The sequence below is a fragment of the Arvicanthis niloticus genome, chromosome 6, assembly GCF_011762505.2.
Source record: "Arvicanthis niloticus isolate mArvNil1 chromosome 6, mArvNil1.pat.X, whole genome shotgun sequence".
In the NCBI taxonomy this organism is placed as follows: domain Eukaryota; kingdom Metazoa; phylum Chordata; class Mammalia; order Rodentia; family Muridae; genus Arvicanthis; species Arvicanthis niloticus.
This window is the reverse complement of record NC_047663.1, coordinates 23,036,366-23,177,574: the sequence shown is the minus strand read 5'-3', so window position 1 is coordinate 23,177,574 and position 141,209 is coordinate 23,036,366. Positions and strand designations below refer to the sequence as shown.

Here is a 141,209-nt window from a genome sequence, read left to right as displayed (position 1 = left end):
ACAGAGGACTTGGAGGGAAACTGTCTAAATTTGATTGTTGCTAGAGGAACTTAATTCCGCTGTTCGGAGATGGGAGCATGTGTAGCTCAGTGCAGGTGGGAGTCAGGGCCAGGCTGCAAGAAAGGTGTGTGCATAACCCAGAACCAAGTGAGTACCAGAGTACTAAACCATCTCCAAGCTTGCCTGCCTCAAGCCCCTTCTCTTAAAAGGTTACTATGCATTCTTGTGGTGTTTTATATAATCACAGCAAGACTTCCTGTAGTTTTTCACAGCGTTGAGAAAGTGTCAGAAAAATAATCCTCATCGTCCCCTCCCCCACATAAGGAAAGGCGACTCACTAAGTGCTGACCTAGATGTGGTCTCCTGGCTGCAGAGGGCAGGTTTCTTGTCTCCTGCTGCTGCCCTCATTAGAGACCCAGTTTGCACAGGCCTGGCCCTAGGGGTTCACCTTCCCACCCTGCTGCTTCCTAATTCCACACTGTCACACTCTAGTCACCCTATTCTATGGCACAGCATGGAGTCACAGATTCCCCTCTGCTGGGCTTTCCTGCTATTTTTTGCTGCTGCCAAACCCAAGACCCGCTTTGTTACTTGCTGTGAATGCCTCAGGCTGCTTATAGTCCATCCCATTGAGACCAGTGTGGGGAATGGTGACCAGGAGGATATGTGGATTCATGTCCTTGTATCTGTGTGCTCCAAACTCCTAAGTGGAGAGTCTGAAGAGAGATCCCTGCAGGATGAATTTAGGCTTCTCAGCAGTGTGTGTGTGCCCGCACGCTCTTTTCAAGGACTGAACTTGAAACCGCTCTGCAGAGACTCTATTGTTACACAAAAGGCACTTTAAGTAAGTCAGTCTCCGCATACTAAGACCTTTTCTGATTCTAAGAATTGTCTGAAGAAACCATTGTTTCCTTTGCAACTCTCAGCCACAGAATTTCCTGGTGTGCGGTGTGGAACTAAGTTATGCAAAGGCTCTGTGACTCCTTAGGAAGGGTAACTCCATAAACCTCGGATAACAATCACTGGCTATTTACAGAAGGCTACTTCAAAGTCTAGGTGCCATTACTCAGGAATTCACGCCAGACACAACAGCTCTGCTAAAGTTTTTCAACAGGTGCCCTCTTCTGGCCTCTGTGGGCAGTGCATGTAGGTGGTGCACAGACATACATGTAGGCCAAACACCAATACATATGAAATAAAAATAAATTTAAAAATGTAAGCGAGCAGACCTCCACTTTGTGACTCTTCTCTTTCACCTATTTGCTTTCTCACAATCTCTATTTCTTCTTTTTTTCTTTACTTGAGTTTTCGTTAATTTTTTAAAAATTTAGCTAAAGTTTTTTTTTATATATAAAATTTAACCTTTAAAAATACAGCTATTAATTTCATTCACATTTTAGAAATTAAATAGTAGTTCATTTAACTTTCTTGAGACAGGGTTACATGGAGCCCAAGCTGCCCTTGACTGTCTAATGTAGTCCAGGCTGTCCTTGAATTTCTGATTTTCCTGCTTATACCTCCCCTCCCCTCCCCGCCCCACCCGCAACCCTACATGCTGGAATGACAGGCGGCACAATCCCAGTTCAATGCAGCTCCGAGGCTCTAAGCATTGTGCTAGCTTGACAAGCACGTGCTAACTGAGCCACATCCTAACTCTTGCTGCTTGCTTCTGTGGTTTCCTAGTCTCTGTTTGTCTTTGATCTTTATCATTTGCTTTCTTCTGCTAACTTTGAGCGTAGTTGGTTCTTATTTTATGAAAATCTTAAGGTGTGATTTCAGGTTCTATAGCAGGACTTTCTTGGAGGGCTGTCAGTCCTTCAAGTACCCAAGGCCACGTGGAAGGAAGTTACAAATATAAGTCCGTTGATGGGACATAGAAATGACAACACCGACATCCTGCCAGCATGTAGCTCTCTGCCAGTACAGAAGTAACAACTGAGAATACAGAGACATACTTTCACACAGTGTAAAAAAAGGTCACCCCAACAAGGCTCCTTATTGGAGGTATTTTTTTTTAAAGAAATTTAAAATTAATTATTTAATTGATGCATGCAATTGCATGTGTGCGTATGCATCCGCATTTATGTGCTAGTGTGTGTGTGTGTGTGTGTAGGCTTGGCCAGGCTCAGTGGCAAGAGCCCTTACCTTTGGAGCATCTCAAAGCCTCTTTTGAGTCACAGTGTCATAGGACAGACAGCTCAGGTTCTCCTCACCCATATAATTTTCATTTTTATTGCTCTTACAGCTATTTTTAAAAAAGATTTATTTATTTTATGTATATGAGTGCACTGTAGCTGTCTTTGGACAGAGCAGAAGAGGGCATCGGATTCCATTACAGATGGTTGTGAGCTACCATGTGGTTGCTGGGAATTGAACTCAGGATCTCTGGAAGAGCAGTCAGTGTTCTTAACCATTGAGCCATCTCTCACCAGCCCTCTTACAGGTATTTTTAACCACATTAATTATTACTTGGTTGTGAAGACCCCCATACTTGGGAGACCCTTCCTCAAGCCTCTGGAAATCGCGACCACCCAAAGATCACAAGAAACCATACCTGGATGCAATCAGCAGAGGTTTATTAGGGAAGTAAGCCGGCGGTCAAAACGACAAGCTCTTTAGCTCCGAGAGCAGGGTTTTGGCCCCGAGTGGTGGGTTAAGGGGTCTTTTATAGCATGGGGTGGGGGAAGGAAGGCATTTTCGCGTGCTTACACATGAATGATTGCATTACAAATTTTGAACATAGCACTGGGAAGACCAAGGGAGGGGTAACCAAGAACAGTGGAACATTTCAGAGAATCTAGCCCAAATGATCTAGAGTCATGTGAAAATCACTGCATACTCATTCTTCTCAAAAATGTGGTTTTTACTATGCTATTGTGTCCTATCCTGCCATTTACCAACTATTTCAGATTAACTATCTTCTGACTATAGCCCCACCTAGGTGGCAGCATCTTTATCTGTAGTCAGGAATGCCTTCCTGCCTTGGGCCTCTCCCACCCATAGGTGGAAGAGGCTTGAGGAATGTAATCCAGCAAGTGTCCTTCACCTGGAATGTGAAGGCCTGAAATCTTATTTTCAGTTCCGAGTTCTGTAAGGTGAAAAATCTACACATATTTCATAAAATGGCCTTTATAATTTTTCACTCTACAGTTGTTGTATTTTTCTCTGAAAACAAAAGAAGTTTGCTTAGTGAATGTGTTTATTTAATGTGTGTGTGTGTGTGTGTGTGTCACACACACACACACACACACACACACACACACACACACACACACACACGAGCACGCACGCACATCCGCACTCGTGAAAGCTGGTTCTTTCTTTCCACCATATGGTTCCTGGGAATCAAACTTGCTTGTCAAGCTTGGTGGCAGGTAACTTTATTTGCTGACTCATTTTGTCCTTTTATTTTCACTACCTCAAAATACCCAACACTGGGAAGATGTCAGTGTGTATTGTTTTTGATTTTTCATGAGTATGTGTGTAACATGCCTGCGATTTTCTTCTTATAAAGCTGGTGTTGGGTTAAGTGTGGGTCCCGAGTCTGTCTTGCCACAGGGCTAGGACCCCTAGGGGAAGATAGAGGCGCGGGAAGTTGACTGTGCTCTCCCCACACTGGAGCCAGGTGGTGTCAGGCTAAGTGAAGCCACTGCTCAGGGGTGGGGGAGTGTAGTCTGAGGTCCTGAGGAGAGCCGGAGCTAGCTTGTCTGGTTCGGTGGAAAGGGAGAGAAAGGGAGAGAATGCCCCGGCTGCATCCCACAGGGATAAAAGTCTTCCTTGGCTGGGTCATGGCTGCTCTCTTGGCTTGGTTGGCTGGTGGTCTCCGTGGCTGGGAATGCAGAGAGGTCTTCTGCAGGAGATTAGATGGTGGCTCTGTAGGTGAAAACCTTCTCCAATGTTCCCCACAGCAGATCCCAATGGAAGAGAAACAGTCCATTGTAGCTGCCTGTGGCCACAGATCAACTGGGTTCACCTGAAAGGGGGGCTGGAAATGAAAAAAGGGAGAGAGGGCTAGAAAAGATGAAGCCAAGACAAAGTTCTCTGATCAAGGCTCAAAGTTTAATGTTCAGCTCTCAATTTAAAGGGAAAGCCTCACCACTGAACCCCTTCTTGCTTCAGCCGGAGATGGGTGGGGGAACCCATCCTTTGTCACTGCTGGAGATGTCTTAAGGCAAGCTCAGCAGGCAGTTATTCTTCTAAGTTCCTGTAGCAGGCAGCCAAGGTGGGTAACTCCACCTAAGTCCTATTATTTGGTCTATTGTGGTAAACAAGGTCTTTCAGGCCTGCTCAAGGCTGTGGGAAGGGCACAGACCATGGTCTTGAGATGTTTATCCTCATGACAGAAAGTAGATGAGAAACTGTACCCCAGTTTTTCAGGGTGGGCCTGAGGTTAAATACCTTTTGTAAGGAGGAGGGTCTGGGAAGGAATGTTTAATTGGCTACACCCCTTTGGCCTTTAGATATCTCATTAATATGGAGATCTGTCTTGAGGCTCAGTGGCCTGTTGTCACACCCTTTACCTGTGGAGGGGCTAGTGGGTGTTGCCCTATGTGACTAAAGGACCCAAATCTATGGAGGCCTCATGTCAGGAGCCTGGAGTCTGGGAGTGTGGCAAAATGAATGCTGTCTCTTAGGGTCACCTGCATCCCACCTGGGGCTCCTCAGGGTCACCTGGGGTCTCTGGCAGTTTCCAGCCTGTGCTCAACCAGGAATCAGGCTGCTCTTCATGATCCTATAAGCTAGGTCATACTGGATCTACTTTTCATTTTCCAGTGAATGCCTAATATCTCTTCAGGTCAATGAATGAGCTTGTAGTTAGTTTTGTTTTCAGACAGGGTTTCTCTGTGTTAACAGCCCTGACTGTCCTGGAACTCACTCTGTAGTTCAGGCTGGCCTCGAACTCAGAAATCTGCCTGCCTCTGCCTCCCAAGTTCTGGGATTAAAGGCATTCACTACCACTACCTGTGAAGACCCCCCAAACTCGGGAGACCCTTACTCAAGTCTCAAGAAATCACGGCCACCCAAAAATTGCAAGATACCGTTCCTGGATGCAATCAGCAGAGGCTTTATTAGGGGAAGTTGGCCGGCCAAGGTCAAACCATGAGCTCTCGAAGGAGCAAAGTTTGACCCAGAGTGACGGGCTAAGGGGCCTTTTAAAGAGGAAAACCACAAACGGGGGGGTGGGGGAGGTGAGGGGTTGTCAAGGATACATAACATAAAAATAGCGGAACATTCCAGAGGAACCCACCCTAAATGATTTAGAGTCATGTGAAAATCACTCTGTACATTCATTCTTAGTTTTACCATGTCACTGTGCCCTACCCTGTCATTTATCAACTATTTCTGATTTCTATTTCTCACTTTCTCTGGCCACAGCCCTGTCATTGTGCTTCGCCACCTAAATGACTTACATCTTTTTCTTGTGGGCAGCTGGTTCTGGAACCGGCCAATCTACATTCTTGGCTCGTTTCAAAGAGAAGTTTTCCACACATCTTTTAAAGAAAAACCTAAAGATGTGTGTGTGTGTGTGTGTGTGTGTGTGTGTGTGTGTGTATATATATATACACATATATGTATGATTTTTATAATTTTTCACTCTTCACCTGGCAAGCTTGGATTTCCCATGATAAGCAGCTGGCAAGAATAGACAGGTATTAATAATTGATTATTATAAAGACAGAATCCTAAAAGGGGACTCACTGGCTTTATGGCAACATTATCTGGCAACATAATGTTACTTTATTATTGTTCGGATGATTTTGCCAGCTCACCCTCCATCTGGCAAGGTGTTGGCGACTTTTCTGTACTCTCTTGATAAATGAGTACTTAACATTATTAAGGGTTTGTTTGACATTGAAAAAGGCATTTCTTTCTTAAATTTGCTGGCTTTGATAGGAATCATGCTGGATGTGAGGCAGCATGCAATGCTGCAATGCTGCCTGGCCAGTCTCAGTCCATGAATGGTTCCTGTGCAGCCTGGGCTCATCTCTCAGAGATCCTGTTATGGCTTGCTTGTAGATCTGCTCTCAAGCTCATACACTGAGGAGTTCAGCATGTCCACTGGCCACACGGGACAAGAGTAATGAGAACCCTTCATGTCTTAGGGCACTGTAGGGGATTTAGACCCACAGCAATGGTTTCTTGGCTTCCATTCTGTGCATTCTGGCCCTAGCCCTTGAGATGATGGGCTAATGTAATTACAGTTTTTGAACAGCAGGTGGAACCAAACTGTAGCTAAGATAATTAAAAAAAAAAAAAAGATTTATTTATAATGTATACAGCATTCTGCCTGCATGTATGTTTGCAGGCCAGAAGAAGGCACAAGATCTCAATATAGATGGCTATAAGCCACCAGGTGGTTGCTGGGAATTGAACTCAGGACCTCTGGAACAACAGCTAATGCTCTTAACCTCTAGGCCATCTCTTCAGCCCTGATAAAACATTATTTAATTAGTGTCTATTAATCACTTAAAATAGTGCATTTCAAAATGGCATTCCCATGCCCCCCCCCCACCTATATCTTGTTTACTTGCATTTCATCTCCTCAATTCTCAACTTTTATTCTTTCTCCCTTCCCTTTCCTGCTGGTTTCCTTCTACTTTCAAGTCTTAAAGACTTACCTTTGTGTGTGTGTGTGTGTGTGTGTGTGTGTGTATTGTGTGTATTGTGCATTGACATGTGTGAGTTCCAGTGCTCATAGTGCATGTGGAGATCAGAGGATGACCTTGGGCGTTGGTCTTCACCTTCTCTAGAGAGCAAAAGAAGTCCTTGTGCACCCAGACAAACACTGGAGAAGCCAGGAAAAGTTCAACACCAGACTTATCACTTCAAAGGAAGAATATGTTTACCTGTTCTCCCAGAATGCTGGGAAAGAGTGTAGTTTGCAGCCTGGTGATCCTTTGTTATCTGTTGAGCCAGGCTCTACCTGTATCCCCCAGAATTTATGTTTTGCTTATCCCAGACCCTTTCATCCTAACTTCTGGGCCTTAAAACCCATCCATATGAGAGCTGTCACTTGTCCTTTATAACAAGTGACTTCCATGTTATCTTAGGGCCAGGCCAATCCTAACATCCATAGGCTCTGTGTTTACCTTAGTCATTTTTCCTAGACCCAACATCTTGGTCATTTTCTCTGAGTCAACAGTACCCATCCTTGTGAAAGAAGCCAGATGTGCTTTGTCAAGAATTTCAGTGTAGCCTGGTGGTGGTGGCACACACCCTTAATCCCAGCACTTGGGAGGCAGAGGCAGGCGGATTTCTGAGTTCGAGGCCAGCCTGGTCTACAGAGTGAGTTCCAGGACAGCCAGGACTACACAAAGAAACCCTGTCTCAAAAAAAGAATTTCAGTGTAAACGTGTCTTAAGCCCTGCTGTACTCACAGGGGTGAGTTAATTGCTATCAGAAAACTTCTTCCCCCAAATTGGGCTGTGCTTAAATGTGGCTAAAGTGAATGACCTGGGGTCATGGACAGCTGACTAAATTGATCTGAACCAAACTTTATTCTTATCTAGCCTGGTTTGTTTCTATGAAGACCGTAAAGCCTGCAGGAACATTCCCTTCCCCTCCCCCTCACAACCTTCCATTTTGCTTTCTTTGAGACAGGGTCTCTTGTTTTTCTGCTTTCTATGCTAGGCCAGGTGATACGTAACCTCCCATCTTCTTTCAGGACTACCAAGACTGCAAACGGGTGCTTCCACCTCCAGCTTCATGTGGTTCCGGAGATTTGAACTTACATCCTCACACTTGTGTGGCGAATATTCTACCTCACTGAGCCATCTTGTCAGCCCCTTCTCCCTATTTTTTTTAATTCTACCCATTTGAGGAAATGTCTGCTACCTGTGTTTACTGAGTCTGGCTCACTTTGCTTGGTGTGTTGATGTCTGATTCTGTTCCTGCAAAGGACATAGTAACATCTTTATGGCTAAATTGTTAGGGTTTCGGTGCAGAGCACCTTGGTCAAGGTATGCTGCAGAGATCACACCGCACAACAGAGATTTACTGTTTGGGGTGTGGGGTGTGGGAGCAAAAGGTTGTCTTGGAGTGGGGTCATGGGGGGTAGAGAGATAGAGACAGAGAGATAGATAGAGGCGGGGAGACAGACAGAGTGCAAGAGTGAGAGAGACTCATCTGTGATGGGGGACACCTTTTAAAGAGTTGGTGTCTGGTGATGATGTAGTTTAGCTGCTGATGTTGAGTCTCTGAGAGCAGGCTGGGGGAGCTCCTGATTTCCTCTCTTTCGTTTATTATCAAAAGTGAGGAGATAGGAAGGGGTGGTGGTGAGCTGGGATGTGGGCACCATGCTCTTTAGACTGCTTTCTGATGTCAGGGGTGTGAGGGTGGGGGGAGGCATCGATGTCCTTGGGGACCTAAGAAAGCTGGGGTGCTGACCAAGTCCTGGAAAAGCAGGCTGTTTCACTTTTAAGTGTATACTTAGAAGACAACCAGAGGAAATTTAAAATCTTGAGCTTGTGACCATTGTAATCGTAGTCAGTGTTTACCAGAGCTAGCTTATCAGTAGTCCACTGATTAATGTTAAAATGTTTGAAGTCCTGATGTAGCAATCGTTTAGTGAGGGAAAGAAATCTTAAGCATCTTTCATTTTATATTCTTGAAGTCATTTGTGCCCCTCCCCGTCTTTGTGCCTTGCTTTCATCTTCTCACACAGTTTGGAAGCATCAGAGCATCTCCCTGTGGCTTATGGACCCTTGATTGCTTTGAAGGCTACAGCGCGCAGTATGGCAGCGCATGCGCGTTGGACGCACATGTAGCGGTCTCTTTAAAAAAGCTGGATGTATAAAAGCTACTGTTCCCAAAGTAACACACCTGGGCTTGGACAGGGAGAAAAATTCCCAGAACAGTGTAGCAGCACACACACACAATTTTTTAGTTATATTTATTTAGTTATATTCCTCACAGACTTTGTGGGAGTTGGATTTCCTTGGACTGGAATTATAGGCAGTTATGAGTCACCAAGTAGCTACTGGGAATTGAACTTCAGTCCTTTGGAAGAGCAACCAGTGTTTTTAACCACTGAGCCATCATTCCAGCCCCAGAGAACAGTTTTATTAGCTAGTAAACATTTAAGCCACTTTTTGACACACATCACATGTAATCTACTAGAAGATTGCAAGCACAGAAAAAAAATGCTACTCAAACTTATTTTATATTTTTTCATTGTTATTTGTTCTCTCTCTCTCTCTCTCTCTCTCTCTCTCTCTCTCTCTCTCTCTGTGTGTGTGTGTGTGTGTGTGTGTTTATGTGCTACAGCAGACACATGGAAGTTCAAATTGTTTATCTCCTGTCATGTGGATCTCAGGGATTGAACTTGGGTCATAAGGCTTAGCGGCAAGCACCTTTGCTCACTGAACCATCTTGCTGGCCCCCGAAGCGAGCATACCTTTTTATACAGCCAAGCAGATAAAACCCAGCATACTCTGTTCTCAAGAAAAGTAATCTCTAGTTGTTGAAGAAGACTTGAAAGATGTTTAAGTTTTGTGTTTCACGCAGTAGAAACCTACTGGAGGGTAGTAAGAACTCTATGATTTGTGTGTACACACATGTTCAAGGGAGAGATAAATCCTATATTGTGGTGTTTGCCAATTTCTATGGTATAAATTCTTTTTTTTAAAGACTGATATTAAGTTAGAGAGTAATGGCATCAAAGACATTGGGAAGAGATATTTAGAAATTTCTCAGGGTATGGTAAAAGCATTTCAGCAGACCACCATGTATGATTGATTTACATATATTAAAACTTTCCCTTTTTAGGCACATAGGCTTGTAACAATTAATGTATAGTTGTATACAGATTTACACTTGGGAGGATTGGTATAGATAATGAAGGAAGGTTGGATGGTAGGCAGAGAAGAGGGATCTAGGTTGCTTTCAGCAGTTTTTAACAATTATGAAATGTTTTTAAAAAATATTTATTTACATATTTTAGGTATATGAGTGCTCTGTCTGCATGTATGTAAGCCAGAAGAGAGCACCGGATCCCATTACAGATGGTTGTGAGCCACCATGTGGTTGCCAGGAATTGAACTCAGGACCTCTGGAAGAGCAGTCAGTGCTCTTAACGGCTGAGCCATCTCTCCAGCCCCCATGAAATAATTTTTGAGGTGGAATTTTCTGTGAGACTGCAATGTTTTTGATTTACATAACCTGGTATTCTGCCTTTAGTGGCTTATAGCTAAGATTGTATCAGATAATTCCCATGTTCTTAAATGATATCATCCTCTTTTCTCTTTGATGCTTTCACACAGAGCCCTAAAGGAAAAATTCCCAAATGGGTTAAACTGTAGATAATTCATCCACAGAGAGACAAGGCTTAGCTAACAGGCTACCTTTGATCTAAGAAACCTGTGGCCCATGGTCATAGTCAGGAGTACAGCTCAACACATTTGTAGATGACTGCATCATGTTGTAATGTCAAGACACTCAACATGCCCGACTAACATATTCTCTTTATTGGGGGTGAAGAGTTATAAATATTTGGAATGGTATAACCTTAAAGACAAATGGATGAGAGCTCCCATCTATTCCTGAGGATTTTGAGCAACTTTAATGATGAAATTCATTGAAACATACTCCCCCCCCCCACACACAAGTTGTTAGCATTCCTTCTAGTCTCTGCTCAACAGCTACCTAACAACAGCTAGGTAGGCCTGGCTTGCTATAAAAGGACTGTTTGGCCTCTCCTTGCTCTCTCCTCCCCCTTTCTCCCTCTCTCTCTTCCCCTCTCCCTCTCTTTAAGTGTTGTCAGCCAGCTTCTTCTTTCTCTGTCCTTTCTCTCTCTGTCCTTCTCTGTCCCCTGTTCTTCTCTGCCTCTACTCCCTTCTCAGCCCCCTTTCCCAGGCCCCCTAATAAACTCTGGTACCTCAGGGGGAGGGATGCCTCAGCACCCATCCCACCACACTGTACCACACTCTACAAAACATATCACTGGTTTTACAAAACATGACAAGGACATGTACACACACACACACACACACACACACACACACACACACACGACATGAAAATAGAACTCATTGTGAAGAGGAAGGGGATCAGCAGGAGTTGGGGGCCAAAAGTATCTTGAGAGTGCATATGGTCAAAATACATCATATTTAAGCATGAACATGTTATAATGAAGCGCATCATTATGTAATATTAATTTACACTAATAAGGACAGCGACAAAACCACAAGTCTCTATTAAGTTGGATTCTAAGCCAACTTTTGCTGTAACCTCTCCTATATTTGGAATATTGCTGTAACATTTTATTCATAAGGGGCAGTGATTTTTGAAAAATCAGTCAGGATAAGTATTAAAACTGAAGCTAAGTTAGTACTTATTGGATGTCTACCTCACTTCAGTATGACGCTTTGAGACAAATGCTTTCTTAATTCTCAGGTGCAGATGAAGAATGTGCCAGGCATACATTTGCCAACAGTGACAGGGAATAGGCTGCTTCTGTCAAAGTGTCAGCGGAAATACTTTTATTCTCTCTGACCTTGTCTAGAAATTCTTGTGAAAACCCAAGGGGGTAAGACCTGTTAATTAGTGTATAAACTTCTCACACAAATCCAAAATTGCTTTGTGTTCACAATCTGCAGCACAGGCACGGACCTTTCAAAGACAAGACACTGGCAGCCACTAGAGGTAAGTTGCTCAAGGAAAGTTTATTGACTGTAAAGAACTGCAGACAGATGGCTGTAGGGTAACCAGGAGAGCCTTCACGTTCGTTCCCAAGCGGCATCCCTCCAGATGGATGAGGAGTTCTGCTGCTGCTGGCTCGGAAGGAGAAAGGGACAGAAGACAACAGGACAGACATGTTTTCATAGGCTTGCTGGTTTCCCAGACGCATTTCATGCCTTGTCTTCTCTGAAGCTTTTTTTCTTCTTTCTTTGCTCATGATCTTTGTTAATTGCTTTGAGATTTCTCTTCCAGGGAGTGGAGCCTAGTGGTAAGAATCTTGCTGCGCTGGTCCACCTCCTCCAGGACTTTCTTCACCACTATGGCTTTGGCTGAATCTGAAAACCGCAAGTTAAAGGAAGATTTTTAGCAAGCGAGAAGGTACATAAAGGAGTAATAAGATATTTTCCCCCTAAAGTAGGTTAGAGTACATGGAGAGCACAAATATGATTCATCTTTAGTGAATTTTGATTACCTGGTTAGGCCAAATCATGGTAACTTTTGACTTTATTGAAAATAAGCATACATGTCTATAGTTAGATGTCTAGCATGCAGTCGTATCTACTCTAAGTCTTACCGTAGCGTAAGAACAATGACCCGTGTACTGGAAGTCAGCTGGGCTGACAGAACAATGGAATTTCTCCTTTATTACCTTTGATTTGGTTTCCAGCATTTCCAGATCCATAATCTTTAGATTTGTAACTTGCAGACTTACAGGCCCTGTGAAGACACCACGAAAGAATAACGTGGAGGGAAGCCCTTCTGTTCTGGATCCAGTATTAGAATCTCTCTTGCTCTTTGGAATGGGGTTAGTGGGTCACGGCTGAAACCACTCTAACATTAAGAAGCGACAGTTTTGGATGGTCGTCAGCTGACATTCATCCTAAAGCCAGGTTCAGAACTAAATGTTTTAGTTAGGATAGATGACAGAGGTGCTGGTTAGTCAACAAAATGATGGACTGGGTATTAAGACTATCTTGTACCTCACTGGTACAAATTGGCATAATTATGCTCTAATTGTATTTTGAGAGAAAAGTTTTATTTTAACAGGAAGGGTGATGTGTAGGAGGAGCTAAGGTAGGAGGAGTACTGAGAGGAAGAAAAGGAGTAAGAAGAGGAGGAGAAGAAGGATAGGAGAAGCTAGGTGATGAAAGAGAGAAAGAGGGGGGAGACAGGGAGGCAGATATTCATGTATCTCCACCAGTCAAAGATAGTTGTTATATCTAGGTTGGTCAGTGGGTTACACCTCTGATTGAACAATTCCAAACTTATAACGCTTATGATTAACATTATTTAAAAAAATGTATAAATGCAAAAAGGAAAAGGGGGCATGGGATAGGGGGTTTCTAAGGGGGGGGATGGGGAAAGGGGATGGCATCTGAAGTGTAAATAAAATATCTAATAAAAAAAAAGAAAAAAAAAAAGAAGCGACAGTTTTAATCTTGATTCCTTTCTGTGTTGGATTTTGCTTAATGCCGCTGATTCCTTTCTTGGCAATGGAGTGCAGATGCTTCAAACCTAGCATCCATGGCAACAGAGGCAGCTGCATTTGTTACAGTCTGGTCATGGGTCTAATAGTTAAGTACATTTCAGGATGGTCCTCCCTCAGCATCAGTGGGGAAAAGTTCTGTGATTGTAATGGATTCAGAGGCAAAGAATGTTCAAAAATCATTGCTCGGGTTGCATAGTGTTTACCTAAAACCTACTCACGTTCCTTGAATCTCCGGGTCACTTACAACCCTGACTCTAGTGCAAATGTTGTGCAAGTAGCTGCTATTCTTTAAGAGGAAGATAAGGAGGAAGCTGTGCACAGCCAGCACCAATGCACTGCCTTCTGTGTGATAGTTTTCTGCTGTGGGTGTTGGAATCCACTGGCATGGGAGAGGTGGACTCCGAGGATAAAATGCAAACAGCGTTTTCCACAGAACCCCCTTCACCTACCCTTCATCCCCTCCAATGAGGAGGCAGTAGGTCTCAATCTCCTTCTCCAGGTGGGCTTTGACGTTCAGCAGCTGCTCATATTCCAGCTTCTGGCCCTCGGTCTCCGTCCTCACCTGGTGCAGCTGCTCCTCCAGGGCGCTGATCTGAGCCTGGATCTGAGCCAGCTGTGTGCAGTAGTTGCCCTCGGTCTCTGTCAGGGAGCACTCCAGAGAGTGTTTCTGTCAGGAAGAACAGAGAGTGGGTGAGAGCATGCACAGCCATTCAGCTAGTTGTCACTAGCCCATGCCTTTAAAGCCAGCACTTGGAAGGCAGAGGCAGGTAGATCTCAGTGAGTTCCAGGCCAACCTGGTCTACACACTGAGTTCCAGGCCAGTCAGAGCCATACATGAAATCCTATCTCAAAAACAAAAACAAAAACACAAACACAAACACAAACAAACAAAAACAAGCCAAGGGTTGGAGAGATGGCTCAGCAGTTAAGAGCACTGACTGCTTTTCCAGAGGTCCTGAGTTCAAGTCTCAGCAACCACAGGGTGGCTCCCGACCTTCTGTAATGGGATCTGGTGCCCTCTTCTGGTGAGTCTGAAGACAGCTATAATGTACTCACATATATTAAATAAATAAATAAATAAATAAATAAGTAAGTAAATCTTTAAAAACCAAAACAGAACAAAAGTATATGTGCATATCTTTTTGGTAGCAACTGGGGCTTTTAAACCAGTATGTGCAAATTTAAAACAAACTTAGAGAGCCGTAGGAGATTTCTTCCATACCGTGGCCAGGAGAGACTGTAGTTCAATCTCCAGGGTTTGGAGTGTGCGCTTCATTTCTGTCAGCTCATTCCTGGCTGAGGTGGTGGCACCCACGTCCTCGGTGATCTGCTGCTGCAGCGAAGCGCTCTGAAATGACATCCAAGAGGGGCAGATTTTAGTTTTGGGAACAGCACAAAAACACATAGGGACAGCATTGTCCGTCGAGAATCACCTTTTCCTGGAACCAGGCCTCGGCGTCCCTGCGGTTCTGTTCAGCTAGAGCCTCATACTCGGCTCTCATGTTGTTCAGCAGGACGGTGAGGTCCACGCCCGGGGCTGCGTTCATCTCCACGTTCACGTTGCCTCCAGCTGCGCACTGCAGAGCCTGCATTTCCTGGGGGCAGAGAGGTGTTGAGCTCAGTCAAGCGGGACTTTCAGGGAGGCTAGCAGCTTAGCTTTGGCAGAGCCCTGGTTTCCCTCCGTGGCTCTGCACTGACCGTCTCACCACATTTTATAGCTCCTATCCATTTGACTACCTCTTGAGGCTAATGAGGATAACTACCTCATCAAGGAGCCTGCCTCGTTCTGAAAGAATCTTAAAGGTTCCAGAGTCTATTATTATTGTTCTTCTTGTTCTTCTTCTTGTTCTTCTTCTTGTTCTTCTTCTTGTTCTTCTTGTTCTTCTTGTTCTTCTTGTTCTTCTTGTTCCTCTTCCTCTCCCTCTTCCTCTTCCTCTTCCTCTTCCCCTGTTCCTGAGGCTGCAAATCCTCAGTTTAGCTCTGAGACACAGAGTAAGCCTTCATTCCTTCACAAATACAAGTCCTTAAACCATTTAAAAGAATAGCTCTAGCCGGGCGGTGGTGGCACACTCCTTTAATCCCAGCACTTGGGAGGCAGAGGCAGGTGGATTTCTGAGTTTGAGGCCATCCTGGTCTACAGAGTGAGTTCCAGGACAGCCAGGGCTACACAGAGAAACCCTGTCTCAAAAAACAAAACAAAACAAAACAAAACAAAACAAAACAAACCAAACCAAACCAAACCAAACCAACCAACCAAACAAACAAAAAACAAAACAAAACAAAACAAAACAAAAGAATAACTCTCTGGCTCTTATTTGGATTGTTTAAATATGCTTTTAGTCTGTATTCTTGGGTTAGGTAGAGATCGGGCAGCTCCCTGAAGACACAGCCTGAGCATAACCAAAAGGGTGAGTTCAGATAATTTGAAACAGTAGAAATGATATAAATAGATAAATAAGTGTGTGTGTGTGTGTGTGTGTGTGTGTGTGTGTATGCACATGCGCACATGGTTGGGAATGTGTGCAGGAAAGGAAGGATCCATATATTTGTTAAGTTCACACAATTGTTATAAAGTACCCTTTTGGACTTTCCAGTCAGACAGATCCCTGTGAGATTTTTGGCTCTGGCCAATTGTAACTGTGTTAACTTGGGAAAGTTAACGATTTATCTGAAGACTGAAGCCCCTTATAAACACCCTTCTCTGGGTGGTGGTAAGAGAAGTGGAAGGATTATTAATAATACTGTGACTTTTCAGTGTTGTTTGCCTTGTGAATGCTGGCTATTGTGATTCCTGTCATCTGGAGAGCAGGAATCTGTTCTGCTGTCAAAGACTGCGGTATTCTGTTTGCATGGCATGCTGCTGGCCAACAGTTCTAAGTGTGTCTATAGACACAGGTGTCCCTGCCAAGTCTGTGTGAACTGATATGTTATAGGTCGGCTGTTGGCTATAGAGACCCTCCTCTGCACTCCTGAATCAGGGCAACTTGCTTTCCTCCATGAAGCCAACCCCAGGTCCTTAGATAATGTCCTTCCTGGTCGATGCTCTATCTCTGTCTCTGCATGTGGCTTTAAGGACCACAGGATTTAGTGAAAACTTTCCCAGTTCAACAACAAACAAAACAAGGCAAACAAACAAACAAACAACAACAACAACAAAAAGTAAGACAAAACCAAAGGAAAATCCGTGGGCCATCCATAAGCAAAGCATTTTTAAAAATCAATTGCTCCTGATTTATTAACAGTTCCTTGAGTAACTACCATGGATGATAACCACATGTGAACACATAGAGCCAAATGAATGCTGTAATTCAAAGAGTTGAATTTACGGATTAGCCCCACGACTAACCAAGCAGCATGTTAGCCGTTGCTTCTGATTTAAGCTTTTGTGCTAACCATGGATCTTCAACCATTTACAGAATACCAAAGATTTAAAACATTACCCTTCCCCCGCCCCATTTTTTTTTTTTTTTTTTTTTTTTTTTTTTTAAAGTACAGAGAGTATGGACTGTTAAGTGACTTTGTGGTCTAGTGAGTACTTCCAAAGGATGCTATGTGCCTAGACGTGTAAGCTCTAGTGTAACAGTCTAACCTCGCCTTTCTCACTGTGTTGTTAAGAATATTTTAGGGACTGGAGAGATGGCTCAGCGGTTAAGAGCACTGGCTGTTTTCCCAGAGGTTCTGGGTTCAATTCCTAGCACCCATGTGGTGGCTCATGACCATTTATAATGGGATCTAATGCCCTCTCTGTCAGGAAGGCATACATGCAAACAGAGCTCTCATATACATACATAAATAGCTCTGGAAAAGCAAAAAAAAAAATAAATTTTTTTTTTAAGCACTAAATGGAACATTTGTATCACACTGCCACCCTCAAGGCTCGGGAATAATTGTGGAAGAAGGTGTAGAGAGATCGGAAGAATCAGGGGTGCTGCATGAATGATGTCAAGGTAGGAGTGATTTCTGGACCCGATAGGGTGGTTGCATGTATGAATTCACAGCGGCAGTGACAGCGTTTACAAGACTCATACAAGCTCAAGCCAGACAAAATCCAAGCATGGAGTTGGAGAGTTGGGCTCCAAACCTTACCCCTGCTGAGGGTTCTACTGGCATTTGATAACAGCGGGGAGAGGGAGAGAGTCAGTTTTCTCCGGCAAGGTGACCCCTGGTAGAGACTACAGGCTGCATTTCTAAGAGTAACTAAGTAACACTTGGTGGACTTGATGTGAGTAGGCGAGGAGATAAAGATGGAGAGGATGGAGATGGAGGGGTGTGGGGTGGGGGAAGGGTAGATATGATCAACATATATTGAATTCTCAAAGAATTAATACTAATATTATTTAAAAAAAAAAAAGTCTTACTATTAAGACCGAGTACTTAATGTTCCAGGTTAGTGCGTGCTGCTGTTATGTATAAACTTAGACTCAGTTTTCTTAAGGATGGCCTTTAAAGAACATTCATTTCATCTAATTGGGTGTAATTGTCTAAGTAGTCTGCTTAATTTAGCGATAATGACAGTTAGCCGTTGATCTTAGAAGCCTGATTGTTCTGGAAAGCATGATGCCCGCCCCCACCCCCACCCCCAGCTGTGGGAAAATGGGCACAAAGAAGAAAGGTGAATAACACAGGTAACTCATCACCTGCGAAGACAAGCTGGTCTCCTGTGGGGTGAACAGTGAGTCTCTAGAGCAATTTCTTGTTTATGAGGGGAGGGGAGGTGTTAATCTGCTGGGAGGCGGGCAATCGGCCCAACATGCCATCTCTTACCTCTTTGTGGTTCTTCTTGAGGTAAGTCAGCTCCTCACTCAGGGTTTCGTACTGAATCTCCAGGTCAGTGCGGCACAGGGTGATTTCATCCAGAACCCTGCGCAGCCCGTTGACGTCAGCCTCTACACTCTGGTGGAGGGCCAGCTCATTCTCGTACCTTCAAAAGGGTCAGTGATTTTTTTTTTTCCAGTTTGTCACATGGTTGTAGACAGTCACCAATCATGGATATACTTGGGACTTCTGAAGTGGCAAATCTGGCCACTTTTGTGACTTCTTTAAAGTATATTATAACTTTTTTTTTTTTTTTAATGTGATAGGCATTTAACAAAACAAGCAGATCACTGGGCTCTAGTTTTATAAATAATCACTAAAACTAGCCAATGTATAGAATAGTGATAGCATTCCCTCTCTCTTTTTTTCTAAAAGACGTGAAAGATGTGTTTTGCTCATACACACCTCTAGCTCCCTAGCGCTGCACCCCCAATCCCCTTAGAGAAGCCCCAACATGGCCCCTCCCATTTTTGTGTTTTTTTTTTTTTTTTTTTTTTTTTTTTTTTGGAACTTAGAGCTGTGAAAACCAGGCTGACTTTTTGTCCTCTGGCTCCAACATTCTTTTCACCCCTATGTATTCATCTTGCTTACTTTAAATCCAAGCGGTTTCCAACATTGGAATGAGACTGACTAGAATTTGATGGAGGGATTAAAAAAAAAAAAAGAAAAAAAAAAAAAAAAAAACCTCTGAATTAAGACTGCACGAATCGCCATGGATTCTTTTCGCTCGGTGACGACTTACTTGAGTCTGAAGTCATCAGCCGTGAGCCTGGCATTGTCAATCTGCAGAACAGCGTTGGCATTGCTGGTGGTGGAAGCGATAATCTGGAAACAGGAGTTTGGAAAAGGCTATTTATCACAATAATTTAAAAAGGTAAAAGTGTTTTTTTTTAATGTTAGAAAATGCCAATAATAAAAATCAATTAGGCTATCAGTCAAGGGCATTTTTTTTCTAAAACATGTTAAACACGTGAAATCTACTTTGTGATTATTTCCAATGCTAAAGTGAAATGCCATTAAAAATACCACTAATGAACATGTAGCTTCTAAATTTTTTTTTAATAAAAAGGACATTTAGATAGTAAACTACATAAATGTGACATGTAAAAATATAATTTCTTACCTGGTTTTTAAGATCATCAATGATGGGGAAGTATCTACTGTAGTCATGATCGAGACCGCGGCACGACCCAGGTCCAAATTTCTCATACCAGCCCTTGATCTTCTGCTCCAGGTCAGCGTTGGCTTCCTGCAGTGCTTGCACATTCTCCAGGTAGGAGGCCAGGCGGTCATTGAGGTTCTGCATGGTCACCTTCTCATTGCCGGAGAGGAGGCCCCCCTCATTCACAGTGAAGCCAGCACAGGAGTTGGCCACCCCCGTGTTTCCTCCCGTGGAGCTGCCCCCAAAGGCGCAGGAGAAGCCACTTCCAATGCCGGGCACTCCGCAAGCATTTCCAGCCCCAAAGCTGGCTCCCCTGAGCGATCCTGTGCTGGGACGAGCATAGGACCTCTTGGATCCACTGGAAAGGCGAAGAGACATGATCTCAGGGCAAGCGTGTCGCAGAACTGTGTTCTTGAAAGTCAGAATAGAGTGCCTTCTGACCCCGATGGTTTTGTTTGCCTTTTTATAGGCAATTCTCAAGGGTGTTCTATGAAATTCTGCCTACATAGTGTAAAGCCTGGCTTGCCAGCCTCAGCAAGTTAGCGTAATTGGATGATTTTTTCTAATTAGTAACTAACTTTGTTGGGCTCATTTCTGTAGAAGGGCAGTTGCCCCTAGGTTAGCGTTTATCTGAGAAATGGATCCGGGTGGAGCAATGTCAGGCTCATTATTACAATTTAAAATTACCAGTGAGTCATAGGTTACTTCCAGTCGAAACAGATAACGCTTGCGGCTCCATCACAGAGTAGAGTTTTGGTATCGGGGGTTTTGGATTATCTCACCAAGACAGGTTTTGAAGTTTCCGAGACTCTGCTTTGCTGTCTTGATTCTTCTCACACTGGTCCAGAAGAGCAGCAGTTACCCATTTCCTTCGCACTTGGTCCTCCAATCACTAGGTTGTGGTTGGCCCATTTGTTCTGAATTCCTCGTCATGGTTCTGATGGGAAATTAGCTTTCATTCCGCTGACATGTGCAACATACTTTGTTGACACTTAGGACTGAGCACAGTTGTCTTCTCCTCTCATCCATTGGTAATTAGGAACACACCCCCTAATTGCTGGTATGTTTTGTGGGAGTTTGGGAGGACATCAACGTATTTCCTGACCTCACAGAATTTGAAGTCAACTTGGAAGGAACAATTTCATTTTTCCTTATGTGGTTTATTTAGCTCAGTTGAAAGTCATGGGAAGGTAACTATTCACTGGGTGTGGGTTCCTCTATATTAATTGAAAATTTATAATTTAACAGGAAAAGCCCATATTTAAATGGCAAATTGAAATTACACTTATACACACACACACACACACACACACACACACACACACACACACACACAGATCTTTCGTTATGCACACACAATGGAATGACTAAGCTCAGCGAGTTAACATAGACTTCTCTCACATATTTCTATGGTGAGAACATTGACATTGCACTCAGCAATTTTCAAGCACAACCTGCGTTGTCATTAATGTAGTCACCTAATTGAACAATGCATCTCCTCATTGTTTCCTCATTTCTCCTAACTGAAATTTTGTACCCTTCCACCAACATTCTCCCCTTGTGCTTCTGTGAGATGAGTGAGGTTGAATTTCTTTTTATAGATTTGGTCGACAGTTTCTGTAAAGGAATGCCTTGTAAGTCAGGTTGCTTCCTTGTTATTGAGTTAAGTTCTTTATATATTTTGGGTACTAAATTTTTATATATTTATAATTTATATATGAAATTTATAATTTTTACATATTTATATATTATTTTATATACATGATACTAATATTTATATATTTTGGATTTTACATTTGTATATACATATATTTATATATTATTTCATATACATGATACTAATATTTATATATTTTGGATATTAAGCAATCTTATTAAATACTGCCTTCACAGTATTTTCTCATAGTATGTGGGGTAGTGCTTTACTCTGTTCCTTTGTTCTAAGGCAGAGTTTTAGTGTTTTGTAGTTCTATGTTTCTTTTCTTTCTTTCTTTTTTTTTTTTTTTTTGAGACAGGGTTTCTCTGTATAGTCCTGGCTGTCCTGGAACTCACTCTGTAGACCAGGCTGGCCTCGAACTCAGAAATCCGCCTGCCTCTGCCTCCCAAGTGCTGGGATTAAAGGCGTGCGCCACCACTGCCCAGCTAGTTCTGTGTTTCTAATTTTGCATTTGTTGGTTGTATTTTTAGCTTAGGGTTTTTTTTTTTTTTTTTTTTTTTTTTTTTTTCCCAATTTGTCACATTTCCAGATGACTTAAATTTAACTTCCAGCTTCCACATCTGGCAGCTCACAACTGCCTTTACCTCCAGCTACAGGAGATTTGACGCCCTCTTCTGGCCTCCAGAGGCACTGCGCAAATATAAGGCACACACACACCCATGCACACACATATAGATACGCAGACATGTATGTACACATAATTAAAAACAAAATAAATCATAAAAAAGATTTTTCCAGACATGTCAGGAAGTTTTTCCTTATGCTTTCTCCAGTAACCTTATTTTCCAGGCCATAGTTTTAAGCATTAAATCTATTTTAATTTGTTTGTTTGTTTGTTTATAGGATAAGGTGAGGACCAGAAGTCTTCACTTTCCCTCCAGTTTTCAGCATGTTATCTGTTGAAGAGACTGCCCATTATGTACTCTTGGAATCTTTTAACAACTTGATTGTAAATTCCTGGGTTTATTTTTGGGCCCTTCATTCTCTTCCACCAGGTTTTAGGTGTGCTTTTGTGTTGGAACACAATGTTTTAAATTACTGACATTGGTAATAGGTTTTGAGGTCAAGGCACGTGATATCTTTAACTTAATTCTTCCTTCTAACCGTTCAAGGCTGCCTGTGGGTCCCTATGAAGATTCCATATGAAGCTCCATGAACATCTTCCATATAAAGCTTGTTTTATTTAACTCTGTGGAAAGTGTACCATAGTTTTTCATAGAGATTTCATCATATATTTTAATAATTTAGATTCTCTTTAATCCATAAGCATGAGATATATTTTAATTTATTTTTGTCTTTTGAGATGTTTTAAAGTGTTTTTAGTCATCCTTTTGACAATTTTATACAATGCATTTTGATATTTACACTCCAACTCCTCCAAGATTCACCCCGTTTCCTGCCTTCCCAATTTTGTATTCTCTTTCAAAAGTAACCCTTGACTGCAATTTGTGCTGCTCATGTACTCCTGGGTGTGGGGCCAGGAGCACATGTATTAAGAGACTGCTCATTGTATAAACCTACCAGGGGCCACACTCTTAAAAGGAAACTAATCCCCCCTCTCCGTGTTGCCATCAAGGGTCTGGAACAGCTCCTCATTTAGGGAGTTGTTGGGGTAAAGATCCTTCTCTTTCTGCATTACAATTTTTCCTTGGGTATTTTTGCGATTATAGTAAACAATGTTTTCTTCTGTGATGCTTTGTTATCACTGAGCAGAAGCACTGCTGATTTTCATATGTCAATATTGGTTTCTACACCTTTATTGAATTCATTTATTAGTTCCAACAATTTTTGATTAGGCACTATACACACATTCTGTGTGTGTGTGTGTGTGTGTGCAAATACCAGAGGTCGACTTCCTCTAGTGTTCTCTACTTATATCTTTTAAACAAAGATTTATTTATTTATTTATTTAATGTATGTGAGCACACTGTCACTCTGTTCAGACACACCAGAAGAGGGCATCAGGTCCCATTTCAGATGGTTGTGAGCCACCATGTGGTTGCTGGGAATTGAACTCAGGACCTCTGGAAGAGCAGTCAATGTTCTTAACCACTGAGCCATCTCTCCAGTCCCCCCTCTACTTATATCTTTTTTAAAAGTTACCATTACTATTGTGTGTATTTGTTGCATTTACAATGTGCATGTATTCCACAGCATGTGCATGGAGTCATCCGACTCTGGGGAGTTGCTTCTCTCCTTCCAAGCTAATGTGGAGTCTAGGGATTGTGCTCAGGTCCTCAGGCTTGCGTGGCAAGTGCCTTAACCACTGAGCTATCTTGCCATGTACCTCTACATTAATTTTTGAGATAGGGCAACTCACTAAAACTGGACTTCACCATTTTATCTAGACTGGCTGGTCAGCAAGCCCCTAGGATCTTCCTCTGTAGCCCCCGGGGAGCAGTGGGATCATAGACTTGTTGCCAAGTCTTGCTTTTGTGTGGGAGTTGGGAATCCAAACTGTGGTCTTTGTGTTTGCACAGCAAGAAATTCTCCCACTGAGCCATCTCCCTAACGCTATTTAGGATTTAAAAAAAGATCATCACTAATGGTCTAGAACACTGGTTTACTTAGTGTGTACTTGTCAGTTCCCAGCTCACACGATGGGTGTTTCACAGTGTTCACAGCTAGGCAAGATTACTGATTATTACTGCTGTTGTTGGCGTTGTTATTAATTATTATTATTATTTTGTCTCAGAAGGCTTCAAAACATCTTCCAGCGCTATGAGAGCTGGCCAGGAGGGAGGAAGCTTTCTGGGAAATCACTACTGTGATTTCTCCATGTCATATAGTCAATGGGTGTTTATATGATTTGTCATATAGTCAGAATGTCTTCAGTAATAGGTTCTTATTGCCAAGGGGAACCAAAAAAAACGGCAATAGTCTGTATTGTTGGGAGCGGGTCTCCAGGATGCCCTTGACCAACAACTTGAGAGGAGATATACATATATATGTATATATATGTGTATATGTATATGTATACACACACTCATACACACATATACATACACACATACACACACACACACATATGCACACACACACACACACACACACACACACACACACAAAGTAGTAGGTTTTAACATGGCCTTTTCAAACAGCCTTAGTGTTAGTTATCCCTCCCTTCACCCTCTCCTCTGCTCTACTCTCCCAGCTCTCCCCCTCCTAAGCCCCCATTCCCATCCTTCCCCTTTATATAACCCACCTTTCATTTATCTTTAAATTGTTTTTAATCTAATCTCTTCCTCCTTTTTTCCCTTCCTCTTTCACCTCCTCTTCATCCTCCCCTGCCTTCCTTCTCTGTTGAGAGCCAGGTTGATCTAAAGGTTTCTCGGAGCCCCATGGGAGTACAAAGGGAATGTTCATTCTGTGTCCTTGTCCAGGAGCAGATGTGGCAAGGCCAGTCTGGAGCTGGGGCCAGGGCCGTGAAGGGGTTAAGGTTTCTGTCCCTGGAAGTTGGCTTTTCCCACTGAAGAGACTGAAGTTGCCAGGCCTCAGCCTGCTGTGTGTTAGCTCTATGATGCTGCTGAGATGCCCTGTGTTCTCTTTGTGCAGTGCTGCCTCATCAGCCTCATCCTGGCTTCGTCCCATTTGTATGATATTTTTTACTGACCATTCCTCCCACGGAAATACCACACAGAGCGCTGGCAGCACTCCTTACTAAGCTTGCTTGGCATAAGACGGAGCAGACCTCCTGATTCCAAACGTATCTGCTTCCTTGTCTTCTGAGCCCCTGGTCTTCTCTCATAGGACCCGCCACTGAAGAGTGACATATTGGTCCAGGTCACTCCTCCCTTTTCCCCTCCTTATTCTTTTTTTTTTTTTTTTTTTTTTTTTTGACAGGATTTCATATATTAGTTTGGCCTAGAATTGGCTGTGTAGTGCAGGCTATCCTCACACTCATGACTCTCTTGTCTTGCTTTAATGAGTGAGTGTGGGGATTAAAGGCATATGCAGCCAGACCCATGTTCCAGCCTCCTTTCAACTTCATCCACCCCCCACCCCCGCAAATGAATTGAATTTGTGCTTCTCATATGCTCACGGGTGTGGAGTCACTCACTGGAGATGATCTACTTAACAGGGGTCACATCACCAAAAGAAAAATGACTCTCGTATTCCTGGAAGCCATGAACTGTCAGAACTGCCTCAGCTAAGGGTGTTGGGGGGGGGGGGGCGCGTGTGAGCCCCTCCCTGTTTCATTCACGTTTGTTGACTGGCTTGATGTTGTGTTTATCTTGTGTAGGCAACCACAGGTGCTGTGTGTTCATGGGTACAGTGGTCCTCCATGGCTTTTGGCTCTTAGAGTCTTTCCCCATCTTCTGAGATGGTCCCGGAACCTTGGGTCTGGGAATATGATATAGGTGCACAGACGTTTATTCTCTGCGCTTTGCTGAGTTGTGAGTTTCTTTGTTAAGGGTTGTTCACTGCATCGTGTCAGGCATGGTCTTGTGCGCAGAGGCTGTCAGCAAGACACCCTGCTTGAGTTCTAGGTTTTCTTAATCATTGCTGTGGGGTTGGGAGGGAAGGCACATGCATTCCTAAGTGGAAGGAGACCTCAGCAGGGTCAAAAAGTTCTCTGATCATCTACCTAAGTGTCGGAAGTGTGAACGAACCGTAGCGATTCATGGGTACATTGACTTCTGTACCCATAGAAGACCAAATAGGTCATTTACACAGAGAACTGGGATTTGGGACCCGAGGTTAAAACTAGTGTCCTTCCTATTGTTATCGAGGCAATTGTGACTTGGAGGTAAAGCATGGTGTTACTTATGGTATAATCTTATGGAGATCGGCTGTGGAAATGGAAAAGAAGCAGATATTTCAAGCTAATTAGCAACAGAAGAGCCCTTTATGAAGTGGCCCAAGGTTCACAAAACAAAATCAAAAGCTACTGAGGTTGTCCCGTTTCTTGGAAAGGCTTACCAAAGCACGGGGCCGGGTAGACAGATAGGAACTTTATGGTGACACAGAAAGAAAAAGATGAAAAGCATTCTGCCCTTCATCCCAGAGTCTGACCCGACTCTTCTCCCAACCAAGGCCAGAAACATCATAAATTCCATCAGAAATGCTCATGAAGCCCAAATGGCCTGAGACACAGTACACAACAGACACAGTACACAGCCTCTCCAAAGACACCCGTCAAGCTAAATCGTACTTCCTCAGGACCAGCATGATGCATTACCCTGAGTTTCTAACACTCCTTTCTCCTATGTCTAAACAACACCTCCATCAGTCTATCTTACAGCCTTGTTTACTGAAGGAAATTATTTTTAAGTTTAAGCCTTCTTCTAAGCCACACCCTTCAAGCAATGTTAAAGAAAGGAGAAGGCCATTTCCTGTAACCTTTAGAGATATAACTTGAGAGGTCCCAAAATTCTATATATACCTTTGATAAAGACACCTAAGTGCGACTTTCTCGGGAAAAGTTTGCACTGATGCTTGGGTATCATCTCACCCTTGTCCCGAACAACTCTCTATTGACTCCTGTGCCTTAGATCTAAGTTAAAAATGGCTTTTTAGTAAACCTCCAACTGTGCTTCATGTTGTCTGTCCATGAAATTCCTTTCTCCGTCAAAGCCAAAGGTCCTGGGGTCTTCGTCTGCATTGCCCATGACAGTGTGAGAAGAGGAAGAAGAAAAGGAAACTTGAGTCTAGTTGTCTGACTTGTAGGAACAGGCATGAATGATTTTCTTGACTAAAGGGATTTTGCAGAGGCAGCTTTTTGTTGGATGAGTGATCTCGCCATCATTATGGGGCTTTGGAAGGCACCCGCTGCTCCATGGTGATGTTGCTGATCTTAGAGGATTTTTCTTCGACGGAGTGCACTCTCAGTGAAAGAAGGTTGCCAAGTTGATCTAGTTCTTCAGCCACTGTTCTGGCGAATGATTCTTCCGCTGAGTCTGAAATGAAGCCAGGGAGAGTTCAGTGCTCAGTCTTAACAGGGGAAAGGTACCTAGTCATAGCAGGTATGTATTTAAAGACTGTTTTTGTTTTTTCCAAGTTTGAAGAAAATTGAGATACAATGTTTAGAGTTAGTGCTTAACAAGAGTCAGGACTGATTCTCTCTCTCTCTCTCTCTCTCTCTCTCTCTCTCTCTCTCTCTCTCTCTGTGCAATGGGTGCTTGAAAGAACAAATGAAATATGTATTAAAAAAGAATCTAGGCATCAGTTAAATATTAGTCTGAAACAGTCAATGCTCTCTTCTTCACCCCCCCTTCATCCTCCTCCTTCCCCCTCTATTCCTGTCCCCTTTTCTCCCCACCCCCTTTTCTCTTTTAGAACTGGAGGTTAAACCCAGGTACTCAAACATATATTAGACCAGGAATCTTATTTCTCACTTATATCCATCCCTCGTTTCATTCTTTATTTTGAGACAGAGTTCCATTAAATCACCCAAACTGGGTTTCAGCTTACTCTGTGACCCAGACAAGTCTAGAATCTACAAACCTCCTGCTATAGTGTCCCCAGTACTTAGGATCACAGGCCTGAATCACCAGGCCAGATTGTTACCTTCTTTAAATACCAGCTTGTCTTATTTTAGTAGTTTAAAATAAGCACTTTCATTAAGCAGTAAAACTGAAAAATAGTACATTCTAAGCAATAAAAACATTCAAGGATTTGTTCTTCACGACAGTCATTTTATAATTTAAACCCATCGGTTCTACAGGGATGTAAGATAATAAAGATTAAGAATTGTCAGGTGAATAGTATAGCAGGACACATCTGTAATCCTAGCATGTGATAGGCCAAGGTAAAAAGACTGAGTTCCAGGCCAGCTTGAGCTACATGGCAAAACTTTAGGTAAAAATAAGTAAGTAAGTAAATAAGTAAATAAATAAATAAGTAAATAGATAAATAAGTTGTAATGACCTCATTGGTTCATTCTCTAGATCTAAACTTAAAACAAATTTTTAGTTACCACATAGGCTGCTCATTTAATAAAGCTGAAGGGGTTTAAGAGAATCCCTCAGGCTGGGGAGATGGCTCAGGGATTGATGTTCTTGCTGTGGGAGTGTTAGGGACTGAGTCTAATCCCCAGTGTGCACATACAAAAGCCAGGCATGGTAGGGCACACTTGCAATCCCAGCACTGGAGAAGCTGAGGCAGGAGGATCCTTGGGCATTTGCTGGCCAGCCAGCCTGGCCAAATGGAGAAGTTTCAGACTAGTGAGAGACTCTGTCTCAGAAGAGCAAGATCCAGAGCATTTGAGAAAGACACCTGAGGTTCATCTTTGTCCTCCACATGCACAGCAGGCACATACATGCTAGCACACGCACACGCACACGCACAATATTACACTAGCTAAAATCCCTTCCATACCGTTGAATTCATTTGCAGGCTTGCCATCCTTTGGTTTGTAACTTGTGGATTCACTTCTCCTGTGAAGAGAGGAGTAGGTTATTATATTTTTCTCTCAATTGGAAGCTCATAGATGATGATTGTGAATTGGAAATTACAGGTTTTTTTAAAAAATTACTTTTAGCTTTGTTTATGTGCATGTGTGTGCATCCACATACATGCAGGTACCAGACAAGGCCAGAAGACGGCATCAGTCCCCTGGATCTGGAGTTACAGTTGCTTGTGATTTATCTGACATGGGTGTCGGGAATTGAACTGGTTTTTAACTGCTGAGCCATCTCTCTCCATCCCCGGAAATAATAATTTTGGAGTTCTAGTTTCAGTAAGTTTTAAATTGTTTTATTTTAAAGGGATGTTAATAAGCTTTTGGTGACTTCAGCAAAGTGAGAAGAGATTAAATGGATGCTTCTGGCTAGATATCTTCTCTTCTATCTAGCAATAAGGGCATCTGTCCCAAGCTTGTGTTCCCACTTTTCATTCAACAGGTCAATGCCTGTTCTAAGAGGTAGGCTGGGTGCTATAGAAAAATAGAGACCTAAAACACAATAGTTTATAGTGTTAGAAAGACAACACATTCATGTAAAACATTATGCTTACCATTGCTAAAAGGTACTGAATGTTAAGGGAAGAGTGAATGGTCTCCAGATACTGAGGAGGGAGCCATCACTGCTGGATCTCTTAGAATAGTCTGGAAGGCAGCTGTGTTCACCACTATACCACCAATGCCTACTGGGTTGCCTTGTCCAGCCTTGATATGAGGGTTTGTGCTTAGTTTTATTGTATTTGGTTATGCTGTATTTGATGGATATCCCTGGGAAACAGGAGGAGTGGATATATAGGAGAGGGGAAATGTGAGAGGAGGGGTGGGGAATGGGAGGAGTAGGACGAGGGAAAACTGTAGTGGAATGTATTGAAAACAAAATAATAATAATAATAATAATAATAATAATAATAATAATAATAATAATAATAATAGTAATAATTATAATAACAATCTGACGAGGGCTCCCCCTGGCCTGGGAGACTGCAGAAGCCAGCTATTCACACATAGTATGAACATGGGCCAGTGTTTAGTAACAGCCACTGATGGCCTGGTTGAGTGTCAGCCTCTGTCAAGGTGCTTTGTCTACATGGGGAGGTGCTGTGGCTGAGAACAGAGTGTGGCTTTACTGTGTTTACAACTTAAGCAAAAAGGTACCTGTGGTCCAGAGAGGTTTAACTACATGTTCAAATTCACTCAGGATAGGACTCACAACCGAGACTGCAATTCTGGAGCTTTTGGGGTCTTGGCTAACAAACTCTGATGTCTCTCTATGACATTTTCTCAGGAGATGGCTGTGATCACTGCTGTACCACCAATGCAGTGAGATTTTTTTTTTTAAAGTTATTTATTTATGTATATGAGCATTCTATTTGTATGTATGCCTGCTTCAGACAGAAGAGGGCATTGGATCCCATTACAGATGGTTGTGAGCCACCATGTGGTTGCTAGGAATTGAACTCAGGACCTCTGGATGAGAAGCCAGTGCTCTTATCCACCGAGCCATCTCTCTAGCCCTCAGTGAAATATTCTTAATCCTTGTTCTGAGCTAGGACAGAGGGTATAGGTGGGGTAACCACAGAAGTAATAAAACAAGTTGAGTTTTAAGAAATGTATTTAAACATAAACAAAAAGAAAGCAAGTATTTCCTTGGACCAGAGTCCTGGGATGACCAAGTATTTTGTATTTAATTGTTCCTTATATAATTATGCATGCAAATGTTTTCCATACTTAGATCTTTGCTTTCTAGGATGCATGTGTGGGTCGTACTCATAATCCCAGTGCTCAGGAGACTGAGATAGGAAAATCACAGAGTTAAGGGTTTGGACTATATGATAAGAAACTGTCTCAGAAATCATCACTACCATCACCATCACCATCACCATCACCATCACCGTCATCGTCATTAGCAACAACCACCACAACACTCAAGCCAAAAGAAACCCTTGAGTTTGATTTTCAAATTTCTGTCTGTTTTCATTTCATAGGATGCAATAATGACATAATTAAATATATATATGTATATATATGTGTGATTTTTAAGAAGTTGTAGGATGTACTTATGTAGCTATGTATGACAAGATAAATAGACCACACACTAAATGTGTGATACATATTATACTTCTGTAGTAAACACACAATATATTATATAATATGTAACAAATGTATAATGAACACATAGAAACCTAGTTACTGTGCAGTTAGTTGTTTCCTACACTGGTACTCACTGTTCCTCTCCGTCTAGTAAGTTGCAGTATGTGTCAATTTCCTTCTCTAGACACGTTTTGATGCCTAGCAGCTGCTCATGCTCCAGCTTCTGGCCTTCCATCTCTGTCCGGATCTGCTGCAGCTGCTCCTCCCGCGCCCCAATTTGCTCCTGAATTTGCTGGAGTTGAGCATAGTAATTCCCTTCCGTCTCAGCCAATGAATTTTCATAGGATTGTTTCTGAAAGAAAAAGCAGAGTAAGGCTTGAATGAGCAAGAGAGGGCGATGCGTCCGAACTGAAACATTCTCAAGGTAGAAGGGGGTGTTAGAATGAGGCGTACATGTTCTCAATTAAAAATCAGAGCGAGTGGGGTTCACTGAGAACAGAATGTCAATCAAGGTTTGGGAATGCCATGTTAGAAGTAATGCTTATGGACGGAATTCCTGATATTTAATATGACATTGCAGTCATTTAATTATGCATACTACATTTAATGTTGTAGCTATTCATCTTATAGGGGCTGGAGAGACGGCTCGGCAGTTAAGAGCACTGTTGCTCTCGCAGGGGACCCGGGTTCCCAGCAGCTTCATGGTGACTCTCAAGCACCTGTAACTCTAGCTCCAGGGGATTTAACATCCTTTTCTGACTCTCACAGGTACCAGCTGCATGAATGATGTGCGTACATACATGCAGACAAAACTCTCATAGACAAAATAAAATATTAAAAATAATCATTTTCTATATGTATTTATTTACCTATGCACACATGTTAGGTGTTGGATGTGGTTTGAATGTGTCCCCTCGAGGATTTATGTATGAGGGCTTTGGTCCCAGCGTGGTGACATTAAGTGGAGACCTTTAAGAGGTGGGGCTAGTGAGAGGTTAAGTCACCAAGAGTAGATTTAGTTCTACTCCGACACTAGGGTGAGTGAATAAATCCCCTATCATTACAACATAGCCTGCGTGGGGTGTTTTGCTGCAGTAGTGCAAAGTGTGCAGGCGCACACACCTTCAGTTCGAGTCTCACGTACCATAGCCGTGATGGATTGAAGTTCTATCTCCAGAGTCTGCAGACTGCGCTTCAGTTCCATCAGCTCGTTTCTGGCCGCCGTGGCCGCTCCTGCATCGTCTGAAATTTGTTGCTGCAGCGATGCACTCTGAAGAGGAACCGTCAGGAAGGTTAGTAGCCTGCTTGACTGTTTACCAAACGAGCCCCTCTAGTGTCACCTGCCGCAGATGTACCTTCTCTTTAAAGCTGGCCTCTGCATCTTTCCGATTCTGCTCAGCCAGATCTTCATATTCGGCCCTCATGTTGTTCAACATGGCGGTTAGATCCACGCCGGGGGCCGCGTTCATCTCTACATTGATGTTCCCCCCTGATGCATTTTGCAGAACTCCCATTTCCTGGAAAAGGGTAAACGTTAATGCCCAGGGGGAGGATTTTGATTGACACCCACATCCTGGTATGGAATGAATAGTGGACTTGAAGAGGGAAATCCCGTATGCGTGGCCGTTCTTCAGGCTTCCTTACCTCCTCATGGTTCTTTTGGAGGTACGTCAGCTCCTCGCTCAGAGCCTCACGTTGTATTTCCAAGTTGGTTGCGGACAGTGTCAGCTCGTCCAACACTCTGCGAAGACCGTTGGTGTCAGCGTCAACACTCTGGTGCAGAGCCAGCTCATTTTCATACCTTAAAGGGTGTGAAAGTGTTTTAGAGTTGGCATTACAAGCAGGTACAACTTGTAAAGACAGTTTGTATGCCGATGGCTGGGGTGTTCTGGTTCTGTGTGTATTTCTGAGGCTTCTTGCAAGGACAAACTGTTTAGACAGTTTGAGATATCTATTAGCTTATAGGTACTATTTTTCTTTTTCTGTGTATGTGTTTGCATGTGCATGTGCACGTGGAGGTCAGAGGTCAATATTGGGTCTCTCCCTCCCTCCCTCCCTCCCTCCCTCCCTCCCTCCCTCCCTCCCTTCCTCCCTTCCTCCCTCAGTATGTATTTATTTTATGTTTTATGAGTATACTGTCACTGTCTTCAGACACAACAGAAGAGGACATCGGATCCCATTACAGATGGTTGTGAGCCACCATGTGGTTGCTGGGAATTGAACTCAGGACCTCTGGAAGAGCAATCAGTGCTCTTAACCACTGAGCCATCTCTCCAGCCCGGTATCCTTTTCAATATCTCTCCACTTCTTATCACTGAAGCTGTAGTTCACCAATTTGTCTAGACTGGCTAGCCAGCAAGCCTCTCTTGTTTCCCCTCACCCCTGGGTTTTTGATATAGGGTCTCTCTGTATAGCCCTGGCTGTCCTGAAACTCAGTATGTAAAACAGGCTGGCCTTGAACATGCAGATACCTGCCTACCTCTGCCTCCTAAGTGCTAGGATTAAGGGTACAGACCACCACCGCCTGGCTCTGTCTGCACCTCACCAGCACTGGATTTACATGTGTGTCCTGGTCCCTTCTTTTTATGTGGGTGCTGGGAGTCTGAACTCAGGTAGGTCCTCATGCTTTTGTGGTAAAGTCTTTACTGACACTCCAGCCCTTATAAATACATTACTTTAGAGGTGTCATTTCTTTACAGTTGATCTTTGCCATTGAAGAGCATGTCGGAATACAATAGTGTCAGATTTATAAAAATTTATAATACATCTTTTTATAAGAATGTACTAAATTTTACTTTTTTGTTGATCTAGAACAGAGTGGGTTCATTACACTAGTTTGGTTTGGAGGGCTGGAGAGATGGCTCAGTGGTTAGCGCACAAACTGCTTTTTCAGAGGACCCACGTTAGGTTCCCAGCATGCACGCAGTGACTCACAACTGTCTGTAACTCTGGGTTTAGTGGACCTGAGGCTCACTTCTGGCCTCTAAAAGTACCAGGCACACAAGTCCTGCACAGACATAAACAGGTAAAACACTCATCTTCAGAAAAAACACACACACACACACACACACACACACACACACACACACAAAATGGGTTTTAAAAGCAAAAGCTACATTCTCTAGTGCAGCTGCAGTCCTTCTAGCCATTATTTGTAATAAATGGTCCACTTTCACCTACTTCATCTTGAAGTCATCAGCTGTGAGTCTGGCATTGTCATTTTGAAGGACCAGGTTGGCATTGCAGGTGGTCATAGACAGTATCTGAACGGGACAGTCAAAGGACATTCCGGTGTCAGTGAGAACCTGTCTCAGGCATTTGTATCTTTATTTGGATATTCAAAGAAACTTGGTTTTGGGGTGTAACTCTGTGGTAGAGCTTTTGCTAGCATATTAGACAAGAACAACCACCCTCCCCCAAAGCCCAACCATTATTTTATTCAGATAATAAAATGGTACACTGATAACACTGTTACTTATCAAAAAAGTGTGAATTAAATATCAAAACAAAATCAGTAATGCACCATCCCTGTGGTACCAGATATTGAACCTAGAGCCTTGCACACTCTGGGCAAGCACTTTGCTAACAAACCATATCCCCAGTTCTCCCTGTAATTTTTCCTTTGAGACAGGATCCTATTAAATTACCCAGTCTGCCCTCAGACTTGTGATTCCCCGTGCTTCAGCCTCTGGAGTATCTGGAATTAAAGGGCTTTCCAGTCAGGCCTGGTTCAATTATGTTGATTTTGAAACTATTTCTCTTCCACTATTTGATTTTACATTTTTTTTTTTTAAATTGTCAGCTTCCACCCTCAACTTTGGGAACAAAGAGTGAGCAAATTCCATATCCCATAAACTTGCTAAGTCACGTGAAATGAATCAATTAGCTGATTAAACATATTCATGATACTGGAGATTGAACTGAGAGTCACAGGCATGCTGGAAAAAATTCTATTATGTTCCTAGCTTTTTTTTTTTTTTTTTTTTTTTTTAATTGAGATAGGGTCTCTGGGTTCCCAGGTCATCTCAGCCTTGTGATCCTCCTGTCTCAGTCTCTTCAGTCATTATGATGACTGATGTGAGCCACCACACCTCACTGTTGACTAGCTTTCAGTGATGCCCACCCCATGCCTACAGCCACAGTATGGGACTCTGCATTTCTTACCTGTCGTTTCAAATCCTCAATGACTGGGAAATACCGGGTGCAGTCATGGTCAAGTCTACGGCCACGGCCAGGCCCACACTTCTCATACCAGCCCTCGATCTTCTTCTCCAGGTCAGTGTTGGCCTCCTCCAGGGCACTCACGTGGTTCAGGTACAATGCCAGACGGTCATTGAGGTTCTGCATGGCCACCTTCTCGTTCCCAGAGAAGAGTCCTGGCTCATTGTTAAGGAAGCTGACGCTATTTCCTCTACCTGAGCCCTCGTTGACAAAGCTTCCTCCCGAAGAGATGCCCCCAAGGGTGCAGGAAAAGCTGCTCTCTGCTCCAGGGCCAACACACACATTCCCGGCCACAAAGCCTGCTCCTCCCCTGGACAGTCTGACGGACCCAGGTCGAGAACAGACCCTGGATCCCCCAGAAAAGCGAAAAGACATGGCGATGGCACGACACAGCACAGCACAGCACAGCAGCCTTTCCCCCAGAGAGGTACAAAGTCAAAGTTTATCCACGACAGGCAACAGCCCCACTGGCTTTTTATAGGATTCAACCTTAGCTACACTGATCTGTAATAAAACATTATTCATATCCTAATTGCTATTTTTCATAATTGGGTGATTTTTTAATAGTGTCCAGTAGGTGGCAAGGTGCCCCGAGGATATTTTTTTATATATAAAAAAGGTGTCAGAGACAGTGATCCTAATTCATAGCCTTACAGTGTTAGTAACACTAAATCATAGCCCCAGAGATTACAGAGAGAAAAACCATTATTTGTGTTACCAAGATGAGAATTTGCATCCTTTTGACCCCTGGAAAATGGTGGAGACCCTCCCCCCCCCCCCCAAAGTAACAAAGAATTCATATTGGAAATATTTGCTCCCTGTGTAGAAATGCACTAGAATATTTCAATTGTCCTTATTTTACTGAGACTTTCCCTGCTTATTGAGCCAGAAACTCTCTGTATTTAGTGATCTTTTGCCAATAAGAATTCTTGAACTGATCTATTTTGCCATGTGCCATGTTAATGGGTGTTTGCATGTGCAGGTGCATGTGTGTGTGTGCACAGATGTGGAGGCCAGAGGAATGGGTATCATATAGCCAAGGCTGGTTTTGAACTCCAGTTCTCCTCTCTCAGCTGTCGGAGTGCTGGTATTGCAGTTATATGCTGTTGTGCCTGGTGAGATTTTTTTTTTTTTTTAATTTGGTCTAGGAGCAGAACATCAATTCAACTAACTACTGGAACTCCAAATTGTTTTCTCTTTTTCCTTAAAAAATTAACTTTGAGATAAAGTCTCATTTTATAGCCCTGATGGGCCTGGAGCCTACTGCATAAACCAATCTGAATTTGATCCTCTTGATGCCTCTGCCTTCCCAAATGCTGAGGTCACAGGCATGCCCTGTCTCACCCTGTCATGATTCTCCAGCTTTCATCTGTGTACTGAAAGCATTGTGACTTTAAGACCTGAGCTTCATTGATCAGTGGGGAGTAAAATATGTGGAGGGGAGGGCTGTTTCTATCACGACCTAGGCAACCCATATTCTGGTAAACCAAGGAGACTGGTTGTCATGGGGAAGCAGGTACTTTCTTCTTTTCCACGAAGCCCTAGGGAAGTCAGCCTGTCTCTTTGTGCTTCACGTCCCTGGGAACAAATGAATATAATCACATCCCACAGTGTCCGTCAAAGGCTTCAATGAGCCTGTGATAATGAACTGCTATAAGACAGTCTGAAGGGCACAGACACTTATAAATGTTAATTATTTGCATTCTTATAATAAGGTGGACACCTCAGACAGGGGCAGGTTGTACCCATCACCTGTGATGGCTACACATTGATTGGTTGACTGATTACAGTTTTAGTTTTGAAGCATGAAATTTTTTTTCTGGATGAAACTTTTTAATGTTGTGGATATTGAAGTTTGAGAAATAGCAGATATTTGTCACTACAAGACAAGAGCTATCCAGTGGGCTAGAAATCGTGAGTTAAAAAGGCACAAACATCTAAAAACAATACAGAATTGTAATTGGGACCATAGCATCATACTATAAGATTTATAAATTATACCCAGAGAAGTATTAGGAATTTTATTGTGGTCTGGCCACATTTCCACACTTTTCTTTTTTCTTTTTTGCCAATGTTTCCCATGAATGAAACAACCAAGACAGTGTGTTGGCAGAGAAATAGTTTATAAGACTTGACTTTTTTTTTTTTTTTTTAAAGATAAGAGTTCTAACAAGACTGCAAAGTGTTATTAACACAATCTGTTTATCTCCAGGTAGCTTATAAATACTAATTAACCTATCTTTTGTGGACTAAGTTAAGCACATATTATTAGAACCATTTTGCAGATGAGCTGGCTATGGAAATAACATGGCCATGTAGATCACAGACTTCTCTATCACAGCTGCACCGATGATGTGTAAGCCCTGGAAACAAGGTTGGTGTTTATGAATAGGACAAGTCTCCTCCCTCCCTTCACATATTTCCTGCAAACTGATACTTTTTAAAGTCCAATTTATTCTTTTGTGTGTATTCTTTTGTCTGCATGTATGTCTGAGCACCACTTGCATGCCTGGCAGAGGTCGGAAGACGTTGGGCCCCTTGGAACTGGAGTTACAGATGGGTTGTGAGTTGTCTTGTGGATGCAGGGAATTGAACCCAGGTCCTCTGCAAGAGCAGCCAGTGTTCAAAATGGCTGAGCTATCTCTCCATCCCTCTAAACTAAAACTTTAAAAGGATAAATATGCTTTATTTATACTTTTATTTGTATTTTAAATTTATACTTTTATTTGTATTTCTCCTTTTCTGGAAGTTTAAGATGTATTCCTGGGTCACTTCTATCCATGTCTGTCTGTGCTTCTTCAGATCATGTATTCATGGCTGGAAAGCAATATTCACACCTGCTGGTGTATCAGCCATCATTTCTTGAGAATCTACTAGGTACTGAAGTGTGGCATTCTATGCATGTTGCTGGTATTCAAAGAAATTAAACCGAATTGAACTTGAACTTCTATGCTGTTTGGATGTCTCATTTCAGGATGAAGTTTTACATTTCCATCTTACTCTAAGGATCTTACTGTGCATGAATGTATTATTTAGTTTCAAATATTCCATTGGTGAAAATGCAAATTCTAGGGGCTGGTAAGCTGCCTGAGCAGGTAAAAGCACTTGGTGCCAAGCCTGAGGATACAAGTTCAGTTCCTGATGGTGGAAGGAGAGGACTCACATCAACAAGCCCGGCACATTGTCCTCTGACTTTCCCACGTGCACCATGGTATGCTGTGTCCCTATACCCTCATCCACACCAAATGAATAAAAAATAATTTAAAACTTTAAAGACGAATATTTTAAAATTCCTGTCGACTATTCTAGAAGAACATTTTTATTAAAAAACTTTTTATGTGGGCTTGGAGAGATGGCTCAGTGGTTAAGAGCACTGACTGCTCTTCCAGAGGTCCTGAGTTCAATTCCCAGCAACCACATGGTGACTCACAGCCATCTATAATGGGATCTGACGCCCTCTTCTGGTGTATCTGAAGACAGCTACAGAGTACTCATATAAATATAATAAATACATCTTAAAAGAAAACTTTTTATGTATGTATGTTCATATGTCTGTATTTAGTGTGTGTGTTTATGTGTGCATGTGAGCATGCATGTGTGTACTTCAATATGCATGTGGAGATCACAGGATCACTTTCAGGTGTCAGTTTTCTCCTATCGTGTAGACCCTGGGGATCTGACTCAGGTCATCAGACTTGGCAGCAAGCCTCTTTACCTACTGAGCTGCCTTGCCTGCCCAGGAAAACACTTTTCTTGAACATGAGTGTTTTTTTTTTGTGACTAGATTTCTCGTGTTTCTTCTGAGAATCAGACTGTGTTGTGTTAGCTTACCCCCCCCCCCCCCACCCCCAAATGGCTTCTCTGGTCTGGGAAAGAAGACAACTAGGGCTACCAACTTCTTTTTCACTGGAAGGAGGGAGAGACCCAGAGTTCTTGGTTCTCACCGGCATGGTATCAGGTTGTGGCTAAGCACGGGTGGTGAGTCAGACTACCTGGATTCCAGCACCTCCGGTTATTAGTTGTGTGACTCTGGGAAAATGACTCCACTGCTCTCTGACTCAGTTTCCTTACTCATGAAACAGCGATGACCACAGCATCCAACTTATAGGGCTGTTGTGGGGACCAAGAGCTTAGCCAAGTGCTTAGCACATAGCAGGCGATGATTCTCTGTTGTCCCCGATTCTTCCTTACAAGTTATAGTTTAAAAGCCACAAGTGCATTCAGTAAACCCCCTTTTTCTCTCTACTTGGTTCCAGTAGAAAGAGTTTGTTCCCTTCGTTTGGGAGACTTGGTGAGCAGACATCCCAACGACTGAAGAAATCTGAGCTAACTCTTTAGTCATTAAAAACAAAAAGCTGTAAAGAGTTTTTAAAAATGGTTTTAAGCTCACAATGAAATTCAGAGGAAGATACAGAGATTTCCCACATTCCCCCCCCCCCCCATCACGCCCAGCTTATCAACGGCCCGTCACTGGCCCACAGTAACAGTCCTCTCCAGAGCAGAGCCTGTGTTCCAAAGATGTTATGCTCACCATGGTTCACGATAGAGTTCACTTTTGGTGAACCCTATTGGTTGGACAATTACATACTGACCAACCCTGAGTACTTTCAATTGTCCCATGAATCCCTTTGCTCCCCCCCAGCCTCCCATTTATCCTCTGCCCTCAGTCCATGGCAACTACTGACCTGTGTGTACTGTTTCCATGGTTTTGTGTTTTTCAGGATATCAGAGGGCTGGAGTCCTACATGATGCAGTCTTTCCAAATCAGCTTCTTTCACTTAGTAACACGTTGAAGTTTCCTCCCTGTCTTTCCCCAGCTTGACAGTTGTGGTTAGGGTCCCATCATCTGGATCTGCTGTCATTTATTTGTTTACTTACCCACTGAAGGGAATTTGGTTTGCTCCCAAATTTTGTCAATTAATGAATAAACCCACTGTACATATCTTTGTACAGTTTTTTTTTATAGAAGACTTATTTTTGCTTATATGTGAGTACATGCCACATGTATGCTGACACTCACAGAGGCCAGAAGAGGATGTAGAATCTATGCGTTACATATGCTTTGTGAGTCTGCTGACATGGGTGCTGGGAGCGAGACCCCAGTCCCCTGGAAGAGCAGCGAGTGCTCTTCACTACTGAGCCATCTCTCCAGCTCCTTCTGTGCAGGTGTTTGTGTGAAGATGTTTTCACCTCCTTTGGGTGGAGAAGTGGTTTCCAGAAATTGCTGGATCAGATGATCAGAGTGTGTTTAGCTTTGTAAGAACCTGCTGAACTGTCTTCTACAGTGGCTAAGTATTTTTGACTATGGAACTATGTGAAAAGAGATTTTTTTTCTTCTGGTTTTGACATAAAAGTATAGGATGTTCCAGTTACTTAGAAAGTTAAGTGTTTTAACTTTTCGGTTCACCTGGATATTTTATCTTATTTATGTTTTTGAAGCTAGGTCTCATGTAGTCCAGGATGGCTTCTCTGTGTAGCTAAAATTGTCCTTGAGCATCTGGTCCTCCTCCATCCACCTCCCAGAGTGTGGGTGTAGGTGTGTGCAACCACACAAGGGTTTATGTGATGCTGGGATGGAAATGTGAGCTTCGTGCATGCTTGTCAATCACTCTACAAACTAAACGACAGCCACAGTCACTATTTTCAATTAATTAATGAATTTTAATTTGTATTTATCTTGAGAATTTCATGAAGGGAGATAATAAAATATAATCACATTTCCCCCTTCCAATTATTCCTACATTCCCACACACAGTGGTTTGAATGAGAAATGTTCCTTATAATCTTGGGCATTTGAACCCTTGGTCCTCAGTTGATGGAAGTGGATGAGGAGTCTTAAGACGCATGGCCTTGCAGGAGGAAGTACGTCTCTGGGTGTGGGGTCTGAGAGCCTAAAGCTCATTGCTTCCAGTTCCCTCTCTGTTTTGTGCTTGTTGTTCAGGATGTCAGTTCTAAGGATTCTGCTCCAGAAGCTAGAAAGATGGCTCAGGCCTGGTGGTGGTGGTGCACGCCTTTAATCCTAGCACTTGGGAGGCAGAGGCAGGAGGATTTCTGAGTTCGAGGCCAGCCTGGTCTACAGAGTGAGTTCCAGGACAGCCAAGGCTATACAGAGAAACCCTGTCTCGAAAAACCAAAAAAAAAAAAAAAAAAAAAAAAAAAAAAAGAAAGAAAGAAAAAGAATTTCAAGTCTCTGAAGAAAGAAATCGAAGAAGACTTCAGAAGATGGAAAGATCTTTCATGCTCATGGATCGGCAGGATTAATATAGTAAAAAATGGCCATATTGCCAAAAGCAATCTACAGATTCAATGCAATCCCCATCAAAATTCCAGCTCAATTCTTCAAGGAGTTAGAAAGAGCAATTTGCAAATTCATTTGAATAACAAAAGATTCAGGGTAGCAAACACTATTCTCAATAATAAAAGAACTTCCAGGAGAAATCACTATCCCTGACCTCAAGCTGTATTACAGAGCAATAGTGATAAAAACTGTATATATTGGTACAGAGACAGGCAGGTAGATCAATGGAATAGAATTGAAGACCCAGAAATGAACCCACACACCTATGGTCACTTGATCTTTGTAAGGGAGCTAAAACCATCCAGTGGAAAAAGGACAGCATTTTCAACAATGGTGCTGGTTCAATTGGTGGTCAGCATATAGAAGAATGCAAATTGATCTTATCTTATTTTTTTGTACAAAGCTCAAGTCCAAGTGGATCAAGGACCTCCATGTAAAACCAGATACACTGAAACTAATAGAAGAGAAAGTGAGGAAGAGCCTGGAACACATGGTCACAAGGGAAAATTTCCTGAACAGAACACCAATGGCTTATACTCTAAGATCAACAATAGACAAATGGGACCTCATAAAATTGCAAAGCTTCTGTAAGGCCAAGGACACTGTCAATAGTACAAGATGGCAACCAACAGATTGGGAAAAGATCTTTACCAATCCTACATGTGATAGAGGGCTAATATCTAATATATACAAAGAACTCAAGAAGGTAGACTCCAGAGAATCAAATAACCCTATTAAAAAGGAGGTACAGAGTTAAACAAAGAATTCTCAACTGAGGAATATTGAATGGCTAAGAAGCATTTAAGAAATACTCAACATCCTTAGTCATCAGGGAAATGTAAATCAAAACAACCCTGAGATACCACCTCACACCAGTCAGAATGGCTAAGATCAAAAACTCAGGTGATAGCAGGTGCTGGCGAGGATGTGGAGAAAGAGGAACACTCCTCCATTGTTGGTGGGATTGCAAGCTGGTACAACCACTCTGGAAATCAGTCTGGCAGTTCCTCAGAAATTTGGACATAGTATTATCTGAGGACCCAGCTATACCACTCCTGGGCATATACCCAAAAGATGCTCCAATATATAACAAGGACACATGGTCCACTATGTTCATAGCAGACTTATTTATAATAGCCAAAAGCTGGAAAGAACCCAGATGTCCTTCAACAGAGGAATGGATACAGAAAATGTGGCACATTTACACAATGGAGTACTACTCAGTTATTAAAAAACAATGACTTCATGAAATTCTTAGGCAAATGGATAGAAAATATCATCCTGAGTGAGGTAACCCAATAACAAAAGAACACACATGGTATGCATTCACTGATAAGTGGATTTTAGCTCCAAAGCTCGGAAAGCCCAAGATACAATTTACAGACCACATGAAGCTCAAGAAGAAGGAAGAGCAAAGTGTGGGTGCTTCAGTCCTTCTTAGAAGGGAGAACAAAATACTCATGGGAGCAAATACAGAGACAAAGTGTGGAGCAGAGATGGAAGGAAAGGCCACCCAGAGACTGCCCTACCTGGAGATCCATTCCACATATAGTCACCAAACCCAGACACTATTGTGGATGCCAAGAAGTGTTTGTAGACAGGAACCTGATATAATAGTCTCCTGAAAGGCTCTGCCAGAGCCTGATAAATATAGAGGTGGATGCTTGCAGTCAACCATTGGACTGAGTATGAGGTCCCCAATGGAGGAGTTAGAGAAAGGACTGAAGGAGCTAAAAGGGTTTGCCATGCCATGGGAAGAACAACAATATCAACCAACCAGCCCCCCAGTTCCCCCAGAGCTCCTAGGGACTGAACTACCAACCAAGGAGTACACATGGAGGGATCCATGGCTCCACTCACATATGTAGCAGATGATGGCCTTGTCGGACATCAATGGGAGAAGAGGCCCTTGGTCCTATGAAGGCTCGATGCCCCAGTGTAGGAGAATGAGAGGGTGGGGAGGCAGGAGTGAGTGGGGAACACTCTTGTGGAGGCAGGAGGAGAGGGGATGGGATAGGGGTTTTTCTGGGGGGGTGGGGAGGGAACTGCTGGAGATTTAATTGGCTTAATACTGCATTGGTCTTGTGCACTGAGTTCTCGAGCACAACAGCCTTGTCATGTCGGGAAACCACAGTCTTCCTCTACCTCTGCCTCTTACAATCTTTCAACCTCTCCCTCTTATGCAACCTCTTTCTCTCTCTTCTCTTAAAAAAACCTAATTTTCCTTAATGTTTAGGATGTTTCTGACTTTTAAATTTCTTATTTTTACTTCCATGAGTCGGTCATACTCAAGATCTTTTTTAAAAAAAGATTATTCATTTATTTTGTATTTTATGTGTATGTTTTGACAGCATGTATGTGTATAGTGCCCAAGAGGCCTAGAAGAGGATATTGGGTCTCCTAGAATTACAGGAATTTGAAAGTCACCATGTGGGTTCTAGGAACTGAACCAGGGGAGCTGATTCTGAGCCATCTCTTCAGCTCCAGGAGCTGGTTTTTATTTTTAATTAGTTTTATTTTTAGTGCCTAGCATTTAACCTATGTATGCCCAGCATGTATGGAAAGGTGGAAGACAAAATTTTATAGAGATGTGACAAACCACTGTATATTCAACCAGCAGCTATGTCAACCGAGTCGTGAACTCACATGTGACTACAACCACTGTGTATTCCACCAGTTCCTAACTTGCAAAGCGCAGTAGATTAAACAGAGAGGGAGGAATTTCGCTTCCATGAGAGTGTGTCCTTAAGATGCAGTGATGGACCAGAACCAGGGAGGATAACTTGCAACAGGAAGACGTTTATTGAAACACCACCAGAGAGAAAGCCAAAGAATGTCACTAATCTAAAAGGAGCTCATCTTTGCTCACTGGAGAGAGGCAGAAACGTAAGAGGACCCCGTGTAGGAAAAGCATTTAGGTTTGGTATTTGAAATCAGAGCTGTCTGTTTTGGGGGCGGTGTTCAAGAAGGGATCCTCTGCTCGTTCTTGTTCACTTTGGTGGACTTCTCTTCCAGGGTGTGAACTCGGGAGGAGAGAACCTTGCCACGGGGATCTAATTCTTCAACGACAGTTTTAACGATGGCAGTTTTAGACGTATCTGAAATGACACAAACAAACCATTAAAACTGTGCTAAATTCACAGGTGGAGAATAGCTCATCATTTGAAAAAATAGATAATATGCAGGGTGTGGTGGCGCAAGCCTTTAATCACAGCACTTGGGAGGCAGAGGCCAGTAGATCTCTGAGTTCAAGGCCAGCCTGGTTTACATAGTGAATTTCAGGACAGTCAGGGCTACACAGAGAGACCCTACCTTGAAAAACAAAACAAAAACATATACCGCAGAAAGCAAGGCTGCGGAGACGACTCAGTCTGTAAAGAGCGTGCTTTGTAAGAATGAGGACCTGAGCTCCGAGCCCAGAAACCACATAAAACAAGTCACCTGTCATTCTAGAGCTGGGGAGGTGGAGACAGGAGGATGCCTGGGAGTCAGTGGCTAGCCAGTCTCACCTACTCGGTAAGCTTTAGACTAGTCAGAGACCCTGTCTCAAACAAAAAATGGGACTACTTTGGCTGAGGAATACTACTTGAGGTTGCCTTCTGGTCTCCACAGACAGGTGCACCTGCACATGTACACACACAAGGGAGAGAAGGTTGAGCAGGGGAAGAAGAGGAAGAGGAGGAGGAGGAGGAAAGAAGAGAAGGGAGGAGAGGAAGAAACTATGAGCGCCTCACAGAGCTTTCATTTACCCTTTGCCTGATTTCCGGGTCCTCCTTGGCCTTTTGACTTAACACAAGAGCTGTAAAAAATAAAATAAATAGATTTTACATTAATTACATGTGTGTTTTGCTAAAGCCATAAAACAGCACCGACTTACAGAAGGAGTTCATTGACTGCTGAAGTAACGCTGGGGAGGGAGGTTTTATTCACATGTGATCTGGACCACAGAGACTTGGCTCAGCTTCAGATGATGTTAGGAATGAGTGCCTACCCCTCGTCTCCGTCTATGAGGCGGCAGTAGGTCTCGATCTCCTTCTCCAGGTGGGCTTTGACGTTCAGCAGCTGCTCATATTCCAGCTTCTGGCCCTCGGTCTCCGTCCTCACCTGGTGCAGCTGCTCCTCCAGGGCGCTGATCTGAGCCTGGATCTGAGCCAGCTGTGTGCAGTAGTTGCCCTCGGTCTCCGTCAGGGAGCACTCCAGAGAGTGTTTCTGTGGTTTGGGAAGGTGGTATTGTAGAAAAGGTTACTGTGCTGATTTGGAAAAAGCCAAGTCTCTTAGAAGAGAGTTATCCTTACACAGGCCCATCCAGGGCTGTGGGGACGGCTGTTGGGTAAGGGCTTGCCATGCATGCATGTGGGCTCGAGAGCAACCCCCAACACCTACATTAAAAAGTCAGGTATCTGTGCTTGTAAAGCCAGTGCTGGGGGAGTGAACACAGAGTTTCTCTGGCTTCACCATCAGCCAATGTAGCCTAACCTTCGAGCCTCAGGTTCCACTTGAGAGATTCTGTCTCAAAAAACATGGTGGGCAGTTCCAAAGAACAGCACCCAGGGCTGACCTCTGGACTTCACACACGTGTGCACACCGTACACATGAATACACACTGCACATATACATAGACAATAGCCATCTGTTCAATATTCATGGCAGACACCATGCCAGTCTATTTATAACGACACAGATGGTGGTGAATGGTCCTTGTCAATCTTGAAATGCTAGAAAAAATGGAACTGTTTCTCTTTCAGGTGCAGTGGAAAGATCCATACCATATACACCAATAGATGCTGTGCTTGTGGGGTGTGGCACAGTTTCCAGTTTTCTCCTTAAAGCCACCCTATGCTATTTCCTCATTGTGAATCATATGAAGTCTTTGTCTCCTGCTGATCTATAGGCAGTTGTATAAACAGTGTATATGTATCATGATCCAGAGAAAAGCACTGTCCTTTTAAACTTTAAACTGCCTAATTGCTTGGCTCGTAAAGTCAAATGATTCTATCTAGAAAAAGAGGAAACACTTGTTACATAGCCCTGGCTATCCTGGAATCCACTGTGCAGACCAGGCTGGCCTCAAACTCCCAGAGATCCACCTGCCTCTGCTTCCCAAGTGCTGCAATTAAATGCACACACCACTATGCCTGGCTAGATGGCAAATCTCACTGACCCTTTTGAAGCCAAATATTTTCATATGATTTTACACAATTCACGTATAGCATGGGCATTCTGTGGGTAAATGCTGGAGGTTTCCTAGTCCCAGGCAGAAAGGTACAGGCTTAGGTTAGGCAAGTCGGATAGGAAGTTCTATTCTTTGTCCCCAAATGGTGCAACTCTGGGAATCGCCTCTCCTCTTTGAACCTGATTCTTCTTTTGGAGATAGATGTGAGCTGTGAAGTTTGCCTGTCTGTGCCCCAGGGTGGATTGTGGACTAACCTGTGGGAGCATCGGCTGGGCAAACCCTTAATGAAAAACGTGTTATTATTGTCATTAGGCAGGTTTTGCTTTAGACTCAACCTTCACACCTCTACTTTGCTCCTTATTTATGTCACTTAAAAGGAACTTAAGTGCTCCTAATTAACTGACTGACGGGAAGACTGGGTGGGGAATCCAGGGAAGATACTTGTGCTGTGCAGAGATGGATGTGTTGATCTTTTGACTTGGGAGAGAAGGCTCAAGGCAAAATTAGCTTTCTTCTTGAGCACCTCAAAATAATTGTAGTTGCTGGTTTCCAAGGCTTGCTAACATAATTCTAGGTATAATTTTCAAGCAGATGTCAATAAAGTAATCAGTGGATAAAATCCCAAGTAAATAACTCGACGAGCATGAAAATTCTTTTGAGTTTTTTTCAACTTCCAAAGCTAATCTGCCTCGTCCTTACCATGGCTAAGAGGGACTGTAGCTCTATCTCTAGGGTTTGGAGAGTCCGTTTCATCTCAGTAAGCTCGTTCCTGGCTGAGGTGGTGGCTCCAGCGTCGTCTGAAATCTGCTGCTGCAGGGAAGCGCTCTGCAAAGTCAGAAGCTGGTGTCAGGGTGGGGGCAGTGGCGTCCACACCTGGTGCAGGGCATGTGCCAGCGAGCCTGGTTTTACCTTCTCTTGGAACCAGGCCTCAGCGTCCCTGCGGTTCTGTTCAGCCAGAGCCTCATACTCGGCTCTCATGTTGTTCAGCAGGACGGTGAGGTCCACGCCCGGGGCTGCGTTCATCTCCACGTTCACGTTGCCTCCGGCTGCGCACTGCAGAGCCTGCATTTCCTGAAACAGATTTGTTCAACGACATTAGGTTCTGACTGTTTGTGAGGAAACCAAGTGGACAGGATCTATAAGGCTCCGGATCTAAGCTTTTTGCGAGGTTTGTTTCTTTTTCTTTTTTTGTGAGGTCTGTTTCTTTTTCTGTTTTGAGCCCAGGCTGCCCCTGGAACTCTTGTTCTTGTTCCCTGAGATCTGGGATTATAGCTGTGAGGTATTACCCTCATCTTGTTTGTTTCATTTGAGAGGGGATAATAGCAATATTTCAAAGGTGCAAGGAGAGATTGAAACTGTCTTGATGTTAAGATACACTGTTTATCAAAACGCAATTAGGTTTTGATTCCCGAAAGGAGGCAGGCTGTGAAGACCTGTAGGAAGGTTGGGTGCCTACCTCCTCGTGGTTCTTCTTGAGGTATGCCAGTTCCTCACTGAGTGTTTCCAGCTGGACCTCAAGGTCGGTTCTGCACAGGGTCAGCTCGTCCAGGACCCTCCGCAAGCCGTTGATGTCTGCATCGACGCTCTGGTGGAGCGCCAGTTCATTCTCGTACCTTAGAGATGCGTTTGAAAGGTTCATTGTCTCCTACCAGATTTGAGTCACCCTGCTTAAAACTCGACCTAATACACCAGGCTTCAGCAAGACTACCCACAAAGGAATAGACACACTTCTATGAAGCAAAGTAATGGGAATATTCAAAGTTCTCTTCCCTATGACCTTGGCATGCATTTGTATAAGCTCTGAGTTTTCTAAGTGAATTAGGTTGGTCTCCTCAATAAGGATTTGGTTTAAAATGGACAAACGGACAAAAGCAGAGCAGAGAAGAACCCCCCCAGTGGCCCAAGGAAAAGAGGGCAGTGCCAGGGTAGCTTTTGGTCTGTTTTAATTTGGCTCAACTCACTTCATTCTGAAGTCATCCGCGGTCAGTCTCGCGTTGTCATTCTGCAGAACGATGTTGGCGTTGTGTGCAGTTGCAGAGATTATCTGATGAATGGACAGGTCGGTAAGAGGGAGGACATAGGAAAAATATTCAAATTTCCTTGCAATTAAGTTACACATGAGATCACACGAATACTTCTCACACCTGGGGCTGATGGTGAGTCTTTGAAAATGGAGACTTGAAGTCTAGTTAGTTTTAATTTATATTTTTAATTCCTACTTTATTTAATTTCTATTAAAAAAATCCCCTTTTAAGTTTATAAATATCTAGTTGGAGACATTGAGCAGTTCTTGATATTTTTGTGTTAGTAAAAACACACAGGCTTGCCTGACTCCCAACGATGGGTGGGTCATGCTCAAAGGTTCTAACTGTAATATGAGTTATTATTATTGTTTTAAAATTTCACTTTTCCATGTGTTTCAGTGTCTTTCCTCCATGTATGTTTGTGCACTATGTGTGTGCCTGGTGCCTCCAGTGGCTGGGAGAAGGCTTTGGATACCACGGAACTGGAGTTCCAGATGATTGTGAGCCATCAGGTAGATGGTAGATGATGGTAATTAAACCCCTGTCTTTGGGAAAGAGCTGCAGTCGGTGTTCTTAACCGTTGAGCCACCTCTCCAGCCCAGAAATGATTTTGAATATTGATAATGAAGTCCTTGAAGCTGAGCTCCATGTCCTGCTGTGACTATATTTCTCTGTCTATATGTCCATATCTTTCATTGGACTTCTTACCTGGGTCCTGAGGTCATCAATGATGGGGAAGTATCTACTGTAGTCATGATCGAGACCGCGGCACGACCCAGGTCCAAATTTCTCATACCAGTCCTTGATCTTCTGCTCCAGGTCAGCGTTGGCTTCCTCCAGTGCTTGCACATTCTCCAGGTAGGAGGCCAGGCGGTCATTGAGGTTCTGCATGGTCACCTTCTCATTGCCTGACAGGAGGCCATGCTCATTCACAGTGAAGGCCCCACAGGAAGCACCGCCCATACCGAGCCCCCCTGCCAATGAACTGCCCCCAAAGGCGCAGGAGAAGCCGCTTCCAATGCCGGGCACTCCACATGCATTTCCAGCCCCCAAGGCTGCTCCTGGGCTGGAGAGCCTCGCAGAGCCCAGCCGTCTGGATGCGGAAGAAAAGCGAACAGACATGGTGATCACTCTGCAGTGCTACCCGGATCGTGAATGTCCTACTGGGTGAAGACTGCTTTATATATGCGTCGTTAGGGTGTCTCTAGATGAACTCTGTCTCGCCTAGCAAAATGGTGTTTGCCAGCTCATTGAGAATTATCCATAAGTGGGTGACATTTTCCCCTAATGAATGTCTTTACTCTGCTGTGTCCACTTCCGTAGGTGGATAGTTACCTTGATGTCTGTTATCTCTGGGAGGGAGCAGGGTGGAGTATTATCAAGGTTATTATAGGGATGCCTTTCAATTTAGTGTGAGCAACCCTTCCTGCCTTCTAGGCCTCAGCAGTATAAAATTCCTTAAAGAATTACAAAGAAGTGTGATAGATACAGTTCTTTTTCCTCTGACCAACAACATCTGTGTTTCTCTGCCAAGCAAAACATCACCAGCATTGTTTTCTATCAGACACGTTGAAAATAATTCCAAGACCACGAACCCTAGATTCCAGAGGAAAGAAGCAGATTTTAAATGAAAAAATCAATCAATCAATCAAACAAACAAAAATTGGTTCTTTTTGCTTGATCTTTCTCCTTCTTGAATTCCCATTTATTCTGCACAGGTTTTTCCTGAGCTGTGTTGCTAGGCAGGACATGGGGCGGGGGCAGGAGATTGGTTAGCCTTTGTGGCTGTCAGTTTCTTTAGCTGTAAATAAAGGATCTAGGTTATGGCTTCTTGTATTTCTATATATCTTTTTCTTAGACTACTTCTGCACCTGCCTCTTCTACTTCTTCCCTCTTACTTCTTCCTAAACTTTGGTTCTATTTTCTTAGAGGTTTTGGGTTTACCACATATCTAATCCAGCCCTTCCTTCCCCTCTCCTCCCACTCCCCGTCTTCCCCCTTTCCTCTCTCCTTCCCTCCTCTTCTCTTCCCTTCTTCCATTTGGAAGGGTCTTACTATGTTTCCCAGGCTGGCCTCAAACTTGTGGTTCTTCTGCCTATGGCTCTGGAGTGCCGGGATTATAGGTGTGGGCCCTAGTGCCTGCTCAGCCACTGTTTCTCGTGCTTATTCTCCTTCGACCCCCTGGTCCCAGCTACTGGGGACCTCAGTCGGCCTGAGTTTCAGACAGCTGCCCACCGAGAAGCCCTCCACATCTCTGGCCACGCCCCTCTCTCGTCTGTTGGCGCCTTGCCCGCCTTGTCCAAGCTGGCTGGCTGCTTGCCTGTAAGACTTTTTTCCCCCTGATAGAGAGGTCACCATTGCTGGCTTACCATTGTATTTCATGAGAATCCCCCCCCCCCCTCCCCGGTCTTTTGCCTTTGTTCATGTTCTTTGCATTGGCTTCTTTTTTGTTTTTTAACAATTTAAAATGTAAGATCTTGCATTTCCCAGGGACAACAGACATCACTTTCAGTTGAGGACATTCGAAACAAATAAGCTAAGAACACAAAATTCCATAACCTAGTAGGTAAGTTTGCAGAAAAGAAAGCCAGAAAATTTGAATCAAGAAACAACATTCAGGAGCTGTAGAGGTGGCTCAGCAGGTAAGAGGACCTGCTGCTCTTCCAGAGGTCCTGAGTTCAAGTCCCAGCACCCACACTAGCAGCTCACAACAACCTGTAACGCCAGCTGCAGAGGGTCCAATGTTCTCTTCTGGCCTCCATGGTCATTTGTAATCACATGTACAAACACACATACACATAATTCAAAATGAGACAAATCTTTTAAAAAAGGAAGCCAAAGGAAAAAAATCAAGACAAACCACTTCTAATTATTAACTTTAGAAGCAACAAAATATTGCACACTCAAAAGATGGCTAAAATATATCAAAACAGAACAGCAAACACAAGAAAAGTGTTGGAATTATAAAAATGTGTCTGAGGACTTGGGGTGAGGGGTTTCATTCTTCCACTGCTTCAGCAGCTTAGTTTTTGAGCCAGAGTCTTTTACTGAACCTGGGGATCACTGTTTTGGGTCCCCTGGCTGCCAGCAAGCTGCAAGAATCTACCTGTCTCCACCTTCTCAGTGTTGGGGTGTCAGGCATGCACTGCTGTCCTAGGGTGACAGGCATGCACTGCTGTGTCCTGCTACTCCAGGGGCCTGTAGTCAGCACTTGGAAGGTGGAGGCTAGATGACTGGAAATTCAAGGTCTTCTTTGGCTACTTAGAATCCTGAGGCAATAAACAAAACAAGCAAACAAAGATGAACACTTTTACTAAATTTCCAAAATAAAATTTTAGTAGTGGGCTGACAAAGAAAAAAAAACAAAAAAAACAAAACAAAAAACAAAACAAAACAAAAAAAACCCGTTAAGAATGTAAGCTGAGAGCTGGAGAGATGGCTCATCGGTTAAGAGCATTGACTGCTCTTCCAGAGGTCCTGAGTTCAATTCCCAGCAACCACATGGTGGCTCACAATCATCTGTAATGGGATCTGATGCCCTCTTCTGGAAGACAGCGACGGTATATGCACATACATGAAATAAATAACAACAACAACAAAAAATGTAAATGGATCCCCAAAATTATTGCCTGTATGTGGGATATGTTCTTCTAGCTGGGCTGCCTTGTCTGGTCTCAGTGGGAGAAGATGCACCTAGCCCCGCAGAGACTTGATGTGCCAGGGTGGGGGGATACCTGAGGCGTCCCCACCTGCTCAGAGGAGAAGGGCAGTGGGGGAAGGATTGTGGGAGGGGTGACTGGGAGGAGGGCAGTGAGTGGGATGGAGAGTGAATAAGTAAGAAAAAAAAAATAATGTAATCTGGCTGTGGCGGTATGCTCCGCTTAGAAAGCTGAGGCAGGAGAATCATAGGTTCAGGTTGAGGCCAACCTGTCTCAATAAATAAACAAATACATACACACATGCATACATACACACATGCATACATAAATAAAGGACAACCTTGATTTAATAATGATAAGGGGGTGCTCTGAAAGTGAATGTTTTTAGTTGGGATGGTTTCTTTCTTTCTTTCTTTTTTTTTTTTTTTGACAGGTTCTCTCTGTGAAGCCTGACTGGCCTGGAACTTTGATATAGACCAGGCTCTGATTCATGGTGAACCAACTGCCTCTGCCTCCTGCGTGCTGGGATAAAAGGTGTGCTCCACCACACCTGGTTTCATAAAATGATTTTGGTGCTAAGGAGGCTACGGGAAAGATGACTGTATTCAGGAAACCAGGTTAATGCTCCTGTGGTCTGAAAAAGTCCAACCCAATGAATGAACTTAGAATTTAAGGTAGTAGCACTGGGGAGCTGGGTCAGCTGGTGAGTGAGCCCCAGCACCCGTCTGAAGAAGCCAGGTGTCCCAGCATGTGCTTGTAATCTCAGGGATGGGGAGGCAGAGACAGGTAGATCTCTGGGGCTTGCTGGCCAGACAGTCTAGCCTAAGGTAAGTTCTAGGCCAAAGAGAGACTATTTGTCAAAAATAATGTGGCTAGCCGGGCAGTGGTGCCTCACACCTTTAATGCCAGCACTTGAGATCAAAGGCAGGCAGGTCAGCTTGGTCTACGGAGTTCTAGGACAGCCAGTGCTACATAGATAAATGCTGATTTGAAATAAAAATGTGGCTAGTGTTCATAAAGAACACATAAATGCCGGGCAGTGGTGGCACATGCCTTTAATCCCAGCACTTGGGAGGCAGAGGCAGGTGGATTTCTGAGTTCGAGGCAAGCCTGGTCTACAGAGTTCCAGGACAGCCAGGGCTACACAGAGAAACCCTGTCTCAAAAAACAAAGCAAAAGAAAAAAACAAACAAACAAAAAACCAAAAACCAACCAAACAAACAAAAGAACACATAAACATACCCGTTTAACTGCACATGTATGCACACAGACAAAACATAGTGATATTCTATAATTCCCAAGAGAAACCATTTCAGTGCAGGTCCCACAAGATTTCTAAAGTTATGTTTCAACCAAACTATACAAACAAATGAAGAAGAAAGAAGGTCACACGACAAGGAGTCAACGTTAACTATAGTCTGTGGAGCATGAAAGACCAACAACCGTGAAATTACAAGGAAGTATATACAAAACACACACGTGTCTTTAATGCCTAGGAAGCAAAGGAACTGGAAACAAACAAATGACTATCAAAAAGACACGGGCCTGAATTCATTCCTGGTTCTGTGCATTCTCATTCATACCTGGTTCTGTAACCAGTCAAGAGCCTGTGGCTGGGGAGGTCACAGGCCCCGGGGCGGAACATACTACTGTTGTTTTGCTAAATGGCCACGTTGCCAAACTGCATTCTAAATACTTCTAACTAGTGTTGCTCTCGGCCTTCTTCAGCGAGACTCCTTTATGCAATTTGTGACAGGGAATGCAGAGACTCACAACTGGGTAAAGTGCTAATAATGAGTGACTGAGTACCGAGCATCAGATGGGACGGCCATATCATCCCCTCCAAGGCAGAGGGAGCATCCCGGAAGAATGGGTGGGAGGTCCGAGTAAGCCAGCCAATAGGGAAGAGTGTGAACCGGTGTCTTCTGTACCTGACAGGTCTGTTGTACTTCAGAGCAGTTCTGATTACGGTCTTGAGAGCAGAACAAGTCTGGGCGTAGCAGCATTTCATCCTGGATGGCGTAGGGGTTCACAAGACCTCATCCCTCCCTAAGGGACTATGGGTAGTAATGGCTGCTGGAGGCGAGGGTGGAGTGGGGCCGGCACTTCATTCAGTAGTGCAGCCAGGCTCCAGTAAATAACCCTTCTCCCATGCTCAAGCAAGCAACACACATTAAACTCTGTGGGCTCATACACACGAGACGTCGAAGTTGGAGGCATTGAAGTTGGAGACATTGAAGTTGAAGGGGAATTGTTGAGAAAGAGGAGGGCTGGAGCGGAGTGATGTAAGAGGCTGATGGAGGGCGGAAATGACCAAACTCTATTAGATGATGTACGAAATTGCCTTCCCGCCCAAGTCCAAGCCCTCAGACTTCTAACCTGTAAAATTGTAAGCCCTAGGTTTTTTTTTTTTTTTTTTTTTTTTTTCCTAGCTCCATTCAGACTGTATAGTCCTAGATGGCCTGGAACTCACAATGTAGACGAAGGCTGATGTCAAACTCACAGAAATCCACCCGCTTCTGCCTTCTGAGTGCGTGCATTAAAGATAAATGCCACCATGCTTGGTCCACCTCAACTTTTGATATACCATCTTTGGCAGGTCCAATCTGCTGCCCTTTGGATCCTGTTAGGATCAATTAACTTGTAAATTTTTCAAGGACAAACAGATTAATATATATATATATATGTGTGTGTGTGTGTGTGTGTGTGTATTCACACACATATGGATATTTTGCCATATTTCCTCCCTGGTGTTCTCTTTGGCCCTCTCTCTTCCTGGTCTCCCTCCTCTTGTACTTCTATGTATATTTTTAATAATTATAGAGAGATATATTATTCTAAACGAGACAGGAGAAGGAGAGAAAGATGAGGGGAAGTCAAGGGAGTGATCAGAAACTATGGAAGAGATCTTTAAAAAAAAGGCAGTGATGACAGGAGCTCTTAAAACCATTTCATCTGAGGTCAAGCAAAATAGATAAACATAGGAGAAAAATGTCTAGAATTCTGGAAAAAGGTGGCAGAATTTCAAAATCCTTACATAAAAGTCATGCAGAACCTTCATGTTGAAAGAGTTAAAAATTTTCAAAATCTCTCAACAAGCTGGGCAGAACCAAGAGTGCAGGTCAGCTTGGTTGTGAGCTCTGTGTTTCAGGAACTTGGGGGAACACAAGATAGATGGCTGGTTATGTACAGGCTCTTAGAGAATAGCCTATACAAAATGTTCCCCATGACAGTTCCTTGGACCCTGTCACAAACTGAATAATGGGCTGGGACTTTCCACAGGTGCTCTCCAATAGCCCTCCTTTACTCCCCCTGGGTTGTGATTTTCCCTCTGAGTTGTGGTTTTTGACTTTAAATTCTCTCTGTCTCCAAAGCCCCGGTCAGACCCCACTGCCCCTGCGTGGGTCATGGGTCTTGACCTCAGTATACTGATTGAAATATACCTCTTGCTGATTGCATCAAGTTCGGTGTCTTGTGAGTTAATGAGTGGCCTTGAATTCCTGAGGCTTGGGTGAGGTCCTCCCTTCGTGGGGGCCTTACAATATCAGAAAACCAAAGCCCACCTACAGTGTTTATAACCGATCTACAGGTAAACATATTGGCATGAATCTTGACACAGAAACATGCAGGACATGTTTCTGAAACACAGAAAACATGTAGGACAGACTACATGCATTCTCAAGGGAAGAGGAAACAGAGAGGCATCTCTAAAGACTCTGATCATAAGACAATACCCCCCCCCCCAAGCCCACCAGAAATCATAGCAGATCCGAGAGGAGGAGGGGTGGGGCTGGAAGAATTTAGCTTTTCCCAGCTGAGTGATGAGATCTTCTCTGAGGTCCAGTGGGAACAAGACTGTCCACGCCTTTCGAGTTCTCAGAAGTGTTCAGCTGTGGCTTTCTTTCCCAAGAGCAGTCCCAGGTGAGGAGGAGCAGCTGGGGGAGGGGACCAGCCGACCTAATCATTGAGATGAAGGAAACAGGAGGGCAAAGTGGGAGAGGAGACAGGAAACCTTAGAATTGAAGAAGCCAAACAGTTAGCACTGGCCTCAGCACTTCCCTCAGCACACAGACACCACCCCCCCTCCTTCCCACTGCTTGACTCTCCCAAAAGGACACAGCTGGTGCCAAGGGCCCAAAAATCCTCATTCCAATAGCAACTCCCTGAGTGTGTACCCCCTCCCCAGAACAGCAATAGGCAATATCAGCCTGAGAACAGATAAACAGATGCAGCGTTCAGCTTCCATGCCACTGAAGCTGGCACCCTCTCTGATGGATAGCCAGGCACTCCCCAACACAGGTGGCTTATGGTCTCCGGAAAAGCAAAAAACCACGCATCCTTAGAGAGAAATCAAACCAATTAAGCATTTCCAGGCAGCTGTGACTGTTTTGTAAAAACTTTTAGCCCTGATAACACTGTAAAAGCCAAAACACTTTCCCCCAATCGTGAGACCCTGCCTGCTGACCATGTCTACCGCCCAAACAGGTGAAATTATAACTTTCTGTATCCACCATGTAACTCTGAAGGCCCCCATGTAACCTGGTTGTATAAATTCCCTAAACCTCTAGATGAGGGATTGAAACTTTGCTCTGTGCAACTTGTGATCCAAACCTGGGTTTGAATGAAAGAGTCTTTGTTTCTTTATATAGGATATGGCAATTCTTTGAGATCTCTTGGAGACCCCAAGACCTGGGCATAACAAAATCAAACCACCATCTCCTTAAAACTAATGTGTTTTAGTTAACATACGAAAGGGTGGGTTCCATGATCACATTCTCACACTTGTGTGGGTTCCGTGATCACATTCTCACATGTGTGTGATATGTGCTTTTACCACAATCACCCGCATTTCCCTCTCTCTTGTCCGTTCACTTTCTTCTTGCTCTCACAAGGGGAACAAGGGGAAGAAGAGAACAAAGGGGGGCACTCTTTCCACTCACATAGTCCCCTGTCTCTTTTCATGTGTGTTTTTGACATGTAGATGCTGCATATGAGAAGACATGCAATAATTGTTTTTCTGAACCCATGTTTTTTTTTTCTTCATATATTCAAGTTTCATCTGTTTTTGCAAGTGACATGCTTTTCTTTATGGATGAACAATACTCCAGAATCACGTTTTCTTTAGTCGTCTGTGTTAGTTTGAATGACATGTTCCCTATAAGTCTTGGGCATTTGAGTACTTGGTCCCTAGTTGGTGACTGAAGGGAATTAGGAGTCGTGGCTTTGCTGAAGGAACTGTGTCACTGGGGGCAGTCTTTGAGTTTTTAGAAGACTCCCCTCCCCCCTTTATCGTTATCTCTCTGTGCTTCCTGTTTGTGGGTAGAGAGAAGTGTGCTCTCAGCCACTGCTCTAGAGCCATGCCTGCCTGCTGCCTGCTTGCCTGCCTGCCTGCTGCCATGTTTCCTACCATGATAGTCTTGGACTCATCCTCCTAAAATTGTAGGTTCCAAATAAACTCTCTCTTCTATAAGGTGCCTTGGTCATGGTGTTTTGTCACACCAATAAAAAAGTGACTAATACACCATCCATCTGTTGATGTTCATATGGGTTGCTTGTCTTGCTCTTGGAAGCCACAAGAGGGGACTGGATCCCCTGCAGCTGGAGTAACAGGTGGTTGTAAACACCCCCATATGAGTGTGAGGACCAAACTCAGGTCCTCTGAAAGAACAGCATGTGCTTTGAACCACTGAGCCGTGCTGGGTAGTGGTGGCACACACCTTTAATCTCAGTACTTGGGAGGCAGAGACAGGTGGACCTCTGAGTTTGAGGCCAGCTTAGTCTGCAGAGTAAGTGCCAGGTCAGCCAGGGCTATACAGAGAAACCCTGTCTTGGGAAATCAACAACCAAACCAAACCTAAACACCCAAAACAAAACAAAAAACTCAAAACCTTACTGAGCTATATCTCCAGCCCCAAAAGTCAACAATTTTGAATCCTGTATCCACGCAAGAGAAAAAAGAACTGAGAAGTTAAAGGAGTCATTTGGAATTGTACATTGGTTTTGAAAATAAGGAATGATTGCCTGGGGGGAAAAAGGAGCCAAAGAAACCAAGTGAGGCAAAGTCCCACAGAATGTTAATACACACAAAGAAGAAAATGCAGAAATTGATGTATTCCTGTATAAAACGAAGACATTTTGTGCCTGCTAACAGATTACGACATTGTCTATCACTTCAAACTGATCTGAAATGCATTAGAAGTGATAGAAGAAAAAGTTAGAAATACAAAACTAGACTAAAAAACAAAACCAGAAACCCCACATAAAACAATAGCAGCAAAGTGAAATAAAAATAGTTGAGTTTGTTTTGTTTTCTGTTTCCTTTGTTTGGTAAGAGCATATATATATATATATATATATATATATACACACACACACATATATTTGTATATATATTTGTATATATATTTTGGACATAGTTATCATAACTTTAAATAACAAGGTCCCCATGCTGCCATATAAGCTTAGTAAAAGCAGCTGCAACAACGGTATATATATATATATATATATATATATATATATATATATATATGTGTGTGTGTGTGTGTGTGTGTGTGCTTGCTACAAAATACAGATGATATAATTGTGGTATTTTGATTGCAACTGGGATTGCTGGGCGTAAAATCAAGTGGTAAAAACCACTAACTTAAAGTGTATTTTTTTTTCTTTACTTAGAATATTAAATAGCAAAGGCCGTAAAACAAAAGCCAAAACAAGAAATGAAAAAAAATCTGTCCTGGAAAAGTCATCAGCACGGGCTTGGTTGCGGCAGATCTTTTCAGAGATTTTTTTTTGGTTACATGGTATCTCAGGAAGTCTGTGTGGGAGCCTGAGCTAGTTTGAGACATCCTAACAAAAACACCAGGCAAGCGCCACCTAGTGGTGGAATGCGTCAGTTGCAGGAGAATCTTCTGACCGTCGCCCTTGTTTACCTCATGCAGACATGGTGGGATTGAAAATTATGCCTAGTGAATATTTAATATTAAATACCGTGTGATCGAATTGATAGTTGTTGAAAACTAGAGTAAAGTCCAATAAATACATTTTCCATAAAGGTCTACCCACGAGGGGAAAAATAAATCACAACTCGTTATTAATCACCAGCAAACGGAAGTGTTGCCATAAGTTATTTTATTTGGACACAAACACCCAGCATCCTTTAAAGGTCACTAAGCAAACAGGTGTTTTGTCTAAGGTCACTCATCTGTAATAGAAGAAAGCGTTTCCATTCTCCCTGAGATTTAGAACAGTGCTGCCGTGCTGATTTCGCCCCCCCCCCCCGCCCCCCAAGTTCCTCTATCCCCCTAGCGCGGGAGCTAGAAGGGAACCCTCTGCTCAGCCTTGCCGTTGCTCATCTTAGACATCTTTTCCTCGATGGAGTGGATCCTGGAGGACAGGACCTTTCCACGCTGATCTATTTCTTCAACCACCGTCTTTACCAGTGTGGTTTTAGATACATCTAGAGAAGAAAACACAGGTGAATGCCCGTATTCTGCCCACAGAAGATTACATGATGAAGGACATCACTGTTTGGCTCCTCACACTGCATCCCACACACTGGGGAGGAAGGGTAATGGGTTTAAAATAAGATTTGGAGTGTCTGGAGAACATTTGCAGTTCAGAGTACTTTACTTAAAACTTAACTGTAGATGTTGCTACCATGTATGAGAGCCATCGATGTAACGGGATTTTCTGCTGTAGAAATAAAACGAGGTTTTTGTTACCTTTGCATGAATTCCCTGAGCTTCCAGATTCAAACCCCTTTGAGCTGGAGCAGGAACTGGAAGAAAGAAAACTTCGTTATTTTATATGGGTGTTTATTATCACTTAGGAAACTTTCATTGAAATAATGACTCAACGGATCTCAGATTTTACTATTAAAAATATGATTTGTGTGCAGGAGCAGGAAGTGATTACAAGTTATCTAAAGGGAGGATTTAAAAATACTATTACCGTCTGATTTTTTTTTTCTTTTTGATGGTGGTAGTGTATTTGTGAGTATATGTGTGTGTGTACATGTGTGAGTGAATATGTGTATGTGTGTGCATGTGTGTGAGTGTGTGCATGTGTGTGTGTTTGTGAGGGTGTGAGTATGTGTAAGTGTGTGAGTGTGTGTATGTGTGAGTGTGTTTGTGTGTTTGTATGTGAGTATGTATGTATGTGAATGTGTATGAATATGTGTATGTGTGAGTATGTGTTTGTGTGTGTGAGTATGTTTGTGAGTATGTGAGTGTGTATGTGTGTGAGTGTGTGTATGTGTTTCTAATTGTGTATGTGAGTGTGTGTATGTGTGTGTGTGAGTGTGTGTGTTTGTATGTGTGAATGTGTATATGTGTGTGTAAGTGTATATATGTGTGAGTGTATTTGTGTGTGTGTTTGTGAGGGTATGAGTATGTGTGTGTGAGTGTGTGTATGTGTGAGTATGTTTGTGTGTTTGTATGTGAGTGTGTATGTGTGTGAGTGTGTTTGTATGTGTGATTGTGTGTATGTGTGTGTAAGTGTATATATGTGTGAGTGTGTGAGTGTGGCTGTGTGTTGGTTGGTATCAGGAATCTTCTTTCATTGTTCCCATCCTTTGTTTAGAGAGAGACTTATTTATTTTTATTCTACACGCATATGCGCCCCATGCATGCAGTGCCCTCAGAGGCTAGAAGAGGGCATCAGTTTCCCAAGAACTGGAGTTACAGACTGGTGTGAATCATACAGGTGCCAAGAACTAAACCTTGTCATCTGCAAGAGCAACGAGTGCTTCCTAACCCCTCAGCCATCTGTCTAGCCCTCCATCATGTTTTGAGACAGGGTCTCTCACTGGACCGGCAGCACATATATCACCTAGACTGGCCGGCCAGTAAGCATTCAGCATCCGCAGTGTCTCCCCTGACCCCAGGTATGGAGTCACAGGCTCTGAGCCATTACAGTCAGCATTTACAGATGTGCTGGAGATACAAGTCGGGCTCTCCCAGGACAAGCACTCTCCCCACCGAGCCATCTTCCCAGTCCCTTCCATTCAAGAATTCCCATCTAAGAATTTAAAAAGTAAGAAATATGTATTAGCTTAAGAGCTACATATAAAGATATGCAATGTCCTAGGAGCCACACATACATATAGGATGTGTCCTGAAGCCTTGTTCAGGAGATTTCCGGGCGGGACAGGGGTCAGGAGAGACTTGAAATTACAGTGCTTAGCACGGACAGTAATGGGGGAACTTGTGCAGGAATGACGGGAGTCATCCAAGGTAGATAAGGGGGCTCTGTGATGTACAAAATATTGAGGAAATGATTCCTCTATTCAGAAGCAGCAGAAGGACGTGCATTTTTGTGCAGTGGGACAGAGAAACAGGACTGGCAGCATGGAAGGCTGAAGGATAGAGCATGGTTGTTGCTGGGAACGTCCCACTGATCTTACTTCTCGTCTCCGTCTATGAGGCGGCAGTAGGTCTCGATCTCCTTTTCCAGGTGGGCCTTGATATCCAGCAGCTGCTCATGTTCCAGCTTCTGGCCCTCGGTCTCCATCCTCACCTGGTGCAGCTGCTCCTCCAGGGCGCTGATCTGAGCCTGGATGTGAGCCAGCTGCGAGCAGTAATTGCCCTCGGTCTCCGCCAGGGAGCACTCCAGAGAGTGTTTCTGATGCATCAAAGAGAGTAAGGGATGAAATCATCAGAGGAGCACTCAGCCCTGGGTTTCTCAGCATCCGGAAGGACCACCCCTCGGGCGGGTTAGGGGCTTGTCAGCATAACACAGAAGGTGGAGCCTGTTTTAACCCTGTGGTGAACAGGCACTGAATGGCCTGACAAAGACTTTTTTTTTCACCACCCCAAGACTTTTATTTTAACATTTACGTGTGTGTGTGTGTGTGTGTGTGTGTGTGTGTGTGTGTGTGTAAGCATGTGCTACAGCAAATGTGGAGATCACAGGACAACTTGCAGGAATTGATTCTTTCCTTCCACCGTATGGGTTCCTGGGATCAAGCTCTCATCACGAGCCTTGGCAGCAAGTGCCCTTACCCCCTGAGGCATCTCACTGCCTGACCCCCCATCCCTACCCCGAGGGCAAGATATTTGACTGTTAAGATTTTGGTGACAGTTTCTGTTAAGACAAACATGTATATAAGAGCACTTTTGGGGGACAGCACAGTAAGAAATCCACACAGGGTAATTTATATTTTAAAACAGTTTTTTTTTTTTTTGGGGGGGGGGAGGTTGCCCGTTATACCAAAACCTCGTTCCTCAACAGTTTGAATCCTATTCCTAGACCCACTGGACTTTCATTTGTAATCTATTCTTGATTTTCTGTCATTCATTGGAGTCCTCTTTTTAAAGCTGTTCAGACTGAATGTATCCTTTTAGCAGGGTGGGCTCTCCAGGGCGGCGCTCATCACGTGCAGACATGGTGTTCACAGTGAGTCCTAGAGTATCTCACTTCCTCTTCATAGACTGTAATTTTTCCTGCCCCATGATTCCTACTTCAATTATGGTAATTTTCCTCTTTGTCTTATCATTCGTAAATATATGTGTCTGGGCAGTTACTACCTCTGATATTAATCACTATGGAAATGTCTACTGCCTCTTCTTACTGTCTCATTTCCCTTCTCTTCCTGTGGCTTGACTGCTGCTCTTATGTCACAGGGCAGAAGGCCTCTGTCAGAAGGAGATGCAAGCCTCTGCCTGGCAGTTTTGGGGACAGTGTGGTTCAAGCATTTATGTAATAAGTGCATTTCAATTTTAAATGCTCTCTCTGAGACGGGGAGGACGGTATCATTCCTCAGGTGATACTTTTTTCTTTTTCTGTTTCCTTCCTTCCTTCTTTCTTTCCTCCCTTCCTCTTTCTTTCTCTCTTTCTTTCTTTCCAGCCTGGGGCTCACTGATTAAGCTACACTGGCTGGTCAGTGGCCCAGGGATTCTCCTGTCTCTACTTTCCAGCACTAGGATTCCAAGCTCACACCATGATGCCTGGCTTCTTTTATATGAGTCCTAGAGATCAAACTCATATCGATATTTATGTTTGCCTGGCAAGCCCTTTACCAACTGAGCTGTCTCTCAGCCCCCCTAGCTTACTTCTTTATTGTATTATAATTTTAAGGATAATTTTGTGGATCACCAAATATATGATGTATTGACTCAATCCTGGAATTGCAAAGAAGGAGTTATGCAGTAAGATATTCATCATGACAGGCATGCATGCAAGAGTCTAACAGGGATGAGCCCCTTAGGGGTTTGATTTACACTGGCTGCTGCATTTGGACAGGCTCCTGGGCTCTCCAGGAACATGTGAGCAGAAGGTGACAGATATGGTAATGAGAAAGAAAAGGTGCAGGCTAGCAAGATGTCAGGGAGGGGCATAACCACAGTTCAAAGCCTTAAAGCCTTTCTTCCCTAGGATACTTTATAAGATGGCTAATACCCCAGGAAGCCAGAGCAGGCAGTATCTCTCTTAACTGCCTCCACTGGGAAAGTTGGGTGCTGATGAGAAAGAACCAGATGAACTTGGAAGTCTGAATAACACAGGAAGCAAACATGTGGATGTTTATATACAGATAACTCCCAACCTATAATTGTGTTCTCCCCGTGGGAAACTGAACTTGGAATTTATCTTGACTGAAGAATCTCAGGCGTGGAAGGTAGGTTACCAGTATTACCCTATAGCTTGGTTACACTGGCTGTTAAATGGCTTTTGGGTTGGGGTCAGGTTATTTCCTGACCCTAAAGCATTACTCCTGGGACGGGTGGTCTGAACCGAGAATCTAACTGCTTCGTGTATCGTTGCTTCTATGTGAAAATGCTTCTAATTCTGATGAGGACATTTGGGAATTTATTTCCTATCCTGTTTTTCAGAAACACAGGGAGGATTCATCCCTGCATCGGCAGAAGATCATGCAAGGTTCTGATGGTTTCAGGGAAGAGAGAAGTCCGAAGGAAGGGCTAGAGAGGCCGCTGAGCTGAGAGGGGAAGAGGGGCATCCTGGGTAAGCTGGGGCTCAGCCGAAGGTGCCTTCAGTCTAAATACTACAAAGCCGAAGCCGTAGAGCACCGAGTCTGTGTTTTCAGGTTGGCTAAACCAAAAGATCTTTCTAGTCTACTGAGCCATAGTTTCCTTTGTGGCTGGCTCACTATTCTGATTTGCATAGTAGCTATCTCTTTGTTCCCTCGACACCCTAGTGTCTTCAGAGTTTACAAAACCTCTTGTGAGGATGGGGAAATCCTTGGGCCACATGCTTGCCACAATTCTCAAAGTCAAGCGTTTTGGATGCTGCCAGCTCACGGTCTCAAAAGAAAGTAGGTTTCTAGGTTGTTTCCATGGCAACTGTTGAAGTCTTCTCCATGGCCCAGATGTTCCTAAGAGGCTGAGTGCCAGGCTTTGGGGTGTGTGCTGGGGATGACAACTTTACTAATGTAGGGAGAGAAGACAGAGTCCATGTCTGGGTTGGTGTATACCTTTCTTTAAATAAGGATTTTATGTGTATGGCTGTTTTGCTTGTATGTATGTGCACCTCATGTATACAATGTCTGCAGAAGACAGAATAGGGGATCAGATACCCTGAGACTGGAGCTACTGACAATTGTTAGCTGCTATATGGGTGCTGGGAATTAAGTTTGGGTTCCCTGAAAGAGTGGGTTCTTTTAACTGCAGAGCTACCTCTCCAGCCATGTGTACTTTCTCTTAATATGCCTTTCTGAGTGTTGGGAGATGATGGTATGACCCATCTTGGCCTGTGTGGACAAAGAACATTGGTCCTGGCCCTTAATGTTTTAACTGAAACAAAACTGCCCAGCATGCTCTGGGGCTTTGAATGAACCATGTGCAGGGTGGAACTGGACGCCAGGATAGTTCTTTTACCACAATGAACTCTGGGCACCATTCAGGAAGGGACGTTATCAGCAGAATCAAGACGTTTGTGAGGAAGACACTGCCTCTTTTTGTCTCCTAGGATGCTTTTCCTGCTGTTCCTCTCCCCTCCCCTGTGTGCTCCTTTTAGTAAGCACTTGTTATAGGAAAGAAAAGAAGGCTTCTCTTAGGTTTTTAGGAACCAGGAAGCGTGGGCGCAGGCCCAGATGGCCTGGGGTCAGCACCTACCGTGGCTGAGAGTGACTGCAGCTCGATCTCCAGCGTCTGCAGGGAGCGCTTCAGTTCTGTTAGCTCAGTCCTGGCTGAGGTGGCAGCGCCCAAGTCATTGGAGATCTGTTGCTGCAGCGTGGCGCTCTGGAAGGCAGGGTGCACAGGGTCATATGGAGTCTGGCCTGCTAGCGTGGACTAGACAGAGCAGGTCTGGCTCCCCTTACCTTCTCTTGGAACCAGGCCTCAGCGTCCCTGCGGTTCTGCTCAGCCAGGGCCTCGTACTCTGCTCGCATGTTGTTCAGCAGGACGGTGAGGTCCACGCCTGGGGCTGCGTTCATCTCCACGTTCACGTTGCCTCCAGCTGCGCACTGCAGAACTTTCATTTCCTAAAATGAAATGCAAGTGACCGTCCACAAGCCATCCGAGTAGGGTTTAGAGATCTCAAAGTTCCCAGAGCAACGAATAAATTATGAGTACTATTTAATCTGTGTTCAATTTAATCTGTGTTCAAGGCTGTTGTCCATTCATCCATCCATCTTCCTTTCTTCCTTTCTTCCTTTCTTCCTTTCTTCCTTTCTTCCTTTCTTCCTTCCTTCCTTCCTTCCTCCCTTCCTTCCTTCCTTCCTTCCTTCTATCCATCCTTGTTTTTATGAGAAAGGGTCATACTCTGTAGCCCAGACTAACCTGGAACTTACTATGTAACCCAGGCTGGGCCTTGAATTAGAGAATTATCCTGCCTCAGCCTCCCAAATGCTGGGATTATTATAAAATTGAACCAGAGGTTAATGGCATAGGCCTTTAATCCCAGCACTTGGGAGACAGAGGCAGGTGGATCTCTGTGAGTTTGAGGCCAGCCTGGTCTACATAGTTTCCAGACAGTCAAGGCTACACAAAAAAAACCCTGTCTCAGAAAACCAAGAAAAAAAAAAAAAAAAACAAAACAGAAGGTTAAAGCTCTACACTAGGCCCAACCAAACCAGTGGCCAGTGAGACGGCTCAACTGGTAAAGGCACTTCCTGCCAACCAACCTGAGTTCAAGTTCTAGAGGGTAGAAGGAGAAAACCAGCTCTTGAAAGTTGCTCTGACCTTCACAGACATACTGTGGCATGTGCACGGTCCTCCCCCACCAAATAAATAAAATATAATTAAAAAAGACAATCACAACTACCACTTAGAAAAAGAATATAAAAGGAATTACAAAGACCAGAGGGTTTGCTCAACAGATAATTGCCAACTATCGGGTTGATGGGACCAGAGTGGTGGAAAACCCAGCCACGCCCCTCCAATCCCAGCCAATGTGGAGTTTGCACCCAAGGGACACTGTCATTTATTGAGTGAGCATGGGCTGCCAGATGCTGCTCTGGGCGTGTGCTCCAAGTCTGAACATCTTTATGAGGCTGACACTCCCTTCACAGATGAGGATGCTGGAGCACAGAGAGGAGAAGAAACTTGTCTAAGTTGCTTGCTGGGACCTGGTCAGAAGGGAGAATGAACGGGGCTTTTAGGGCTTCCGATTCCCGAACACCCATTCTTAGTGGCTACACCCTCCAACTGTGGCACCCTGGGTTCTCGAGAAGCAACGGTCGGACTGCACTTGTCCATTGAGTAGCTGACCTTTTCATTTGGCTTTCAAAGTGTTGATATCTCAGGTTTTTCCCTGACAGGGACTTGCTATGTAGCCCAGGCTGGCCTCCAGTGACCATGCCCCTGCCTGCCTCTACCTCCCAAGTGCTGAGATTACAGGTGCATACCGCCATGCCTGGCCAACTTTCGTTTTCTTAAACCAGATTTTGATTTCATTTAAATCTGACTTCTTAGTTTATCTATCTATCTATCTATCTATCTATCTATCTATCTATCTATCTATCTATCATCTATCTATCTATCTATCTATCATCTATCTATCCATAGGTATATATATTCCCTAAAAAGCTACTATTGATGTATGTCTGTATTTTAAAGTTTTCTGTAAGATTCCATATGAAGGAATCTGTTGCTGTGGATTTTCAAAATCAAACTACTTACAGGTAGCCTGACAGCACCCGCCACAGAGAGGGTAGTAAATGCTCTCAGGGTGGCACAGTGCAAGCGGTTTTTTACCCCACCCTCAGCGCAGTCAAAGCTGCCTTCTTTCCGATGCTGTCTTTTAGAGGACATAGATCTGGCAGTGTTTCCAGCCCTTGCCCAGTGCTTGCCATTTCTTCTCTTCTGTCCCCTGGTTTCCTTGGTGGTGGTGGTGGGGGGTGGACAGGGCATCACTGTCCTGCCAAGCACCCCCTGGAGGCCTTGTTCCAGTGTTATGATGTACATACAATCTCTCTCTCTCTCTCTCTCTCTCTCTCTCTCTCTCTCTCTCTCTCCTCTCTCTCCTCTCTTTCTCTCCTTAACTTTTCTTCCTCTAATGTTCTCGTGGGAGGCAAGTAGATTCAGTGTGTAATCTCCACGAGGCTGATTAGTGCTGGACTCTCAGCAGCTTCCCTCCCTAGACTTTTCACGGGCAGAGCTGTGTTGGGGAGAGAGGGAAGCTTCTCCTACCTCTTCGTGGTTCTTCTTGAGATAAGTCATCTCCTCACTCAGGGATTCATACTGCAGCTCCTGGTCCGTCCTGCAGAGGGTCAGCTCGTCCAGCACACGCCGCAGCCCATTGATGTCGGCCTCCACGTTTTGGTGAAGGGTGAGTTCGTTTTCATACCTTGAGGGGAGAGGGTGGATTTAAATGAATTCCAGTGCAAGTCAGACCTCTTCAAGAAGTTGAAGATATCAACTGGAAATCTGAAACCAGATCAGGACTCTAAATAGAACAGAAAAAATACCCTGTGGGGTAGCCTGTGTCTGTAATCTAAGAACTCAAGAGCCTGAGGCAGGAGGATTGTAAGTTCTAGACTAGCCTGGGCTACAGAGTGAGACCTGGTCATAAAACAAAAGAAAACAAAACAGCTCTACATAAAGACCCATCCCTCCGGTCCTGTACAGGATAGTGAGCAGCTGACCAATCACATGGATTGAAATGCCTATCACAATTAAGTAAAACCAACCATTTCCTAGTTTATCTAAGTTAACATTTTTTAAAAAAAGGTTTTATTTATTTTTTATGTGCATTGGTGTTTTGCCTGCACATATGTGATTGTCAGATCCCCTGGAACTGGAGTTATTAAGAGTTGTGAGTTGGGTGCTGGGGATTGACCTTGGGTCCTCTGGAAGAGCAGTCAGTGCTCTGAACTACGGAGCCATCTCTCCAGCCCCTAGGTTAACATTCTTAAGGAGTGGACAGTAGTCACTGAGCACTTACTGTGAGACTGGCATTACTTTAGGCAGGCATGGAGTTGCAGGTGCTTATTCCACGGATGTAATTAATACATAGGTAACATTCTCACTGAAGTTAATTATTATTTTCTATCAGAAATCCTTTGATTCCTTTACTCCTTTAGGTTGTAACTTTACTTGAGATGAAAATGAAAAAAAAAAATTTAACAACATGAACAGATAGGAACTTAGTTCTGGGGCCGAAATTGTCATCTGTCACCTACTTTAGTCGGAAATCATCAGCAGCCAGCCTGGCGTTATCAATTTGTAGAATGATATTAGCATTAGCAGCCGTGGAGGAGATGACCTAGAGGAAATTAAAAGGGAGTCAACAGAAATAATCTTGCTGTTGTTATTTATTACTTAGAAACTAATTAAGCCTTTGCATCGATTTTTAAACGTATGCAATTATCAGACAGTTTAGAATTTAGTTTTTTTAAAGTAGCAATGCTTTAAATTCATTCTCAGACAATTGCCTTATTTTTAGAATATAATAATTTATTATCTATAAATGCATCTCAAAATAGACAGCGGGATTAACATTTTAGCTACATTGAAAGTATCAAGGTTTCTAATTTTGAGCAGTGGGAAGAATTATTTATTAAAATTAAATGCAAATTAGAGAACAGCCACGAAGCATTTTTCTTTGTGGTCTTATATACTTCTGCCGGGAGTTATTATATTTTAAATACTCGGCTAGTTTACCTTGCTTTTAAGGTCCTCAATGGTTAGATGATACTTGCTGTAGTCACGGTCAAGTCCACGGCAAGATCCAGGTCCATATTTCTCATGCCAAGTCTTGATCTTTTTCTCTAGCTCAGTGTTGGCTTCCTCCAGAGCCTTCACGTTATCCAGGTAAGAGGCCAAGCGGTTGTTAAGATTCTGCATGGTGACTTTCTCGTTTCCAGAGAGGAGACCCCCTTCACTTCCAGCGAAGCAAACGCCAGTGACATTTCCCAGGGCACTGGTGGCATGGCTCCCACCAGGAGCACTGCCCAGTGTCCCTCCCAAGGCCCAAGAAAATCCACTACCAGCAACTGAACCAGCCGTCGCACTACTCCCGGCAAAGCCTGCGCCTCCGCTGGGCAGCCTGAGAGATCCCGACTGTATGCCAACGTGCCTGGATCCGCCAGAAAACCGGAGAGACATGGTGCCAAGGCAAATATTCCACTGGTTTGTGGGCAGCTGTAATTTCAAAGGAGTACAGAACGTCACCTGCTTGTGGGTTCCTTGAGCTTTTATACACGGTTGTGGGGGCTGTCTTGAGTTTAGTGGTGTCTGCTGAGAGAGAAATGGCATCATTTAGATTAGCATGAAATGATGCATAATTGGGCGATTTAAAAAATAATTAATGCCTAGCACCCCCCTCATCGCTTCAGGATATTTGTTATCGTACATAAAGTAGGGTTTAGTTCTATATTAAGTTCATTATTTTGACTTTTAATTTTGAATGAGTAATCCTTTTCTTTCATCTAGAGACCCTGTGAACACACCGTCATTATCTGGTACAGGGGCTAATCCAGTGTCCAAGGCTAAGTGAGACAGAGACAGGCTCTGTCTGCCTGGCTTACTATGCAGGTGGATGAAGGACTATTAGCTACGGGAACACGTATTTTATCCCATGAGAACAAAAACCATGTAATTTAAATAAGTATATCCTTGGTAATTCTCCTTCTTTCCGTAGCTGTAACACATATGTATGGTGTTGGCCAGTGACACAGTCTGCGGCTACCATGTCTACAGTGACACAGTCTGTGGCTACCATGTCTAGTGTGCTTCATGGAAGATGTGGCACTCAATAAATAAATGTAGACATGAAAAGCCATTGTTACAGTTTTTAGGGAATTGTTAGTTCCAGACGGGGACTGGATCCTGTTTAGCTCTGTGTGCTAGACCAGGCAGTTTGAAATGAATCTTAAGTAAAAAGCAAAGGGAAATATCAAGTTGATTCTGAGAGTAAGAGAAGTGGTCTACCCCCAGGGAGGAGCCCTCTACTTGATGATCCAATACCAAGTAGTGGGCCCTGAAATGCTGTACATGCAAGTTACACTGAACAGACACAATGGGTTGTGTTTTATATGTGTATGCATATGTATATAACCATAACAATTAAAGAAGAGGAGGCCAGGGACTTAATAGGGAGTAAGAGTGAGGGGTCGGGGTAGGGGTGAGGAAGGAGTTGGAGGAAAGAATTGAATGGAGGGAAATGATGTAATTATATCTTAATAAAAATGTAGCAAAAAAAAAAATCAAGCCGAAATGAGTTGATAAGGCAAACCACAGAAGAAGAAGACTGGTCCATGTGGGGAAGATGAAGATGATAATGTGTCAGGTGGGGTAGACAGGAAGTGGTTATTGATTGACATTTGAGAGTAAAGGAAGATTTTTTGGTCAGGATCTTGCTATTGACCAGGCCTGGAATTTACTATGTAGCTCAGACTGGCCAAATACTGCAATAGCAAGTACACAGTGGCTGGGGATGGCCCTCATAACTGATTTCAGATGCTGGGAATTCATAATGTTGACTGGGATGGGATTAAGGTGGGAACACTAAGCTTAATTTTGGACCAACTGAATTTGAGAGGTTGCTGGGGATAGCCCAGCTAAAGATGGCTGCTGATAAGGAGAATCAGCATTTAGAGTAAGCTCACTGTTTTGGGCAAATGCCTGGCCAGAAAGGCATAAACGGGTCAGCATGCAGAATTGAAGGCATGGTTCTCATTTCCTTTGATACTCGGTTATATATTTGGAAGTAATACTGTGCAGGCATAGAGAGATTGATGTAGGTTTGGGGGACCTGAAGGGAGGACCAGAAGGAAAGACTGCCAAAGAAATGCCTGGTGCTCTTGAGAAAATGACCAGGGTGACTGACTACATAAATATATAGAAGGAAGGATTGAAATCAGAGACACAGATAAGCTGATGAAAGAATTTGAGTCATTGGGTGTCTTTATGTCACAGAGGAGGTGAGAGTGAACATGGCTTGGGTAAAGTTGAGGGGTGGTTTGTTCAATGTTAATCGATTTCTGTTGCTTTAACAAGACACTCGAAGGTGACTATTTTATAAAGAAAAGAGATCTATCTAACTGACAGTTTTGGAAGTTGAGAGTCCAAGATTCGGGCAGCACCATCTTTTCAGCTTCTGGTGAGGGTCCCTTTGTCTACATCATAATGTCGTAGAGAAACAGGAAGGGAAAAGCTTCTGGAGAAGCAAATACTTGGGGATGGCTCTGCCATCTTCCATAAAAGAATTTTAGCACAACACAAAACAAAACCCTACATCAAACAAGGTTGAAGGTGAGGATTAACACTGGAAACTGTCTTCTGACCTCTACATGGAGGGCATAACATAACACAGACACAGAAACATACACACACACACACACACACACACACACACACACACATTCATATAATATACATATACACACACAAATAAATTGAAAAAGAATTAAGTGTCCCAAAGCTGAGCGTAGCATTGGGATGGAGAGAAGACAGCTTTATTTGTATTATTTATCTGTCTTGAAGTCCGGAGATGGGTGTGTGGAGTGGAAATGGAAGGAAAGAGTCAGGGCTATGCCAGAGGGAGGAGGGGAGACAGAAGCTGAAAACTGGTAGGAGAGAGACCAGGGCAGGGCTGGGGACTAATGAGAGGCTTCTGACAGATGCCACTGCTAGGACATCTCAGAGGAAAGATACACGGGGTGGTTAATGCTGTAAGACAGAGTCTCCATTAAATCTCCATCCCCCCCCCCATCTCTCCCTTCTTCCTTCCTTCCTTTTATCAGAGAGACTTGAAGAAAAATTTCAAATAAATTAAATTGTCAAAATGTAGTTAAAAGTTTCTATTTCATCAGTCTTAACACAGTACCTAGAAAGTGGAATAATTCAATAAATGGCAGCTGTTATTATTGATGGTGGTGCTGGTGTGTGTGTGTGTGTGTGTGTGTGAGTGAAGGGTGCTGGTGTGTGTGTGTGTGAGTGCGAGTGAAGGGTGTTGGGGTGTGTGTGTGTAAGTGAAGGGTGCTGGTGTGTGTGTGTGTAAGTGAAGGGTGCTGGTGTGTGTGTGTGAGTGAGAGTGAAGGGTGTTGGTGTGTGTGTGTGTGAGAGTGTAGGGTGCTGGTGTGTGTGTGTGTAAGTACTGGAGAAGTGAAGGGGTGTTGGTGCATGTGTGCAAGCATGGGGGTGTGTGTATGTAATTGAAGGGTTCTGGGGTGTGTGTGTGTGTGTGTTCTGGGAAGTGAAGCTGAAAGTGGAGGAACCTTCACTGAGGCAGTGACCCAGAAGAGTGGGATGAAAGTGGTTGAAAGGAGGAATGGGGGACTTTGGAATGACTGGCTTCAGGTTCAGGTGGGGAAGATGGGATGGACTGTGGCATTTCCAGGATACTGACTGTCCTGATTGGTGTTTCCAGGACACAAGTTACCACAAGCCTGGATTGCTACAATGTTTAAATGCATGACCTAGGCAAAGTTGCAGGACAATTTTACAGTTATGAAAAGCCCCGGATATCTCTTTATTCAGTTCCTCATTAGCAGTTAAACAAATAAGACCCAGACATGCCAAACATTTTATTCAGAATTACCAGGCACATACTAGGTGTCGACTTGTTTGTTCAAGGTGACTTGAGACTCTCATACGTAGAGATTCACGTATTCTTTGAAACATTCATAGATGAATGTAATATGTTTCCATCACACCCATGCCCCTTCCCAACCCCTCCCAGACCTACATCCACACACCCTCTTTCCAACTTCATGTCTTTCTAGTTTCCTAAATCTGGTGTATGTGAAGCCATCATCTAGATCATGGGCAACCTAGCAAGGGGTCACACCCTCGAAGAAAAATGACTCCAGGAGACCATTTTACTTATGAATAATTACTCAGTGATGCACACTGATTTGCATACCTATTTTACATATTGGGCATCTACAATCTGAATTGTTTATGCATTATAAAATCATTCTTCTGACTGCATTGTTGAAATTGAAACACTAAAGTAGCTCATTAGCATATATTAATAATTTAAAGTACCTGCAGTGCTTGATTATTGCATAAATGGCCACTACTACTATTGCTGCTAATTATTTCTTATAATTTTATAATTATAATTAAGTAACAAGCAGACAACTAATTTGTTGTACATGCTTCACATGTAAATAAAATATTTCTAAGAGAACATTTTGTGTCAAAATAAGAGAGAAAACAACACTGCATACACAAGTAGATTTTAAGTGTCTCTATCATAAAAAAAGGTAAGTGATACGTCAGTTTAATTTAGTCATTTCATAAATATACATATCTCAAGACAACACATTATATAAAATATATGTGTGAACATTACTTCTCAATTAATAATACAATGGCACACACACACAAATAAAAACTCCTGCTAAGAAGCACATGTTTAAATAAGTAAGTTCTCTGACCATCCGTTGGTGGCTAAACTTGCCCCTGCCAGCAATTCCCACCAGGGGGCAGTGCTGGCCTTCAAATGGATGCCGCAGGTCTTGTGATTAGGGTAGAACATTGGCCCTTAGCAGGAAGTGATTAATGTAGGACCAGACTGCCTTGTATTGATAGTGTGAGGTACAGATTCCAAAGGAGCTTCTTGTGCATTATCTCGGATGAATCTCAAGAAAGCTGGAAATAAGGAACGGAGAGGTTTCCTTTTCTGTAGGCTTTTTTCTTTTTTACTTGATCCAAACTAGTGCCGCCTGGTAAGAGGGATCCTTGATTGAGAGAATACCTCCATCAGATTAGCCTCTAGGCAAGTCTGGGGAGGTATAAGAAATAGTTGAACCTGAGCTTGAGAACAAGCCAGCAAGCAGCCGGTCATCCACGGTCTGGCTTCATTCCTCCGGGTTCCTGCCCTGCTTGATTTCCCACCTTGCTCCCTTCACTGGTGGACTGTGATCAGGAGGTGTAACACGAAGTAAACTCTTTCCTCCCCCAAGTTGCTTTTGGTCACAGTGTTTATTTTGCAGTGGACCTGGATTCCCAGCACCCACATAGCAGTTCCAGTGTCCGAGTCGCCCTGTTTTGGCATGAGTGGTGTGCTCAGACACACGGATGCAAAACACCCATACAAGTCTTAAAGAGATATTTAACCAACGCTTATGTACCAGGCTCTATGTTAGCAGCAGGCAACACGGAAAGAAAAATAGATACATTCGCAACTTTTATGGAGTGTGTGTGTGTGTGTGTGTGTGTGTGTGTGTGTGTGTAGAGTTGGTCCTAATAACCATAAAATGGAAATTGTGTTAAAAATTAGGGAAAGAAACATATGCAACTACCGAAGAAGATATACTTTAGGCTGGGGTACTCTTTTAAAGAAATAACATTAAATACATAAAAGAAAGATGAAAAAATTATTTTCTAGGCTGGACCATGGATGGGGCAGTCTTAGAGGGGAAAGAATATAATTATGAATAAAATGTTTGTGTTTAACTCTAGGAGCTGTTGTTTTATTTTATATTAATATAGTAAGTTACCAGAAACGTAATACTTTATAATGAAAGGAATACGTTTAGCTAACAGCTCTAGAGGCTCAAGAACAAAGCGGTGTCCTCAGTTTCTGTAAGAAGCTCACGCTGGTGACGTTGTGGAGGGAGTGCTGTGAAAGGGAGGGGTCACATGGTGAAATAAAAAGCCAGAAAACAGATAGAGGGGTCAGGACCATTCTGACACAACAGCACTTCCAGAGGGTTAACCCAGATCTCATGTTCCTTCCAAGAATGGTGCTCACAATGATCTAATCAACACCCAGTAGGAGTCAACTCTTAAAGATCCCTGTCATGAGAATTTTGGTTTCTTTGGAAAAAAACCCCAAGTATTATAAGTATATGTTTTCGTTTTAATGCCAGGTGTGGGTGTAGGATACAGGAATGCTTCGGATTGTCCACAACAGCTGACTATGATTTGCCCCATGCTCTGGCAAGGGTGTGGTTTTCCCAGCTCTCTCTCTCTCTCTCTCTCTCTCTCTCTCTCTCTCTCTCTCTCTCTCTCTCTCTCTCTCTCTGTGACATTTGGAATTCTGGGAACTCTTCAGGGGGTATATAAATGCTAGGTCCCTGAGAGGCAGGGTTGCTGTTGCTGGGTTGTTGGTTAGTTGCTGTTGGCTGAGGTTTGTTAAGTAGTCGTGCGCAAAGGAGAAACAACAACAAGATGAAATCAGATATCCTGATGGTGAAGCTCAAACTTGTCCCAAGGACCTCAATGCTTTTACTCATCAGGAAGTAGTCTAACAGTAATGTCATCCCTTCCCCCCTCTATTTCCCCTTGTTTTTCTCTTCTATCTAGTGTTAGGGGGTTGAAAGGGTGAAAGAAGAGAGATGAGGAAGGGTGGAAGACAAAGAACCCACAAAGTAGCCAAGAGTTTGGCTACAGGTCCCGATACTTCCGAGCATAGCCATCCTAGTGACCAAATTTCTAACACATAAAACTTTAGGGGGAACACCTCAAAGCCAAACCACAGCATGAAGGAATAGTGGGGTGCCTTCAAGGAACTGGAGGAGGTGTGGATCTTTGTGTCAGGTGTCAGCTGATCAAAGGGTGTATTGAGCGAGGCTGAGGTGACCTGAGTCAGGGAAGAGCTAGATGGCATCGTGATAATTTTGAAGACAGTCTAAACAGCACCTAGCAGTGTCTAGCTGAGGTATGGGTAGGAGTGAATGAGAGAGAGAGGAACCAAGAATTATTCTTGTAGTAGTAAAAATAAAGGTCCCTCATAGATGCCTACACGGTCAGGAACTGTGACTATATTCCCTTACACAATGAAATGTACTTTATGGAAATGATTAAGTCAAGGGTAAGCATTCCTGAGTCTGAGGAAGTTTTCTTAGAGCAGTAGCAGTGGAGAGCTTGGGTGTTGCTACACTGCACCACTGCAAACATGTTCCTGGCTGTCCTAGAATTCACATTCTTAATAATTGGCCAGCTTCTGCCATCCTCCAGAATCAGTCCAAGGCTCATATTTTCTAGGGATTCTTCCCTGACACGACATTCTGATTTGAGTACCTTAGTGTCTCGTCCATGCTCTTTAGTCCCCGATGGACACATCTGTACCATGAATGTGACTGTTCTTAATATCTAGCATGTATGTGACATACTTTACACAACTGTGCTTGTTGAATGAATGGATGCATTTTAACCACTGAATCACACCCTTGGGCACTCTACACTCTCCTTTTCTCCTGATAGGTGTTATGTCTAGAAGAAATTCAGGACAAATGGCTGAGGTGCCTATTAACCTATCAAAGTGGATGCTCCCTGCATCCCAAGTATATATTACAGAGTCCTGGCTCCTTTTAGCACTGCTCACCTCAGTCCCATAGCCTAAACCTCTCTAGATCCTGAGCTTCTCATTCCTTAGCTTCTCTTTCTTATACAACACAGCCATTTTTGCTATATAGTCTCTTGACCTCTCTATCCATATGCTTCTCTCGGTTCTCCCCCCTCTCCTGTTCCCACTTCTTGCCCTATTCTCTTCTCTCCCCTTCTTGTTCTTCCCTTCTCTCACCTCTCATGGCCCTGTCTATTCTGCTGGCCATGTTCAGTCTGGACTTTACCAGATGCTGCTGGCTGTTCTTAAAAACTTTCTCCTCAACCACATCTAGGAGTTGCCATGGCCTCCCTTCTGTTCAGCAGGATCCTAGTATTTGTGGTTGTGGAGAGATTTTGTAGTTGATACTCAAATGTACAACAAACCCTTGACGTGTATTGTCAGTTTTGTCATTTCTCAGACAGTCGTTTCTGCTGTCATTGTCCCCCATCTTCTTCATGCTTGGAGGGCTCTCTCTGCACTACCACTTAGAATGTTTATTTTCTCCGTTAAGGAGCTGTTCACTTTGCCTCCTACCTTCTCTACCAATGCCAGAAGAACAGGGAGACGTATGGCTCCAGGGCTTTGATTGTTTGACATTTAGATGGCTTTCCCTCACATTCACATTTAGAGGTATCCTCACTAGTTACAGTCCAGTCCCTCAAACTTCTACAGCTGTCTGCCAGGACTGGGGTTGCTATTCCTGGAGGATAAGGGAAGAAGCTTGAAGGCAGAGAGCGAGTGGTACGTCTAGCACATGGAAGGCCCTGGGGCATCATGGATACTCTTTACCTTTTTAGCTAGATGGAATAATTTCCAGTTTGTTTACAAAGTATTTAAAATAATCAGATATTAATTGCACAGAAGAGTCAGTCTCATGTGCATTTTGTTGTATAGGGACAGCAAATACTCTGTCTTTGATTCTTAGTCTCCGGTGTTTCTGGGTTCACCTTGGGAGGTTAGCTTATATGAATATGACTCACTAACTCTGTTGCTCAACCAGTACTTATTGAACTTTAACAGTTTGTGCCAAAAACCCATGTTAGGGTGGGGTTCACAGCAATAGGTAAGGCAGACCCTGTCATCTCACCAGTATTATAATCTAGTTTAGATTGCACTGGAGTATGATTTAGTATCCCAAAGGAGTCTCAAAGTACATGGGTTGACAAGTCTCAACACATATAGATTGAGAAAGTCTTTTAAAAAAATTTAGTTCTTAATATTAAAAGAGAACCTGGTTCTCAATGTCTGTGGAGGGGCACTGTCATCTAGGTCACATTCTAAAGTGTGTTCCACATTAGGGTAGGATTTATATCATCCTACTGAAATGGTAAGGGATCAGGGCTCAGACTGTGAAAAGCACTAGAGTTCAAATCAAGAAGGATGCTGACGTTGTTTGTCAATGGACACTAGGGCTTTCCCTCTTTTTTCTACCCCAAGTAGAGTACTAAGTAATGTCAGTTGATGTCTTAGGGTTACTTTTGCTGTAATGAAACACCCTGACAAAAGCAACGTGGGAAGGAAAGGGTTTATTTGACTTAAGCTTCCTCATCACTGTTCATCACTGAAGGAAAACAGGGCAGGAACTTGGAGGCAGGAGCTGATATAGAGGCCATGAGAGGGTGTTGCTTATTGGCTCTATCCTTGGCTCTCTCAGCTTACTTTCTTAGAACCCAGAACCATAATGGGCTGGGCCCTTTCCCATTAGTCACCAATGAGGAAAATGCCTACAGCCTTGCCTATAGTCTTAGGGAGACATTTTCTCCACTGAGGCTCCCTCCTCCCAGATGACTCTACCTTGTGTCAAGTTGACCTAAAACTAGCTAGCACAGTTGGGGTTTGGTGGAGAGATATAGTTAAGTGTATACTGAAAGAACAAGGTCTTTAGTATTGATTACATATAAGGGTTGGGGGAAGCAAGAGATTTAGATGTGGCTGTCTGAACCCACTGCTGTCATCTGGCAGACACAAAATAACTTTATTGGGTGTATAACAATTTTGATGATTTCTGTTGGGCTGGGTGAATTTGGTTGAAGCTCTGTAGGAAGATGTATCATAAGTAGTACTTAAGACTTGGGAAGCAATATTATAATTGGAAGAAAACAGTCAGAAAATATGAGAAGTAAGAAAGAGAATGTGAAACTTCCTTTTATATTGGGAATCTTATTTGAGATGATTTCAAAATTTCCAAGACTGAAACAAGTTACAGCCAAAGAATTGGGAGTTCTCTACTCATTGTGTATCTTTAGAAAATGTAAGTTTGGGGGAATTATGGACTTTTTCATCCAAATTACTCATACTGGTCCAAGCACACCCATCCAATTAAATAATAATTCTGACAAATTTTGATAGTTTGCATCAGTAAGAAAGTTTATTGAAATTCATTAGTAAATGAGAAATTAATTAGTAAATGAGAAAGCTTCCTTTTTTCTCCACAAAAGAATACTTTCTGATAAATGAAAAGAAGAAATGCAGAAACCACAAAACACCGTATAGACCCTTAATTTCAAGGAGTTAACCTATTTCCATAGGCCATTAAGACAGAAGTGTTTTCTTGGACATTTGTTTTCCACACATCTGTGCAGTGGCCTGTGTAAAGAGACTCTTCTATGCAGCTTAATAGAAGTGTTTCTTGGTTTCTGATTCAATCATAGACGAAAGGACTCTACCCTCAGGTGTCACCTCCTCAATAATCGTCTTGATCACTCTGATTTTGTTAGTATCTGTAAATAATAAAAAATAAATTAGGATTTAGGTGAAAAGCTTTGTAGGGATCCTAGCTATTAATAAGCTATTACAAAAGAAAGATTATTCAACTTTTCCAAGTTCTGAAAAAAAAAAAAAAATCCAAGCCGTATATGGCATTTTGAAATACTGATGTCTATAATATTATTAAAAAACACAAATGAAAACCTAACTCGAGATTTTTATCGTTTTAAAATCAGCTCTTCTTTTGTTTAAAGAGCAACAAAACCGTTGGAGAAAGTTAAAACTAAATCAGATTACCCCAGCTAGTTTCTGCTGACCTTGGGCCTTTAGAGGATTGGTCGCCGCCACCGGACCCTCCGGAAGAACTCTTGAACCCTCCACTTCCGCTCTGGCCTCCACCGGAACTTCCGCCGCCGTAGCTGCCACTGCCTCCGTGGCCGCCGCCGGAACTTCCGCCGCCGTAGCTGCCGCCACCGCCGCCGCTGGAACTTCCGCCGCCGTAGCTTCCGCCACCAGAGCTTCCGCCGCCGTAGCTGCCACTGCCTCCGTGGCTACCGCCGCCGGAACTTCCGCCGCCGTAGCTTCCGCCACCAGAGCTTCCGCCGCCGTAGCTACCGCCGTGGCTGCCGCCGCCGCGCCCGCCTCCGGAACTAAACAAAGTGAGACGGTTAAATGCCGTCACTTCTAATATGGAGGCGTCAGGTTGCGCTCCAGTGCAATCTTGAGAAAGTATAATCCAGTCAAGTTTGTCTATTAGTTTCCATCCATCCGTAACAGATACTTACACACACAGCCCTAATTCCTGAAAACATCACTGCTCCCCTTCCCGCCTCTGGCTTTTCCTTGGGTTTGGGCGAGCTTTACTATGTAGAATACTGAAGGAAAGCAATTGAGGATATTTGCAGGTTTCCAATATACCTTCCCTCTCCTTCTAGCAGGCTGCGGTAGGTCTGGATCTCGTTCTCCAGTCGGGTCTTAATGTCTAGAAGTTGTTGGTACTCGGCGTTCTGGCACTCGGTCTCAGCCCGAATCTGTTGCAGCTGTTCCTCCAGGGCGGAAATCTGGCTTTGAATCTGGGAGAGCTGCACGCAGTAGCGACCTTCTGTTTCATGCAAGGAGGCTTCCAGCGATTGTTTCTGAAAAGAAGGTTTTATTAAGTATAGTGAAACATGGAATTCAGTAAGACTTCATAGAAGGAAAGTAAATAGGATGCTTGCTTAAAGGCAGCACTGCTAAAGTTTGAGCACCACTGCCTCCATGCGAACAGTACCTCCCTCCCCACCTCAAAGCTGCAATTTCGATTCTAATTTCTTGCCCCAAGGCATTCTTAGCATGAAAAATTGAAGGATAAAATAGAAGCCAGTTTATAAGATTTAACGTACCAGGGCTAGCTGGGACTGCAGTTCGATCTCCAGACCCTGAACGGTACGTCTCAATTCAGTGATTTCATTCTTATAGCCGGACATTTGTTCAATGTTGCTGTCAATTTCTGTGGTGAGTTCCTTGCTCTAGAGGATAGATTAAAGAAAAAAAGAAATGGGAAAAGATGAGAACATTTGGGCATGCTAAGAAAATATGGGCTTCACTGAGAAGTTCACTGAAAGGTTTACCTTTTCATTGAACCAGGCTTCTGCGTCCTTACGATTCTTTTCTGCAAGTTGTTCGTATTGGTTTCTCATGTTGTTCAGCAGCTGAGTCAGGTCAACCCCTGGGGCAGCGTTCATTTCCACATTCACATCGCCAGTAGACACATTTTGAAGGTCTCTCATTTCCTGTTTGAGGAACAGTTAGATTTAATTAATGAATGCACCATGACCAAGATGAGATTTTTTTTCTTTAAAGGGGGGGCCGGGAGAATGTAATTATGTAATTTTATGTCACCTCTTCGTGGTTCTTCTTCAGGTAAGCCAGCTCCTCCTTTAGGCTCTCGATCTGCATCTCCAGGTCAGACTTGGTAAGGGTCAGCTCATCCAGCACCCTGCGCAGGCCATTGGTGTCTGCCTCCACGCTCTGGCGCAGAGCTACCTCATTCTCGTATCTGAAACAAGCAGGATGCAAACACTGGATATACAGGAGAATGAAGGTATACCCGGATAAAGACTGGTTACAGTGCAAATACAAATTTGGTTTCATGTCATGGCAACATTTGTAATACATAAATTCATGTAGGAATATTAATCAATAGTTTGATATGAAGAAAGCTGTTACTTTAAAATACATCTTCCTTTAACGATTACCCAAAAGATATGATTACAATTAAACTTTTTTTTTTTTTTTTTTTTTTTTTTTTTTTTTTTTTTTTTTTTTTTGGTTTTTCGAGACAGGGTTTCTCTGTGTAGTTCTGGCTGTCCTGGAACTCACTTTGTAGACCAGGCTGGCCTCGAACTCAGAAATCCGCCTGCCTCTGCCTCCCAAGTGCTGGGATTAAAGGCGTGCGCCACCACTGCCCGGCTAAACTTTTTTTTAACAGCTCAGCACTGTTTCACTCTGGATGAGTCCAGGAGATGTAAACGTTGTCGTGGGCATCCAGGGCCATTGTTAGAAGCCCCTGCTGTTTTTGTACCACATCCATGTAACTTACTTCATCCTGAAGTCATCAGCTGCCAGTCTGGCATTGTCGATCTGCAGCAGGACATTGGCATTGTCAGTTGTCATGTTGAGGATCTGAAGGGAGACACAAGTTATTGAAAAGATCAGGTGGGCTTATTGCTTTTAGGTTAGCATAGGTGGGTTGCACTTTTATGTAGTTCTCTTCCAAACATCTGGAGGGAGGTTAGTTTAAACCTAGACTGTCACAGACTTGCCAGACATTTCCTCTGGGGCTTCCAGTACCTTTGTGGCTATGATTCCTTTCTGAGCACTGGCTAGGACTGTATTATTCCTGCAGCTCTGACCCTCTTCTTTAGAGTGTGTGACTTGTCTGTGTTGCAGCTAACTTTTGAGTGACTCATGTTTGTATTTGCTTCATTTGTTATAAATACTTCTAGGGGTTAATTTATAGATGTAATTAACAGATTCCCTAGAGACAAAGGGTAGCTCACTTCTATGTTGGACAGTTGGTGTTATTGCAATGTTAGTACTGGATATGGCTTATTTGTTTGTAAGTAAGCCACACACACACACACACACACACACACACACACACGAATATATATGACATATACATTTAAAATTATTTTAGCTCCCACATTTACATATGGTCTAGCATCGTTTAACTGTGAACTCATATATGTTTGTTAGAACCTATAAGGTTCTGAGTAGTCTGCCATCCTGGAAGACAGGCAACGCATACCAGATGAAGGTTGACATGGCTGTACCTTCATAAATATCTTTGATGACTTGGTTACACCAAACATGAAAAGTTAACAGGTAAGAGACAGTGATCAGCTGCGCTATGCATAGCTTAGTTTCATCTGTCTGCATTCCATGCATAAGAATGATGGAGACTAGAATTTGAAGTGCCTTACCTTCCCTTTAAGGTCTTCAATGATCTGGTAGTATTTGCTGTAGTCCCGGGGCTCTCGCTGGCTGGAGTTCCCATGTTTCTCATACCACTCCTTGATTTTACCTTCCAGCTCATAGTTGGACTCTTCCAGAGCCCGGACTTTGTCCATGTAGGAAGCCAGGCGGTCGTTCAGGTTCTGCATCGTCACCTTTTCATTTCCAGACAGAAGGCCACCACCATCTCCTCCAAATCCACCACCAAAGCTTCCTCCGTAGCTACCTCCACCAAAGCTACCTCCACCGAAGCTGCCACCTCCAAAGCTGCCTCCTCCAAAGCTGCCTCCTCCATAGCCTCCTCCAAAGCTGCCTCCTCCATAGCCACCACCAAAGCTGCCTCCTCCAAAGCCTCCATAGCTACCTGATGAGCCCCCAAAGCAGCCTCCACCAGAGCTCCCACGGCTAAAAGAGCCACCGCTGAACCCCCCTGAGCCAAACCCTCCACCAAGGGAGCCTTTGGTGCTGGAAACTCTGATGGATGACCCACCACCTCCTCCTCCTCCTCCTCCTCCACTGCGGCTGGAAGAGTACTGCCTGCTGCTGGAGCTGAATCGAACAGACATGGTGGTGTAGTGTAGCTCAGGGAGCGCCTGCTACCAAGGACAGTGCCGAGCCTTTATATACTGAGAGGGCGTGTCTCACAGGTGCTAGGGTTTGCTTACTTGTATGGTTTTCTTTTTGCCAGCCTAGCATCTTTGGCTTATGATTGCATAAATTATCTTCAGTAATAACCAATACCTTTTCAATGCTTTTGAATTTGCCCTGAGTACGAATGGGAAATTTGCTATGTTGAAACTGAAAATGGGTGGAGATCAGACAAGTACATTTTACCTTTTGAAGACCATTGAGTAACTATTAAAAATCAAAGTTTTCTAATGTTAATTTAGCTTGTACTTAGTACTTGCAAAGTTCAAAAAGTAAGAGAACTTTGCTTATAAATTATACTTGAAATAAGAACTTTTCAAATTCCTGTTTTAGATAGCTTTGAGGATTGCAGTAAGTAGCAAGTGTGTTGTCCTTGTACTGTGATAAGGATCTTGATGTGAGTAAATACAAAAACAGAACAGACTGAACTCTTATCAGGGTTAAGAAGTTGTCACATTTAAAAAGCACAATTTAGGAAATTATATGTATGTATATATAATATATATGTATACATATGATATATAATATATACATTAATATATATGTGATATATATCACATATATATTTATATAATCTCATATGTAGAGGGTTTTTTATTTGGCAAAGGAGAGTATATTCATATTTTTTGCTTATGGAACTGTACACAGGAATGACTATGGAATCTTCAAATTCTTGACATAAAATCATGAAGTTATTCTATGTTACTTCATACTTTTAAGTTCATGGTTCAGGTGCATATGAAGACCATGGTGCACAAATTCTAAACATAAGAAGCAAGGGACTAACTTTAAGCTCTGCCTGGTTACAAAGGGAGGTTTTATTGCACAAAACGTTTTCTTGTAGCAACATAAATCCAGGTTACAGAATGGCACTTGCTTCAGGACTTATAGGTCAGACTTGTACCTCTGTTCCCAAGCTAGATTTTCCTTCTCAGTAAACAAGAAAAACATATTTCCCTTGGATATACTGTGCTCAGATTTCAGTGGGACAGTATCCAGGAAAGCATTTAATTGGGACTTTACATGACATAAAATTATTTTATAACTACCCATAGGCTATGACATTGCTCTTGTTAAAATATCTTACACATATATTTACATGTATAGGATTCACACATGTTTTAGAATTATGTAATGCTTTTTGTGATAGGTCAATTTAAAAACCTCTAGAACAACCCACTGACATAGGACTAGCTGTTACTGTCTCAGTTTTGTCAGGAAGGTGAAGCTAAGAAATGGCGTGATTTTTCCTAGTGATAGCTGGCTGAACCAGGGTTGGAAGCATGACTGAGTCTTGGATTTGTCTGTTTTATACTCTTCCACTTTACGTAATCCTTCTCTCCTGTGGTAGATTTGCTGTTAGAGAAACCAAGGCTCCGAATCTCACCACTTGCTTCTCCCCCTGGGAAAAAGCAAAACAGAAAGAACATGGAAATGGGAAAATATTGAAAACACAGGGACTTGGCAGGGTTCCATTAGTAATTGATTTTTCAAATGAAATCTGTAGCTGCAAATTCCATAGAACAGGCGCTATAGAAATTGTCTCTGCAAGGGAAGGGGGTTTGGCTGAGGGCACTGGTGAGGAGCTGCCTGCGAGGCTGCAGGTTCCTGCCAACAGACTGCAGCTCCTCCAACTTGTCAGAACCTGCAAGTAGGGCAGCCGCTGAAAGAAACAAAAAAGCCCTGAGCATGGGAATTGATTCTTGTGAAGATAACACATCAGATTAATGGAGACTAACAGGAGGGAAAGAAGACCCTGGCCGATTCAGAGAGGTGAAGCCTTGCTCTCAAAACTTGATGGAAAGAGAAAGCAAAGAGCTTTTGATGTTAATGATGACCACCACGGATTTAGGGTTTTGATTTTCTTAGGTTTTCTTTAGTGTTAGCTTTTAATTTTCTGTGCTGGAGAAAAACATAAAAACCTCAATCTACTCTAAGCTTGGTCTAAAAATAGTAGGAAGGGCTATCACCATTCTACAGAGCAGACCTTTGTCTTTAATTGCGCTTACTGGCTGAACTGAGTTTTTGGCATGAGCAGGATTACAAAGGTGCCAGTGAGAACGTCTGATGCTAGCCCTGGCATGGCTTGCATGTGGTTGTCTTAACCCACCTCATAATCCTGCTGCCCTCAGTGTTTGCCGTGTTTCTGTGTAAGTCATGGGATGGCCAGAAGGATGCGGATGACGTTCCGCTTCTGTCCTTGAAGACCTCTCCAAGTCATTACAGTCTGGCTGAAGGGAAAAGCTAAGACCTGCAATTTAATCGGTACATGGTAAAGGAGTATGGGGCTGGGCGGAGCCCACATTTCCCTCCCATGTGTGGTCTTCAGATGGTTTACTTTCAGTCTTCCCCAGTTCTCAGAGAATAGATGTTATTTGCCCAATTTTATAGCTGGAAAGCACTAAACCTTAGAAATTGATAGGAATTATTCCAGCGTCACACAGCTGGTTGTGCTAGAGTCTGGTTTTGCTATAGTGACAGAGATGATAGTTTCCATGACATTGAATTGATGTTGATGAGGCCACTGGACTGAATTTCACAGTACAGGTGGAATTGAGCTGAATCCTGTGAAGCATGGGTTGGAGTCTTCAGTACGTGCAACAGCAGAGAGAGGACTGTTCTGGGAAGTGAGGACCGAAAAAATACCCAGCAGGTGGAGACTCAAAGTGGACCAGTTTGGCTGGAACATGTCACCCATATTCATTAATTTATTCATTTCTTCAACAAGTTTAATTGAGCACCTGCAATATGACCTAAGTTTACATAGGTGACTAAGCTATAATTCCAACTCCTCAAGGGATATAGTGTGTCCCTGGAGAGGCAAACAAACATACCCATGGGTCCAGGAGACTGTTAGAACAATCTAGGTTACACTGGAGGGTACGGACAGAGTGCTAAGGGAGTGCAAAACAGGATTCCAGGAGTTGTGTGAGAGACTTGTATATCTGATTGTGACAAGGTATCCATAAGGTCCATGCCTGTTAATTGGGAAAATGTGTAAAAATCGGTGACTTTAAATCTGTGTAATCATCCCACCCCTCCCATTTTCTTCATCTGTACTGAGGTAGTGGCTGCCTGGTAGCCCTGGAGGATGCTGTAGTGATTCTGTGGGTGGGCTCCAGAGTCACACTCACTGTTTACTGTGAAGCTTGGTCCTTGTTTCCTCTCTCTAAAATAGGAATTATAACTTTGCTAACTCTTGTGGTGTTATCTTGGGAGACTCATGAGTTAATAAATACAAAGCATTAGGACAGCAGATGACAGGCATAGAAGAAGAGCTTGGTGAATGTTTTTGTTATTGTCACTGATTGCTGTTTCTTACAGCCTAACCCACTTAGGGCTGCAAAATATGAAAGCACGGGGTATAGGAGATGGCTTCATTGCTAAAGTGCTTGTATTTGCTGAGTTCAGCCCCTCAGAACCTGTGTGAAAAAGCCGAGCATGATGATCCCTGTCTGGAGTCCCAGTGCAAGTAGACAGGGACAAGAGGTCCCCAGAGACTGGCTGACTAGCCAACCCAGTTTATTTGTAAACTTTAGGTAAGAGACCCTGTCTCAAGAATATGGTCGACAGCAAGGAAGGTACCTGACTTTGACCTTTGATCTTCACGGGCATGCACATACATACACATGTACATATGAAAACACACACACATACACACACATGCACACACACACACACACACACACACACACACACACACACACCCCAAAAGGATATGGTTAGAGGGTGAAAAGTGGCTGAGGAGGAGAGCAGGGTGAGGAAGGAGTTTTGAGCCTGCTTACTTTATGACAAATGTGCCATCTGTTTTTCCGTGAGTGGTACTTGCTTCCTTTTATTTTTTAAAAACTTATCTATTTTCTACTGTCCAACAAGTCACTAATTTTAACATATTTTGCTGCCAAGACTCTAAACCTGGCTCTCAAATATTTTCCCCAGGATGATCTCACCAGCTTCTGAAGTCTTACTTAATTGATTTTTTTTGGCTCCTCGTGTCACTTGAGATCCAGTCTGTTCACCGTGGCATGATTAATGCCATGGAAGCAGTGCTGTCATCACCTCTTCAGTGTGCTGGAGCTTCTGTGATGGATTAAGTCTTCTCTACAGCCTAGCTTGCCCCTGTCCAGCCAACCCTATGCCCCCTGTGGTGAGGGTGGTGGGGCTGATCAAGAGCTGCATTTTCACAAAGTAATTACATGGCCTTGGACAAGATACTCAGCTTTTCTATGTTTCAAGGTATTATCCTGTGAAATATGGAGGCCAATGCTACTAAACTTCAAAATACCAGTACTGTATAAGCCAATGAAAAATGTTAGCATTTCCTAGACTATTATCCAACTACAAGCAGGCCTTTCCATTTCACTGTCAGCCAAACATGCTCAGTTCTACTGCGAGGACCTTGCTTGTTGTCCCCAGTCTGGAATGGCTTTCTTCCCTGTGGCTGGCTTGTTCCAATCACCAGCCTCAACCGCAGACTCTGTCTGAGGTGCCATTTTATTTATGAGTTTTTCACCATTAGGCCATCGCATGGCTGTCTCTTAGTTCTTGTGTTGCACTGAGGTTTGTGATACAGAGTGTGGGCCTCCTCATTACTGGGCATTTGACTTCCTCTGTAGAAGAAACGATGCCTTAGATTCTTGGCACACAATCGTAGATACTGATTGTTCTTTGAGGCGTTTTCAGTGCCCCCCCTTCCCCACTTTCTTTTCCTTGCTTTGTTCCCTGGACATTTGTCTGGACATGTTGGCACTCTTGCAAGTTGAAAACAGAAAGGCTAGTCAAGAGTTGATTTTTCTTGGAAAAAAAATTATGATACTTGTGGATGTGAAAATGTTTTATAAGGATATGACATTCAAGATTCTACATAACACTCCCAGGGCAGCTTTGGGTGATGTGCATCTGAGGGGTAGACCCTACGCCTGCATTTCCCTCTTCAATCAAATCATTTGTTTGATCTGCTGAGATTATCTTGACACTGCTGAGACAAGCACTTGTATTATGAAATTTGAATTTACCTGCCCGTTGTCCTTCTCCTTAATCCCCCCCTGTAAGTGTGGAGCGCAGTAGGGTTAAACACAGCATGATTTAGCTGTTACATTTCTCTTGTATATCCCAGGGTTCTTCTGGTCAAGCTAACACCATTCTGGGAAAGACCATTTCCTCCAGTTGCCTTTGGAGGGGAAACAGTGACACAGAGTGGCAGGTACAAATGTAATGGCCATGTTGGTTCTCACAAGAGAAGAGAAGAGCTGGAAGAACCAACTAAACCAACCTGCACAAACTCCAGTCTTAAAAGACTAAAGTGAACATTGTCAAATGATAGCAGCTGTTCTTCACTCTTACAGATCTACAAAATTCCTTTAGGAATCTTTGTTCTTCGTCCATGTTGATAATTTAAAGAATGACGGGGTGTAAACCATAGCACTACTGGGCATGACCCCCCCACACACACACATACATGCACGCATGCACGCATGCACGCACGCACATGCACACACACACGAAGTTTATGTAAATCTAAATAGAATATTGGAGATTTTGGCTTAGAAATGGGACATAGAAGTTTAACTACACAGTAATAGTTACCTCCTCTATCTATTTTAATTAAGTATACAATGTGTAAATTGAAGGAAAATCATATGAAGTAAAATTAATCTCTTAATATTATTCAGAAAATTCTTAGATGCCTGGCTTAAAAAAAACCAATGACTAATTCCATAGCAAATGTAGTTCTTTATCTGAGTCACATGTTTTCCTCAGTGGATCAGAGTGCAGAGGACTAGACTTTAATAACTATTTATGTAATGCAGTTGTATCAGAGAAATTGACCGTGACCATTCTGGCTCTGCAGCCCTAGAGACTAACCACATCCCAAGACTATTTAATTTCTTGGATTAAGGCATTTAACAGATCTGCAGCTTGAGAGTTTCCAAGTCCAAGGCCTTGTGCCGAGCATCTCACCTGCATATTTATCCCATTAGATCCTAACAGCAACTTCATGTGGTTTACCCACAACTCTCTGGAAAGGGCTTTGCTGGCATTTCATCACATTTATTTTCTGAGCAACTCTTCAAACTCCCCTGAGATGACTTAAAACTGTATTTCCCAGCATTCTGACTTAGAAAAATTAGTGAGTACATAGGGATTTTATTTTATTTATTTCAAACTGAAAAACTTTCTTGTCGCTACTAGAAAAAAAATGGCGCTGTGGTGGAAAACACGGACTGGTTTGGAGGGAGAAAGAATGGGTCAGTGGAGCTGTCCTGGAAGAGGTCAGATCTGCAGCTCTCCCCCATGCTCCTTGGCTCTGCCCACGCTTCGGGAGGGCCTCTCCTGCTTGGGTTTCTGGAGGTTCTCAAGAGTGTCAGGACTGTGCTCAGCCCCAGTATAGTCATTAAATCGATGCAATTAGCCACCATGCATAATCATAGTGTTAATCCTTTTATACTGCTGGTTTTTCCAGAAGCTGCTAGCTCCCATTTGGAGCTTAAGCCTTTCCTTCAGGTTTTAACTCTTTAAATCTTGGGGAATACAGTGCTAATCTGACCTAATGTGCTAGCAAACCAAACGAGACAGAGCTTGCTGGTTCGGAATCCCCCAGCTTGCAAGCATGAAGATCTGAGCTTGGGTATCTAGCATGGTAGAAAAAGCAGGGCCTGGTAGCACATGGCTGTAATCCAACCTGTGGGAGGGTGGTGACCAGAGAATCCCTCAGGCTTGCTGGTCACCGAATTGGTGCTTTCCAGGTTCAGCGTGACCTTGTCTAAAAAAGAAGGCAGGTGATTGAGGATGACATCCTCTCATACATGTGCATACTTGTACATACATGTGTGCTCATGCACATGCGCACACACAGATGAATACATATACCCCCCCACATGTGCTCATGCACATGCGCACACACACATGAATACATATACCCCCCCCCACACACATACATCCAAATAAAAAATTCAAAATAAGACAAACCAGAATATAAAAGGTGGAGTAGTGGAAAAGGTGCACATGTCACACATTTGTCCCTCCTAGTCAACAGACAGCTCTTGTGCCGTGGACCAGACATCACTGTCAGCACCCAGGCAGCTCTTCTTTTTCTCCTCTTTGATTTTTGTCTCTTCTTCAGATTTCTTTGCCTCTTCTTCCTTACTTATCTTCCAGTGTATCCCAAGAATCCAAGATACCTGAACATGGAGGTGCTGGGCCATCTCCCTCCACCTCAGTCTGAGGCAGTCCATTCCTGTAGCCAGGGAGTTGCTCTGCCATTTTTGTGTCAGACTGTGGTGGTCCTAAGAACCCATGGTTTTTCTATACTTGAGTAGACAAAGCACAGAGGGTAGCAGTTGCACTCACTGTTGATCTCCTGAAGCATGAGGGGAGAAATGCAAGGAAAGACAGCCAAGGCTCAGCTTATGTCAGGGCACTTGTCCAGGTGCCATTTTTAGTGCTTGTTGGCAGTCAGGCATCTCCTTGGCCAGCTCAAAAGGGACTCACCCAACAAGACTAGCCATCACTAGCTGCCCAGAGGCGACACATTTCCATTGTTTCCCCCTGTTGCATGTCCTCATGCGCATGACCACAGCCCTGATAAAAGGTCATGTTTCTCCTCCCCCAACTCCTCTTTCCTTCCTCTCTCCCATACCCCCACCCCCATTCCCACCCCAGAGGCAGCCTCTGTATCTCTTTTAATAAACCTCCCATTATGAGGAGTCCTGTTCACGTGACTTTGTCGGAAACTGCCACTTAGTTCCAGCAGAGCTGGCGTATATATTTCTGTAGAAGAGAAACTTTCTTGTATCAGAAAAATCTGTCAACAAACCACTGAAAGTTTCTCCTTGAGAGCTAAAAATACAGGAGAAGAGAAATTAGGAGCCAGATGCCAACATGTAGGCATAGTAACATAATTTAAGAAGTAGTGTGAATGTTCATTCCTCAAGATCCTCTTTCTGTTGCTATAGATCCTCTTCCCACCTTTCCCCATCCCACCTCCAGCTGTAGGAAGACTGTTGCACCCTCTTGCTTCATGCCTTAGGTTTGCTCAGTGTTTGCACTGGGAACCTGGAGAAGGAAGAGAAAAAGGTTATGAGAACTTATTCCCCTGTGGTGTGGCTATACCCTGTTTTTGAAGGCTACCCGTAGTTGTCCTTCCATACCAAACCTACACCTTGTAAACAGTCCTTCATTGGACACTGGACACTCTCCACATATGTATTTCCAGTTGGTTTAAAAAGGTCTGGGGCCAGTATTTTAGGCATGCCATTATGGCCACATGTGTGTCAGGGCAAGAGAGTACAAAGATTCCTCCATCTTGTATTCTTGCTAAGGCTATTTCAGGTTTAACTAGAATCTGATCTCCTAGATGGAGAATCCCATGGCAAGCTTCTTAACTCTAGTCTAGGAGCCAAAGGTCAGGATGTCCTAGCTAACTTAGCCTTTGTTAAACTGCCTGTTTGTGCAGAACCCCCTCTAGCTAGCTAACTGTTCATCTTAGCTCCTGTTGAAACTGCTTGCTTCAACTGGCTGCTTCATGAAGCCTCTCACTGCAGATGCTGAGCGAGAGGCCTCAATGAAGTCTCTGCCCTTAAAAACCCTGTGTTCTATACACTTGGGGACACACTTAAGTCCCCAAACACTTGGCCATCTGGAATAAAGGCTTTCAATTGGCTATGCTCTGTGTCTGAGTGGTCATCCGTGGTGGGCTCCCTATAACATAGGAATTGAAAGTCTGAAAGGTTTGGGAGTTCCAAGGGACACTGAGTTGGATTGTTCTTTTGGATAGGAGGTTTATTAGAAAGGCTATCAACACCAAGGAAAGACAGATTCCAAAGATAGACAGACAGCACAGAGAGGGCTCCAAGTAGAGTTGAGGGTTATAGGCAGAGTAGGAGTCTCTTCTTACAGGCCTTAGAGGAAGCAGGAGATTTTACAATGCATGACTGATGAGTAAGTAGTCCATAGTACTGTGTATGTCAAACCATCGTAGATGGTATGAGTAGGGGAGGGGGAAGTCTTGCATTTCCAGGAAGGGAGGAAGGAATCCTGTTAGGCTGTAACTCTGAGAAGGAGAGAAGTGGGTAGGAGGGATATATTTAGCCCCTAGCTCCAAACCCAATAGCAAATTAGCAAAAACAGCAGTAGCTGTCCTATCGCCACAGTACTGGAATGGACAAGGCCAAGAGCATGGCAGTCTGTCTTCAGACTAGGAATGGCTACAATGAGATATGCCGACTTTCACTATTGCTATTAGAGGTGGCACACCCTCTTCACGGCTTGAGTTTCTCAAAGGTGTGCCGCTGCCCGTCTCACTAGCAGAAACAGCCCTGTATGCATGGTGTATTGTGTGGAAACCTAGACTCCTTCTGTCCCTTGGAAGGCCTTCTCACTGATGCAGTTAAGGTGGGAGGTAAGGGAATGTCTCAGGTGTGATCAGGGTGAGCTGAGACAGAATGGCCTCTGGGACTGATGTCTTCGGAGGACTGCAGAAACCAGCTCCTCATCTTCTCTTCCTCTCTTGACCAGATGAAAGAAAAGATAATGGGGGCAGAGGGTGGAAACCACTGTGAGGTTACAGGAGTTAGAGGGAGTTAAGTAACCGAGGACAATGAGCTCTTCCCAGGCAGAGCCAAGCCTGAGTGTAGAGGCGGGGCTGCCCTGAGTGTGAGAGAGGGTGTTCCCTGCTCTCTGGAGGAAAGGAGCCAGCATCTACTTGAGTTTCCATCCTTGCTTGTAGATATTTGCTTTGCTGACTTCTTCCTTTTTACAGAACCACCCCCCCCCCCCCAGCCCCTGTCAGCAATTAATCCTGTGTTCTGGTGTTGACACCTCAAAGCCACATCCCAGTTTAGTTTGTCCTCCCTGGACAGCCTCCACTTCCCTGTTTCCTCAGCACTGAGAATGCCGTGAGAATAGGCGTTAGGTAGATTATCATCTGGCTAATCTACTTGGGGCTGAGGTGTGACTTACCGATGGGAGAGGCAGGGAGGAGTGCAGAGGCATTCACCGAAGCCATTTAGATTAAAAAAAAAAAAAATGTACCTTTAATCTGAGCAGAATTTGGGGCATGCTGGGATTTGGAATTTGAAAACTTGGAAGATGATATTTTTCTGTATTATTGCAATGACTACAACTTGACAGTATGGTTTGCTGTAACAAGAAAGGCAAGGAAAGCCCTTCGTTGTCTCCAGTCCCTTGTCTTGAGGGACAAGGGCCAGAGTTGCCGCTGATTTCTTTATGTTTTTTAACTTTTGATTCTTTGTGACTTTCACATCATGCATACAAATTCCACTCATCTTCCCATCCCTTCATATTTGTCCTCTGCCTTTGTAACCTCCCCACCCCTGATTTCCTGTTTATAAGTATTTATGAAATAATAGTTACTCTTATGCTTTACACGTGTTATGTTAGACACTCCACTTGTGTCAGTAGAGGCAAAGGTGAGTGAGACATCCTCCTGGCCCTTAAGGAGGATGTCTCAGGAGCGATCAGGGAATGAGGCACAAATAAATGTTGGCCAGATGAGAGTTTCCTAATACAGATTTGTATAGAACATGTGAATTACAGTCCAATAGAAACTAAGGAGATGCCGCTGGAATTGCACCTTTAATAGTGAGTGGGAAGCCATTGCATAAAACAACACACTACACAAAGAGGCCTCGTGTATGGAGGAGATGGAAACACACGGGATGAAGAACTGAGGTGTTTGCTTTGGCATAAAGTTGATGTGTGCGAGTGCCAAGCGATAAGCCTGAAAATAGGTTGGGACCACACCGGGAAGCTCCTTTCATGCCATCTTAAGGAGTTTGGACTTGGGTTCAGAGTCATGGAGCCAACAAGCGAGGACCGTCAACTGGGAGATGAGTGTGGCCCTAAGGTTTGTAAGCTCAAGTTTGCACTAGAAGGATTTTAGGGGAGCTGGGAGGTAGGAAGGTGAGATAGGATTTTCAAGGGTCTGAGTGGGGAAAAAGACAAGGAGACGCCAGGAAGGTAGTGGTGGTGTGGGAAGGAAGAAAAGATAGGAGCTGAATGGTGGCATTCAACTGTGGCTGCGTACAGGTGGACTGTGGGGGAGTCTAAGCTAGGTTTGGGCTTTGAGGAACGTCATTAATTGATCTGAATACTAAGGAGGGGCAGTCTGTGTAGGAAAGCCGGTGAATCAGGGATAGGAAAACTGAAGATGAGGCACCCAAGTATAGCTATCCCTGGTAATGTGTGTCTTGGGATCTAGGAAAGTGTATACAGCTAAGTTTGGACATCACTGGTGAAGAGGGAGCATGGACTGGGCAAGATCCCCTGGGGAGAAAGGAAGGAGTCCAGGGATACCACAGCATGTGATATGTTAACAAGCTTGATGGGTAATGAGAGGGGGAGGGGCAAAGGAAGGGAGAGAGGGAATGTGGGAGAGAGAGAGAGAGAGAGAGAGAGAGAGAGAGACAGAGAGAGAGAACAAACCAGGAGACAGAAGTTAGAAGAAAGTAAGGAAGAAGATACTTTTGAGGAGATGGGCTGGCCAACAGTATCTAAGATTCCAGCTTGTGTTTCAATTAGGCTGTCCTGGGAAGATCCTGTGAGTTGCCACTGTCTTCTGTGACTAGGGAGTGAATGGTTCCAAGGTATTAACTAAAATTACACTCACAGCCTCAGTCTTCATAGTTTACAGATTGTAGTGTAATCTGACAGCTTGTGCAAAGGAAAAGAAACGCCGAGGCTGATGGCAGCTTAGAGGACCGCTGAAGCTGAGTTCATGCACACCGAGGCAGATGGGGAGCCTTAGGACACCTGACTTGTACAGAGAAGACCAAGCTGAAGGTGAAGAGTGAAGGAAGGGGGTGCCTCCAAGCTCGGTTTGTCTCAGAGAAAAGCACCCAGTAAAAGAGATGAGTAAGGAGTGGTCTGGAAGCCCAGGAAACCTCAGAAAACCACAGAGTGGATGGATGCATGGTGGTTCACCCAAGCAGACAGAGGTTCTTCAAGGTTGTAAGTTCACATTCTGCAGAGAGAGAGAGAGAGAGAGAGAGAGAGAGAGAGAGAGAGAGAGAGAGAGAGAGAGAGAGAGAGAGAGAGACAGAGACAGAGAGAGAGAGAGACAGAGAGAGAGAGAGAGAGAGAGAGCACACAGAGGAGAGCTAGGAGAAAAACATCGATGTTATTGTCACAAGGTCCTTGGAGATCCAGGAACAACAAACTTTCCAGATAATTTAGGGCACAGAAGCCAGACCATTCATCATTAGGGAAGGAGCAGGTGGAGAGGTGGAGAGAATGAAGTCACCTACATCTTGTGTTGCTAGAACATTCCAAGTGAGTGTATAAGACAAAGGAGCGGCAAGGAGGAAAGCAGGGGTCATTAGGACATGGGGCACACTGGCAAGTGGAAGTGGCTGGATGCTGGAGTCTTAAAGTATTTATGAAATGTTTCCTTCCAGAAACCAAAGAAAGGAAGACTCAGGGAGAGAAAGCACAAACAGGAGCCCGAAAGATGAACATTAAAAATAATAGTGACATAGGGCCTCTAGTGAGGGTTTGAGAACACCACCAGTCTTCATCTTCCCATCCCATGTAATGATGGTCTTGGTCTCCTAGCTTTCAAACCCTCAAAGGCATGATATGTCATAAGAATAGGGTGGCATTTTACCTCTCTTTGTATCCCCCAAACACCAATCAAACTAAATTTTGGACGGGTAATTTAAAACTTATCATATGAAATTTATAAAAAACAGCCATGTGGTGTAGTTAAAAACCAAAAACCAACCTTATATTTTAGAGAAGCCAACTGTGGTCATTGTTGAGAAGCTGAGTTCTCAGGAAAGTATTCTTGGGTGACTGAGAAAATATAACCTTCATTGTTAAACTGGAGCTACCATCTAGACATGAGTATTGTGTGAATGTAGTTGGCATAGCCTGGCAGCAAGTATCAGTGACCTCCAGGTATGGCAACATTTCATTTCTATGATCAAAAATATGCAGAACAGATTATGGACCATGACAAAAATTCCAAAGTGATTTTAATTTGCATCTTAAGACTCTTTTGATCTAGTCTGTGAACAACTCTTGTTTATTTCGTATTCTGCATGCTCCCGTTAGTGGGTTTAGTAATGATATGAAAGCATTGCTTTAGCTAGTTATTTGGTAAAAAGAATTTATTTCCTGTATGCACTCAATAACTGATAATGAAAAACAGATAGTTTTAGGGACTTTGTAGATCAGAGATAACAATCGCAAAACCTCAAAAGTCCCCCTTCCCCCTCTCTCTCCTTCCCTGTGGCCATTTCTTCTGATACAACATCACTGTGTGCCCAGGCTGGCCTCAAGCTCTCCGTCCTCCTTCTCAGCCTGCTGAGAGCTGGATTACAGGCACGGGCTGACGGATCCTATACAAAGCCTCCCTGATGCCACAGAGTAGACGTTATAAATCGATGAGGACATAGCTTCTTGATATGAACAGACCTGCCACAGAATTGCTGTCAATAACAGTAATCAAGGAAATCACAATTGGTGTTCCAGGTCTGATCTGCGGGAACTAAAACTGTCTCCCTTCCCAGCTTTAGATGGTGTGACATCAACCATGTCCTCATGAAATACACAGATCCAGTTGGAAAGGACCTAAGGAAAGGTCTGGCTTTTGAGTTTGACAACATGGAGAAAGCTAATACCTTCTTCCTGTTGTCTCTGGATGGTTTAACAGAAAAAGTACCAGAGTGGACCAACAGACATGACCACCAACACCTTCACTGCCATGGCTCAGGCTGTAATAGAGTTGCAAGGGACCTCAGAGGCTGTCACCACGTTTCAAGTTCCTGCTGTCTCTCTGGGGACTATGCTAAATGATGCAATCTCTCTTAACCCCTGCAAAAGAAATGCTATCCAACTCTTCTTTAAATCATTTATTTTTATTTTATGTGCTTTGGTATTTTGCCAGCACGTATGTCTGTGTGAGGATGTTGGATCCCCTGGAACTAGAGTCATAGACAATTGTGCGAGCTGCTACGTGCGTGCTGGGAAGAGCAGCCAGTGCTCTTAACGGCTGACTCATCTCTCCAGTCCTCCGATTCTTTTTAAAAATGTATTTTCTAAAGATCTGACAGAGGTGTGGGGTTTTTTGATATTAGTAATTTAGATAACAAAAAAAAACCAAACCCATCTGTACACAGCAGGTATTCACCAATTTTAATTTGCTTCTTTTTGTCTTGTTAAATATTCAACATTAAGAAGATCTCCTTATCAAGTATCTGCAATCTCAGCTTGAGTATTTCAGGTGAAGGGAAACTCGCTGACTTACAAGTGTTATTTGAGACGTTACAAATGATTCTTAACCATCTTTTTTTTTTTTTTTTTAATCTTGGCTTGAAATCAGTTAGACAGATACAACCATGCTGCCAGAGAGTCTCCTCAAGTCTTTCCCATCAGCTCATTCACTTGTTCCTCAGATGACATGGCTTCCCTCTTCTGCATCCCAGGAGCCGTGTTTTCCTGGGTCACTTGTATATCTGTAGTTTTAATCTGTTTCCCTCCTCCACTCCTTTCTGTTTACAGTATTATCTCAAGGGATGCTGTGTGGAGAAATGTGTGTGGTACTTTATGCTACTGAGCTCATGTCCAGAGCAACACTGTATCCTGTGGAGATACAATTCAGAACAGAGCCTCCTTTTCTTATCTAAACTTGTGGAAATTATTTAAATGTAATGATCATTGGGAACACAAATGCCCACCCCCCTCGGTTTCAGGGCGTGGCTCCAGAGTGGCTCACGCGTCCGGAGCACATTTGTAATGGAAACTTGCTTTACTCACTTTCTGGGTTCACCCTTTCTTCTTGGGTGTGGGGCCAAAGTTTGTCACACAGACTTTTCTGATTGTAGTGTTGATTAAGTAATTGGCTCTTAAGCTGTAATTATCTTCCTCTTCAATTAAAATCACATTTCTTTATTGCAACACACAGCCATTGCAAAATCTATTAACACACACTGGAGGGTTTTTTTTTTTTGTTTGTTTGTTTGTTTCACTCCAAACAAACTTTCCCTGAGTATTTATATTCTGGTCTGCCGAGTTGCTCAGCTGTTAGAGATGGTGTTGCCTGTGCTGGGCAGGCTGCTCTTCCCAATAATATTTGCTCAGTACTTTAGAATGTAGTCAGTTTCCTAGTCGGTGCTGCAGAGTGCTCCTCCACTGTACTCATCTGCTCTAGGGTAGTGATTAAAACATTACAATTGTTCTCAGATTTTATAATTTTGGGTGACTCATATGCTGGAGCCATATACATAAATGGCAGCCTAATTGGTACCAAAATGAAAAATTCAATCAGCATAAGCTTTTATTGGAAAATGTGCCAAATGACAGACCAAATAGTTTGATCACTGGACTTTAGCCAATCTTGTCCTTTAACCAAAAAAAAAAAAAATGTTTTTTTTTTTTTTTTTTTTTTTTTTTTTTTTTTTTTTTAAATTAATGGATCAATTTGGGAAATTGCGAATGGTAAGCATGGGTCTGCTCAGTGAACTGTGCCCCAAACTGGATTTCCTGGGAGCTTTTGGGATGTAAATGGAGGATCCACCTAATGTGATCTTTTCAATTCACATGTATGTGGCATACCCACCTCCTCCTGGCTTCATTAAGTACTGGGGATTTGTTTCTAGATAGGATTTGTTTTTAGTTGGCTAACAGTACATGGTGCTACCTTTGTCTTGGTCTTCCAGAACATAATGATGCCATTTGCAGGAAAATGGGTGGTATTGGAGGTCAGCATGCCAGTGAGCTAAGGCAGACTAGAAGGACAGATGGACAGACTAGAAGGACAGATATTGCATGTTTCTGTCGTATGCCGAATCTATATTAAAAAATTTAAGAAGTATTTGGGAAGAGGCCGAGGATCAGTAGAAGTGGTAGGGGATGAGAGAGCACGAGGCAGGTATTTGACTGTGACCCAAACCATCTATATAGGCATAAAATTTTCATAAGAAGTTCATTATATAACTTGATATATGCTAATAAAAGTCCTTACAGCGTTGGTTGGCAGCTTCATGGACTTCATGGATTGATTCTGGGATGGCCATTATGAGTTGAGTTGTGTGTCTGTTTGTTACAGTGGCTTTGGCAGTATGACACTTCAGCTTTGTTCATTTTAATGAATATAGCTTTGGCCATTTGAGCCTTTTTTTTTTTTTTTTTTTTTTTTTTTTTTTTTTTTTTTTTTTTGCATCTGCATGAATTTTGAGATTTTTTTCTCTAGTCCCCTGGACAATTTTGATGGAGATGGTATTGCCCCTCTGGTTGTCTGACTCCCTGAAACAAGAAACCATCTGGATAAATGATGGTATATTCATTAAAAAAACAAACAAACAAAAAAAAAAAAAAACCATCTTTGGGCTGAAGAGATGGCCCAGCAGTAAAGAGCCCTGGCTGCTCTTCCAGAGGACCAGTGTTCAATTCCTACCATTTACATGGTGGATCACAACCATCTGTAACTCCAGTCCCAGGAGATCTGATACTGTCTTTTGGGTTCCATGTACACCAGGCTCACACTTAGTGTAAATAAAGTTTTTAAGAGTCTGTCTTCTAAGACTGAAGTCTAGATTGCCATGGCCAAGGAGCTTGGTGATTTCGGAGTTGGATGCTTTGGTTTCAGTCTTGCCCATCACCTGCACTTCACACTGAGCAGGGAGATGTCACACTGTTGTGTCCTCTGCTCGGACATGGAGGCTCTGCTCAGATGCCGCTCCACGAGAGCCGCTCCTTTTCAGCCCTATGCATTTTTTTTTCTCCATCTCCAAAGGTCTGCAGCATCCTGTCTGCATCTTCTCGCCTAGACAGCTCCCTTTATACCTCAAGGTAAGATGATCTGCAGCCATGTCCGTGGTTGCTCACAGTTGCCTCTGCAAAGCTCCTTTGAGAGAAAAGTAAATCTAGAACAGCCCTGACGAGAAGGACTGAGACACTCCCATCTCATTTTGATCTAGATTATGAGGAATAGTCTGACATTAAAACCATGTTTTTTTTTTTCTTCTTTCCTATAAACTTAGTCTTTCCTCAGTTGCTTTAGGAAAATCATTTTTTATACAGTTTAGTTGATTGTACTCTCTAAGGATGAATTAGGAAATGCCAATATTGCTTCTATAAGTGAATGTGGGCATGCTTTCATCTGATAAATACTGAGTAGAAACCAAGTTAATTTATTTTGTCAAAATAACTTCCTGGCATTCTTAATATGTGTGGGAAGAAATCTTCAGGTTGCTTTCCTCAGAGGATGTCATGAGTTAAAATCCTGCCTGTTGAAACTGAAGAGTCCTTTCTACTGAACCGCCAGATATTGAGCAACGTGATTTCTATCAGTAAGCTTGTGAAAGGACCAAGCTCAGGTTTGCACGCTTTAGGGAAGTTTGCTGTCCCCACAGAGTGCACAGAAGCTGTTTACCAAACCCAACGACTACCTCAGTAAAATGGAAACACCTTTCTCAGCACCTTTTAGTCTGGGGCAGTCAGTCAAATCATTTGATTAAGAATCAAGGAGAGCAAAGTAAGAATAATTAATTTCCAGGGGACTTAATTTAAATATTTAAACACTAATTTAAATAGTTAATCACAAATAATACATCTAGGCAGAAAATACTGAAGGCATCTTCTTAATGCCTCCCTGCATTGGATGCTGCTTATCTGTCGTGTCTTGATAAGCCTGGGTTTGTTCATTCAGCATCACCGGAGGTGAGGTGGAAACTTGAGAAATAAACACAGCTGCTGTTCATGATAGCCATGGTTGGCGGACAGCCCATCACAGCTCTCCTCCACCTCTTACGTTCTTTATGACACCTCTTCTGTGATGGTCCCTGAGCCTTGGTGGTGGGGTCATAGAGATGTCCCATCTAGGGCTGAGCACTCGGTCTTTTATTCTGAGCACACTGACCAATTGGGCATCTCTGTACTCACTGCTGTCCACTGCAGGAAAAACAACAACAACAACAACAACAACAACACACACACACACACACACACACACAAACACACACACACACACACAAACCTTCTCCAAGTAAGGTTGAGAACAGCCTAGGTCTCAGATCCAGTGGATATGTCTAGAAAACAACATTCAATGTTTATGTAAGAAATGCTTACTGAGCACTTCGAACGTGGTAGCCACATGCTAAGGACTGGGGCTCCCCAGAGAGCAACACGGGTGTTCCAGCGTTTATTCAGGAGTTGGACACTTGTGCAACATGCACGTGGTTTCATGCATGTGTATTCAGCAAGTACTGAGCCCCTCCCGCAGTGGGCTGTAAGGGCTATTTTAGTCCCTGTTCTGGATGCCAGTACTGTGTGCATGTTTGTACATGTGCATGTGCGTGTTCCTGTGTGTGTGTGTGGTGTACATGAGTGTGTATGTGCACACGGGAATGTGTGTGTACATCTGGAGGCTACAGTCAACTGTGGGAGTTGCTCCAGGACTTAGCCATCTCGGTTTTTGAGACAAGGGTTTCTTACTGGACGTGAGGGGGTGGCGGAACTATGTTTTTTCTTTTAAATATTTATTTTTATTTTTTTTGTGTATGATTGTGTGAGTGTATATGCACATGAGTGCAGGTGTCCTTGGAGGCCAGAAGAGGTCAGTGGGTCCCCTAGATTGACAACAGATACGGCCTCTTTCCTTCAAGAACTTGCTCATATCGTTTCAATTGTCATACAAATAAACATAGAACTGCAAATCGTGCTAAGAGATATGAAGGAAAACACACACACACACACACACACACACACACACACACACACACTTATCAAGAGAAGCTGAGTTGGTTAATGGTGGTGGTGGGATAGAAGACAGGAAAAGGCCAATCAAGTCTTTCCAGAAGGGGAGATATTTGATCTAGACCTGACTGATGAGCAGGGCTTAGTTTGAATTTTGTGAGCGGAGAACAGGAAGGAGTGGGTACAAGTGGAAGCTGCGTGGGCATCCAGCTTAGATGGGGGCTGTGGTGGTCATGGTAATGGGGAACAGTGACCAGATCAAGTTACGTGGGAGACACGGGCAGGTATGCTCAAGATGAACTTAGTGTATTGTTGGAGGAGGGGATCCAGATGTCTATAGTTTCAGGTTGTTTGGAGTATGATCTGGGCACAAAACCTCAACAGAAGGTTGTTTAGAGAGGATGTATATATGTATATGCAATATATATATATATATATATTATCATATGCATATATATATGATGAAAACTCACACAGATATTTGAATAAAGGCCTCTTTCTATAAGAGTGGCAATAAAATATCTCCTGTCTAAATTGACAAATAATTGTGTAACTTGCTATTTTAGTGTGTCTTGGGAAAGGCAACCTGACGTGTATTGTCCCTTCACTCCTTAGATACAATTCCCTGTCATGCCACAGTTCCCCATGTACCCTCAAGGTGACAGATAGTCACAATAACTATGACTCAGGCTCCCATTGGTCTCCTCCCAGCTGAACCATGCCTTCCCCTTGGGCAACTCTCGTCCTCCCATTGGCCAGCTTTCAGCTTTCCAGCTCCCTCAGCCCTGCAAGCTGTACACTGTCCAGGGTTACACAGGGGAGAGCACTGGCACTGGGGATTGGGAATCGAGTGAGTTTTCAGCCAGGTATGCTGCCCTGGGAGGCTTCCGCTGACCCCCAACCTCTGAACAAGGAGAACAGGGAACTGAGACACACTGCTGTGTCTTCATCTATAACCAGGCTGGTGAATTCTGATCAGGGTGGATGGGATGCCACAAATTTTGTTCCTAGGTTATCTCTTGCTTGGATGCTGTTTTTTTTTTTTTTAACTGATAAAAATTATTTGTCAGCTTACCCAGCTGCTCTTAGATAAGATAGGATATTTTAACATAGAAATTACTCCATCATCCAGCACAAAAAGATGGCTTAGAATAGATGTCCCAAAAAACCATAAAGTATCCTGGAAGTCCTTACATATAATGTAAAATGTAACAAAACATTTAAGAGTGTCACACCATTAGAAAACATGTTCTGGGAATATCTGTTTAATGGTATGAGTTGCTTCTTTTAAAACCAATAAAAAGGAGTGAGAATTGTTGTATCTTCCACATGAAGAGCCTCCTCCTCATGCCTTTGTTGAACAGTCGTGTATATTGCGTGTGGGACTGTGACATGACAGTCAATGTATATTACCTGTGGGACTGTGACACTTGTCAATGAATGATGGTGATGTCTTACTCCCTCTGTACCAATCTGATAAGGAAAGCAATGTATGGTGCTGTGTTGGGTATTTGCATTTAGGCCATACAGATTGACATAATTTTCAATATAATACATAGATACAGGTATGTGATGGCAAATAAATCTGTTGAATCAATATGCAAATAAAGGAATATAAAATACTATATAAAACTATACCAACTGGATGTTGCTTAAAAATACAACTTACACTTGAACTAGTTTGAATGTTATATCTATAGCTCTGTTCGCTTGAAAAGTGAACTCTTAAGTGAACTATAACCTTAAGTAAAATTTCAAAATCCCATAGTGGTTCCCAGCAAATGAAGTGTTTTAAAACAGATACACTTTTCTTGGTAGAGACTTTGTGTACATGTAACTGTAGGAGGTGGGTCCCAATGAACAGACTGTCCAGCCTGTCGTAGTGTCCTGAGTTTATGTGTTTTTCCATAGTTCCAAAATGCAGAACTCCTGTGAATATGCATCATGTCACAACCAGCCTTTTGTAACAGGTGAGCCATCTTGAGTGGAGTAATGTGCTCAGGAAAACAATTCCTCCCTGAACAGAGCCCGAAGCACTGTCTCCTTTCAGTGCTAGACCCCGCTGCCCTTTGTGAATGGTTCCATTAAGCAAAGGTCACATATTTGTTCCCATGATTTTGAGGAAGAAAGTAGCATCTCCTTAAAAGTGTATGCATAGGGCTGAGGAGATGGCTTAGTGGGAAAGTGCTTGCTGTACAAGCCGGAGGACCCCAGCTTGGATGCCCAGCACCTATGTTCAAATGAACAAATGAACAAAGCTGAGTGTAGCATTGTGTACCCATAAGTCCAATAGCTAGGTTCAAGTTCAATGGAGAGACCTTGTCTCAAAAAGAGTAATAATAAATATAAAACAATAAGGCAGACACACCAACCTCTGATCGCTACACTATGTGTAGCAGCATGTGCACGCACGCATGTGCACACACACACACACATGCACACTTACACATGCATGCACACACACATGCCCATATATACTCACACATGCATGCACACACACAAGCACACATACATATAACAACACGCAAGCATACACACACATGCACACACACACCCATGCACACTCATACATGCATGTACACATACACACACTTACACAACAACATGCAAGCATACACACACTCATGCATACTCATACATGCATGTACACACACAAGCACACACACACACACAACACACAAGCATACACACATGCCTATGCACACTCACATGCATGTATACACACAAGCACACACACACACCACACACGCATACACACACCCATGCACACTCATACATGAATGTACACACACAAGCACACACACAGCACGCATAGACACACGCACGTGCGTGCATGCGCACACACACATATGTGGGACACAACATCAACAGTGACATCTTTTAGTAACTAAAATTTACAATGAATTTTAAGGAAGACCTGAGTAGAGAAGTTACTTCTGAATTGCCTGATGCCCATGCTTCTTCCAATGAAGTTTGAACATATCTGTTCTGAATTTTGCAAACACACCATTCCGTGCCGGTAAAGCTGTGGATTGATTCATGACTTTAAGGTATACCGTGAGCCGTAATATCACAAGAACTAGGTCCTTGAGGTCACTGTGATTCCCCTTAGCCTGTTTTATAGGTCACAGGGTGTTTATGTGTGGGGCTCTCTCCCTCAATGTGAGCAGCTGCCAGAGGCTGTCATCTTACAGTTCTTGAGGAGTTTGCTGTTCCCAAAGCTCTTGTGGGGAAATTGACTTACCCGATGCTGACAGTAACCTGTGATACAGGGAGGCGAATACAATCCACCCCCTGCCTGTGTATCAGGTCAGGAATATTTCAGATGCACAAGAACGTTGCATATTTCTTTATGAACATTCAAATTGTTTAGAAGTGCCTATGAGGAGAAAGAAAAGAATATGTATTGAGGGACCCTATGCAAATTAGCTGGTGTTCTAGACTCAGAGTTACTGTTTTTATTTTCTGACCGATAGGGACTGACATTGAGTTAGTGTCAAAAGTGAATTAATTTTTTCTGGTTGTGGGGATTGAACTCAGGGCCTAATAACATGACACAAAAGCTTTGCCGCTGTGCCACGCCCCCCCCCGACTCAGTAGACATTAGTCTATACCGTGATTTTCTAGATGAGACTGATGACTAAAATCATGAGCAAGTGATAGAGCTGAAACCAAGCTCAGACCACTGGCCTTTGACTCTGTTCTTGCCCACCGTGCACAGTGGACAGCAGGTGCCTGGTGTCTCTGATGTCATAAGGAACCCTAGGCTTGTGAAATAATATTCTGAATCCCTGAAGAGTTAACAGTCAGTGCTCAGCGCACGTACCGGCTCGCTCAGGCAGGCCCCTGTTGATCCCACGAGACCCCCATGCTTCCACTGCTGATCACCGTGAAGACAAATCAACCCTCTGGCTACTGTCATTTTAGGACTGTATTTGTAGAGACTATGCAGATACGTTGCTCTGTACGTACAAATCAACGAGTCGACTTCAAGCTCCTGGTCTGAAGAATCCTGAAAATTAGATATACTGATGTCACTGTCACTGTCACTGGCAGTAGGTCCGTCAATGCCGAAGGCTGTCTTGGGACCACAGTAAGCCAGTTCATTTATTCTCCTTGGCCTTTCATTCCAGGAGGCAACTGACCTGCTGTCACTGGGGAGGAGACTTGTTTTTCCTAAAGTTTCATAGAAATGGGATCATAGAAATGTATTCTTTTATGCTGGGGCTACTTGAGCTTAGCTATGGGGCTGACCTCAAACTCCGGGGCTGATACATTCCTCCTGTCTCAGCTTCCGCAGTAGATGGAGTTCCAGTGGCATGTCACCATGAACTGCTTGTCACAAGGCTTCTATATCACTATTTCTATTCTTTATAAACTGGTGGGTTGTATTCTAGTGTGTGAACTTCACCAGGTTGGACCATGAATTCTGGGTGTAATAATCTTCCGCTAATTTGTTGCTAGGTGATGGATCTAAAGCATTCGGAACCAGCATGTGCACGTTCGAGCATGCATGCCTGTGTGGACATGTGCATGTACATATATATGTACAGGGGCATGAGCATAGGTATGCATGCCTGAAGACATCACTGTCCACCTTAGATGTAGTTATTCAGACTCTGTCTACCTTGTATTTTGAGACAGGGTCTGTCTTTGGACTGAGGCTCACCATTAAGTTAGGGCTTGCTGACTAGTGAGCCCCAAAGATCTCAGTCTCTGAGATTCTGGGAGTTGGACTCAGGTTCTCATGCTTACACGGCAAATACTTTATTGGCCGAACCATCTTCCCAGGCCACGAGGTTAATCCTAGTAAAATCTATTCGTACAGTCACGTCTAACATTTAAGGAACATTTCACTCCACACAAGGTCATTTATTCAAGTATATGAATATGTTTTCCCTTTATTTGATATTTTGGTACATTATGAAGGGCTCAAAAAGATCAGATTACCTGTCTGGTATTTTAAACATTAATTACTAATTTCATTCTACACCGTAGGTATCTGTCTAGCAGACCTGCTGAGTGATTAATAAGACTGTCGTAATTCACTAAGTTGATAATGAAAAAAACCTATTCTCCCAACTCTCCTTTCTCTTCTTGCCCTCTCTCGATTTCCTTCTTCCTCTTTAATAAAGAAATAACCTAATATCCTAATTTCAAGTGACTTGAACAAACAGGGTAGTTTTTTTTTTTTTTTTTAAAGGGCTCTTTCTGAGGTTCCAGCAGGTGGCGCTGTCACCAAGCCAAAAGGAGTCTTGCTTTCTGTTCTAAGTGGGTATTTCTAGGTGGTTTCCACTCTTCACCAAACACATTTGTCTAAATGACTAAAGTCCGTCTTGTCCTTGATCATTAGAGTAATACATGTACTTGTCAAACTTTTAAGACAAGGAAAAGGAAAAGTAGAGCAAAGGCTTGAAACCCTTAGCAGTCCCAGGAGATTGCTATAGCATCTAAAACAGAACCCACATTTCCCAGACCCTTCCTGAGCTTTATACAAACCGCATACACAGTGAGAACTTACGTTAGTAAAATGGTAGACGTTAACATAATTGCAAACAACGTATTCGTTCGTTGTTTTTATTTATTTATTTATTTGTAATCCTGACCTGAGCATCTTAGTTTCCTTAGGGACATTTTCTCAATGTGTGTCTTGCAGAGTCCAGAGGGCCTTTCGCACCTGTGCTGAGTCAGGGATTGTGACCTGGTGGTAGAGGCTGAAGTCTCTTTAGGTCATTGTTGTAGTCCGAGAAAGTTCACGTTCTCGTCAAATAAAATCTAATCATCAGTGTGGGTAGCATCAAGAGGTGGGAAATTTGGGGTTTTGTGACCAGAGTCCTTGCAGATGGGACCAGTGTGTTACAGAACAGAGGTCCCAGGGAGTGGCTTTCATACTCTGCCCTCTGCTTACAAAGTGGGCCCTGAGCCGACACCTAGTTTCCCTGCAGAACTGCGAGGAATCAGTTTCTGTCATTTATCCCCACTTCCCCTGGCCTACGGTATCTTGACACAGCACTCCAAACAACTAGGTTGGGTGCTGTGCTAATTGTATCTCTTGCCAGCGAGGACACGGATTTCAGAAGGCATTTCAGACTTAGGTTGCTAAGTTGAGACTGGAGAATATCCCACAGAAATACTGTAGAAAAAAGACTGATTCGGAACCTGGTGCCAGTCTATGAAGTCGGAGCCACTGGAACCTCAGTGGGAGAATTTGTGAAACTGCCACTAGCTTTTTTGACAGCTGCCTTCTCTTGTAGTATAACCTTGTAGGCATCTGATATTCCCCGAGACCAAAGCACTGCACAACAGCATTCTGAGCCCTGTACATCATGACCTTTGACCACGTACACTTCCATGGCCTCCTTCTCTCTTTACCCTCCTCCTCCTGCCAAGGTAGCTTTGTACTGCTCAGGTTGGGGTTAGGGTTAGGAATAAAGTTGGGAAGAGTTGGGGTTGGGTAATATTAGAGATTAGGGTTGTTCCTGGAGGCCATGCTCTGCCACTTCCTTCCATATGAGTGCCAGGAGGTGAGAATAATTGGGATCATTAATGGAGGCCATCCCAAGGAGTAATTGATGTACAGACAACATTTTACAAACACAGGACTAGATGAGATTACTAGGAATTGAGTAGAGAGAGAGAACACAGAGGTGGAGGGGGGAAATTGGAGTGAACATTTGAGGTTCATAGAGAAAAGCATAAGAGGAAGCTTCTACTGGGAGTGGTGTCTTGGAGCCACATTACAAGGGTGGAGGGGCCCATTTCCAGAGGAAGGGAAAGCTGGAAAACCAAAATATCTCAGGAATGACCCTTAGGTTCACACTGGATCAATATTCCCTTTTGAAATCCTTAAGTCTCTCACTACTCAGATATTCAGATGCAACTAATGAGGAAAACATATTGTTTAAAGCAGTAACTACTTATAGGCATTTGCAATGAGACATCAGTTTGTTACTGGGGGATGGGGACCTTGCTCAGGAATAGACCTAGGAAGTCTCTTTGGGTTTGAAAGGTCAGTCCATCCAAGGCAGGTGCTGGAAGAGGATGCCCAGGCAGAGAGGAGATGAGTGCACACTCGAGAGAGATGAACAGAGGACCCAAAGCCACAAAAATCTTTAAGAGGAAGGTGAACTTGGATACCTGGGTAAGGAAGTAAGTCATCTAGAGATGGGGAAGGGGCCTCTGAGGTCTTTCTTGGCTGTAGGAGTGTCCAGGCTCATTTCCTTTTCTCTCCTCTTTGATATTCCTTACTAATCTTTCTCTTGGTTCCTACATCCCACTTGATTCCATGTAATGACACACATGGAGTACTCTGGGGCTAGAAGCATAGCTCAGTAGCAGATCAGTTGGAGCACACGGAGGCCCTGGGTTTGATCCTGGGCATTGCAGCAAAGAAAAGGAAAGAAAACACACTACCACCTTCTTTGCCTCAACTGGGTACTGTCTTGAGCTAACAAGTTTTTAGGTTCCTGGTGTTCTGTGTAGATTTAATCTTCACAAGACTGGAAGGAGGCTGGAGAGATGGTATAACAGGCAAAAAGAACCTTTGCTCTTCAAGTATGGAGAACTGAATTAGAATTCACAGCGCACACACACACACACACACACACACACACACACACACACACACACACACACAGAGCATTATGGGCCTGAGAAGTCCATGGCCAGCCAACCTAGCTTCCAGTTCAGTGAGAGAGCCTCTGTCAAGGGGTGAGGGAGAGGGAGAAGCCCAATGTTCTGCTCTGGCCTACACATGCATGACTGCAGGTGTGTGCACGCAGAGAGTAGTTTCTTGAGATTAAGTAACAGAGCTAGGACTTGAACCCAGTCTGATTCAGAATCCCGGGTCTTAACCCTTGTTTTTTTTTGGGAGCTTTGGATTTGGTAACCTAGATCAAACCACCATCTACTCTGGTTTAGACTTTGGTTGTCTACTATCTTAACTCAACCCGACTTCTGCCACTGGCTTGTGGGTCTGACTCTGACTCACCCTCCTAAAGCCCCACCCTAGGCCTCAGCACTGCCAGATAGGAGGGAAAAGAACAACACAATGGAGGTCCCCACCCTTGCGTCTGCTTACATGTATGCATTTCATTCTTTCTCTCTCCACCGCCTGTTTGATTTCTGAACGAGACAGTTGTCCTCCAATCACTTGATCCCTTTTTCACCCATTCTTCTTCAGAACACCTGTGAGCCCCCTGTCAAGGTGTCACCATGCCTGGCAGATGTCTACCTCGATGACCCTCAAGACAAGGACCAAGTCTGATTCACCACGGAATCTCCCAGCTTCTAGTCATCCGATCATCATTAAGAGATCATCATTAAGAGAGAAAACAGCTTTCTTAACTTACAAGCTAGGGTTCTTGCCTCCCGATCTGGCTGCTATTGTTGCTGACGGGCTTGCTACCGTGGGACCCAGGTGGTCCAGGTGGCTATGATTGAAGCATAGCCTCTAGCATCAGGTCATCATTAAGTGTATGAAATTAAGTGGATTGGAACCCATTGACTGTATGAAAGAAGGCCCCAGAAAATGGATGGAACAATTGTTTTGTCCTATAACGGAAAATATAAAATTTCATCAACCTCTGAGAGGGAAGGAATAACCCCTTAAAATAATCTTAATCTCCAACCTCAGGTTTTTTTTTTTTTTTTTTTTTTTGACTGAGTGTTTATGGGCTTCACTATCAATATCTTAAAGGCTTGTGTCTATGCCCTTGACATTATTGTTGAAATCAAGGAGAGGCACACACTTCACTTCATTGCCATTAATCTTTAATTAAAGTTAGCGCTGTTCAACCGATACTGTTCCATCAAAGCTTTGGGATTAAACAAATGGTCCAGGCGAGCAGAAAAAAACTTAGTGGAAAGACTCCTTCAGGCCCAGGAAGAAGTCAGGCGATCTGGGGTTGCAATGAAGATCAGCGCAGCCACAGAGACTTGTAATTGGATATTGTTTCAGAAATGCTAACAAGACCCAACATGAATAAAGAATCCAAGGAAAAGGAAACTGGCCCAAACAGATGCTGAATTAACATAGCACATGGAAGCAGTGACTCCTAGCCATGAACTTTGCATTCCAAAGGAGCCCAGCGAGGGCTTACATCGCTTCTTCTAGTTCCTGGACACGGGATGAGACCACTTCACCGTTCACTATCTCCTGCACGACTGTCTTGATTTTTCGAGTTTTATTTGGGTCTAAAGATGAAAAAGCAGAAAAGATGGTAATGATTATTACTAAGCGGTCATCAACCCAAAGTTTATTCTTGTCCAACTTAAGCTTTTCATCAAATTCAGACTTTTGGAAGTGACTTCCATTCCAAACCAAATGAGTTTTACTTAGTGGACATGAAATTTATTCAGGACTGTATTGTGCACAAATCAAAATACTCAATGTCTCTCTCCATCTCTCTGTTCCTCTCTTTCTTTCTTTCTTTTTTCTTTTAGCCCAGGGTCTTTATCCTTGGTTAAACATTAGCCCAGGATAGCCTGGAACTCACTGTCCTCTTTTTTTTTTTTTTTTTTTTTAATTTTTATTAAAAATATTTAGCCTTCCAAGAGATGGGATGGCAAGCAAGCACCACCAAGCCTGGTGTACTTTAAAACATTTAAGAAGTGTGCATGGTAGCGCATGCATGAATGTGATCCCAGCATTCAGGAGGCAGAGGCAGGTAGATCTCCATGAGTTCAAGGCCAGCCTGGTCTACAGAGCAAGTTCTAGCACAGCCAGGGCTATACAGAGAAACCCTGTCTCACGGCACTCATTTTGTCTTCCTAGAGTAGGACTTTCGTACTTGAGCTTGCTGAGAGTGTTAGCACACCCACCCACTGCTCAGTGTGTCTGAGCAGAGACAGCAAGTGATATGTCCCCTGCTCAGAACACAAATATATTTTATTTATGCTCAACATTTAGTGAGATCTTACAGAGGAGTCATTCACAAATGAGATTCTGATTTATTTTTTTGATGATTCTCACATCCATACCTTTAGAGGAATCGACTGATGGTGTCTGAGATTTGGAGACGGTAAGGGATAGGCTTTCATCAAAACCGTCACTGTCAAGAAAGCGAAAGCTGGCTCAGTGATTGTTGGAAAAGTAAGGGGACCCTGCTGCTTGAGTTTAAACATTAGAGATGTCTACACAACCACAGGAAAAAAAAAAAAAAAAGAGAGAGATGCTATTACAAGTCTCTTGGCTGAATGCTGCACCATGAGGGTAACCAATTGGGTCAACACACATTTACATCTAAACCACCTACAATGGGCTCTGAGGGGAGGCAGCTTGGTCTCCAAAACCAGCCATCTTACTTTACAATCTGGGGTTCTTCCCTCCAGATTAGGCTGTTATTGTTGATGATGGGCTTGCTACCCTGAGACTGGGGTGGTCCAGGTGGCTATTATTGATGTGTTATCCCTAGCATCAAGTCACGAGATGGTTCTTCTAGAACATGTAAGTACTCATTTACAACAAGCATTTTATCAGTACCAAGTAAGGTAATGGCTGATAATGGCTGATAAGGTAATACATTTTGTCTATTATTTAATAAATTCTAGACATGTATTTTCTAGATTTGTTTTATCCCTTTTTCCTTGTCCTAAAAAAAAAAAAACAAAAAACAACTGTGTGTGTGTGTGTGTGTGTGTGTGTGTGTGTGTGAGTGTGTGTGTGTGGCGTGCATGTTCATGTGTTGGTTCTGGACTACACCGTGTTTGAGACACACTGGGCCACAAACTTCTGGGGATATTCATGCCTCCACCTCCCGTCTTCAGCAGGAGCAATGAGGTTAGAGACACACTTTATGAGGGCTTTGGGGGCTCTGGCTCAGTTCTTTACACTTGAGAACTCTGTACCTTCTGAGCTCCTTCCCAACCCTGCCCCTCTTCCTGCAGGCAGTATGCAGATGTAGCTCAGATTGGTCTGGAATTTGGGCTCCTCTTGCCTCAAGACTTCTTAGTGCTAGGATCACTGACAAGAGTTTTTCCTTGTTTAATCTACTACAGCCCTCTTCTCCCGTTGCAGAAAAACAAACACGAAAACAAAAACAAAAAAATTGCATCAGGTGTCCACTATCTTTCAGCCTCTACGATGATTTCATCTTATTGTTTGCTCACCCTTGGCTATCCCCCTCCAGCAGCCTGCGATAGGTCTCAATCTCCATCTCCAGGCGAGCCTTGACACTCAGCAGCCTCTGGTGGTCCGCATTCTGGCGCTCTGCATCAGCTCGCACCTGTTGGAGTTGCTCCTCCAGGCTGGCGATCAGCTGCTGCATCTGAGACAGCTGACAGCAGTAACCACCCTCGGTTTCAGCCAGCGAGTTTTCCAGGGATGACTTCTGCAAATGGGAGACAAGACAGAACGGTGTGGGGATCAGCAGCCCACGGTCCAGCATACGGTGTGAGCAACACCTTTTTTGGAAGTTAAAGGATGCGTCATTCTTTGCTATATGTCACGCTACCATGGCGAGCTGGGACTGGAGTTCAATCTCCAGGTTCTGCACCATGCGCTTCAGGTCGGTGATCTCGCTCTTGCTGGACTGAAGCTGCTCCGTGTTGCTGCTGATCTCTTTTCTGAGCTCTCCGCTCTGCAACAGCGGAGTGGGTGGATGGGGTGAGTGAGTTCTGTGCCGGCTCAAAGGGCTTTCTGGGAATGCATCAAATCGCATGGTGTTACCTTTTCAAGGAACCAGGCCTCTGCATCTTTCCGATTTTGGTCAGCCATGGCTTCATACTGGGCTCTCATTTCGTTGAGGACCTTGGTGAGGTCCACTCCAGGTGCGGCATCCATTTCTACACTGACCTCACCTGGACCACTGGCCTGGAAACTTTGGAGTTCCTAACGACAGCAATGGAGAAAGACACAGGAGTTCATGTGACTAGTGGGGACCTCGGGTACTTTTGCCTTCTTGGGTCTCTTCATGCACGATAATAATAATAAAATTATATTTTCGAGTGACTTGGTATAAAGGCAAAATATTAATACAAGGCATCAACACATTTTTTAAGCTTGAAAACCTATTTCTCTCCTGATTAAGAAAAAACAAAGAAAAAAAACCAAGATATTTTCTCAGGTTTCTTGAATGACCAAGCGCTCCATGTTCTGTGTCTGTGGTTACCAGCTCTGCATCTATCCCACTTCCTATTGTTTACAGAAAGGAAAGAGACCTGGTGTGCAGGTTGCCCCAGCAACTGCCACAGAGCTAGAGTGGCAGGTGGCAACTGGACTCATATACTACTTCACACCACAGTCATTGAGAACCCAGCAGAAACTTCCTTAGAAGCCCATTGCCAGAGGTCTTTCTTCCGGTCCATGCCTCAGCCTCTGAACATATCAGATCTCCATATGTCTTATACTGGTTACACTTCTTTAATGTATGTGGCTGGTATATGTATCAGCTGCAGACTTACGTTTTCAGTTTTGAAACACTTTAAATGTATTTAAAGAAAACATTTGATGAAGGTGATTAAAATTCCTGCCATTACTTAATAATGGAAATAATAAAACCAGAACACTCCCTGCCATCCTGAGTCTAAAACTCTAATCAATTAAACCTTGATTAAAAAAATACCATAACACACACACAAAAGAGTGGGGTGGGAGTTGGGGGCACGCATACAGGAACACCAATAGTCATTTTAACACAGAGATAACATATCTTCTAGTTTTGTTACTTCAAAATTGCAATTCTTGGGTCTGGAAGAAAAAACGAAGTTATTTCTGACCTCCTCATGGTTCTTCTTCATGTAAGCCAGCTCCTCAGTCAGGTTCTCAGACTGTGCTTCCAGGTCAGATCTGGCCAGGGTCAGCTCATCCAATACCCTTCGAAGTCCATTGATGTCGGCCTCTACAGTCTGGCGCAGGGCCAGCTCATTCTCATACCTGAAAGTCAATTGCCCACAGTTTAGGAAGTCAACATTAACACAACCATTGCCATGGGTCCTGGCCATCTTCTGGTCTATGTGACCCATGTCTGTAATCCCAGTACTTGGGAAGTAGAGCCATGAGTTCAAGGTCATCCTCAGCTACATAGTGAGTTCAAGGCCAGCCTGAGACACCTCCTCCCAACCCCCCGGGATGAGAAGGAGGAAGGGGAGAAGGAGGGGGAAGAAGGAAGGAGGAGGAGGAAGAAGAAGAGAAGGAAGAGGAGGGAAAGGGGGAGAAGAAAATACTGCACCATCAGTATATGCAATTTTTGATTTTGTGATTTTTCCTCTGTGTGTATGATTTCTTATTCCTCATTTGGAGTGAAGAGAAGAAAGATGAAGAAATAATGAAGCAAGAACTGCCTACCAACACTGACCCTTGCATCGCAGGGAGAAGGCTCCCTGTGGTTTGACTTTCTGATGATATCCTAACAATAAGTGGGGATAAACTGATGGTTACTCTCCTTGCTTGATTTCCTTTGTGGGAAGTTTTAACCCTGGTCCCTTCATTCGTAGGTTTTACTGGGTCTTCACAGGCTCAGGGCTATAGGCAGTACAACTTCCCGTGGGGACATTTTGTAATACGAAGAGAAAATTAGTTTGTATTCCCTCTGCGTCGGAGGAGGGTGGGGTATGAGAAAGGAGCTGAGAAATAAAAATAAATGCATAGGTAAGTTCTCCGTCGTATGCGTCATCAGGGACACAATTGCTCCATTTAACCCCTTGGCAAAAGTATTGTTAATTCACTTGGATACATCGAAAATTCAGGTCTAAACATAGGTACAATTATCAGGTTGACTTATGACTCATTCCAAAAAGATGGTCCTCAGCTCCAGGTGGAAGCAACTCACAACTTAAAGCGGTGTACGGCGAACGGTTTGACTTTCAGTGCTTCTAAAAGGGCCCTGTGTGGATTTAGGGGTGCACCGAAGGCAGGGGGCATGTGGACTGCAGGACGTTTGGATCCTTTGCCATCAATGGAGGCAGGAAGTGGGGAGTGGGAGGAGTTACCACCAGCAGACTCACTTCATCCTGAAGTCCTCGGCTGCCAGCCTTGCATTGTCAATCTGCAGGAGGAGCTGAGCATTGCTGACACTGGCAGAAATGATCTGGGAGAATAGAGGGAGACACATGAACACGGAGTCCTAAAGCACTGGTAGTTCACAAGTGTCACTTTGCACGTAAGAGTAAATGGTGACGTGAAGTACATTTTTCCTCCATCCAAACTCTTCATCTTTCAATTACGTTTCTTTCAGCTTTTCAGGTAGTATGCATACAGCTCTTCCATGCATCTTTAGTTTTGGTTGGTCTTCCCTCCTCACCCCTATCCTTCTGTGCATCCCCACCCATCCTTGTTTAAACCTTCCTATGTCACTCTTTCCCCTTCCTCTTTCACATAACGTCGTCGTATGTTTCTGCACCGGCTTAAGCGCCTCCTCCCCCACCAAGAGTCCTTTCTGGTCTCTACAGGTGCTCACTTAAGCTCAAACACAGAAACCTAAACATCCCAAACTAGAATCCACATCTGAAAGAGAGCAGATGGCGCTTGCCTAACTGGGCTTGGGTTACCTCGCTTGGTATAATGGTCTCCAGTTCCGTTTTCTCTAAAGCAAAGGCTATGGCTGTAGCTCAAAGGGAGAACGATTGGTCACATGCCTGAAGCCCCGTGTTCACTCCCAGTACTCCCAGTAAAATAAAACAAATAGCAAAGCGAAAATCTCTGAAGGGCTTGGGACAACTTCATTTTAAAAGCAAATGCATTGATTAAAAATAATGTTGACAGGTTGAGAAATGCGCATTTCTTTTAGACAGTGGAAGGGCGGCCACTTTATGATGAATGGAGCTGCACTTCTGTGCTTCTTGAGGGGAGGAAATTCTCCAAGTGCAATCCAGTTTAAAAATACCTAAGTTAAGAGGAATTACTTTTTTATAAAATATTGTACTAATTTTAAAAGGTTTCTAAAGCCCTTCCCCTTACCTTATTCTTCAGGTCTTCAATCAGTGGGTAGTATTTGCTGTAATCACTCTGGGTCCCGGAGTCTCCAGTTCTTCGTGTTTCATACCACTCTCGAATCTTGTTTTCCAGTTCTGCGTTAGCCTGCTCTAGAGCTCGAACCTTACCCAGGTAGGAAGCCAGTCTATCATTCAGATTTTGCATGGTTTCTTTTTCAGAACCAGAAAGAAGCCCTCCATCATTGCCAGAAAAGACACACAGAGAACCATCGCCCGAGCTTCCCCCTATCCCCATCGCCATCCCTCCCAAGCCACCTCCCAGAGGTCCTCCATAGGCAGTGCCAAGCCTTGGGAAGCAACCCGCGGAGCCACCGCTAAAGCCAGAATTAGAACCAAACATGGATGCAGCAGAAAAGAGCCCCCCATAGCCAACTCCAAAGCCAGAGGCCGTTCCCCCATAGCCGCTGGCAACACTAGAAGCAGATGCTCCCAAAGGTCTGCCCGCCACCCCGTTTTGTGAGGAAGATCTCCTGGACAGCCCAGAGGTTCGGACTGAAAGAGACATTGCTGTTGCTGGAGAGAGAGAGCTTGGCAAGGTGGTGACCCCAGAGAGACCGCAGTGCTGGTACGCCAGAAGGGGTCGTGCCTTTTATAGGCTGTGAGGTGGGTGTCACAGTTAAAGAGTTCACTCTCGGCATTCCAACTCGGATGCCCACCCCACCCAGTCGGCCAGCTCACGGGTATGTGATTTATGCATCATGAAAATTCACTGATATAGCTATAATTGAATAACCATTTCCATTAGATATCTGACACACAAGAAAGAAGGCTGGGTGGAGCAGATAGGCTGTCGTAAGGAATCTGTCACCTTCAGTTGTCCTCAGCACTGCCTGTATCTTCCAGACACCAGGAAAATAATGGCTGGGGCGTTAAGGAATCCTTCTGAAGCCCCATGCTTCCTGAAGCTCGTTCCTTCTCTTCCCTGTCTATTTCTTTTGGAAACGTGATATAAACCAATAAGCCATGCTTGTGGTTCTCTCTGTAGGAACAGTTTCAGAGGCAGATGGAGAGCGCATTCCTGGGAGGTGAGAAACAGAGGTGTTTTCCGAGTGGACATTAGAATCTGAGCTTGCAAGGTTCTGCAAACATTTGCTGTTAGGAGATGCATGGTTCTTGTTTTTCTGACTTGGGAAAGCGGAACAGTTAAAAATAGGAGCCAGCTGTTTGGAAGTCGAACATTTATAGTTACAAAATAATTGCCTTTCTTAGTAAACCTCGACTCTGGGCTCCTGGCTGGATGCTCACTGCTATTTCCTCAGTGATGTTATCCGTGAGGATTTTGCAGTAAATGTACTGACTGAATGGATTGTATATTACCTAGGGCTCTTCACCATTAACAAAATGCACAAAGAAAAAACACCGTCCAAAATATAATAAAAAATGAATTTTTTATGTCATGTCTTCATGTCTTCATTTTCTTAAAATGAATATTCCTGTTATACTTTCTTGTCTTTTTTTTTTTTTTTTTTTTTTTTGCCTTTGATACTGATACAGCTTATATATGGGGCATGAGAACAGTGTTCTGATGGCAAGTGTGTTAACTTGAAAGGTTAACTGGAAAAGAGAGAAAACGGTGATGCCCAGAGGAAACCTGTTTGTGCAACTTCAGGGCACGGAGCGTCTTCAGGAATTTAGGTTACAGGCATTTTTTGTTGAATGAGAAAGGGAAGGGACTTTCTTTTACATACTTTCTTCAAATGCGGTCCAGGTCTCTATATTCCTCATTGTGAACTAATTCTATTATTGAAAATAGCTCTCTATGTATATAGAGAGTACAAGAACTGTTCTAATATCAGGAAGATATAGGTGTAGATGACTGTTTATTATATTTTGAAAATAATTGGTTTTATTATTTAATAAAGATTACATAACTAACAACCACCTGGAAATCATCCATGCCTGGTTCATTTGTTCAGTGTCTTTCAAGATGTATCGGGTTGATTTTTCTCTTGATAAGCTAAATGCTGAGTCACCAATGTGTAAACTGCTGAGTCATGAATGTGTGTTACAGACTTAGGAAAGCATGATGTGCTGAGTGGTAACAGGACCCAGCATAGTATATGGAGGGTTGAGGTGCTACTGTCATCCTAATGAGAACATTTGCACATGCCCAGAAGGCTCTGGTGCATAGGCTTCCACAGCAGAGACTTTAATAGTGGCTCCATGTTTCCTGGGAGCCCTGGTCCCAGAGAACACTTTTTTCTCTTGCCTTTGTGTCATCAGAATTGGCCTCAAGGTCAGTACTTGCTTTGCAGTGACAGAGTGCAGATTCCTCCTCAGTCAGCACGAGCAATACCCACCTAATCCAGACAGTGTTTGCCCTTACCCAGCCTCCCACAGGTGAAATCTTAAATCTGGCGTCATACCAAGCCAGAGTGAGCGCTGCCTATTGGGGACTCGGGAACATGTGCAGAAGGTCACACCTGAGCTTCAATGGGAGGCCTCCGTAAGAAATACCCAGGGCTGGGGCTGGAGAGATGGCTCAGCAGTTAAGAGCACTGACTGCTCTTCCAGAGGTCCTGAGTTCAATTCCCAGCAACCACATGGTGGCTCACAACCATCTGTAATAGGATCTGATGCTCTCTTCAGGTGTGTCTGAAGACATTGATGGTGTACTCATATACATAAAATAAATAAATCTTAAAAAAGAAAAAGAAAGAAAAATACCCAGGATGGAACAGACTGACAGCTTTCCAAATCACTTTCCCGGGGTCAGGAACACTGAACCCATGATGACAGCCACTGACAACTCCCCTTAACCTTGTTAAACAAGGGACATGTGCGAGGGACACATTCTCCTCCCAACCTATACACAGTCACAGAGAAAGAGGGCCTTCAGAGCAAGAGGTTTGCAGAAACGATACATTTACACTGTAAACGTGGGAAGGGTCAGCAATCAGATGAAAGTCTGCAGTCTACTGGCTTCACTTCTTGGGAAGTGAACTTGTTAACTCATTAACTGGGCTGCCAAGAACTGCAGTCCCAGATGGAGGCTCTACCATGGGTTCCTTTGTCTATGTCCTAGGCTTGTCAGCTGAGCTTATTTTTGTTTGGACTGATGTCAGTTCCCATGTTCCTGCTGTTGTGCAGACGCTGGACCAAGCGGGTCCCAGACCTTGTGTTTAGAGAGCTCCTATGGTGGTACTTGTATCCTCTTTTACAACAGAACCATCTCAGCATCAAGACGTTGATTTACTTAAGGCAGAGAGAGAACTCCGGTCTGCAGTATAGTCTACAGACAGTACAACCCTGATGCTTTTCTCTGTGAAACAGAAAGGACACAGGTGACTGTGACTTCCCTAACTGTAAGATAAGAGTTCTCTCCCACACACCAACCTGAAACTCTGACTCTGTCTTTCTTGGAACCTCTCAGGGCACAGCCCAAGACCACAAAACGATTTTCTGATGCTTATGAAAAATGACACCCTGTGAGACTCTGCCAGTGCATAGGCAATGTGTCTTTAGTTTGGGTTTTGTCCTCTGGCCTCATCTTCAGATGTATTACAAAGCATGAGTAAGTGACGCTGTGGTTGTTTCCTATGACTCACAAGCCACATTCTCACAAGGCAGAGTGACTCCATTTTACCACCACAGAAACAAAACAGAGGCTGTTGCTTGCTTACAGCTTCCAAAGGGATGCATCCCAAACAAAGCCTCTACTTGGCAGTTACAAGCACCTAATAATGTAATGTGAATAACATGTACTTTTGAACTCGGAGTCAATTTTGTGCTGACATGCGTGCTTTACATCCTTAACTTAGTGCTTACACGTACATGTTTATGTATATTTTATTTTACTTTTTTTTTTTTTTTTTTTTTTTTTTTAGACAGGGTTTCACTGTGTAGCCTTGTCCATCCTGTAATTTACTCTGTAGATCAGTCTGGCCTTGAACTCTCAGAGGTCTGCCTACCTCTACCACCTGAGGGCTGGGACTAAAGGCATGTACTACCACTGCCCGGGGGTGCATTTTAAATAAATTTGCTTCATAGACTGCATTAGGCTTTCATAATAGACATTTCTGTTTCTCTACGTGTGCTCTCCTGACCATAGGCTTCGTAAGTAGAGATCAGGTGTCTCACTGATGTTTTACCCTGAGTCCCAGTCTATTGTTTGGCTAAAAACTTTCATTTTATTCCCAGAGTTGTTTTGCTTGAAAGAACTTATTTGTGATTTGCTTAAATGTGTCAGTGAAAATGCCCTTCACTTAAAAATCATCATTCCGACTTTCTGGAATGCTTGACTAAAACTTACTCTGAGTATAAGGGGGTAACCTTTGGAAGTTGGAAAGAGACATATTTCTTTTTCAATGACTATTTGGAAAGGCTGGATGCTGTGTTCATTGCCCACTTCCCCCACCCTGCCCCCTGCTAGCTGTGGCCTGTTAGCTTAGTTGGTTGGAGGGGGGCTGGTGTTAATCATTCACTGCCTCCTGTCACTGAAGTTTTGAAGGTAAACGTAATTTTCTTTGACAGCCATGTAAACGGCTAAAAAGGTGGAGATGTTTCAAGTGAGAACAATCCTGGACTTGTTGGCTAAGTGATTGCATAAGTTGAGGCACAAAGAGAAAGGATGAGGGTTAGTGTGAGTTGCTAACAAGGATTAAGGTTCTGCTGGGCGTGGAGGCTAAGGCTCCTATTAACATCACTTGAGAAGCAGAGGCTGGAGTCATAAGTTGGAGGTCAGCCTGGGATACATAGGAGATTGAGATAAAGACATAGAGTGGGAGGGACAGAGGAAGACAGACAGGCACACACAGAGGCAGAGAGGAAGGGAGGGAGGGAGAGAATATTAAGTCTTCTTGATTTGGTGTACAGCACCTGCCTAGCATGCATAAGACCATAGATTTTATCCTCAGCAATGCAAAAATGAGTGTAATGAGTGTTTTAAATATTATATATATATATATATATATATATATATATATATATATATATATCTCATATATACGATATACATATATATCTTACATGGCTTCCACTTTTACATAATTTTTGGAATATAATTTATGGAATATTCAACATGGGGAAGATGATGCGTTGTTTATAGTCTTTAGACTTTGTTAAGCACGGTCTTCATGGTGTCTTGGTCACAGTTAGTTCCCTGAGCTCTGACCATGCTGTTCACACCTGAACTCACCTCCTGCAAGTTAGGCACAACACTTTCTGCGATTCGCTGGTCATTTTCATGGTTACACCTCTTGCAGGGGATTACATTTTAAAATCCTGGGTGAGCTAGTGAAGATTAGTTGTGTTTTACATCGGGCTTCTGGGCTAGGGATGAACATGACTCCCAAAAAGGTGTGAATGAGGCTGAGTGTTGGACCCCAGAGCTCAGTCATTATGAAAAACGGGAGGGTGGGGGGAGGGGATGGCTCTAGAGGTGTAGTGTGGTGAGGGAGAAAGAAATAAGAGAGTAAGTACTCTGGTGTAGAGACTTTTTAGTGAGTTCAGAGGAGAGAACTCAAATATTCACAGGGAGTTTGGTGCAGTGAAAATCACCTCTCAATGTGAGTGCTGAAGTTGTTATTTGAGGGTGTACTTAGAGATCTGAGACTGAAAGCGCAAGTAAGAGGGAGGACAGAGTGTCTGCAGGGGTGTCGCCTTCATGATGATGTTAATTCTGTTGTCTGATACTGTGTCATCCTATGCTTCAGAACAACCAGCTTTTGCTGGGTTTGTGTGCCCATCAGACACAGGACCAGGTTGCTCTGTTCTAAACCTGTCTACACAGTACAAAACTGCACAGACATGAGCACTTCTCTCTTGCATAGAAATGACTGACAGACTGGAAGGAGGGACCTACCATCCTTCTTACAAGTGTGTGTGGTCTCCTTTTATTTTCTTTGGAAGATTATTTGGGAAAAAAAATCAGAGATAGATGAAAGAGCAAGAGGAAGGGAAAGAGATCCTCCCCATTTTCTGGTATGACCCTGAGTGAAGATTCTCTGTTCTACCTTTAAAAACAAACACACTGGCACACTGTGAATGACAATTCCAGAGCATCCGTTTTCATTTTTTTGGGGTTAGATTTGTAGTCTCTGGTATTTGCCTGTCAAAGCTTCAGACCACTCTGGAATTTGTGATTGCCAACTGTAATTCTGGGAATCCATTTATCCCATGTCTTAATATATAGCACTCGTATGTAAGGGGGAGATGACCTCATAAAGTCCAGTCGCATGAAAATGTTAGTTTTTGCATACTGACAGATTTGGTGAGTCTGTTGGATAGTTTCCATCCTCGTGCCATCACTGTGAGACTGAAACAAGGCCTGTGAATGCTTGCCACTGGTTAGCTCACCGTGAGTGTTCAGTAAATGCTGGACCATTTTAAATGAGCCATATGGCCACCTTCCATATAAATGATCAAATCTAAAGTCACAATCCTATAACAAATGTTAAGTCTTATCAGTCTATTAAGAAGGAAACAAATGATACAGGGCAAATTAAAACTTCCCATTAGCCTACAGAACAGTTATTCTGCACTCAAATGCAAAAGAGGTGAGAATACTGTATGTCATCTACTCGTGGCTTCTTTATTTTCCATTTTCCATGTATATGTATGCGTGTTTACATTTGTGTGGGCAACATGTGCATGTGGTACATGTATACATGTGTGTGGGTGCATATATATGTGTGTGTGTTGCAAGTGCACTTGTGTGTGCATGCATGTGGGGACCAAGGTTGATGTCAGAAATCCTTGTCTACTGGAAATGACTGCCAATAGGTATGGGCTCTGTCTTTGGGGGGTGGTGAACATGTTCTAGGATTAGTGGTAATTATTCTCCAACCCATGAATGTATAGGGGAGACCACTAAGATGCACATGTTACAGAGGTGGATTTCACAGCTTGTAGCTGTGACACACTAAAGCTGTTTCTGAAAGACCATGAGAGACATTTCGTACTCCAGATTCACCAAATAAAGCGACCTTTAATGAGTTAAGCAGTTTATTATGAGAAGACACATTCCGCCTTCAGGCTAGTTTGCTCTTAACTGAGCCCCCTGCCAATCACCTTGTGCTGTGTTCTTATTCTCCTCAGCATTTGTGATTGGAATTTGTCTTAAATTATTCAAAGACTAAGTTGAGTTTTGAGAGGCAGCAGAGACAACGGAGACAAGGGGCAGAGAGGCAAAGGCAGCTTAAAGGCAACAGTGAGCCAATGAGATGAACAGGGAAGCTGTTTCAGCGGAGAACCCAGTGCTCCCTACAGGGGGCTTTTAACAATTCATAAACAAGAAAAACAAAACCCAAAAGGAGAGAGGTTTATTTGCAAATTGCTTGAACTCCTTCACCCTAGAGCTTTAATATAACCGAACTGGCCTGTGATGGATGTGTCTTGAAATGAAGACCACAGTGATGATGGCTTAAACATTCTAGTACTTACTGGGTTTAATCTTGCAAGCCCTTTACAGCTCCCTGGAGTGAGAACATTTATATTTAATTACAGAGCCTGATAAACCTGATAAATAGACTTCCCCCCACTTTATAGTCAGTACACAGTATTGATGTTGTTTCTGGATGGCCGCAGCTGGGGCGGCCTCGCCATTGGCAGCTGCTTATACACGTTCTTCTATCTCCTTGACTTCGGAGGACACGACCTTGCCGTCTATTACTTCCTCCACGACCGTCTTAATCTTCCTGGTTTTCTTAATATCTGTGTGAGTGCCAGACATCAGAGGTTGGTCCAGGCCCATGGTTACCCCGCTAAAACACTTAACTTTTTTCTTATACAAATTTAAGTTTTTTTTTTTTTTTTACAAAAAAAAAAAAAAAAAGCACAGAACAATGTACATCACTCTCCCCAAATTTATAAAGCCCTCACCTTCTCACCTCAGATAGAAATAGAGAATCTTGAATAAGAATGAAATCTGCACTTGAGTTGTACATTCCTCCCCTCCTGCCCCCAGGACCAGGAGCTGTTCTAGCGATGGCATGGGCTAAGAAAGTCACCTTGTCATAGGGTGTGCCAAAGTCCTCACTTGGGTGCATTCTGTGCACCATGTTCAAGCTTTCTAGAATACTGATGTCTTGGGACTGGTGAGATAGCTCAGCCAATAAAGTACTTGCTAAACAAGTATGGGGAGCTGAGTTCTGGTGCTGAAACCCATGTTTAAAAAATAAAAGCAAGTTGGATATGGCGCTATGCATGAAGTCGTCCTCTGACTTCCATACATGCTCTGTCTCTCTCTCTCCTCTGTCTCTGCCTCTCTGTCTTTCTGTCTCTCTGTCTCTCTCTTCTCTGTCTCTCTCTCCTCTGTCTCTGTCTCTCTGTCTCTCTCTCTTCTCTGTCTCTCTCTCCTCTGTCTCTCTGTCTGTCTGTCTCTCTCTTCTCTGTCTCTGCTTCTCTGTCTCTGTCTTTCTGTCTCTCTGTCTCTCTCTTCTCTGTCTCTGCCTCTCTGTCTCTGTCTTTCTGTCTCTCTGTCTCTCTGTCTCTCTCTCTCTGTCTCTCTCTCTGTCTCTGTCTTCTGCCTCTCTGTCTCTCTCTCTCTGTCTCTCTCTGTCTCTCTCTCCTCTGTCTCTGTCTGTCTCTCTGTCTCTCTGTCTCTCTGTCTCTCTCTCTCACACACACACCCTAAACAAACAAATACATAGAAACTTGGTTCTCAGTTGTGCTTTTGAAGACTTCCACTTTTCCCCAGTGACAGTCGGTTGCCAGGGAGCTGCTGAGGTTTCCGCACTACGGGACATGTGCCTAAGTGCAGACCACTTACCCCTCGTTTCCACAGTGCTCAGCTGGTACTCTGCAGTTCTGTGTTGTGAAAGAAGCAGAAAGCAAGCAAGCGTTATTGCCAGGTCAAAGCTGGGGGAGCATCTCTCCTTGCCCCTTTGTTTCTCAATGTCTGGGTTGATGTGTGGTTAAATGTTATTTTCCTATTTCTGCTCCTTGGACTGTGCTCATCTCACACTGGAGTGGTCTGCCTTTTGGCTTAGAAAACACTGACCTGCTTACTGGCTACTAGAAATTTGTATAGTAAAGACTAAAATTAGGAAAAAAGCTCAAATCTGTTGGTGTGTTTTTTTTTTTTTTTTTGGGGGGGGGTTGTTATATGCAAAGGCAGCTCCTGTTCCAATTCTGCTCATTTACAAACTGGCTCCTGTGGGCCTCTGTGGCCTGTGGTTTGATTCATGAGCAGTCAGTGAGAATTTTCAAAAGGTTATTATGCTTCCAGTTATACATATAACTCAAGAATTAACAGAAACAGGATCACTATCATTTGGAGAACCATCTTCTGACTCCATCCTGCCCCAGACCTCGGTTAAAGGCTGTTGATATTTTGGGGTGTCTTATACTATTTGGTATATTTTTGTCTCATTGTCCTGTGGGTAACATTGCTATTGTGCTGGGGATTGCCTTGACAGGGACTGTGAAGGAGAATCGCAAACAAGTGCAGACACACATTCTGTGGTGATGTTAAGAGCCTTACTTTATATCTTCTCCTTCCAGAAGGCGGCGGTAGGTGGCGATCTCCTGCTCAAGCCGGGTCTTTATGTCAAGAAGGATGTTGTGTTCTTGGTTCTGGCGTTCTGTGTCACTCCTGATCTGCATCAGTTGGGCCTCCAGGGAGCTCAGCATTTCCTGGATGGCTGCCAACTGGCTGGCGTAACGAGCCTTGGTGTCCTCCAGGCTTCGCTCCAGAGACTCTTTCTAAGCATGCAAAACAAAGACTTGAAGTAAGCAACGCAATTGCTGTATCTTTTTGGGAAGAATTTTTGCAGCCCTTGAGCACCACCCGTTTTTCTAGCTCTTTCATTCTTTCTGTCTAGGAAGCCTCAGCTTGCCAGCTATGTCTGCCATCTCTTGGATTTTTGCTTTGTTTTGTTTGAGCTTTGTGCCTCCTGTTCCCTCAGTGTGATGCACACAGTGCCACAGCTTCAGCCTTTACTTCCTTGCCTGGGAGGAGGTTGTGCCTGCCACGCCTGTAGTAGGTCTGGCCATATGATTCATGGTATCAACAGAGGACTAGATCTCTCAACCCATGGAGACCAGGCTTGATCATGCAACTCTTTGACTGTTGACATGCAGGCAACACTGACAAAGTCTTTTCTTTTCTCCTGAGATTCAACTCTAAGGGTTGCCCCATAGCTCAGCTCTTTCTCTCTTCTTTCCACCAGAGTGACATGACCCAGATTGCTCTGTCCCTTTAGCCCTGACCCCTAAATTGAAATGCCATAGAGTCATCTCGGGGATGTTGTCAACATAACTTGCTACATCCCGATGGATTTGCTTAGCCTGCGATGTCTCTATTCCTTTCTTTCAACTTAAAGCTCATCTTTGATTTAAGATCCAGGACAAATGTGATTTCCTCTGTGGAATCTTCAAGATCTACTCTTTCCTCTGCCCTGTATAGCCTGTTGCCCTTGCCTTGTTTCTTTCTGTGGTGTAGTTATTGTTAGCCGTTGGACCTGTTTCCCTGTTGGCTCTGCAAGGGGAGAGGTTATTTATTACAGGTGTCTGTGCTCTCAGAGTCCTGAACATGGTCCTTTGCCAGCACAGACCAGACAGAGAAATGGAGGTCAGAGGTGCTCACCATGCTGAGGTGGGACTGGAGCTCTATCTCCAGGTTCTGGTAGGTTCGTCTCAGCTCCGTGACTTGAACCTCGGTTCCTTTCAGCTCCTCCGTGTTCACTGTGACTTGTTGCTGCAGAGCTTGACTCTAAAATGTCAAGAATTAAGAAAAATGAGCCAAGAGAGACATAAGAGGGTGGAAGAAAGGAAGGAAGGCAAGCAAAGGAGAGGAAAGAAGAAGCAGAAAGGAAGACAGACAGAAGGATGGAAAATGAGAAAACCTCATTTCTCTCCCAAATTACCTGTCTCTCGAACTGTTCTTTGGCCTCTTGCAGGTTCTTCTGGGCCAGGACTTCATATTTCTGTCTCATCTCATTCATGATCTCTCCCAGGTTCAGGCCTGGAGCAGCATCCACCTCCACGTTGACATTGGTGCCCAGCTGCCGGCGAAGGGCCTCAACTTCCTACAAGAGTGAGGTTCCGACTGAGGTTAGTCTGAAATACGTCCTCAGATCAGACTGGGTGGAAGAGACATAAGTAATCTTATAGATTCTTTCACTAGGGAATGAATAAAGATGAAAGGAAATAAGAAGGCGGCTTCCTGTGGTCCTGGCACTGCTTGCAGTTATTTAACTGAGAGCAACCTCACAGAAAGAAGCTAGGCATGCTGTTATGAGTGATATTGTCTTTATCACTGTTACCTCCACCACCACCTCCTGTTCCATTACCACCACCACCACCACCATGACAATCAGGACCACTGTCACCATCACCACCACTATTATGAGCACCACCATCCCCACTACCACCATCATCACCACCATCATTATCATGACCACCATCACCATGACAGCACCACCACCATCACCACCACCACTATGACTTCCTCCTCCTCCTCCTCCTCCTCCTCCTCCTCCTCCTCCTCCTCCTCTTCCTCTTTCCTCCTCTTCCTCCTCTTCTTCCTCTTCCTCCTCCCCTCCCCCTCCCCCTCCCCTCCCCTCCTACTCCCCTCCCCTTCCCCTCCCTTCCCCTCCCTCTCCTCCTCCCCCTCCCCTCCCCCTCCCCTCCTCCTCCTCCTCCTCCTCTTTTTCTTCTTCTTCTTCTTCTTCTTCTTCTTCTTCTTCTTCTTCTTCTTCTTCTTCTTCTTCTTCTTCTTCTTCTTCTTCCTGTTTCTCCTTCTCTCACTTCTATCACTGGTGCTGTCTTATCCTATACCATCCCTGCATATTTCTTACCTCTTGATGTTCTTTTTTGAGGAGGGCCAGGTCCTTGTTCAGTTCTTCAATCTGGATTTCCAAGTCTGTCTTTTGAAGGGTCAGATCATCATAAACCTTGCTCAGGCCTTGCAGATCAGCTTCCACAGTTACACGCATCCCCCTCTCAGTCTCAAACCTGGAGATGAATCAAGATGCAGACACACTCAAGTCTTCTAAAGTTAGTGTAGAAGAGATAATTTAACATAATGAGGTAGACAATTCATGCACTTTATAGCAAATTCCTTCACATATTTGTGAAAAATGAATAAAAATCTGGGAACAAGATCATTTGTTCTATAATATAACTTGTCACTGGGGCTGGAGAGATCATTTTGTCCTTAAGAACATTGGCTGCTCTTGCAGAGGACTCTGGTTCAATTCCCAGCATCCATATGATGGCTCACACCCATCTCTGTAAATCCAGTTCCAGAGGATCTGCCTTCTTCTGGTCTTCTGGTCTTTGTGGGCACCAGGCACACACATGGTGTACAGACATACATGCAGGTAAAATGTTCATACACATATCACACACATACACATATACACATGTATATAAAATTTCTGTCCCTTTGCAATAACTTTAAAAAGTTTCTAAATTCATGGGCTAGGGGTGTAGCTGGGTGGTAGAGTGTTTGCATAGAAGGCTTGAACTTCAGGGCTATAAAAACAATAAAAAACAGAGTTAAAAGCCCAAACCAAATCAGCAACAAAAAGAAAAAAAAAAAAACAAATTAAAAAAAAAAAAAACCCTTCCCCCTGAAACAGTCCAGAAACTAAGAACCCAAATATGGATTTTACAGGGTGAAGTTATCTTTATCATTTTGTAAACAGATACGCCCAGCGTGGGTCATCTCAGTCATTTCTTTTCCTCTACATGCCTTCTGACAAAGGCACAAATTAAAATACACCAAGGCAAACCAAATGGTAACACAGTAGCACACCCAGCTGCTGACGGGGTAAAGCTGGGGTTCAGGGATCTAACGGCCTCACCTTCAGACCTGCTTTTTCTGCTTTTCCTCTTTTTAAATCTCCTTTAGTGTCAGAACACTCCTTCTAAACTGTGGTGCTGTTAGTGTGGACAGATCCTGCATCCTGGGACCAGGAAGTCCTACTGTTCATCACTTCTGGGGGAAAGTGATCATGTGAATGCGTCCAAGAAGGTGAAGACACTTTGAAGTGTATTAATCACAGGGTGGTTGGGTTGCCTGGGTGATACCATAAAACTCCAGCACTCTGGAAAGTGCAGGATTCATCCGTGGAATCTGACTGTGGTAGGGGAGCCACATGACTCTGTGGAGTGATTCCGTGGATGCTCACTCGGTGGAGACATGTGGCTCTTACATCACAGAAGGCCGTTGGTGAAGAAATGGAGTCCTGGGTTGTTTTGTTATTTTTCTGAATGAAAGAATTAGGTTTAGTGGGTGAAAGAGCAGAAGCGAGGTTACCAAGGAAGAGTATTCTAGTGACCAGAGCTGACCAACCAGAACAGTGGCAATTACTGGGCGGAGTTCAGAAAGAATGGTGGATAATCAAATCTTCGTGTCCCAGGAGACCCTGCTGGGCAGGGCCACATAGCTTCTAACAGCCCTATGCTCCATGATTCGGAAATAATGAAATAGAAGTTTCTCAACTCACAATGACATGCCCATCTAAGCACAGAAGCTGAATTCTTTTTCAGGACAGTGAGGTGGTTCAGCAGGCAAAGGTACTTGCTGTCAAACCTGACATCTGGAGTTCTGTCCCTGGAAACCATGTGACAGATGGAAAGCACTGTTGGCTGCCAAGTGTCCCCTGACTTCTACATGTATATGGTGACACTCTGTCTCTCTGTCTGTCTCTCTCTCATTTCCATCTCTCCTTCTCCATTTCCTTCCCCCCTGTCTTATACACATACTTTCTAAATAAATGAGGAAAAAAGTCACTAAAAGGATTTCTTTTTTAGAAGAATTTATCATGGTATTGGGTATTATGGCAGACATCTGTAATTCCAGGTCCTTAGAGGCTGAGTCAGGAGGATGCTGACTTTGGGGCCAGCTTGGATTACATAGCAAGGTCCTATCTCAAAAACAGAAACCCAAACAATTCCCCACCAATATACATACACGTATCAACACACACACACACACACACACACACACACACACACACACAGCAACACACACACATATATACACATACCTCAACATGTACACATACAGACCAACACACACACACCAAGACAAACACCAAGATACACACCTACACACACATACCCCAACATGTACACACACACACACACACACACACACACACACACACACACACACACACTGTAGTTTAGAGAACCTACTTCAGTCGGAAGTCCTCTGCAGCCAGCTTAGCATTGTCAATTTGCAGGACGCATCGGGCATTTTGTATTTGAGCATCCTTAATCTGGAAAATGTGAGAGGAAGAAAGAATGACATTTTCCCCCAGGGCAGACAGGTGTATAGGATAATTTCATTGGTCCTCAGAGACAACTGTGATTACGTCACAAGTGATGTCCATTTCAAGAATGACCATGGGAGAACAAGAGGAACAGTGACAGAAGTATTAATGTAATTACTTGACCTAGTTCCTTCGTGATTGTACAAAATGAAAGTTGAAGCCGCCCACATCACTGGACCTTTGTGAGCACCTTGTCCATGGCACTGTTCACACTGGAACACTGCTGTTAGTTCTTCTCGCCCGGTGAGATCCAGCCCCCCTCACCTCTCAGCTCAGACAACACTGTTTCAAGGCCCCCACACCCCATGACATCTTCCAGTTCTGGCAGTGAATGCACTCCTGTGGCTGCTGCTCTGCACAGCCTCCCTGCATCTACCTCTCTGAGTGATGGTTTCTTTGGTCCATGCCTGTTTCCATCTAAAGCACTTTATTTGCTGTCATCATCCGCTATGTGTGTGGTACCCAGCCAGCATCTATAAAGTAGTGGCTGGGTGAGAACTTGTTATCTGTAGGAGTTAGGCACAGGACAGAAGGATGGATACACCCTGGATCTGTGTGCATCTCTGTGTGTGTGCATGTTCCTATGTTCGTATGTATGTGGAGGTCAGAGGACAATCTTACATGCCATCTCTTAAGTGCTACCTTTTTGTGGTGTGTATGTGTATATGTGTGTGTGTGTGTGTGTGTCTGTGTGTGTGTGGCAGGGTCTCTCATTGTCTTGGAATGCACCAAGTAGGCCAGGCTGGCTGACCAGCAAGTTCCAGGGATCTGCTTGTCTCTACTTCCCCAACATTGGGAGTACAAGCACACACCATCATTCTTCAGTTTTGTTTTTTAACCTGGGACTGAACTCAGGTTCTTGTGTTTCAAGGCAAACACGGTATTCTTTAAGAACTCTACTTCTAGACGATCTTAGAGTGATGTATCCTTTTGGTGGCTTTTCTTGCAGAGAGCTTCCCTCGATAGCCCTCAAACTAGTGGACACTAATGGCCGTGCCTGAGTATCATGGATAATCTCCAAGTCAATTCAGAAGCATCAACCATGAGAGAAGTGCTTAATTTGAATTTTGTGTTGTATCAAAAAGCCGGAAGGACCGTCCTGTTGATGAGAAGGGCAGTGTAAGCACCATAGCCTCATGGGCTGATAGTTTCGGTGAAGTCTGACTTAAGCTGCACTGATGCCGGTAATACAACTCAAGAAAAGAGGCCTGTGGGTAAGTCAAAGGTCTTTGCTCTAAAGGGGTAATAATTTTAAGATATAAACAAAATCGAAGGGGAAGCTTTTCTTGATTAGATAAGAACCCCGGAGCTAAGCAAATGGTGTGTGCTGGTGCTTGACATCTTCAGTCAGAGCAAAGTCTCCCACTCTTATTCCATTAGCTTTGTAAAAAGGAGAACCCCACCTACCATGGATGATACAGGAGCAGATTGTGATATGACTGTAATAAACTTGAATTGGGGGCAATAGAACATTTTATTATCACAGAGGTGCGTTATAAAATGCTTGGTGATAGCGAGGAGATAATTCAACAAGACATTAAAAAAAATCCAGGTATCAGAACTGTGCATGGTGGCGCACTTCTTTAATCCCAGTGCTGAGGAGGTGGAGGGAGGAGGATGGCGAGGTTCAGACTAGCCTGGGATACACAAATCTTGTTTCAAAGACCAGTCCTTTCTTCCATCCATCCATCCATCCATCCATCCATCCATCCATCCATCCAACCATTTATCAATCAGTATAGATACCATTAATATCTGTATTCCGTGTCCATCCTGAGCCGTTTTGTTAATTTACCCAAAGTAGGTTAATACTTTTCTTATAACATTCGTATAATGAAAGATGAAAAATCTCTTTAAATTGTCTCGAAGTTAGTAAAAACTAGTGGCGGACTCACATAGAAACCCTTGCAGGTCTTTGAAAAAATAAGATTATTCACAATGAAGACCTTATATTGTAAGCCATAACAAAGATATAGACTGTAATTTTTGGATGATAAAATGATCATATTTTTATGTTATTAGTTGAAGTTTTAGAAAAAGTGTGAGTTAAACTCATCCTGTTTACAGATACCACATGATAAAATACATTTTTTTTTCAGTTATAAATCTCAAACTAATCTGCTTCATATGTTTGAATTCACCTAGCATACATCTCTCTTAATTCGTTAGGCAACTAAACAGTGAGGTAGAAATCACAGACTTCATGGCTCACCTGATCTTGCAGCTCTTTGATCTGTTTGTAGTAGGAACTGAAGTCCCGAACGGTGCTCGGTGCGTTGGTTTCGTACCACTGCTTGATCTGGGCTTCAAGTATGGAATTGGATTGCTCCAGGGAGCGCACTTTTTCTAGGTAGTTTGCCAATCTGTCATTGAGGTTCTGCATGGCCAGTTTCTCATTGCCCCCAAACAGGTCCCCTCCGTTGGAGAGATCGCTCCCGTAGTTCACTACGGTTTTGGAGACAGAGATGCGAGTGCCGTGGCCTCCAGCCCCACCATAGACGCTGGGTGCAGCCCCCAGACGCTGCATGGTCCCCTTCCTATACAGGGAGCCACTCATGCTGAGTGCTGGGCCTTGGGAGGAGGAACTCAGACTTCTGTGAAAACTTCGACGGCTGAAATCCATCTGGGATCCTGGGAGGCAACACCTGTAGCCTGGAGTTGGAGCACCGCCTGTCTGTCTGTGGAACTGTGGAGCTGACTTTTTTATAGAGTCCAAGAGACTCCTCCTCTGCTGCCATGTCACCTCAGGAATGACACAGTCCACCTTTCTACCTCCCCTCCCCCTCTTTTGTACAGCAATATGTTTTATTCCATTCCAGAAATTACTACTAGAGGCACTTCTTAAAAGCTTTTCTGGGGGATGGTGGTTTCTTTTTAATAAACAGAGATAACAAGAAGGCCGAGGAAGGGGTGTTCTTTCAGGTCTTGCACCTGCCCTGGCAGGGTTTTTTTTCATCTCCATATACAAATAAAGAATATTTACAATCATTATGAATAATTTAGGCATTGAACAAGACAGCTGTGGGAACATAATGTAAGTCACACTGGTGAGAAAGGACAATGGCTTGTTCGAATGATGATTTTTTTTTTTTTAAAGAAAAGCTTTGTTTTATGCTTCTTTAATTTTTTTTTTTTTTTAACTTTTAAGTTTATCCTTGTTTAGAATTTGTTCTCAGTCTATTAAAATATGTTGAGTGAAGCCAGGTGTGCTGGCGTGCACCTGTGATTCCAGCACCAGGGAAACTGAGGCGGGGGATCAGGACAAGTTTGAGGCCAGCCTGAAGTAAGGAATTCCAGTCTAGCCCAGTGTTATGTAATAAGACCCAGTCTCAAAGTGCACCCCCACACATACACCCACTCAGAGTTTGAGAACCGAAGACTGTCAATAGATAAATATGTAAATGAGTATCGGTGGGTGGTGGGTCAGTCGATTTTGGAGTTTTTTTTAAAAAGATATTTTAAATAGCATTTTTAGATAATTTCATCCATGTAAATGCAATGTATTTTGATAATATTCGCCTCAACTTGCCTCTCCAACTGCCCTGAAGCGCCCAACACATACTTCATGGCATTTGTCCCTTTTTTCTTTTTTAAAAAAATAACCAACAGAATCTAATTGGTGCTGCCTGTATGCTTGTGGGTGTGGAGCCATCTCCTGGGGTGTGGGCAACCTATCAGTGGTCATAGGTCCTCTTCCTGGCTCCCAGCAGCCTGCAACTGCCAGAAACTCCTAGGCTAGGGAAGGGGCTTTATTTAAAACAAACAGACAAACAAACAAACAAACTTGTTATAAAAATCTTGCAAATATTTTTAAGTTCTAGAATCTAATGGTTGAAAAATGCTTTAAAAAGCAACCTTAAATTACTGAGAAACTTCTGATTTTAATACCTGGCATATTGCATGCTGGAACCTGCCTCCCTTATCTGAGGCTAGCTGGATACCACCAGGAGATTCTTTCTGCTTCTATCTTCCTCACACTGGATGCAGGAGCTGCCTCTTAGGACCCCTGATGGATTCCAGCTGCAGAAGCTTGCTTCACCTTGCAGATTCCTATGCTCAGAGCAAAGTGGTTCCGGGAGAGTGTAGTTCCGTGAGAAAGAAGGTGCAGGTGGCTACAGGACTCACACCTAACGTCCCAGAACCCACTGATAGAAGAGGGCAATTACTCTGAGCCTCGGGCACTCACTCTATTGATTTCTTTAAGTAGATATATTCCTTCTAGAGGTCAAATCTGTTTCTATGCAGGAGACTTTGCTGCTTCCTCCGTGCACACACATGTGAGCCCCATCTCACCAGCGGAGAACTGATGGTTCGCACTCCCTAAGTGTGGAGCAATGAGCTTCTGCACAGAACCCCTTTCATTCAGACTGAAAATGTGTTCACGCATGTGCGCTCGCATACACACACACACACACACACACACACACACAGAAACAAATTTGTAATCTGCTTATGTTTCTTTTTCAAATAACTGTCTTCTAAAATAAAGATTGTATTGTTTGTATCTTATAAACAACCTATCTTTAAGTAATAAGTTGTGTTATATTTTATCTCAGTTATAAGTTTGATAAGGGAAAAGCTATACAAAATTAGAAACTGACAGCTAACCCTGCATTAGGCTCTGTATGGTGTCCGTGGACAGCTCATGCATTGCGGTTCATATGTTCCTCAGCTCATCTTTTCTCACCGTCATTGGCTGAACATGCAGCAAGCAGCTCCTGATGTTTGTTAGAGTCATAAATCAATTTGTCGATGGATGTCATGGCTGAAATTTCTAGTTAGCAAACTTTTAGAGACACATAGACTTGTGTGTGTGTGTGTGTGTGTGTGTGTGTGTGTGTGTGTGTGTAAATGAATGTGGTTTTGGGTGTTGAGTAATTGGGTAGGAGAGAAAGTTGTTTGATTATAGCCACCAGAAAACTCTACCATTAAAACTGTCCAAAATTTCAGGTGAGTCTCCACTGAGTTTCATACGCTAGCATATATACACTGAAAATGTTTAAAAGCACCACTTGAATCCATGATTAGTGCTAAGTGTGGGTCTGAGGTGTCCTCTAAGGGTCTCCAAATTGAAGGCTAGGTCCCTGGTCTGAGGTGCTACTGGGTGATGGTGGAACCTTTAGAAGGTGGGATGCTGTGGAGGGAAGGCATGTCAACTGGGACGTGCTTTTGAAGGGGATGTTTGGGTGGTGCTTTCTCGATTTGCTTCCTGGCCACCATGCAGGGCTGAGAATGGCGCCTGTACCAGCCACTCTTCCCATAATGCACCATGTTACTGCAGGCCCAAATCATTGGTACCAGCTAGATTCCAACTTCCTGTATGTGGAATCTCCGAAATCACGAGCTAGGATAAACCTTTTCTCTAAATCATTTACCTCAGGTGTTTGTCACAGTATCCGAAGGCTGACAGGCACAGCCTTGTAGCAGGAAGGAATCTAAACACAACTGTCAAACATTATAGTTTGTATTCTCTTCTTTAGAATAATTCTTACTTGTGGTTGGACTCAGTTATATTTAAGTCAGACTTTAAAGTCCCATTTTTAAGTGCTTGAAGAAATAACTTTATATATTAACCTACCCTTTATTGCATAACACTTATAGATTTTTGATGTTTTAAATTTGAACTAAAATCCAAGACTACAAGGTGATAGTGTTGAGGCTCCATCATCCCGTCCATCACTAATCTGCTTGAGTAGAAACACTCTGATTGGAGTCTCTATCTGTCTCTACACAGGAGCACTTAGTATAGGACTCTGGGTCCCCGATGTGTCATCGAGACTTACCCTTGGGGTTATTCTAGTTTATAAAGTGACTATGAGAAATCAAGCTACTGTTTCACAGGAATTCTTTTTTTAAAATAATATCAGAGACCGAATAAAGATCCCATTAACCTTTATTCACACACATAGGTATGATTTTAGAGTCCTCGCTATTCCAGGCTGTTTGGTGACTGCGTCTGTAAATAGACACTCACCAGATTCCAACTTCCCGTATGTAATTGAGATGCATTTTGACCTTGGAGACAACTCAACTGAGCGTTAATGATTAATGTTAAGTTTGGACAGTAGTTTGGAGTGCTGTTATAGCTCCCAGAGGACTCTCTACTTTCGTTTTTCCACACCATGACAAGCTATCACAGCTCAGATATGTAGATGCAAAATGTACAGGCTCTAGAGAGGTTTTCTGGAGATCAGGAGGTGGGGGAAGGGAGACGGGATGAAGAACCTTGACATACATTCTTTGTTGAAACAGAACAATAAGGGGGCTGTTCAATGGCACAAACAGCAACTTTCATTATTGTCTTTACCTGAAATAGTCCAGCGCCCCAGCTTATGATTTACCCTTACCTGTGTTTCTGTGCATTTATGACTTGGGGACTTGGTGGATCTGTTATCTCAGTGGCTATTGGATTATCAGAGTGAGAGAATAATACACAGCCGTGAGTCACCTAGCGACAGGGTCATGCTATGAGAACTATGTTGTTAGGCGATATCCTCATTGTTGGCTTGCTCAGCTTGATTTTTTTTTTTTAATACAACTCAGAACCATCTGTCTAGGGGCAGTGTATCTCCTGTGGGCTGGGCTCTCCCATAGCACTCATTAGTCAAGAGAATGCTCCATAGACTTCCCTGCGGGAAATCTAAAGGGGGCATTTTCTCAGCTGTGGGTCTCTCTTCCAAGATGACTTTAGCTTATGTCAAGTTGACAAAAAGTAACCAACACAGTGATATAGGTCTACATCTCTCTCTTGCTCTCCTATTGCTCTTAGAGCCATGATGAACAGAACAACACGCTCTTAAACCAAGCTTAAGAGAAGATGCAATACACACCAGAAGGCACACTAGAGGCTGGAGAGATGGCTCAGTCTGGCCAAGTGCCTTCCTGGCAAGGATGAGGGCCTTGGTTTAGATTCCTAGCCCTCATTATATCTACAATCCCAACTGTGGGTAGTGGAGTCAGGCAGATCTTTAGAGTTCATTGGCCAGTGAGCCTAGCTGAGCCGATGAGATTTGGGATCAACAAGAGACTGTTTCAAAAAGTCAGGTGGAGACTGATTGAGGAAGACTCTTGACATCCACCTCTGGCCTCTGTGCACACATGCATGCACGATGCTAAAATTCCTTCCCAGGGTACACATAAGCAATGCCTATCCATTCTAAGGTACAAGCAACGAACGGACGGAGGCACAATTTCACCAAAGCTCACTTAAGGGATCCAGTGAGTTTATTGGGCTTCCTTACAGAGCATAGGGGAGGGAGGGATCACTTACAAGGGTGTGGCTACTCCTCTCCCTAACTAACAGACCACACCTGAAAAAGCCTTTACTCAGCAGGGCAAAGGGCTTCCCCAGCACTGCACACATCCTTTTCCTAGTCTTCCCCAACTTAAAAATTCAAGCCTCTCCCCAAGGCCATGGGCAATTTAAGCAGAGTGGTAGGAAGTGGCTGGATACTCAGGTGAGGGTCTTGTGACCCTCTCCATTCCTACATGCCGGGGTGTAGTCAAGAGGCCCAGCTAGGATGATGTTTTATCAAGAGGGAATTGCTGAACTTTCCAAGACAACGGTTGCTTGGCTGGGATGATTGTCATTCACAACGTATGTCATACACATATGTTCCTTTGTTTATGGAAATGTTGCATGGAAGATAACTATACTCATATTAAAGCATTTAACTTATTTATTATTATGTTTTCTTTTTGAGACAAGGCTTTTCTGTGTTAGCCTTGGCTGGCCTAGAATTCACTATGTAGATCAGGCTGTCTTTGAACTTTCAGTGAGCTGCCTTTTTCTGCTTCCTGAGGGCTGGCATTACAAGTATAAGCTACGGTACTGAATATTTTTGAAAATAAAAGATAATCTTGAAAGTTGGAGTAAGTAATAAGAGATTATAAGATCTGCCAGGAATTTGAAGAGTAAACTAGAATAAATGAATTACTTAATTAAATGTTCAATAATGGGAGTAACAACATATTAAGTGAGGCTGAACAGAATTACCGAACTAGATCCTCCCGAGAAAAGGCTCAGGGTACAGCTGCATGACAAAGGTGAGTCAAGAGGTGTAAAGAGTAGAGTGAGAAGACCTAAATATGTTGGGAGAAAGTTCCAGAGAAAGGCAAGAGAGCATAGGAAAGCACTTGTCAAATAAAACTAAGAATTTCATACAATGGTTTAAAGTAACAAACTCTTAGATTATGGAGACCTAATGAATTGCAAGCGTAATGGATACAAATAAATCACAGCCATACTATCAGAACAAAAACCAGATCATAAAGAAACCTCAGAGTCAGGTAGAGAGAAAAGAAAGGCCACCAGCACAGGCACGGGGCTTAAAGTGACAGCTGATTCTTAAAGGTAACTTGAACATCCGAATGAATGATGTGTCCCATTTGCTGGGTAAAAATATCCATCCTTCTTGGACTGTTCTTATTCAATGATTCTAAGCTTGAAGGGGGCAATGTAGAGATAGTCTCGGGAAGAAAAGGAATTGTCATCAGCTTCTACAGTCTCACTAAAGGTAATCTGAATGGTTATACTCTCTGCAGATGTAAGATCCGAGGTGCAACATGGAGGGTTGGACCATCAAGAGCTAGATTTATAACTGTGGTGGTTTGAATGAGAATGGCCCTCATAGGCGCATGTGTTTGAATCCTTGGTCCCCAATGGTGGAACTGATTGGGAAGGATTAGGAGGTGTGGCCTCATTAGAGGAGGTGTGCCACTGGGGATGGGCTTTGAGGTTTTTAAAAGACTGGAGCTGTTCCCAGTGCCACTCTGTCTGCCTCACGGTTACATCTCAAGGCGTGGGCTCTTGGCTACTGCCTGCCTCTGAAGCAGTGAGCCCCAAGTAAATGCTTTATTTTTATTATAAGTTGCCTTGATCATGGCACTTTATCACAGTAACAGAGAAGTGACTATCACAGACCTATCTAAATGAATATGGTTAAAAATAAAATCAGGTAAAAAAAATGCATGCCATGGCAGGCACAAACTTACACTCACAGTAATAATAAATAAAATATGAATGACTAAAAAAGGAGAATGCCCGTTTCTTATGGATTCAGTATAAAGTTTCCAGAAATAATCAATTTGAATGTGGGCCATTCTGAGTGGAGTGATGGAATCTCATGTTGTCCCTTTGCTATCTCTTCCACCTGGGAGCCCATTTTGTTCAAAGTCCATGGTTGGTACTACTTCCTCCTAAGCAACTTGTTAACTGTTCTGGTTACCAGATCAGCTATCACAGTCCCACAGTCGTTTTGTTCAGGGGTTCTTAGTTTCCTGGATAATGGCCCCCAAAATCAGAAGTAATGGCATAAGTAATGACCAAACATGGAAGCACTGGTGAACACTGATGCTGAGTGGCTATCCTCTCAACTCTAGGAAATAGTGGATATTCCGTATGTAATAGTATAGATACCATGGTGTCTATGTTTTTGGGTATTATTGGAGACTACGGACAAAGGGGACTACTGCACATTTTGTCATGATGCCAGCTCCAACAGGCTCCAGTCACCCGGTGTCTGTAGCCTTTGTTTGCAGCCCATCAGCTTCTCTCCTGAGCTTGCTTTACTCAGAGCGTGCAGCTTTCTCCCACAGATGTCCCACAGTGCTGGCATATCCAACAGTCTAGGATCTCCACTGCCACTTAAGAGTTCACCTTCCTGGCTTCCCAGCTAGCCCACGGAAAGGTTCTCTGAAAGTGATCTAACACCGGAACACACTGCCTAGCTTCATGGGCTTCTCTGAAAAGTCTTGCTGGAAAGATCCATGAGTTTATAGGTATGCCTCGGGGACAGGCCTGGTAGAAGGTTTGGAGAGGGGCTGTGATCGAAGGGAATGGGATGTCTTTGTTTCTGGAAAGTGTGACAGGCCTGTGTTGGGTTTACATTAGACACATTCTATATGAAGAGGATGGTTGAGTGTTCTCTTCTGAACACTCTTGGGAACAAGCAAAAGAAGCTTATTCTAAGTACTACCATTTTTTCAGAGTCCATTTAATCATAGGGAGAAACTAAAGTCCAGGTTCCAGGCCCTAGGGGAGCTGGGGACTTCCCTATAGCTCAACAGCTTCT

At 43.5% G+C, this 141,209-nt stretch overlaps 7 protein-coding genes and 1 long non-coding RNA gene across 11 annotated transcripts; 1 reads left to right on the top strand and 7 right to left on the bottom strand.

Moving 5' to 3' along the window:
- Positions 1–11,644: 11,644 nt before the first annotated feature.
- LOC117710118 (keratin, type I cytoskeletal 25) lies at positions 11,645–19,606 on the bottom strand. Its single transcript, XM_034504726.2, has 8 exons — positions 19,107–19,606; positions 18,726–18,808; positions 17,933–18,089; positions 14,602–14,763; positions 14,391–14,516; positions 13,618–13,835; positions 12,329–12,396; positions 11,645–12,014 (listed from the first exon to the last, which is right to left on the bottom strand). The coding sequence occupies exons 1-8, from the start codon at positions 19,521–19,523 to the stop codon at positions 11,905–11,907; spliced, it is 1,341 nt and encodes a 446-aa protein (XP_034360617.1). The 5' UTR covers positions 19,524–19,606; the 3' UTR covers positions 11,645–11,904.
- Positions 19,607–25,797: 6,191 nt separating this feature from the next.
- Krt26 (keratin 26) lies at positions 25,798–34,951 on the bottom strand. Of its 3 annotated transcripts, XM_076935218.1 has the most exons (9): positions 34,520–34,951; positions 33,536–33,618; positions 32,000–32,156; positions 31,711–31,872; positions 31,500–31,625; positions 30,490–30,707; positions 29,723–29,770; positions 27,182–27,195; positions 25,798–26,762 (listed from the first exon to the last, which is right to left on the bottom strand). In XM_076935218.1, exons 1-9 carry the CDS (start codon positions 34,949–34,951, stop codon positions 26,611–26,613), a joined length of 1,392 nt encoding a protein of 463 aa, XP_076791333.1. In that variant the 3' UTR covers positions 25,798–26,610. The 3 variants fall into 3 exon arrangements, with proteins under 3 accessions (XP_076791333.1, XP_076791332.1, XP_034360614.1); XM_076935217.1 differs by lacking the exon at positions 27,182–27,195 and having other exon boundaries at positions 25,798–26,782; positions 29,738–29,770; XM_034504723.2 differs by lacking the exons at positions 27,182–27,195; positions 29,723–29,770 and adding an exon at positions 28,183–28,241.
- An 8,711-nt stretch (positions 34,952–43,662) lies between these two features.
- On the bottom strand, positions 43,663–49,193 carry Krt27 (keratin 27). The gene is made up of 8 exons (XM_034504725.2): positions 48,780–49,193; positions 48,009–48,091; positions 47,504–47,660; positions 46,957–47,118; positions 46,747–46,872; positions 44,866–45,083; positions 44,624–44,673; positions 43,663–43,972 (listed from the first exon to the last, which is right to left on the bottom strand). The coding sequence occupies exons 1-8, from the start codon at positions 49,191–49,193 to the stop codon at positions 43,836–43,838; spliced, it is 1,347 nt and encodes a 448-aa protein (XP_034360616.1). The 3' UTR covers positions 43,663–43,835.
- A 9,850-nt stretch (positions 49,194–59,043) lies between these two features.
- Positions 59,044–69,955, bottom strand: Krt28 (keratin 28). Its single transcript, XM_034504722.2, has 8 exons — positions 68,788–69,955; positions 68,307–68,389; positions 67,315–67,471; positions 65,004–65,165; positions 64,798–64,923; positions 61,134–61,351; positions 59,452–59,507; positions 59,044–59,186 (listed from the first exon to the last, which is right to left on the bottom strand). Exons 1-8 carry the CDS (start codon positions 69,382–69,384, stop codon positions 59,044–59,046), a joined length of 1,542 nt encoding a protein of 513 aa, XP_034360613.2. The 5' UTR covers positions 69,385–69,955.
- Positions 69,956–78,748: 8,793 nt separating this feature from the next.
- Positions 78,749–83,178, bottom strand: Krt10 (keratin 10). 2 transcript variants are annotated; one of them, XM_034504728.2, is made up of 8 exons: positions 82,582–83,178; positions 81,696–81,778; positions 80,996–81,152; positions 80,725–80,886; positions 80,497–80,622; positions 80,033–80,250; positions 79,412–79,764; positions 78,749–79,128 (listed from the first exon to the last, which is right to left on the bottom strand). In XM_034504728.2, exons 1-8 carry the CDS (start codon positions 83,176–83,178, stop codon positions 79,022–79,024), a joined length of 1,803 nt encoding a protein of 600 aa, XP_034360619.1. In that variant the 3' UTR covers positions 78,749–79,021. The 2 variants fall into 2 exon arrangements, with proteins under 2 accessions (XP_034360619.1, XP_034360618.2); XM_034504727.2 differs by having other exon boundaries at positions 79,432–79,764.
- LOC143442669 (uncharacterized) lies at positions 80,871–83,350 on the top strand. The gene is made up of 2 exons (XR_013111036.1): positions 80,871–81,197; positions 82,355–83,350. It is a non-coding gene; the product is annotated as an uncharacterized LOC143442669 (long non-coding RNA).
- Positions 83,351–110,732: 27,382 nt separating this feature from the next.
- On the bottom strand, positions 110,733–117,488 carry Krt12 (keratin 12). The gene is made up of 8 exons (XM_034505560.2): positions 116,874–117,488; positions 115,922–116,004; positions 114,695–114,851; positions 113,646–113,807; positions 113,431–113,556; positions 113,087–113,307; positions 111,959–112,029; positions 110,733–111,172 (listed from the first exon to the last, which is right to left on the bottom strand). The coding sequence occupies exons 1-8, from the start codon at positions 117,411–117,413 to the stop codon at positions 111,075–111,077; spliced, it is 1,458 nt and encodes a 485-aa protein (XP_034361451.1). The 5' UTR covers positions 117,414–117,488; the 3' UTR covers positions 110,733–111,074.
- A 6,328-nt stretch (positions 117,489–123,816) lies between these two features.
- On the bottom strand, positions 123,817–133,773 carry Krt20 (keratin 20). Its single transcript, XM_034507601.2, has 8 exons — positions 133,349–133,773; positions 131,000–131,082; positions 128,650–128,806; positions 127,717–127,878; positions 127,437–127,562; positions 126,333–126,553; positions 125,619–125,656; positions 123,817–124,561 (listed from the first exon to the last, which is right to left on the bottom strand). The coding sequence occupies exons 1-8, from the start codon at positions 133,757–133,759 to the stop codon at positions 124,464–124,466; spliced, it is 1,296 nt and encodes a 431-aa protein (XP_034363492.1). The 5' UTR covers positions 133,760–133,773; the 3' UTR covers positions 123,817–124,463.
- Positions 133,774–141,209: the final 7,436 nt, after the last annotated feature.

Coding starts and splice junctions, on each gene's coding strand:
- LOC117710118 (XM_034504726.2), bottom strand. CDS start 19,523: ATGTCTCTTCGCCTTTCCAGTGGATCCAAGAGGTCCTATGCTCGTCCC. Junction 14,517..14,601: donor AGGCCTGGTTCCAGGAAAAG/GTGATTCTCGAC, acceptor ATGTCATTTCAG/AGCGCTTCGCTGCAGCAGCA. Junction 12,015..12,328: donor TGCTGGAAACCAAATCAAAG/GTAATAAAGGAG, acceptor TGCGGTTTTCAG/ATTCAGCCAAAGCCATAGTG.
- Krt26 (XM_076935218.1), bottom strand. CDS start 34,951: ATGTCTTTTCGCTTTTCTGGGGGATCCAGGGTCTGTTCTCGACCTGGG. Junction 31,873..31,999: donor TCCAAAAGAACCATGAGGAG/GTAAGGAAGCCT, acceptor ACCCTTTTCCAG/GAAATGGGAGTTCTGCAAAA. Junction 30,708..31,499: donor TTCAATCCATCACGGCTATG/GTACGTGAGACT, acceptor TTTTTCTTTCAG/AAACAATCCTATGAAAATTC.
- Krt27 (XM_034504725.2), bottom strand. CDS start 49,193: ATGTCTGTTCGCTTTTCTTCCGCATCCAGACGGCTGGGCTCTGCGAGG. Junction 48,092..48,779: donor TTGATGACCTCAGGACCCAG/GTAAGAAGTCCA, acceptor TCCATTCATCAG/ATAATCTCTGCAACTGCACA. Junction 45,084..46,746: donor TACAGTCCCTCTTAGCCATG/GTAAGGACGAGG, acceptor CCCAAACCACAG/AAACACTCTCTGGAGTGCTC.
- Krt28 (XM_034504722.2), bottom strand. CDS start 69,384: ATGATGCCATTTCTCTCTCAGCAGACACCACTAAACTCAAGACAGCCC. Junction 68,390..68,787: donor TTGAGGACCTTAAAAGCAAG/GTAAACTAGCCG, acceptor AATTTCCTCTAG/GTCATCTCCTCCACGGCTGC. Junction 59,508..61,133: donor CTCATAGACGGAGACGAGAA/GTAAGATCAGTG, acceptor TCTTTCTTCCAG/TTCCTGCTCCAGCTCAAAGG.
- Krt10 (XM_034504728.2), bottom strand. CDS start 83,178: ATGTCTGTTCGATTCAGCTCCAGCAGCAGGCAGTACTCTTCCAGCCGC. Junction 80,251..80,496: donor TGCAGTCCCAGCTAGCCCTG/GTACGTTAAATC, acceptor CCTTCTTTTCAG/AAACAATCGCTGGAAGCCTC. Junction 79,129..79,411: donor GTCAGCAGAAACTAGCTGGG/GTAATCTGATTT, acceptor TATTATTTACAG/ATACTAACAAAATCAGAGTG.
- Krt12 (XM_034505560.2), bottom strand. CDS start 117,413: ATGTCTCTTTCAGTCCGAACCTCTGGGCTGTCCAGGAGATCTTCCTCA. Junction 114,852..115,921: donor GCCGAGGACTTCAGGATGAA/GTGAGTCTGCTG, acceptor ATTGACTTTCAG/GTATGAGAATGAGCTGGCCC. Junction 113,808..114,694: donor TGAAGAAGAACCATGAGGAG/GTCAGAAATAAC, acceptor TGCTGTCGTTAG/GAACTCCAAAGTTTCCAGGC.
- Krt20 (XM_034507601.2), bottom strand. CDS start 133,759: ATGGATTTCAGCCGTCGAAGTTTTCACAGAAGTCTGAGTTCCTCCTCC. Junction 127,879..128,649: donor TCAAAAAAGAACATCAAGAG/GTAAGAAATATG, acceptor TCACTCTTGTAG/GAAGTTGAGGCCCTTCGCCG. Junction 126,554..127,436: donor TCCAGTCCCACCTCAGCATG/GTGAGCACCTCT, acceptor TTGCATGCTTAG/AAAGAGTCTCTGGAGCGAAG.